General features: G+C 40.5%; 1 protein-coding gene across 1 annotated transcript; it reads left to right on the top strand.

The window, feature by feature from the left end:
• Positions 1-45,997: 45,997 nt before the first annotated feature.
• Positions 45,998-129,372, top strand: KLF7 (KLF transcription factor 7). The gene is made up of 5 exons (XM_063100513.1): positions 45,998-46,086; positions 46,294-46,533; positions 85,245-85,875; positions 119,026-119,149; positions 126,112-129,372. The coding sequence occupies exons 2-5, from the start codon at positions 46,432-46,434 to the stop codon at positions 126,161-126,163; spliced, it is 909 nt and encodes a 302-aa protein (XP_062956583.1). The 5' UTR covers positions 45,998-46,086; positions 46,294-46,431; the 3' UTR covers positions 126,164-129,372.
• Positions 129,373-144,179: the final 14,807 nt, after the last annotated feature.

The following is a 144,179-nucleotide window of genomic DNA, read 5'->3' as shown; positions in this document are numbered from 1 at the left end:
CCTTCTTGGAAGCTGCCATTGTGCTTATTGGGCAAGTTACAATGGAGCCAAGTTCAAATTCATCCAATGAAAAAATTTCAATTAAAAATGTACCTTTGAGTATCCTTATCTTTTCTAGTTTCATCCCATGGCACAACAATTACATAGGCAAAACGCTTTGGACATTTCCCATGTACACGATTTAGTTTATTTCTTCTGTGACAAAATACCTTCTTGGTAGAAAAAGACTTGAAAAAGTAGTGAATTAAGTTGAGGAAATAAAATTAATGATAAAATTATAAAGATCAGAACAAAACAAACAATAAAAACTCACCTGTAGGCTTACATAGGGGTCATAAGGACCTGTCTACAAGGAAATAAATGTTCTCATGCTGTAATTTTATGATATATCTTTTTATTTATCTCCTAGAATTGGCTAGTTCTCTAATAGTAGTTTAAACATATAGTTGGTTCTACTCTCCAAGGTGAGATTTAGAGTTTATTATTATCAAACTTTTACTAAATTTCATTGATCCTAAGATGAACAATTTTCTCACATATTTGTCAACTCTGAAATCAGGAGGCATATCAAAATCACCGTCATCCAGGCAGCAGTTGTGATGTAGTTGTCAGTACTACACATAGGCATGGAAACTTCCAAAATGGGTGCCAGCTACTGCAAAGGAAAGTTGGAGGCAACAGAAGCACTGCATCACCAACACTCTTGATGGCACAGAGCATGATACTGGGTGGAAACATATAGACACTGATGACAATGGATCAGAAATAAAACAGAAACCACAACTTGCAGAACTGTAGTACAAGATTTGCAAAGCAGATAAACTATACAAACCATGATAATGCACAGCAAACTAAGTATAAAGGGTTTTGACACCAGCTGGTTCAGATCTACATGTTCCAAAACAAGATCACTGACTTCCAGCATCTCTTCACAAATCCTGACACTATCTCTGCCCAGCCCTCACTTACTAACTTATACCCCAACTTATACCTCAAACCGCCTTGTGATCACACCCACACCTCATGGAATGTGACAAGTACCCTTCCCTAACTCCCCTTTTGAGAATGCTGAAACTCTGTCAAGGTGGTGTTGTCTCTTGCTCAGCAAGTTTAATAATCCTAGTTTTGTGTGATCAGCAGTTTTCCCTGGTGGTTTTGATATAGGGCTTTGATAACTCTAAAAGAAATTTAGTAGAACTTGCCTCTAATGCTAAAAAGTTTTAGGAATACATAAAACTATTTAATTTACATTTTCCTTTGAATGTATACACAAAGATTTCAACTCCTGTACTGGCTAGCAGCCAAAAAAATTAAAATAAAAATACATGCACAAGAGTGGTATATGCCAAAAATATAAATCTAATAAGCTTAAAAGAAACTTCACAAGAGTATAAAATGAAAAAAAAAACTGTAAGAAAGCATTGTATTACAGTTTATTGGCATCAATTTTTCTTCTTAGTGGCATATAAAAAACTGATGTATCATAAAATTGGTAGCATTTTGCATTTACTAAAATATGGTAATAATGGCTAACTTTTATTGGACTTTATCATGAGCCATGCACTGTGCTAAGGGCTTTACCAGCATCTTATTTACTTTTCCTAGCATTGCTGTTATTATTATTACCCTCATTGTGTGGACGTACAAACTGGTGTGGAGGGGGTCCATGGTTGCCTTAAACTAGACAGCTAATAAATGGTGGAAGAGTTAGGGTTCAGATCCAGGTGGTCTGACTCTGCTAGGCGAGGACAGGAGGTGAGAAATGGTGCCTGCATCACTATTCTTTTAAAAGCAGCAGAGAGTATTAATTAGAATGATGGTACTTGCACAAGGCAGGAACCGAATTTTGGGATTGGGGCTTTTAAGGGCAACATTCACCAATTCTTTGGCTCTCACGGCAGCAAAGTTGTTTCACTTGGGTATTTAAGAAAAGTTGCATTCTGAATTTAAAATATTTGACAGCTTATTTCTTCCAAAAGAGAGTGTCTCTAGGTGTTCAAAGCCATACATCAGGGTTAAAAAACAAGCAGCCACATAAAAACAAACTCAGCACTGGGTCATCCATTTAAGTCACTGCTTGACAGCTGTTCTGGGAATGGCAGTTGCCATGGGTTACCACAGGGCGCTCAGTGTCTCAGCCTTACCCATCACATCCAGGCCGGGCTCCTGTCTAGAAAGATGACCCTTCCTTCCTTTCCCCAACCCGCCCCCACTTTTGTGGTTCATATTAAAGATTTTTTTTTTTCCTTTGCAAGAGAAAAGAAGTAATAATATGCTGAAAATTCCCTAGATGTTGCCTAAGTTATCCTCTACCTTTGATGCTTTTATTGCTCTCTGTTTTTCCTGGTTGATCACAGCCGTCAGCACTGCTTCTTCTATAAATCTCAACACAGGGTTCCAACCTGCTGCCTTCCACAGGTGGGCCACAACCGGGTATTATCCATCAATAAATGTACCATATAGACATCAAGCAATTAATATGTTTTTAATTGGACTTTTCAGACAGTAGCCCATCACGGTGTATTTTCAGGGCTTTCATTGTATTTGTTCTTGTTTTCCTTTCTCTCTTAAAACCTCCCCTCTTATCTCATCACTGCATTCACATATTCCTTTTGACCAAGAAATCTGACTGAGATGCATTGATTTTCCTTCTACCACCTGCTTCCCTCTCTTCACACACTGAGGGGTTCAGCAGTCTATTAAAACCCCAGTTCACTTCCACCTTTATGTTTTAGGAACAGGGATGATTAAGGCAGAGCATCCTACTTAGGTTGTGCTATTAATTGGAAACATACATGCAAAATACAAGCATTACATATAATCTACTAAGCTAGTTGTATTTAACATTTCTGATTCCTAAAACCTTTAAAATCATGAAATATACAAGGGTACTTCAAAAAGTTCGTGGAAAAATGTAATGAAAAGATAATGTGAATCTTTCCATGAATTTTTTTTTTTTGAAGACCTCTAGTATTTGTCATCTATTACACTTAAAGATTATTTGTGGAAAGCACTTTGAAATTCTTGTAAGAAATGTAGCATATTATCATTCCTTTGTTTCAGCTATTGGATAATATTTTAAAATCACAGCTTCCACTGATGTTCTGAGTCTATTCAAGTCTTGTCAAATATGGTGTTGGTTTCTCTGACTTTTATAAAAAGGAATTTGTTACCCATTACACTTCTTTTTTCTTTGCCTTTTCTTCCCATCACCTGCTCCCCAACCATTACTTTCTAGTCCGCACATGCCCCTTTTTTATGGTTTGCTTATAGATTATTAAGAAAAAAGATGTAAACTCACAGGGAGGATTAAGGTAGACACAGCTGGTGTCAACAAAAACAGAGAGAGATGAAAGAGTATTGAGCATGTCTGAATGGACAGCCCCTGGGGCTTTCTGGTGACTCATCCTTGACCTTTACCCTCCCAAACCATGCCCAAGGCAAGTAAACAGCTTTTCAAAGCAGACTACCTTCTGGGACTCTTCATACATTTTCATTTTAATCTCTTTGTAAAGTGGTCAAAAACAAATGTGCTTATGAAGAGAAATGCTACTGACAAAACTTGGATTTGAAATGACATAGGGTCATATAGGAGGTCCTAAATTGCTTATCAGTTTATCCCAAATGAAAAGGAAAGGAAACAATCTTCAATGAGTATTTTAAACATCTCTCTGCAACATACAAATGGTTACTTGGTCCTTTGAAAATATTGCCTTGAGCCATTATGGATGACTTAATTTCTTCTTTGTATTTTACAGGTTATCTATAATGAGCATGTATGACTTTTATAATAAAAAAAAAGCCTATTTCAACAAAAATGGAATTGCGGTATACATTTTTAAAATATGAAAATACCACCCAGTGAATTATTTTTATAAATGACTGGGATAAAGGAAGCAGTTTCTTAGAGTTAAACTATTTATTAATGTAGATAAATTGTCATATGCCTAAGAAATATTTTCTGATATAAAAGACAGGTTAAAGACAGACTTGAGATTTTCTTCATTACAAGGTTAGTATTACATCCAAAACTGAACAATGCCTCTCCCTTTGTGTATTGCTCAGCCAAATAGAGAAAGGAAATTTTTCTGCCTATACCTGTGGTTTGCAAGTTGTGAGCAATTTTTGTAATTAGTCACATTTATCTGTGTGAAAAAAAAAATGAGACCCCCAAATAATTTGACCAATAAAATCTCAGTCACTACTTAATAACAAAAGGGGCTTTTGAAACAGTACACAACAGAATGACGTGTGGACAGAGACCTGTTATCATCCCTCTGTCTCATTTTCAGTGAATTTTTTTAAATCTGACAATATCGCTTTTTAAATTCAAGATCCCAGTGTGTTAAATACTGGAAATATAGATAAGATAGTTAACAAGTTCTCAAGGCCAACACAGAGAGGGGAAGAATAGTTCTGTTCTTTGCTTGTGTTAAAATGACTTCAATCATTTTATCCAGGAACTACACACTGGAAGGGAAAAAAAAATCTACCTATAGGAAACAATACAGCTTATGTTAATTAAAGCAAACTGTTGAGAAATCTAATTCAGAAATGTGTTTTAAGTGCTAGTTATACTAAATCCTAAACATCCAGCTTTTTACAGACTTGCAAATCAAATTGCTTTACGGTTAGAAAAGCATTTAATACAGTGTGACCAGTTTAAAGTTAACATTTTGTATTCAGGATGATTAATGAGACCATATTGTATTTCAATTACTACAAGATACTTCTCTGTAATAAACGATGGCAATAATATTCACATTAAGTCAATAAAAAGCATCTTCAAAGTGTGATGTATAAGTGCCATTATTATAGTATAAGTTGATCACATCATACAATGAATTATCAACAGTGTAACAGGAAATCTCTATACCAAAGCATATGTTTTCATCTCTGTGCACAGGGATTTTGGCAGATGACCCTCATTAGTATTACTAGGAGTCAAGTGAAAATCCTCACACGCATTGCCTAGAGGATGGCTCCTTCTTTCCCCAGTCTAAGTGCACTCCATTCTCTCCAAACTGCATTTTAGCAGGTTTAATATGAGAAGCCAACTTTATTCTCAGGGCATCCAAGTACAAAGAGAAATAGATGTGGTGAGTGACTTAACTATATTCTGGAAAGCCAACACTAGGGGAAAACAAGAGCCAAAGAATAGGTATTTATCTCCCAAAAGGAACCATCCACTTAAGAGAGGGAGTTTGGGCATGATGGAACTTGGAGAAGCTTCTGGATGATAAATCCCCAGGGGATCACTGCTTTTTAGATTGTTCTGAATGGTGCCTGGTGACAGAAGTGAGGATATTGAGATAGTCCACTGGGCTCAGGAAAGTAGGGACAGGGTCTGGGAAGGTAGGGAAGGTGGGTGGGTTCTGCTTCTCCTCTATCTGCTCTCTTGTCCCTTCCCCGTGCTTTCAGCTACCTTGGGCATCATGACAGAATGACTGATTGAGAGGCACCACTTAGGGTAGCACTGGGAGCGGGAGCCAAGGCCACCAACCCAATGATACCACAGAGCTTCTGATTTGGAACTGCACCCTGACTAGATGGGAGACTGCAGGAGGGAGCGAGTGTCAGATGACAGATCGAGGCACCAATGTGGCGGGACAGTGATGTTTCTCAGTAAGGCTGTCCCCTGCACAGCTGGGAAGGGATGTAGTTATCTGATTGCACTTTCATAATAGTTACACATAAATATGATCTGCAGACCAAAGGGAGGACGACGTGATCTCTTTTCCTTCTTGTACCATTTTTGAAGAAAAATTTTTTAAATAACATTTTCTCTTGCAGACCTCATGATATCATAGGTCGAGATAATTGCTCATGACAGGAGGCTACTTCAAAAAGTTTGTGAAAAATTGAATTAAAAGATAATGTGAATCTTTCCATGAACGTTTTGAAGACTGCTTGTATTGTGGAATCAAAATAACTTTTTCAATAACCTTAGATTTGATTCCTAAATTGATCATTAGAAGAAAATGGTGTGGAAGTTACTGGTGTGAATAATCAATATCAGAATAAGAGGTCCTGTTTACTCCATTACAATCCAAAGTCACCAAGAAAGAATTCCAGAATACTGAGAGACAATTAAGAGTCAGCAGCAATGCCAATAAAGAGGCAATATGAGATAAATACAGACTCCAGAATATATTTAAATTAGATCTACATCAAATAAAATTTTTCTTAGAAATCTGAGTTTACTGCCAACAAATGGTTTTACCATGTGAATCTCAGTGTGATCACAAAAAGTGGGATCCCTGCCTCCAAATCCTATACCTGCTTGAGGCTGTGGTTTGCAGATTGCAATGGAATCATCAGATGACTCTAAGACAGTTGTTAACCTCCTGGGGCATCAGTGTCCTCATTTTACAGTAGAGATAATTCCCATCATCCAACGATCAATCCAACAGGTATGCAGAGGGGTAAGTCTTCTCTTAGTCCACAGTCTCTCATTTGAAATTCTGAAAACTCCAAAATACTAAAAAAACAAAAGTTGCTTTGTTTTCGATTTGATGTCAAAACTCATTTGGTGGCTAAGTGTGAACTAAACTGACATGAGGCTATTTACTGGCTCTAATTTCGTTTAGTGTAATTTGCTGCAGAAATACTAATGCATTAAAATCAATTTAATTAATGTATCTAAAACCCCAAAATTCTGAATTCCAAAATACATCTAGGGCCAAGGAGTTATGAGAGGGAACCATAGATCTATGATGATGATGATGCAGATGAAGATAACGATAATAAAGTTGATGATAATCCCAACGCTTTTGCCTCTCATTAGCTTGCTTTTTTATTCTGGTTTAGGATACTTGGTTCTTGATTGTTGGCATCTGTATGTTTCAGGGACCTCCCCGCATAGTCCCTTTGCTGCCACTGTGAAGCAGTTCCTGAGAAGAACCTGCCACTTCTCTCAGTTTCCGACACTGACCTACCTGTACTCCCCTGATCTTGGTTTTGTTCATCCTCTGGTGATCTATGCTCAACCATTAGTGGCTTCTGGGAATGAGGAACTTGACAAATGGATCAGGACAAACATTCTGTTGTTCAATTTCGCTAGGAAAAACAGATGGCTTGCTTAGGAAGGATGGAAGAAGGGCATAAAGGGTGGGAACGATTTATCTCCTTGTAACATAGAATCCATTCACATGCTGGCACCTTATTTCTTCTTCATGATGATGTATTGTATACAAAAAGGTTCCAGTCAAACAACATGATTTATGGTATGAATTCCATGATCAGAAACAGGAGTACTGTGGGAGGCCATGGATGTCATCTGGGATGGGGTTCCCTCCTCTTGATCCCTCAACAGGTGGGGTGGGTTATGGCTCCTTGGTCTCTGCCCCATGAGAAGAGGATTCTATCTCTATCCGTGGACATAGGGCATAGCCCAAGAAACCTCTCTCTGTTTGCAGGACCTTCCTCGGGCATCTGGGGGAAAAACCCTCCCATGCATTGAACAAGAGCCTCTGCCTGAGATACTCACCATTGGCTTCAGCTGCTACCAAGGCAGCATCATGGACACTGAAGTCTTCTCACTCCTTTCTGGTTCCAAGCTCACATTATTTGAAAACACCTTCTTCCAAAATTTATCAGTCTAGGTATCATGTAAGATATGTACATTTTGGACTGCACCCAAAAGAAATTAGTTAACTGAAGAATCAGAAGGCTTTGTTCTAAGGCAGTTCACTTGTCAGGTGGTCCCTTGGCTTGGAACCAAAGGACATCCTCATTTAATTATAAAAGCAGGACACAAATACATGAAAGAAGGAGTTCAAGCTTGGCAGTATGTGATTTGTAACATAAATGTCACAGGAACTAGGTGTTGACTATAGGGTTTGGTGGAGAAGGAAGACTAGTTTGGGTTGAAGTATCAAGAAGACATTTTTAAAGGATGCTGGATTTGAGTAGCTCTTAAAATTTGTGTTTGTTTGGAAGACGAAGATGGGATGAAGATGAAAAAGAATGCTATGACCTGTGAACAGTAAGGAAATGGGGCAAATGTGTGTTTGGGTAGTGCAGGGAGAACTCCTATGAAGGAGTGGTACAGAGGAGGTAGGTTGGGAAGAGAACTTAGGGTCTGATAATAAAAGGTCTTGAATGAGAGGCCAAGGTTTTTGGTATTTGTCTTATGCACTAGGACCTAGTTTAGGTTTTGGAACAGAAGATGTCCTCATTGTTGCTTTATTTTAGAAAGAGAAACTTGAAAGAGGTGTATAGAGCAAAGAGGGAAGAAATTGATTATGCAAAACAGTTGAAAAATCATGTCAGCACTAGGCATGCATTCTCTTAATTATTATAACACCCCTAGAGGTAATTACTTAACATTATCTCTGTTTTTCAGATAAGGCTTAAAAATGTTAAGTAACGTGTCTAAGGTCACCACAGCAAGGAAGTGTCTGGTCTGGAATTTGAACCCGGATTTGACTGAACCCAGAGTTGCATTCTTATCTACTTTCCAGTAAACCAATGATTGCAATAACTTAGTTTTTAGATTATAAAGACCTCTGTCAGAGTGATAGCAGTGGGAGTGGAGGTGAGAGGTATGGCAAAGGAAGTATCCACAGACCTAGCGGCAGAGTGTGAGCAGCAAAGTCAGAGACGTGGTTTCATTGCTTCAGGGCCAGCTGTTTCAGAGAATTGAGGACGACTGGTTGAGAAAGAAAGTTAGAAGGAAGCCTTGGTTTGGAGAGAAGATTGTGAATTATTAACGAAGCTACAATCAACACGGGCCTTCAGTTCTATCTCCTATCTTTCTCCTCTTTCTTATCCCTGCTATCTCTTCCCTTTATTACCAGTGTCTATGGAAGGTAGCAAGATGCTTGTTTTAGTCTATTCTGAGTCCTGTAAGATAAGATTTATATAATATATGAGAAGATGAGACAGGTGTGGGGGGAAATGGGAGAATTCGAATTTAATGAGAATCCTTGACTGAACTTATCCTCAGTCCTCAGGATTTATGGCAATAAGATTTCACTGTAAAAATACTATTATTCTTACTTTGCCCCATTCTCCCAGTAGTGACATTGTGACCATGGTGCAGTTACAGGACCAAACCACAGTAGGCATTTAAAATTCATGATCTTGCTGTTGCATGGCAGAACAATATAAATGGAAAGGCACAGCCTAGATACCATCTTGTGGTTTTTATAAGAGGAAAATTAGTGGCACATTGATTCATGAACGGCTATGGCAGGCCTGGGCCCCATGGTGGCACTAATATAGCCATCATTGGAATGCCAAGAGGTGACCTGCTGTGCTAACAGCTGTCATTTTGTGCCAAACTCACATAACTGAAAGGTTATGGGCCAATAAAAGAAAGATGCCTCTCTTCTCCCTTGGTTATGAGAGGCAAGAGCAAGCACTTTGGAAAGCAAGCTACCTTGTTTCCTGCTAAAATATGCCTGTCAAAGTGGCCAATTAATATGGTGGAAGGCATTTTGTAAACATATCCATGTTGGCATTTCTTTGTCTAGTCAGTGAGCCTTGCTGGAATATTGTATTGAGAGCTCTGAGTACTGGAACAGCAGGGGAAACTGACTTAGGGTGGAATTGCTTTGACATTTCAGTCAGGGTGGTAGTTTGTGTGGGGACAAAGCAACTCTGAGAAGCAGAATGGAGAAAGATCTGGTGCTGCCACTTAGCAGTTGTTTAATTTGGTGCAAGTCACATGGCTGGTCTGAGCCTTTCCTGTCCTGTCTAGAATGGAGTTAATATCATTAATTTCAAAAGGTTGTTTGAAAGATTAGAAATAGAGTGTACAAGGTGCCTCAAAATAATAGTAAAAACAAATTTATTGTGTTCTTATTATCTGCAAGACACCATGTTAAGCAACTTACATGCATTATATCATTTGATTCTCATAATTGCCCAATGAGGTAAATAGTAGTTTTATTCCCTGTTTTACAGATAAGAAAACTGAGTCTTGGAGAAGTAATTTACTGAAGTAATTTCCCCAGCTAGTAAGTGAGGCAATAATGACCTGAACTCGAATCTGTTGGCTCTGTATTACTAAAAACTAAGTTATGAGGGCTAGTCATGTTTGTGATTTTGATTCTTCCTTGCACGGTATAATTCTAATGTGATGAGTTTTGAGTATATCTCATCTGTAACCTGTTTCCATGTAGGTTTAGTCGAATTTTTTTGGCATACTATGAAATGGCAGATCTGTGAGCCTGCATATTTATTATTTACATAAGCACAGTTATTCAAAAGAGAAAGTTTAGCATGTAGAGAAATGGGAATGGGTATTGATTCCTCTTTCTTTTTACTTTTCACTGCCATGAACTTATTGTGTGTCTTACTCCAACTATTAGAAGCTCCACATTTGGATTAGCCATCAGGAAATGGCAAATAATGGCCTGATCTAGGAAGTGTTTTAAGGAATCAATTAAAGTACAAATTAGTCCTGTTATTCTCCCTTGTGGGGCTGTTTTGGTGCCAACATAATGATCCTGAGGTGTTGAAGATCATTATGCAACCAACAGTACCAAAAACACAAGGCATCTTTAGTATTAGCATTCCCCCACCAGTGAGGAAACTTATTCTCCCTTCTCTGTGAATAGAACTACAATGCCCCATGGCTTTGCACAGTAATTGTCCACTCTTGTTCCTAATGATTGTTTATAGGAAACATGGGTAACACTAAGAATTTACCATCCCATGAACATGCGCTCTAATGTTTAAGTGCCTATAGTTTCTGAATTATCATTTCTTAGACTCTAGAGGCTTCTTCAAGGTAGTGATAAGGTAGCTCAAGTCAAGACAGGTTCTGTATCTATAAATACCTTACAGCATCCAAAATGCTAGAACATTTTCTTAAAGTAATTCAGGTGCTTCTTCTGACTCCCTTTGTGGTACTCAACATTGCCTCTATGCTTCATGACAAATCCATGGGGTAGATACTATTTTATCCCCACATTATAGATGAAGAAAACATCAGAGATCACCCTGCATGAGCTGAAACCAGAATTCAAACATAGCCTTGGAATTCCAAAGCGCAAGCTACAGAATTCTCTAGCCTCTCCCAAAGGCTTTAATTTCAGCCTTGACCAAGCACTAACGCTTCTCACAGGCAAAGGGGTACTTCCTAGGAGGCAGGGTGTGATGCTTATTGAGCAAGCCATTGAGGTTGAGTTGGGGCTCTGGAGCCTGACTGACTGGGTTTAAATCCTGATTCAGCTATACAGCTGTGTAATCTTGGGCAAATGACTTAATCTCATTGTGCCTTGTTCTTATGAAGAAATGCTTTATAGGGTTGGTGTAAACATTAAATGAGTTAAGACTTAAATCACACATAGAGAAATAGGACACAGTCAGGAAAAATAGGGACATAGTAGGCACTCAAGAGATATTTACCCTATCAGTGATTAAATTATGAATGCATATGGGATTATAAAAGATTATAACCTAGTTCTTGAGGCCAAGTAAGATTTAGATTTTGTTACCTCAGTCCTCCTTTAATCAGCATCATTTGGGAGCAAAAATACAAAGAGTAAGAGCACTGCAGAATTTAGGAGCGAGGAGGAATCTGTAATATCATCTACTCTACCTCACTGTCAGGGAGGAGAGTGAAGTTCCTAAAGGTTAGGTGACATCACAAGGCAACTCAGTGAGTTGGCAAAACCAATATTAGAATTCAGCTCATTTTACTTTCCAAGAACTTCATAAGCTTGGGTAAGACTATCTCAGGGTTGTCTTGTACTCAGTGAATTTTTAGGAAATGACCTTTTTTAGTTTTCCATGGAAGAAGGGAAGAGTGGAAAAAGGAAGAAACATCTCCTTTTTGAAGCTATAAGCTAATACAGAATGGAATCTCCGTAATGCTTGTGATATAAACCTGCATTTCAGCTCTGGTTCCTGGCTTTGGACATGGGTGAGGATCCCAACTCCATAATTTGTAAACTATGTGACCTTGGGCAAGTCACTCTATCTCTCTGAGCCTCAGCGTATCTCATCCATGAGATTAGTTGTCATATAGACTGAAAAGGTGGTCATGAGGAGGATTAAATGAGATGATGCAACTCAAGCACTAGCATGGGGCCTGACATGAAGCAAGCTCTGAAAAAGCAGCAGCTGTTATTGTGGATCATGTTGATTCTTTTCATGGACTGTCTCACTTAACTATCCCTTTTTACTTATGAGGTTACCCTACTTCATATAGCTGCCAGCTTTGTTAAATACTCTCCCAAATTGTTCATTGGTCCTGATTTCCTATTTTTACATCAGTTTTAGAACTTCTGATCTATTTTTCAAAACCTTCATCATATAGCTTCACTTTGCCTCTACTACCCCTTCCATCAGGACTCCTCTCAAAGTGTCTCTGCTCTGTCCATGGTCCTGACTCCTCAGGTTCACATTCTTGGCTCCCCCCCTCTTTTAGCTTATCCCAATCCTCCTTGTGTTCCAAGGAATAGCTGAAATTCCAGCTCTTTCAAAAAACCTTCTCTGTTTATTCTAGGCCTCATTGAGTCACTGAATTCTGACAGTGCTTTAAAACCTGTTAAAATGGTGCCTAATTTTCACTGCAATGGGGACCCATCAACTGTGACTAAAAGTGAATTGCTATAAAACTATCAATGCAATGATACATTTGGGGGGTGTATCTAATCAAGAGCTACACTAAATATATAATTCTAATACCAGCATATCTTACTGGTACAATGAGACATCAATAAGTTATATAGAGCAATAAATATACACATGAATTTCTATAAAATAGGCAAAGATGAATACATGACATTAATTTTCTAGAGGAAGACCTAAAAAGTATCTAAAAGGGCACTATCCTCTTACCAAAATATTCATGCAAGTGTGCAAAAATGCACAAGGTTGTTTGTGGTAGCATTGTTTAAGATATCAAAATATTGAAAACACTCTAAAAATGTATCAACAAGACTTGAAGTTGTGATACATCCATACAAAGAATGCTGTGCAGCTATTGAAAAGAACAAAATGGATCTATATGTATTGACAAAAAAGATGTTCTCGATACATTATGTGTACAAAGTAAACTGCAGAGAGTAGTTTATATGACTTAAATTTTGTAAAACAAACATATTTCAAAATATATTTTATGTATATTTATGAGTAGAAAAAAATCTAGATACACATTAAATTATTGAAAGTGCTTATCACTGAGGAGTTAGATATTGGAGATGGATTTCAGTAGTTAGAAGATTAGTGATTATGTGATTTGAGTATGTGTACAACAAATAAAAGTCTAACTCTTCTATGTCATAAGTTTAGAACAAAGCAAAACAATTATAATATGTATTTAAAACTTTAAACAAAACCTTGAGCTTGTTTTCTCAGAATCTTAAGGATTTTTTAAAAAGTAACGTGTATAACTGGAATAATTTTTTTTTTTCTCAGTGTAAATTTTCTTCCATCAATAAGTGTTATTCATATGGCTTCCTTTCACCTTAGAGATGCATTCAGATTTAACATTATTTCTCTCAAAAACCAAGAGTTAGTGTCCTCATATTTCAGGGACCCAGTAAGGACATTATGGGGAATGATATTTAAAAAATACGTCACATCTTAAATGTTTTCTGCACTGACTAGTCAGGATGGATGCTGGCTGGTGTGCTGGACTGGGGCATCTCGGCAGACCACCAGCCCTGGGCTTGGCTTGTGAATTAACAGAAGGTAGTCCTTGAATCTGTTCTCCACTTTTGCCTCCTTTTGCTTGATCTCTCCATTTTCCCACCCAGTCCTGAATCAAGGGCCATTTTGAAGAAGACTATTCACATGGCAGGTGAAAGAGACAGTTGTTATCCACATGCTTTGGTCAAGTGATAGAAGGTTTAAAAGGAGTTAGGATAATGGAGTAGAAGGAGTGTGGTCTTTGGAGCAGTCAGATCTGGGTTTGAGTCCTGGTTTGATCATTACCTGGTTGGATGACCTGGGGCAAGACAGGAAATCTCTTTGAGCTGCTATTTCTTCACGTGTAAAATGATGATGATAATCTCTACGTCTTATGGCTGTTGTTAAGGTAAAATGAGGCAACTTGTCAAGTGTCTGGGACATCATAGGCATTTGTAAATGTTAATAATCCCCTATCTCTTTCCCATTTCCCAATCCTCCTTCCCACATACCCTTCACTTGCCTTAAGAATGCAAGATTCAAGTTCCACTGGTGAATCCACTCTTTCCTCTCCCATGTCTGAGTTATTGCCCAGTGCCAGGTCATATGCCCATGTGTCACTGGATTAAAAGAGTGATACGGGAAGTACAGATGTTTATTAGGCAGCTTCGAATGCACAGTCATCCAATAGCCCAGAGCACAGAATACACCATCCTAACAATTTAGCCCATCTGGGTTCACATGGGTCAGTTTCACCTTTGTGAACTCGATCAGAAATTCCCTGAGGGCAGAAGCCAATTATTCTTGCACAATTACGAGTACATTCATCAAACGCTTATTAACTGATTGGCCAACTGGCCCAGGGGTGGCAGGGCCTCTTTAGGTGTGGACAAAGCAGCTTTCAAATGGGTCAACAGGGCTTGATGAGAAATAAAGCCCAAGTCTGGATGTTAAAGCATAATTACACTTCAAAAGCAAACACATGTACACCTCCATCATCACAGATTGGATAAAATCTTCCATCTGTAGCTATTCTTCATTTTCTCATTGGCTTTGCAGTGGCTCATTAGCGTAATGGAGAATCCTTGAGGCAAGCTTCAATAGCCTTAGAACACAGGCAGACATCACTGAGCTCTGGAAAGTACTTGGACAGGCCCTGAAAGCATGAGGGAAAGCTTTGGAGAAGGCAATTGAGAAACCTCCCGGCGAGACATTGTCCGCGGATCACTGGCCTGATATCACATAAAGGCCCCATCTGAGCCATTACAGCCTATTGTGTCAATGTGTTTTCTGGGAGGCTGTCATCCATAGATCACAGTTGGCAGCGAAGGTAATACCTCCACGGGAACTGTTACTATTTCCCATCGGTGAATTCTATTAGAGGTCCGTGGGTTACTGCCACTGGAGTTCATATTAACTCGGTCAAAGGGATGGTGATTGATTCTGTGAAATTTTGTGAATACACACAGAATGCATTTCATACTGTCATCTGGGTTTTGTATTGCACTTCCATGATGCCTGCTACATGGAAAATCCAATATCATCTACTCAAATTGCTACAGAGAAAAAAACCAAATTTCCCATGCCATTTTAAGGCTGAAATACCTGCCCATTTTCTTTCTTCTCCAGTCACAAAAGATTTAGACCTAACTATAAACCACTGGCTTCTCTTCTGACTTAACAACTTGATCTGATGGGAAGAATGTTTGTTGAATGCCCACTGTGTACCAAGAAATAGCAGGGGAACTATGGAATGATACCATGAACTTAATACATTAGGTTTGTACCCCTAGGGAATTTATAACATGGTTGGACAGAAGACACCCACAGAATGATTGAAGAATATAATTATAAAACAAATAACAGGAAGTGCCAAACTTACATGCAGGTGTGCCTCTTAGTGCAGTAGTTATGCTCTTGTAAAGATCAGTGAGTGCCGAATCTCGTGAAGCACTGAAAAAATTAGCTATTTATAGGGATCCTTTATGTGGTAAATAGTAATTCCTTTTACAGTCTAATTTATTGATATTAAAAGTCCTAAATTTTGTGAATCATTCTTTCTCTTGAAGTAGGTTAGATACTTTGGGCTACTGGGTCAGGAAAAACTCCAAATTTAGGAGTAACTGTAGAAAGTTTCTTAGATGAATTGAATTTTGGATGAGATGCTGAAAGTGAAAGACAGGAATTGATAGTAATTTTAGTGATAGCTTCAGGTCTCCACTGCCTTCCTGAGTGGGTGTTGCTCAACATAAGCAGAGCTGGTGCTGAGACATTTGTGTGACTTACAGGTGGAGATTTGTCACTGGTGTGTGAGTCTTTTCCTTAAGATGTCTTTTTCAACTGTATTCTGTCATATTCTGCATTCAGCACATCGACTGCCTGAGACCTTGTGCATGCATATAGATGCTTTATGGTCCTCTGACCCCATGTCTGGACACTAACAGATGCCGTGTCTGGATTCCTAGAGGAAAAGCCGGTGCTCTCAGCGAATCCCAGTTTACTGTGGAAGGGCCCAAGTGTCTCATTCATTATGGCAATTCCTTTGTTTCTATGATTCCTCTCTGAAGGTCTTTAAAACAGCAAATAATGCTGGGAGGTTCATTAGATCAAGGTCTACATTCTGAAGATGGATAGACAAAGTTCCTCCTAATTCCTTCCTAGAAAGTATTATAATGTGCCTTGAATTTGAACCTCCCTTTAATTTCCACAGTTCCCTGATTGTCAGGCAGATGACAGCTAGGTAGGTAGGTAGGTAGGGGGTATAGCAAGAGCCTTTTAGCTAATTATTCTAATTTTACTTCTCTTTTGTCCAGTCCATTCTAAAATCAACTGGTAATTAAATTGTCCTCAAGTACCATCATGTTACTCCTCTGACCAAGAATTGCCTCTTTCTTGCATTAATAGATCCAAATTCCTCATGCTAAGATCAAGGTCCCTCACAATCCCCCTCACCACACCTGAACCCCTCTCTCAATCTCTCTCTTTTATGGCCAGCATTTCTCCTTCCCTTTTACTCCTTGCTACTTCCTAAGCAAAATCCATTTCCTCTGCTTCTGTGGTTTTCTTTGAGATCTCCCAGTGCTCAAAAGCCCCACTCACATCTCTCATCCAAGCCACACCCTTCAAATCCATCTCTTCTAGGACACCTTCCTTAATGTATCATTCCTTCCTTCTCTGCATGTTTAACAGGACCCTCACAGTTCATTTTTTTTGTCAGTACAGAACTTGCTCATCTAATCACACTTGAGGTATTTTATGTTTGGGTTTTGTTCTTCAATTATACTGAAAATTCTTAAGGACTGGAGCTATTTTTAAAAAAAATTTCTTTTACCTTCTCCTGCACCCAGGCCTCCCCTGGCAGCACCCAGAGTATAGTGTTGTTATTGAGCCTAAGAGTAGCTATAGACAGGCATTAATTAATCACCAGATTACTTTCTAAAATATTTTAAATTGCCATTTTAGATTTGGCACTCTTCTCCTTAGGAACAAAATTTTAAATGGTGCTTAAGCTCCTTGTCAAGCCTTGATTCAAATGTCTATTTGCTTATCCTACAGTATTAGTATCATTAAGTTAATATTAGTGTTATATTATTCCTAATAATGCTAGGAGGGTACTTCAAAAAGTTGGTTGAAAAATAGAATTAAAAGATAATATGAATCTTTTCATGAACTTTTTGAAGTATCTTTGTATATGTAGTTTATTCATTCAGATTTTATGTTTTGTGGGCTTTCTCTGAGCTGGTACAGGTTGTACAGTGGTGAAATAATAAGGACCCTCTTTAGGGAGATCCGTGCTGTGGAGGTGAATTACAGCAAGCAGAAACAGGAAGTAACTGGGTGATCACAGAAGGATTCCCTGAGGAGGTGACATTTGTACTGAAAATTAAACATATGGGAAGAAATCATTCCTCAGAGTGAGTAGATGAGCACCCAGACAGAAGAAACGAAATGTGGAAAAGCCCTAAGGAAGAAAATAACTTGTCAGCTCAAGAGCCCGGAGGGCCAGTGTGGCTCAAACAGAGAAGTAAGAAGAGATGGTGGCAAGAAACGAGGCTAAAGAAGAGACAGGGACCAGCTCACATAGAGCTGTGACTTCGGCAAGGAGACCAGGTTTAATTTACAGATTACGGAAGCCAGTGGAGATGTTAAAGTAGGGTTTTAGTTTCTTGGATCATAAATTGAATGGGGTTAAAAGAACTGCTAGGCCTGTAGACACTCTGTTTCCATGGGACAGTGGTTTCCACAGAGTGCTGAGGAGGGATCTTGGAGGATTGAGAAATGCTTATGTAGGAGTCCCAGACATGACAAGAATGGAACCCAATATCCAACCCCCTCCCCATTTCCAGGGAGCCAGGGCTGGCCAAATAGTTAGACATTGGTTCTGCAAGGCTGAGAAGGACTAGGGGATACATGCCTCAGGCAAGACCAAAAGCTGAGAACCCTGAGCAGAGGAGCAATTTAAACTAGAAAGTTGCAGGGAAAGCTGAAGTTCAAGCCCCAGAAGACCAAATCGCAACAAGTTCTGAGGTCAGAGAACAGAATGTTAAAGTTGAGAGTTGACAGTGAGGCAAGAAGAAGTCAGCAACAGAGAGCCCCTTGGAGCTTCTGGCTTCCTTTGGTGGTGGTGGGGTTGGCAGGAATGTGGTGTGGGAGGACCATCCCAAGAGCAGGGGCACGTAACCCAGTGATGGAGGCTCCTTCTCATTCTCTTGGCCTCTAGGGACTAGAGTGCTCCCTTGATATATACAACCCTGAAGTCCAAGACAGGTAATAACTATGATAGGGATTATTATATCTACCTTATAAGGGAGGTTAGCTCTGTGAGTGAAGGCTAGCACCTAGCAGGCTGCCTGGCACCCAGTTTCCAATCAGTAGGTAGCTGCTGAGTGGATAAAGTTAAGAAATTTAAATAAAATAATGTATGAAAGGGCTTAGCAAAAATTGAATCACATATATTGAAAGGCTGGTTTAAGGATATTAATTAATTAGCGAACAGATCTAACTTGAAACCCTACATCCATATCTCAACAAGTGACAACATTTCAGCTATCGTGTGATATATGCATTCCTGAACAAAAAAAGCCCTGTGTTCTGCAAAAGCCTACACCAAAAATAACAGTGCTTTTGGGAAAAATAAGATTGAGGCAGACCAATTACATTGAGGCAAACACTGTAAAGAGAGCATCATTAAAAACAATAATTTTAATTAAATTCTAGTAGTTTAGAAATTAAAGTCATATTAATTTCTTACTAAATATATACTATAGTAAATACAAGACTTAAAAAAAATGAAGATAGCTTAATAAAAGGGGTGTTAAAAGAATTATCAGACCATGTCTGCAGATTATGGAGACAAGGCCAAAATGCACAAATATTGGGGAAAACTGTGTAAATAATCACTTTCAAGACAGAACAGGATGAACAGAACAGCGCTGTAGTCCTCTGTGGTTTGCTGTACTTTGCATCCAGCAGCCACTACTACACGACACAAAACAGTAATGGCCTGGCTGCAAACTCTGTATAAGCCAATGTGTTAAATGTTCTATTAACATAGTTCCCTTATGTACCAGTCAGAGTTGAGCTATTTCACATTCTGGAAACATGCTTAGGAGCACAGCAGACTGCATTTACAAATATTGAATAAAGAAGGTCTATAGAATTATCCTTCTTGAATATCATGGTTTTTGCACTAAAGTAGGCCCATGATGGCTCACAGGATTCTTTTATGTGGTTTGTGCAGTATTTTTAAAAGTTTTGAATTGGTGTGTCCAATATTTAAACATTCAGAGATTTTACATAAAAATCTGGATCCTTGTTCCCACATGGCAATAATTTGGTGGCCTGGTAGTGGTTGCCTCCATTCTGATGGTGGCTCTATTCATTTATGTTCCCTGCATGATCCTGTAGGCATCGGGGTTGGCAAGACTGGTTATACTTTTCATTCTCCAGGGCTCTGCTCCTATGAAAGTGTATTCATAAGTTGGGTGTTTGTAACTTAGGGAATGCCTGCATTTTATTTATATCTACATTCCTTTTGCAGACTTCTCATTACCCCAGAATGCATACTCTTTAATTTAAAAGTGACCCAGATCCGTATTAAACAGGTCACAGGTAAGTGAGATAAATGAATCCCCAAAATAGAAAAAGAAATAATGAGTTTTATGGGCAAATCAAACATTACCCTCCTAATTATCACAGTTAGATGCTTAAGATCTGTTGATCACCTTTGGGTAGTGAGTATTTTAGTGCATTCTTTTAAATTTAATTTGATTTGATCGCTGTGGTTCTTGTGGAAAGACAAGCATGTATAATGTCAATGTAATTTTATTAGCTGCCTCCCACATAATTGCTTTAAAATAAGCTAATTCTTCATTGCTATATCTGGAGGTTATGTTATTATTAATAACACAAACAGAACATAAAACCTTTATTTTTTGTGTGTCACAACTATCTAATTATTATTTTTACTGCTGATCTTGTTATTGAGAAAAAAACCAATGCACATTTACATATTTGGTTTTTATTTTTCAAACAAGATGATGGATACCTCTCTATATTAACCTAGAAAGTAAAACTGGTACTAGGTTCCTCCTCCATGTAATTTATGTCTAAAAAGTTTAGCTTTGGGATTTGGCATGGTATGTAACCACCCCATCCCACCCCACCACACCCGATGGAGTAAATAATTAAGAGCCTTGTTCCTGTGTTTGACCATGAAAGGCTTTGTATGATGGTTAAACCCTATCTCAAACAGAGAGTTTATATTCCTTAACTTGCATTTGATGGATGTGTGTTCACTGAATCAAATTCACCCTGTCTTGTTCCAACAATGACTGACAGCCTTGATTTAAGACCAATAAGTTAAAGGCAGATTGTTCTAAGAATGGCTGCCATTCCCTATCAGGATAAGAATGTCTATAGAAGACATAAAACCCACAAGCTTAGTGATAGCTTTTTCAAGCAACGACTGGAAATGCAGAGATCGTAAAAATATAAATGTATGAAATATTAATGTGATAGGTTCTTTTCTCTTTATGATTTTACTTGGTTAAAAGGTTATTGACAACAATCATGAGCCATCATCTAGCATGAGGTAAATCGGTGAATTATAACTGAATTTTAAAAAGTCATTGTTAAGTTAATATCCTATCAGACCTGGAAGCTCAACCAGCTGTTCCTTTTGGTGTTATTGCTGATTAGTTGTGTTTTCAGAGTCAGAAAGATTCAATGCATTTTGTCCCTGCCCCCTCCACTATTCAAGTACTACAGATACTTTTTTTTTTTTTTTAAATGGATTTTAGTTGATTCGGTAATCAGTCGGAGACTTTATGATTTTCCACGTTACCGTCTTTCTGGTATCACAGTGTATTTCCATGAAAAGTAAAGTGTAGTAGCTCAAGCGTGTCTCCCGGAAAGGAGCATCTTACCCTCTCAGCGTCATATACCACTACGTCTACCACTGACGCATCTCAAACCATTCCTTGCAAATGTTTCTTTTGAGAGCTTTTATCTCTGAGTCCTTAAATCAAAACAAAACTAATTGACACAAATTTCCTTCCCTCAAATACACACTTATTTTACACTTTTCTTAGCTCCACATTATAATGGTTTCTAACAAGAATTTCCATTCTCACATTTGGTAATTTTGTTCATGATTATTAAATAAGTTATTGAATAGATACATAAATTTCCTCTATTTTTATCTGCAAAAACATTTTAAAATCATTTTCAAGGAATTTCCACTTAGGAAGGAAATCTATGAGTGTGCACGGCAAGACCTTATGACCCCACGGACACAGCAGATGTGTGTCAGAGACAGTGGAGCAGCAATAAGCCCACAGCCCTCCAAAACACTATCCTTTTTGGAACAAGCACTGGACTGGGAATTAGGAGAGCTGTCCTGACCTTTACTATGCAAATATTTAGTTCCTGACCTCTGCCCACAATGGTTGGAGACTACTTAATGATACTGCAATAATAATAAACCCGTGGTAGATGTAATAAGCCAGGACAAGTGACACGAGAACCAGAAGTGTGCTCAGCCTAGATTCACCACAGATGCCGTTGTTGAGCTTAAAGTCAGGACAAGGTTATTGTCCAGGATCTGTCCCTAACATACTGGTTACCTCAGGCAAGACATTCCATCTCTCTGGGCTGTGATTTCCTCACCTGGAAAGTACAGGGTTTGAATTCTTAGATGATTTCTGAGATATAGTCCAGCTTTAAGATCCCAGGTTTCTGTGATCTGGGCTTTTATGAATCATTCAGCTACATATGAAGAAAAAATCGGTTTTAGGGGTAAGCCAATATCTTGCAAGTCTAGCCAGTTAGCTTGAAGATGCAGGTACTGTTGATCATAATATCGACAGTTCAAGAGAGTGTGAAGATATGCGAACTGTCTCTATGGGGTCTGGGGCAGGGGGAGGGTAGCCTCAAAACTGACCGTGTTTTTACTTCCATAGGGACAGCACAAGCAGTTAACTCCCACAGAACAGTATCTTCCACTCTGCTCTGATTGTAGTCTCTTTTCAATATTGGAAGCAACAAATTTTTCAGATTTACTCATCTGTTCACTTAGATGTGAATATTTGACTTGCCTTCGTTTAAAAGAAAGTTAATTTAGAGTTTTTGTACTCTCTCTCTCTATATATATACACACACACACATATACATATATTTATGACAAAGATACTCTAAGCAGTACAGAAGAGTAAAAATAAAAAGTAAAAATAAAACAAGCAAACAAAAACCACACTAAACCCCATAACCCAGAAATCATAATCATTGATTGCTCAGGTAAAGCTACTTTAAGAGAAATTAGGCAGGGCCGAGTCCGTGGCGCACTCAGGAGAGTGCAGCACTTGGGAGCACAGCAGCGCTCCCGCCGCGGGTTCGGATCCTACATAGGAATGGCCGGTGCGCTCACTGGCTGAGTGCCGGTCATTAAAAAAGACAAAAAAAAAAAAAGAGAAATTAGGCACATAGAAATGTTTTCATAATACTGGGTAATACCACACTATTTTAACAATAAGATTGATTTTAATTCAACTAAATTTAATATAAAGAAAAATTAATTGAAGGGAATCAAAAGGAGTTGCTGAGCTTAAAATAAATGCTTGCTCCCAAATATCTGTTGTGGAGAGGAGGCCTTTGCTCTAGTTTATCCCACATATGTATGCTCACTTACAAGGAAGAACAGAGTTCAAAAAACTGAATGCTGAACTTATTTTCATTACTCTATTACTTTCTTCCACTGTGATGTTTAAATGCAACATATGACCATACCTTAAGTACAATTCCAGTTAAACTTGAGTATTTGAACTGATGGTATCGTGGGTATAAGGACTGCCTAGCCAATAGAAAAAAAATCCACATGTTTGTGTTTAATGTGTGATCCTCAGGGGGCTTCTAGAGAGAGGATATTGTGGCCCTGAGCATGAGCAGTGTATGGCACGTGCTCCTTTGCACACACTAAATACTTACTTTTAAAACTGGAGAGAGGAAGGATGGTCAAATAGATGTGTTCAAGGGAGTCCAAGGTTCTGTCCCCCACTCCCAGACTCTAGTCAATAATTTAGTGGTTTCCAATGTAGAATATGCACATGGAAAACATAAGGTAATTAATGAGAAGAAAATGAATTTTAAACTCATTCTTACACAATCTCTATTTTTGGTGCACACTTTATAATGTACATACTATATTAGTGTAGTAGTACAAGTGAATCATTCACAAAGTAATGAACAAAAAAATGTACTCTGAGGGTATGTGCTTAAAATTCTCTTAGAGGTAGAGTGCCCAGCCAAGACAGAGCCCCTGTATTAAGTGGGCAATGCAGAGCCAGGAGGGGACTTTCTCTGAGCCTGTGTCTCTCCATCTATAAACTGAAGCTCCTCTCCCCTCTCTTCCTGCCCCTCCCTGCCAAAGAGAACACGGTTGCCCTAAAGAGAAAAAATTCCATAAGCATTATGCATTAACTGGGGTAATGTAATTCAGATTTAAAAATCATTTTACAGCACTTATTTTAGTTTCTTTGTTAATGGTCTCCATTTCTTGTGTTTAATTTATGCTTGTGGCATTCTCCCAAATACACATTCTGAATTAAATTAAGAAGCCCCCCCAAAAATGTCTAGGAGAGGCTTTTCACTGTACCTGCAGATTCACATGAAATCCTCATGTCTTCATGCATGACTGAAGGGGTACAACCTAAATGGACTTGGAATTTCTCCCATGGAACCCCTTTACAAGAGTCCCTCGACTTGCTGAGAATTTGCCTCTTGTTGGCCATTAGGACACTTATAAGAATATTTATTGGTTATTAACATGCAAAGTGTGTTTGCATGTGTTGTGTGTGTACGCACTGAAAGAAACTCAGCTCTCTTATTGTTGGGGCAAGTTTGGATTATAATGTAATATACATGGATTGGAAAATAACCAAATCCAAGAGGGGATTTAGGTGAGACTCAGGAGAAAAGGGCTGATTGGCCAACAGGGGCAAAAGCGGAGAGACCCACCATGCTACCTGATGTACCTTGGGTTTATGGGATACAGAGGCCCAATCACCTAATGAATCCAGGCAGCAGAGATATTTCTGCCTAACACTGTAGCTGTACAAGTTTGCTAGGGCTCCCATAACAAGGTACTGCAGACTGCCTGGCTTAAACAACAGAAATGCATTTTCTCACAGTTCTAGAGGCTAGAAGTCTGAGTTCAAGGTACAGGCAGGGTCAGTTTCTTCTGAGGCCTCTCTCCTTGGCTTGCAGATGGCCACCTTCTCCCTGTGTCTTCACATGGTCTTCCCTCTGTATGTGTCTGTATCCTAATCTCTTCTTTTTATAAAGACACCTGTAATACCAGATTATGGCTGACCCTAATGAGTTCATCTTACCTTAATTACCTCTTTAAAGACCCTGTCTCCAAATATAATCACATTCTGGGGTGCTGGAGGTTAGGACTTCAACATGTGGATTTGGGGGGATGGGGGGAAGGACAATTCAATTCATAGACAGTGGTGTTCCCCAAGGTGGAAGCTGCATGGACATTGCAACAGCTTTTCAGCTAAGCTACAGTTAAATTCACGCTGGACAGTAGCTTTCTTTGGCCTGGGCTATCTTTACACACTAATGTGAAATGCTTTATTGTGTAGCTGTTACATAAAGTTTGTTGCTTTCCATGGCAGAGGTGGCTGTATTCCAGAAATGAATGAAGTTTTTCCTGTGCCTTTTTCTGTAATGAAGGAAGAAGAGGGAAGAAAATCAGGGATAATAGTACTGTCAATTACTATAAGAAGATCTTCAGGAGTTCAAGCTTTAATCCCATTCGTAGGTTTCATTTGCATGGAAAGAATTTGATTTATTTATTAACATAAATTTGGTTTATTTTCCTCCTGATTCAATTCCAACTGAAGGGACTTGAACTTGAACTCTTCAGAATATAGAGAAGAGGGTCAAAACACAATTGGTTTGCTAAGCTGTCACAAGATTCTCTTGCTAACATTTGTAGTATTTTCCTTGGCTGACCAAGCACTTTTCTCCCTGAAAAGTAAACAGAAAACAGCTATCTATGAAATGGGTCAGAGCAAATATATTTGGTCAGGTGCGGGATAAATAGATCATAGGTTGACTAAAATAGTCCTAAGCAAAGCAAAACAAATCTTTAAGCCACACAGATCCAACCTGAAGGTTTTCAAAGTCACAAAACAAAACAAAAAAATCTGATGTATTCATGACTAGTTCATATTTCTATTAAAAGGTATATTTCTTAATGCTTTATTCTCATAACCATGAATGACCAATCAACCAAAACCCCTGAGCCTGACAGAGTTCTTACAGTCTATGAAATACCATGATTTCAGGGTCACGGAGATGCTCTGAAGATTTTGGAATCCTCAAAATCATAAAGAACATAATGGAATGATTATTGCCTCAAGAGATAGAAAGAGAATTTGATAAGTTGATAACCACATCTGATATTCAAGATAATAATCGGTATTCTTTTAATGACCAGGAAAAAAATTAGAGAAAATATGTGGACAGAATATGCACAGAAAGAAAAAATTCAACTTGAAAAGCAAAAATACAAAATCCATCACCTCCACTAAAAATGAAACAAAATAATTTTCCATTTTGTGTTTGCAAAGACAATGAGAAATTTAACGAATCCAGTAGATATCAATTTCCAAAGATCCTTGGCTTTTTCCCAGTCTATTTCAGTTGTAGCAGTCCCTTAGCAAAACCCACTATCATTACAACTGTCAAATGGGATCATAGAACTCTACGGTTCAGCAGGAACTTACAGAATTTCCTTCCATGGAACTGCCTTGGTTTTGATGATATTCTCTATCATGGCTTTCCTTCCACCTCTCTAGTTCACTTTTTTCTAGTCTTCTGTGCATCCTCTTCTTTCTCTGCCCATCCATAGATATTGGAGGTTCAGTCCTTCATGTTTTTCTCACTCTTTCTGTATGATCTTATTTATGCCCATACCTTCAGCTGCCACCTTACACTGATGACTCCCAATGCATATCTTTCTTCTGAACCTCAACCCATAAATCCAGCTCTTCACTGGCCATCTCTACCTTGACACCATGAGGGTACTTCAAGAAGTTCATGGAAAAATGAAATTAAAGGATAATACAAATACTTCCATAAACTCTTTGAAGTACCCTCATATTTAAGTACTTTAAGTTCAAAACTGAACATCCCAAAGTGAAGTTTCCATTGTCCCCAAATGTGGTAGCCAGGCCCCAAGATGACCTCCATGATCCCAGCCTCTTGCTATTTATGCCCTCTGTTACCCACATTACATAGGGCTGATCAGTGTAACCAAAAGAACATTGTGGAAATGATGAAGCATGTCTTCCAAGGCTTGGTCAAAAAAAATATTGTGGCTTCTTCCTGGCATCATTTTCTCAGGGAAAGCCTGCTGCCATGTCATGAGGACACTCAGCAATCCTACGGAGAGGATCACACGGTATGGAAGATACCTCCTGCCAACAACCAGCACCGACTTGCCAGGCATTGAGTGAACCAGCCCTGGTCAAGCCTTCAGATGACGCCTCACTGGCTGCCATCTTAACTATAATCTCATGAGAGACCCTGAGCCAACCTAGCTAAGTTACTCTCAAACCCTACCCAACAGAAACTGCAAAATAATAAATGTTTACTGTTGTTTGGGCCACTAAATTTGGGGTGGTTTGTCATGCAGAAAATATATAACCAATCCTCCAACAAAAGCTAAAACTCCACCTGCATTTTCTCTCTCAGTGGCTTACACCACAATCCAAGTCCAGCAATTCATGAAAAAAATAATGAGAACCTTGTTTAAGGTAGTGGCAAGAAATGAATGGACTAAATAGACATTTTAAAAGTATTTGATAGAACTTCATGATGGGGAGTGGGGAGTAGGGATTAGAAGAGTTTAGGATGAGAGGGTGTTCACTTGGTTTTATGTTTTATGAAGCTCAAATCCAAAAGGAAAGAAAGAAAAATCCAGCCAAATAACCTTTAATGAGCTAAGTCTTCCTTCATAAGTCAGTTTGCACAATTTATTCACAGGAATCAGATTTCAAATATCATTTAAAACTGAAGAGAGAAAAATAGCAAGAGGAAATTACTTTTATGGTAAAATGACAATAATTTTTCATGCTTTCATATTTCTGTTTGTACTCTTGAAATTTCCCTTACATGCATTATCTTTTTTGCTGTTCACATACTCTATTAGCTTAGCCAGTTTTTATGCAAATATAAGCAGAGAGAAAAAATGAGATAGTGTATCAGTTAGTAGATTTTTAATTGAAATCATGATAGACGACCCAACTCAAACTGCCTTAAGCTACAAAAAAATTTTATTTCTACAAGTACAGGAATAGGTACAGCTTTGGGTGAGTGTGATTTAGTCCTCAACAAGGCCACCAGGATCCATTTCTTGGCTTTGCTTCATTGCTTCCTCTGGGCTGGCTCTATATGATGTGGCCCAGTGGCTCTAGGCTCCTTGTGTGACACAACACCCAACACTCAGAACAACTGAGCCAGAGCAAGTCTCTTCAGGTAGCTTCCAGGAAAGTCCTGAGATTCATTCTGATTGGCTGCCAACTCATGAATCAACCACATCTTGCAGGGAAATATAAAGTACTGATGGGTCAGGCTTAGTTCACATGTTGCACACCTGGAACTGAGAAGGAATCACCTCCACCTGTAGCTCACGGGCTATGGCTATAGGAGACACAGTTCTCAGAGGAAAATCAGAGAAGGGTTATCAGAACAGGCAACTCCAGATGCTAGCTAACCAAAAATCAATAACCGTCCAACAAAAATATCACATGTAAAAGTTGGGAACATATGCCTGATGTCATTACCAGAAAAAGTTGTTAGGTTTAAATGTAAAAATTGAGGCAAAGGAAGTACTGAGGCTAGAATTAGAACTGAGATCGCCTGAGTATTAGACTGATTAGTGCCACTTCTACCTGTGCAGGTGGGAGGTTAACAGTCTCCCAGGCTGCAGATAGTGGATGTTTTCCCTCCCCTTTCTACCCCCACCTACCTTCTCATTTCATGGCTGGGCTGAATCATCCTGTATTCGAAATGCTGCCAATGGAGGTCATGGCCATGCTCATATACTGTTGTCTCTGAGCCTTCTATGATTGCAAAGATCCCTGAGACTTGCAGAATAGAACCAGAGTGGGAGGTGGGGAGGGGTTCACTCCTATGAATCAAGTAGCAACCCAGAGAGAAGGAATAGCTCTAACCTTGGCAGTGGCTGAGCAATGGACATATTGTGCATCCTTCACTAATGCTGAGACCATCCTCCAGCTTGGAGTCCTGTGGAAAGGAAAATTAGTTCGACAACACAGCAGGGAGCACAGTGTCAGGCGGGGACATTGCAGCAGAGTTGCGGCAAAGACTCTGAAGCACTGTGGGGAAGTGTGTTTCCAGGGAGGGGCTAACGTGATTCTCCTTAAGATGAGGTCTGGGAAAATGTGAGCGAGAGGTGGCTGAAGCAGTCAAGGCATGATCACTTAGTCATAGCATCATAAGAATTCTATTCACTGTCCTTAAAAGGTTGTCTAGTAAATGCCCTGGTTCAGGTGGGTCAGCTTTGAAACCGTCCAAAACATCAGTCTTCTGTACTATGTTTAAAGGTATTTGGAAAGGAAGATCCCCTATTTGGAAATATGTTCTAAGTCTGAATCACCCTTTCAATTGAAAATTCTTTCTTATATACTGTGACAGTCCATTTTCTGTCTTTAAAGAGAGCGAATTAATTTCAATATAGGGTGTGGGTTAAAGAACCAAATTTTTATGACTGTTTGATCTCCCATCAACTTGCTTCTTAGTGTACTGCTTTTTACATCTATAAATCAGAAATGATAAATAACCTGCTTTATAGGTTAACCTGCTTATAGTGAAGATTAGGAGAAACAACATAAAAATATATATTGAGCCATAAAGACAAAAAGTACGATTTAAACAGCATATTATTATGATGATGATTACTAATAAAGACAGTTGTAGTAATGTCTACACACAGAAAGAAGAGAATAATTTCTAGTTAGGGCAAAGATGAATTTAAAAAAATGAGTGATAACACTTAGCTAGCACTTGATTTTGCATTTGTTATAAGAGAACAATTTCTGCCTTTTGGGGAGTCTGTCCGTGTATGCGCACGTGTGTGTGTGTTCTGGGCAAAGAACAAGCAATATTTTCCATTCGAGGCCAAAACTGAAATCCAGGGTAACTTTGAGTTTTGTTCATTAACTTTCATACCTTTCTATCCACAGCTCCCAGATACGTTAAAACCAATCTTTTACTGTCGAATTTGGGGACATTTTCTGGTGTGGATGGTCATAAATCTTGAAAAGAATATTGCATATTTCTTTTAAGAATTAATGGTGATTCCCTAGGTGGGAGCACAGGATCACATGTCACAGCCTTGAGCACTATGTTTTTCCCAGCAGTGATGCTCAATAGAAGTCCGGCAGCTTCTGTGGTTGCCGGCAATTTCACGGTTACTGTTAGAAGAAAGGACACATCATCAAATTCTTCCTTCTAATGCAATCTTGTCTTCCTGGAATTTGTAATATTTTTCTAATATGGATAGGGAATATTTTTTTGAGAATGCACAGTCATGTTAAAGTAAATACCCTGGAGAAATACTCTCAATTAAAATTCAGAAGGTTTAAAAAATCCAGGCTAGAAAGGATTTCCCTGACCTACAAAACCTAATAAGATTTTTCCTTTCCATTTTCTCCCTCCTTGTCCCCCCTCAGTGTGTGGAGACGTCCTGCTTTCTTACTCGGTGGCCCTATTTAGCTCTGCCTTCTAGACATTTAAGTCAGAAAATGGCTTTAAAGAATGTTTTGAGAAAACCTGACATACTGATCTACTCTCAGTGAATTCTTTTTTCTTTTTCTTTTCTTTTCTTTCTTTCTTTCTTTCTTTCTTTTTTTTTTTTGGAGTGGAAAAGAGCAAGAAACCATAGAAGCAAAGCAATAATAAAATCTTTTAGTAAAGTAAGAAAAATCTGACCAGGAGATAAAGATGTAGAATTTGCAGTGAGTCTGGGAGTTAACACAAGAGAAGCTTAGAAAGCAGGAATTTTGAGGCCTGAAGAGAGGGCAGGATGAAGGCTGCTTGTGTAGACCTGGAATGAAAGAGATTTATTTAGAGAGTGGCCCTCTCCTCCATGGGGCCTGGAGCCGGCACTTCCTCTGTCTTGGTCTTGTCTACAAAGTGGGTGAAGAACGCCTAGGTTGTAGAATTTCTTAGTGAGTATTATACATTGTATATGTAACATATCTATACAATGGGTACAGTGCCTCAAACATAGGTATTCAATTATTTAGATTTATCATTGTAAAAAATTAAATTCCTGAGTACAAGGGAAAGAAAATGCCCTTTTTCTGTGAATGTGTTTCTATCAGGATTGTGTTTAAAAGTATAGCTATTCAACTAAAATGAATTAAAACATCCAGGTTAGAACCAAGAAGCAGACACGTAGCTACTGGAAGGAGTGCAAGGGGCTAACAGTGTCCATTAGAGATGGTTCTTACTCGCAGGCAGTGAGAGGCCAGAGAAGCGCCCAGGGTGTATGCTCTGGGGGCACCAGGCTTCCCTCCTGTGAGCGCCCAGCCTGTGCTTGCACAACACTGAGTGAGCGCTTCAATTGTGTGCCCTAGCAGACTCTTCTGCCCAGCTCTAACCCCTGTCCTGTTCAGAGGACATCCACACTCACAATACCTGGAGACACAACAGCCACTGGTGTCGGACTCCTATGACTTCCCAAAGAACTTCAAAAGGGAGCATTCCAGGGCCCAGCATGTGAAAGGGAACAGAGGTGCATTTGAGATGATAACATTTAACTGCAGCGATGATCTCAGGTTCAGTTGCCCAAATACACAGAAGGACTTGCTAAAATTTCCAGTGTTGAGGGTAACAATTCATGACCTCATTCTCTCTCATACCAGTTTTCATATAAATGCTAAGAATAGCAAGCAGGAGCTTTTATTGGCTTGTCAAGAACACTGCTGGCTAGAAGATACCAGTCACCTTCAAGAACTAGCAACAAAAGGCCATTTGATGGCACATGGTGAACAGCCTCCAATGTACATATTTTTCTTAGACATTGTTTTCAAAATGTCTGCAGGGCACAGAACTTTCATTGTTCAGTTCACTCTACCCCATTGCCAGTCCGAACCATTTGTAAACACAGCCTGATAACAACTAACACCTTCACTCTGGATTAATTGTTATTATTTGATAAAATCATACTGAAAGAAAGTGAGCCAAGATGCCAGGTACCGTTCAAGCTTTATTAAAGAAAGAAGTCTGCTGGGCTGTGCTCAGAGTGGCAGGCAGCCCAGGGCTGCCATGAAAAGGGGACAGCACCAGGTGTGGGGGTGGTAGAGCTTATATAGTGAGCCAAGGGCTGGCTGATACCACCAAGGAGGGGCATTATGCTAATGTGGATCAGGGTGAGAACTGCGTCCTTGCGGAAGCAAAAGGGGTTTCTGTTTAAGTCCAGAGGCTTTTCATAAAGGGGAGGGGGAGTGGTGGGGAGGGGGCAGGTGGCACCATTTTGTACTTGGGCTTGTCTAAAGTGGCGCTGGTTATGTTGCAGATGTATTACATACAAAGCCAGTTTTTTGAGAATGGTAATGTATTAGGAATGTGTTTGGCTATAGGTAACAGAAAACCCAACTACAAGGACTTTTAGCCTAGGGATTTACTTTTCTCATGTGACAAGCTACCCAGAGTTGGGCAGTTCCTGACATTGGATCAGCTCCTTGGTTCTTTCCCTCATAATCACTATGTGGCTGAGCAGCTCCAACCCCTGAGATGGCACGAGGCAGAGAGAAGGAGGGTGGCAGAGGGAAGACCCACCATGGCTATACCCTTTTACAAGGAAAGCAGAGGCTCCCCCAGAAACCCATGCTTCCTCCTTGTTATGAGTAGAATTATGTGCCCCCCTAAAAAAGATGTTGGAGTTCAAACCCCTAGTACCTCAGAAGTAATCAAGTTAAAACAGTGTCATTAGGGTGGACCCTATCCAACATGGCTGTCGTCCTTAGAAAAAGGGGAAATTTGGACACAGAAACAAGCATACCAGGAGAATGCCATGTGAACATGAAGATGTCCATCTATGAGCCAAGAGAGAGACCTGGAACAGATTCTCCCTCACAGACCTCAGGAAGACCAATCTTATAGACACCCAGATTTCAGATTGCTGGAGACAATACATTTCTGTTACACCACCCAATTTGTGGTACTTTGTTATGGCAGTCCTAGCAAACTTATATACTTCTTAGCCAGAGCTATGCGCCTGGCCACACCTAACTACACGGAAGGCTGGGCAAGCATATATTCAGCTGAACATATTCCAAACAAAGCATTAGGATTCTGGTAGCGAAGAAACAGGAGGATAACTTTTTGTGGATAACCAGGAGCATTTTCCACAGGGGAGAAAATGCTTGTGTTTAATAAGTGGCCATAGGATGGGTAGCTCTCCCTCCAGCACTGATGAGTGATTTGAAGTAACACATCACGGATAAAGTTATGCGGTGGAAAGAACACAAGGTACAGCACTAGCACTCAATTTGCCATTACTTGCTATCTGGTTTCGCACAAATGGCTTTAACCTCTTAGCCTCAGCTTTTTAATCGGACAAATGGGAATAATAAACTATGCTCTTAGCATTTTCATGCTAGCAACATCATAGTGCTGTTGTGAGGACCGAGTGAAATGGTAGATATGAAAGTAACTTTGAATGTACAATAGTCTACTCAGATGTAAAATGACAATTAAAGAGGACATATTGCCATTTCTATATCTTGAGAATGAAGGACAGTTGGAACAAAGTAGACTTCTCTTGGAAGTTAAAGTGAAAAGGAGAACATCAGTTTTGCTTTATCTAATTCTTACCAACAAGGAGGCGCCATTTGATGACGTGGAAGTCACACCACAGGAAACAAGGCCACTATCTCAGAACAAATGGGTGTCAGGTAGTGGGTGTGGTCAGATGGAATTGGCTCTAGGCTTCAGGAAGCCATTTCCAACTAGTTTAGAGTCAGTTGGGTCATGGGCCTTGGTCTATAACAGTGCTTCTCTCTTGAAAGGTCACAAAAATCACCCGGTCATTTTGTTCAAAGGCACACGCAGGTCAGTAGGGCTGGGCGTGGCCTGCCATTCTGCATCTCTGGCAAGCTCTTGGGTGTTGTGGACGCTACTGATCCGAGGACCACACCTGGAACAGCAACGTCTGTACCACTGAAAGGGATCCCAAGAAGGACAGGAAGTTTTCAAAACTGAAATTCTGACAACATGCTGGGGAATGACTCTACTGAGGGAAAAAATGTAAAGAATCTAAAGATTCTGCCCTGACTGTCCTGGGGGTATCTTCAACAAACTCAGCTTCCAAAAGAATGTATAAAAGCCAGACAGAGAGATATATCTGAGGACAATTATAGACAAATGGTGCAAACTTGTCTAGAAGGCACTAGAACAGAGTGAGCATGTTATTTAAACATTAATTAAAATTAAAGAGCAATGCTAGGAGTACCTGGGAGATAGACTCATGGCCAAGGTCTTGTTTTCCTTAGTACTATGGATATTGTTATAACAATCTATTTGGGGGCTCACCAAAATCCCCTCCTAGGTCAGACTTAGCAAAATTCTAGAATTCAATGAAACTGATAGCAATGTATAGACCCAGAAAGGAAAGTGCAGTCTCCAGGAACCAGCATCTATGACCAAGTTGGAGTCAGGCCAAACAGCACAAGTTCCTTGTTTGATAGATGACCCAGACAGAGACAAAAAGATTGTGGACACAAAATATCTAAGCAGAGTAGCAGATGAAACCTTTCATGGTGTCTTCACGGCAAGATGGTGAGTCAATCAAATATATAAATATTATATATTTAGTCAATGTATAATAGATCAGTCCACTGGTTTTATAGGACACCCTAAAGGGACTTTGATGAAGCTCACCTTGGAGGGCAGTCTTTAAAAGGGTTCATCATTCTGGTGTTGTTTGTACACATCGCCCTCACAGATTTGATGTGGCAAAGCACAGGGTAGCCTATTTGATGTAGGCTAAGCATGCAGGCTTTGCATTCAGCTCACCAGTCCCCATCACTTAGGAGCTGTGTGACCCAGTGTCAGTTACTTAACCTCTCTGTGTCTCAGTCTTGTTATACATATGTATAACAAATATGCATAACAGGTATATGAATAGTAGCTAATGCAGAGTATTGTTGTGAGCGTGAAATAATATATGTAAAGCATTTAGAACAGTTCCTGGCACATAACAAACTTCATATATGTTAGCAATTATGATTGGACCTATCCAATTTGTAGGTGACATGGAGTTGAGAAGGGTAGCAAATGTGTTTTCCTATAAAATCAAGAATCTAAAAAGAGTTTTGACAGAAAAGAACCTTGAGCTGAATATTAAAAGAGGAAGTTTAATAAGTCCACATAGAATGTCCTGTCTTGGGGCAAAAGAGCAAGAATGAGGGAGGTCTGCTTTTACAGTAGCACATGTGAAAAATGACCTACAGATTTTAGTGGATTATAAATTTAATATAAGTTAACCATAAAATGCACCTACCAAAAAATAAATTTAGGTTACCTTAATAGAAATATAGTGTTGGAAACAAAGGAAAATACAACCCGACTCTGCCCCTGCAGTGGTTGAACCTCACTTTGGAATAATTCCATTCTGGTCAGTGTCCCTCACAGTGGCCATTGGAAAACAGGCATACCCAAATTAACCAAACTGTTGCAGAGATTACACTCAGATTTTATAAAGGATTATTTGAAAGAACTAGAGATGTTTGATCCAAGGAAGAGAAGACTTAGGGAAGATTTGATCATTGCCTTTATATTCTCTAAGGGCTAGTATTTAAAAGAGAAAAGAGATGTATTGGGGGGGTGCGTTTTTGCAGAAGACAGAATAATGCTCAATATGGAAGTTAGAGGTATTTTAGTCCTAGAACTAAATCAGGTAGACAAAGTCTTATAACTGAGTCAGGTAGACTTCATTTTAGTCTTAGAAAGAAATGATAAAGAGCCACCTGAAAATGGAATGGACCTCTTCAGGTGGGAGTGAGTGGAGGTTCCTGCTCACCAGAATGCTTAAGCCAATGCTGATGGGACAATTTCTTGTGAAAGATGTTGCCATGCTGTCATGCCTTGAGGAAGGGGTAGTTACTGTCATGGAGGTCACATATTGGTGGTCTGTTGGCCAAATTTGGTCCACAATTGTGCAGTATGTTTTTTCTTGTAAATCTGGATTTCTTGTCAAAATTTAAAAATCAGGAGATCTCATACAAAAATCCAATTTTCTGGTTTTACTTGAAAAATCAGATGATCCAGCAGTACATGGGGGATCTGAGTTCCCTCGTGGCCACAGATGGCTGGAATTTAGGAGTGGTGGCCTTTTTACATGGGAAGTTGCCCTTGCCAATTACACACCATCCTCACCTGGCCCATCTCACTCATTGAGGTCACCTGGCTGGCCTATAAGCTTTCGAGTTTGTGATTCATGCATTAGGTTCTAGGGTCTCTGCTTACTCCAAGGATCTAGAAATTTTCTTAATCAGTTTTATCTACAGACGTTATGAGAAGTTGGTTAAATCTGTGGAAGGGCAGGTAAAATTCAGATATATCAGGAATGTGTAATAACTACAAATATAGAAATGTTGAGATAGCAAATGTTTAAAGATATGTCTATGTTAGGAAGCAATAAAGTTTTAAAATATTTATCTGAATATTGGTTGCAATGTATGTGTTTGGTCTTTGACAACCATTCCATTTTTTTTTTTTTTTTGGTCATAGATATCTTTATTAAGAGTACAGATACCACATAGCTACACACTGATATTAGCCATGGATCTCTTCATGTAGCATTAAAGCAACAAACAGTAAACCCAATTGTTATGAGTCAGTCTACAGAAGTACCAGGAAAAATAATTCTGTTCATCCTCATTTGCGATGATTTCCCTGCACTTCTTTGATTAAGGAAATGCAGTAAGTCTAAATTCATTATATGATGGTTCTCTATATTTTGGTATTACTACTTATTTATTGAAACATAATTGATTATACATATTTGTAGGGTACAGAGCAGACCATCAGCATTTGTGTACAATGTGTAATGATCAAATCAGGATAATTTAGCATATTCATGATTACAAAATGCACTTATTCTGTATCTATTAACCAATTTCTCACTAATCCCCCTTCTTCTCCCCCTCCTCCCTTCTAGTAACCACAGTTCTGTTCTCTCCTTATGAAAGTTCAAAGTATTATTATGACCTCTCTCTCTCACTCTCTTTCTCTCAGCTCCCACTTATGAGTGAGGACATGTGGTATTTCTCTTTCTTTGCTTGGTTTCTTTCACTTAATTTTCTGCAAGCTCGTCCATGTTGCTGTGAATGGCAGAATTTCATTCTTTTTTATGGCTGAATAGTATTCCATTATTGTATATATACCACATTTTCTTTATCCAGTCATCTGTCTATGGACAATTAGGTTGGTTTCCTATCTTGGCTATTGTAAATAGAGCTGTGATAAACATGGGAGTGCAGGTATCCCTTCAACATGATGATTTCCATTCCTATCCTGTAGTGGGATTGCTGGATCATATGGCAGTTCTATCTGTAGTTGTTTGAGAAATCTCTATACTGTTTTCCATAATGGCCATGCTTGGAAAATTTACAGTACCAGCAACAGTGTATGAATTCCCCTTTTTCTGCATCCTAGCCAGCATTTGCTATTCTCTGTCTTCTTGATAATAGCAGCGACTAGAGTGAGATGATATCTTGATGTGCTTTTGATTTGCATTTCCCTGATAATTAGTGATGTTGAGTATTTTTTCATGTACCTGTTGGCCATTTGCATGTCTTCCTTTGAGAAATGTCTATTCAGCTTCTTTGCCCATTTTTTAAATTGGATTAAGTCATAGACCACTGCATTGATGGATGGATGGACCAATGGATAGAAGCCATGCTGGAAGGATGGAGAACATAGAGATAAATGTAACTAAATGAATACTATTTCTTCTTTCTATGACATCTAATCATGTAATAAGCATTTATTATCTATTCTGTGTTAAGTATAGTGCCAGGTTCCAGGGATGCAAATAAGCAGTGAAAAAAAGAAAATGGACATACTCTTGAAGGGCTTACTTTTGCTGTTATTATTAATTTTAGTTTAGAAGTTAGGAGTCTGGAATTTGAAATCCAGGATCATTGGGTTCAAATCCACGCTTTTCTACTTCCATACTCTGTAATCCTGAGCAATTTACTTAACCTCTTAGTAAAATAGGAATGACACTAATAATATCTATTTCCTGGTGTTGTTTGGAGGATTAAATGAGAGAATTCATGTAAGAGCATTTAGGACACCACTCAGTGTTTAGCTGAATATTCATTAAATTATTCTAAATTAGCTTCATTCAAATACCTATAGAAGAAGAAGGGAAATGAGAGAGGAAGGTTCATGTGTGCATGCACACACACGCATACATGTGCAAGCCCTCACTCAAAAATGGTCCTACTTTTGCCTTCCCCTCCTCTGTCTCCTCCTCCTGCTGCTTCCTCTGTGACTCTATAGTTACAGTTTATCAACAATTTTTATAAACATTTTCAAACATACAGCAAGGTTGAAAGAATTTTCCAGTGAATAACCTTAAAGAGGTGAGATTTTGTCCTCTCGGGACATTGATTTGCACTAAGCAAATTTACAAGGAACTGATTTATCCATAACATAGCTTGATCAGTGTTTAATGGAAGTGAAGCTAGAATAATAATGGATATATATTATATTTCTTCTTCCCTTATCCTTTGGTACTTGACTTCTGTCTTTTATTTAGTACTGACAGTTTTTTGTATTAGAGTTCCTGTGTTTTTTGTATTTATTCATATTTCCTCTCTGGAAGAAAAAGAGATAATAGACAAGTATGTAAATAAATAAAAATTGATACTATGTGTTTACAAAAGGCAATCTCATATAAGTCAGTCCATGAAGAAGATGAAATCACAGATCAGAAGGTTGTTATGGTAAAGACAAATCAGAAAAGGGAAATTTAAGGTTGCCAAATACTTTAAAGCTACTAAAGTAGATCTCTTTCCATTGTAAGTGATCTTTAAAGGTCATTTAGGACATCCTTTACTCCATGACAGTGTGGAAGAAATTTGTATGTATTTAACAAATTCTTACTGTCTGGCTTTCCTTTTACTGATGTTGTCAGTAGTTCACAGAAAGGTCTGTTATTACATCACTTTGTGAATTGTTACAATATTCAAGATTACAGTCTCTCTTAAAATATAACAAATGTTTAACAGTGACTGTTTCCTGATGACTGTGAAGTACCTTATGATTTCTAAAGTACTCTGTAAGGTGGGTTCTTTGACCATGTGTCTCATATACCTTACATATCGTTTGGTAATTTTAATTACAGATTTATTTATTTATTTATTTATTTATTTATTTGGCTAGGAGCCTTAGAGCTTCTATTTCCTTTCAAGCACATTAGACATCATTTGTGGTAATACTATTTCCTCCTGTTTAGGCCAAGTTGACTGAATCCAGTGCAAACAATACCGTGTCCAAGCAATACTGGAGAAAAAGTAATATTATTTTTAAATACTATTAAAAATATTTTGTATGTTCTTTAATATATTTTAAAAAATAGTTTATATGGATCATAGCACTTATTAGATTCTCTATAGGGTGATCAGATAAATGTTCCTTAGGAATTTTTCATCTCAAAAGGCCAATGATGCACATGAACATGTAGAAAGAATGAAACAATAGGAACTGATTTAACGCACACGTTCCTCAAAGACTGAAAACTGATATTTCAGAAAATCAAAAAGGATGGGTTTATCTGTGGCACAGGCTGAGCTGGGTGGAATTTCAAAGTGGGGAGGAGGAGTGAGCCTCTCCGAGTTATACTACCTTCTGGCCTTCATCAAATGGGATTGCCCTAGTTTCCCAAATAATGAGAAACACGGAAGCAAGGCAGGCAAAGAGAACGTCATCCGTGCTGCCCAGATTGGGAGAAGCTGGAAAGAAATGACCCTGTGTAAAACATGACCACTTTTGCTTAGAACAATCTTTCAGCATTGCAAAGCAGTAGGAAGAGCGAGAGTTGGAGAGAAAGGTGAAGCATCCTGAGGTGGCCACGGAAGCTTCATTGCCCCCATGTAGACTGCACAAATGGAAGGTTAAGGTATTGGCCTAGCTTACTCCTGAGAAGAGCAGTAACCAGTATTAAAAACTGTGACTCAGCTGACTTTTCTAACCATTCACATAAACATCCTTCTGGTAAAGAAAACTCAGTGAAATTCAAATGTGACCAGTCAGCAAAAAAAATTGCTGCTGACATTATTAATATTCCAAGCTACCCAGATCTATCATATACATAAAAACTTATCACTGAGTACTTGTGGAATAGGTATCCCTTACTTAAAGGAATGGTCATTGTCAGCAAAGTTTGCAGTACAGAGACTTTCTATGAAATCAATCTTATTCTTTCATTGATTTCCACTACAAAATCTGAGGTGCATCCTGCTGTTAAATCCCATTAACTGCATACCAAACCCCTTGGAAATGGCACTTCAAAAAGAAAAATGATAATAATATTCTGATAAAACATTGACAGTGATATTTAATATATTAATAGTAACAACGTGTTGTATTCAACAAGTCACAACAAAAAAATGCTCAGGATGAAACATTACACAGTCTTACAAACTGTGTGCTTCATATACTGCAAAGGGTAATAATCTCTAAAATATTAGCACCTTAATTTCTCACTAGCCTCACAACCTTACCTTGATATCTGTATCATTACACAGCAAAAGTAATTCTTATTTCTATTATTTTAAAAAACATTTTTCTCATTTTCTACTTGCCTCTTTCCCAAAATCTTTGTCTAGAAACCCCTGAATTACTTGTGATGCTATTCACGGATGGGGAAATACACCCAACCAGGCTCAGTCATAGAGGCTTATGATTTCCTCACCATTGGAAGAACAGGATATCTCCAGGAAGAGATTTTGCAAAGAAAAGTAGCCAGTTTGATGAAGGTTGGACTAGGCACTTTGAATACCTCTTCTAACTTCTGAGATGCAATACTATCGCAGACACTGACATTGGTAATGTGTCTATGCTTACCATTTTATTTTCCACCTTTGTGTTTTGCATAATATATGTTAAATAATTATGTTTTACATAATATATGTTGAATGAATTTCAATGATGATTTTGTTCTTCATTAGAGGATATTAATACGCGTAAGTGCAGATAGCTCAAGCTAGAAAAGATGTTAATCTCCATAGGAATCTCATAACACAGGTCATAATGGCATTAAAAGTTGAACATTCTAAGGTCTGAGTAGGACATTCTTGACAATGAACTTTTGCTGGATTCTTGAATTCCTTGCCATTATCACGATGGTAAGTGAATGTTTGTTCAGCAATAGACCACTTAGAGGGAAGAAGCAAATTGTTTCCCAAGCCACAAGCCCATCTCCCACAATGCACCAGATCTCCCCTTTACCCCTTTTGTATGACCCACTGCAATGCAAGATTTAACACTCAGGATTGGCTTTGGCATTTTATTTAAAAATAAATGTTTTATTGAACTATAATATACCCACAGAATTCTGAAAAGTTAATGGCAAGATTGGATGTTTTCTGGAGATCAGCAGGCTACCTGCCAAGAGATCTTGGTTAATTCACCAAGACCAAATTTTTTTAAGCCCATCATGTCCAGAAACCTAGACATTTCAGTGTCTTAATATTGAACACATCCAGGGAGTCAGGCACATGCTATCTAAACTCATAAGGAAGACATATATAACTAAGATAGTAATTGACAACAGCAACCAGTACTGTCACAGTGACCAGGCTCCTGTGGTTGTAACCAGCACATTCTTTCCCTGTAGGCAGAATAAGTGGGAAGCCAAATTATGAACAGAAAGTGAGCACAGAATGAAAAAAAAGAAAGATGTGTATTCTCAAGAAATATTTTATCCAGGATAGGAGAGGCCTGATGAAGCCGCCATTTTTTCCTCAATTATGAGACAAGTCTTCACTGTCCACACACACATTTTTTCAAATTCAAACCGTGTCTTTCCATCTCTCTGAGACTCTTGTTTTCTGTGATACAACCAAAGTCTGCTTCTTGCGCTCACACACTTTCCTCCATTGCAATAAGATTGTGAAGGGAAGCAAATGTCTTTAGGACATAAAAGTATTTATTAATGATTGGACTGCTTATAAATTAGTCTCCCATTCAAACATCGCTTCTTAACACCAATCCTTTCCCTGCCCCGTGGTGGCAAACATTTACAATATAATGTAAATACATTCAATTCCAAAGAGGTAAGGTTTCAGGATGTCAAAGAAAGTGAGGTTGGTAAAGCCACGACAAATGAAGATCTGTAGAGTTAAATTAACGAATGAAGGTAATATCGACAGGGAGGATGACTAATATTGTTGCTTCAGAAGAGAATACTTTGAATACCAAAGACTTAATCGAGAGCCTTGGGAAAACTGATGAAGCCCTTTAAAATGTTTACCAAATGACCCTCTTTTTCATTATGTTGTAAAAGCGAAATATGAAATAAAATATATTGTAAGGTGTGTAGGGGAGAAAAATTAAAATCTTTTCCTCACCCATTGTTAGGTTCATGGCTGGCACTCCTGTAACAGAAAGCAGATTAACAAGAGAAAAGCATATGAATTTATTTAACTAAAGTTTTACTTGACACGGGAGCCTTCAGAAATGAAGACGCAAAGACCCAGGGAAAACTTTGTAATTTTATGCTTAGGTTTGATAAAGAATGAACAGTCCTGTAGAAGTATGATTGCACAAAAAGGAGCTATGACCTAATGGTAATAAACTGGGGGGAACTTAGCAAGGCCTGCTTATTCAGATTTTTCTTGGTCCTCCAGCAAGAGGGTCTTCCAGCAAGATACCTGTCACATGGGGGTCTTCAGTAGAGAAGGGAGGAAGTCAGAGAGTAATCTTCAGCTTGCTTTCTAGTCATAAAAACAAATCCCTTCTTTTTTGCTTGAAGGGAGAAAAGGGGGCGAGGGACAGTCAGAGAAACCTGCCTGCTTTTGTGTCCTTCCCTATCTTCTTCAGCTCAAAATACTCAGCATGCCAAGGTGCCAAACTTTGGAGTATTGTGTTCTGAGCCCGGATGGGTGCTTTACATTTTGTAGGCAAAATTAAGCCTACAGTTTTCTTACTATTTATTCATTCTGCAATTAGAGGATAGTTGTACTTACAACATAAATTTTGTTAAATTTAGTATAGAATAAATGTTTTTTAATAACATTGAGTTTTATTTTCAAATAAAGTCCCAAGCAAACCTTTTTGCACTAATTGCTCTGAAATTTGGTCCCTGTTTTAAGTAGATTTACTTTGAGATGCCTTTACCAGAACTAATTACACTGGGATATAAGGACTTCCTGTACTAATGAAGCAGAACTTTTCTGGTGGTAAGAGTCTGATTCTTTGATTGTTTCTATTTACCTATTAAATTTTTACTATTTTATTCTTAAAAATCCTCATTTCTAAGGAAATTTTCTTAGAAATATACCTAAGGATAACTAAGGATATAAAGATAAGTTTGTAGGGGGTAATTTATTATTTACTCTTGGGTGTTTCCTATAGGATTACTCTCAAAGGGTGATATTGATATTATTATATCAGTGTTTTCCAAGGCAACGCTGGTAGATGAAACAGATTTTGGAGTCAACTTGAAGGAAGATCTATATTTGAATCTGTTTCTGCCACTTCATGAACATATGTTAATGGGTAAATTACATTCCCTTTCTGAACTTTAGTATCTTCGCCTGTAAAGATGGAGCAACAATAGCTCCCTCACAAGACTGTGGTGAAGATCAGATGTGAATATGCATAAAATGGCAGGTAAAGAAAAGGCATTCACTATGTGGTAGTTATAACAGTGCTGTTTATATTTGGTTTTCTTGACTGCCAGAATTATCTTGTGATATTAATTTGTTGATTATTTTGCACCCTTGGATACTTTGAGTGTGCTTTGCAATGTGAACCTAGGGTCTCTAGGCTATAAAAAGTAGCTAAATATGACTAATATTGACAATGTGATTTTCAGAATGCCTTGTTGCATAAATCTCTTAGAATAAATTCTAAAATGTTATATAAAACTTTTTTAAAAGTTCATAATGAGATCTGCACCATTTACTTTGTAAAATTTTGGTTGAGTTCTTTTGTGTACTGGATGGCTGATAGTTATATGGGGAAAGCCCCCTAGCCCCACCAAGCAATTTGTATCAACACATCCTGACTTAAAACCAAGACAGTCTTTCACTATGCAGAGCCCGGTGCAGAGCACAGTTTTGGGAGACAGAGGCTTCTGAATTTGAACTCCTGCTTGGCCACTTCCTGGTTGTGTGACTTTGACCAATTTACTTAAAATTTCCAAGCCTGGGTATCTTCTTCCATAAAGTCGGGGATAATGAAAGTACCTACGTTGGCTTATCCCAAGGATTAAATGAGACATTGCATATGAAAGTTTTATATACATTCAGCACCTTGTAAGTGCTTAATAAATGGTAACTACTATTTGTAAAATCTTCGAATTCACACGTTAACAGGTACATTATATTTTGTTCAAAAATGGTAATAGTGTAACAAAAAACTAAAAAAAAATTAAGTTCACGTGAGTCTCAAACACCAAATCATATGCTTTGTTCTTGCCTCACCTCTCGAGTTTCCTATATTTAAGTTCCTTTCCTTCCCCTGTTATTCATGAACGTGACTCCTCTCTAGTGCTTCTTAATGGCCTCCTGCTCCAAGCCTGCCCCAAGTCGGAATAGCATGGGGGGTAGGTAGAGAAGGGGAGAATCTATAACAAATTAGCAAAGGGGTTCTACCTCCCCCCCATTTCCAAGATTTTGGTATGTTCGCTCATGGTCCTATTAGTTTAGACATTATTTAGTTCATTCAGCTAAGTCAGGAGACAATGATAGCTAGCTAGCATTTAGTATTCACCTAATGATGCAGATACTACGCTAGGTTATTTTGACTTCATAACAACTGGACAAGTTAGTTATCACTATTGTTTCTGAGATGGGTAGGCAGAGACTCTGATCCAGTAATTTCCTCTAAGTCATGCAGCTAGCAAGCAGCAGCTGCCTCGCACATCCCATGCATCTACGTTACAGTAAATGCACCGATTACACTCATACAATGAATGCTGTAAATCTGACCAACAATTCCAGACACTGACAAGTAAATAAACCAGACTTTGGTAAATCCTGTTTAATTTCTCCTGGCAAATACTGGATTTCAAGTTGTGCTCGATCTGTAAGATAAAATCTTCCAAATATTGTGATATCACATGGTCAAAGAGAGAAAAAGGTGAGGAGGGCGATTAAGGTGGATGTGTTTCTTCCATTACGGGTAGAACGAAGTTTCTCATCTCTGAGTAAGTACAGAATTCTGCAATCATTCCAAAACTAGAAGTTCAGCTCAGAGTGCCTTTTGGGGAAGCTCGAACCACATTAACCATTTAAGGTCAAGCAAACAATTGGTCAACCCTAACAACGTGCGCTGTGCGGGTATTCAGCTAAGAAAGAGATAACAGGATGGGTCTCTATGTCTCTCTCTATCCCAGTTTCAGAAAACAGTCGGGTTCCTCCTGTCCCCAGCGCAGCTCTGCACAGACGCCCTCGCCGGAAGCCACATGGTGAGCCTCGAGTCAGGGGCCCCTGGCGAGCTGCCGGCTCTGCCTGCGCCCAGCGTCTACCCGGGCTCTCTATTCTCTATAACGCCCGCTCAAGCGACCGGTCCCCTGCCAATCGACTCCGACTGGGCGCCTGCGTCCCTGCCCTGGCTCGGCCCGGGGTCGACCTGGGGGTGGGGGTGGGGGTGGGAGGCGGCGGCGTCGGCGGCACGGGGCGGGGCGGAGCCTGCGCGCAGCGAGGGGCGGGCGCAGCCGCGGTGCCGGCGCCGCGCCCCTTTGTTCTGTTGCATTGTGTGGCGCTTCCTCCTCGGGCGCTGCTTCCCTGCACCCTGGCAGTTCGTGGGCGTCTCGTGAAGGGGCCACTGGTGCCTTTTTGGCTTGTGTTTTAGTACGTGAGGACCTCCTTTGCATCGCGCTCCCTCGCGGTTCCCCGCCCCCGAGCCTAGGGAGTAGGCGGAGTGCAAAGCGTTATTTTTCTCCCTGACGGCTTTTCCGCGGCTCTCCCTCCCCGCTCTCCCTCCCCGTTCCTCTTCCAGGAGGCATCCTGACCCTCGCTCTGGACTTTCACCTCCTGACTGGCCGTTCAGCGCCACCACGGCGACACGCGACCCTCTCCCCTCCGAGGGGCCCAGGCTCCGCACGCCCGGAGCTCCGCCAGGCACCAAAGCGAGGGTCGGAAGCCAGTGCGCAGCCCGAGCCCGGCCGCCTCGGCGTCCCGGGAGCCGGCGCGAGTGTGGCCGCGGCCCTCCCCGTCCCTCGCGCTCGGCTCCCCGGCCGCCGGGCGGCCGCCTCAGCCCCCTTATATAGCCCTCTAAAAATAGCTCGCCTCGCGCCGCCTTGTAAGGCAGCAGGGAGATCCGCAGCGCGCCAATCCGCGGCCGCCGCCGGGGCCAAGCCCCGCCCCGGGCCCTGCTCCGCGCTCTCCATTGGTCCTCAGTGACTTCATGAGCCCCCTGTTTACCTTACATGGTCACACGCGGCCTAATGGACGCCCTCCTCCGAGATCCCACGGCTGCGCGGAGAGCCCGGCGGAGGGAGGGAGTTTGGGGAGGGGGAAGAGCAGGAGGAGGAGAAAGGGGGAGGGGGAGAGACTACAAACGAGCAAGGATGGGGTGGGGGGTGGGGAGAGCAGGGGGAGGGGGGAGAGAAGCGATCGCGAGAAAAAAAAAAGAAAAATGCAACCTCCCAAAATAAAGAGCAAAGATTGCCTTAGGAGCGGACAGCGCTGCAGAAATAGATGGCAGCTTCGTGTCAGTGAGTTTGCATCCCCCTTCCCGATCCACGAGCTGGAGTGGTTAGAGCCCTGGAAGGGGATTGTTACTCCCGTGGAGAAGTCCCCTTTCCTGGCAGTCGTCTGCACTGTACACGCCGGATGCCTCTCTCCATCCGCCCCACTCACCCTCTCCTCTCTCACCTCCTCTCTCCCTCGCTCCTGCATTGATTTTTTTCCTTTTCAGTTGACTGAAACAAAACAAAACAAAAGGGCCACTGGATGTCTGCCTTCTTGGGGGGTGAGCCAGACAGACTGACAAACCGACAGACCCAACTGTGTTCGGGGGAGGGTTTCTCCGCCCGTCCTGCCCGGCAGCAGCAGCATGGACGTGTTGGCTAGTTATAGTATATTCCAGGAGCTACAACTTGTCCACGACACCGGCTACTTCTCAGCTTTGCCATCCCTGGAGGAGACCTGGCAGCAGGTGAATGATTTAAATTACTTGTGTAAATCGTGTGGTGGCGGCGGAGACGCAGGGGCGGCGTCGGTGTGGGCTTTGGGTTGAATTTGTTTGTTTAATTTATTTTTTCCCTTTTTGGCTGTATGTTGTTAAAAATGTTTTCTGAAACACTCATATGCGCTTACCTCTCCACCCACCCCTAACCCCTTAGTGTGCACAGCTGAGCAGCCGGTGGAGCTGCCTGCGTTTCAGTCACCAACACACATCCTTGCGCACACGTTGTCGGGCTCACTGTCCCCCGGCAGAGACCTGCCGAACTTCTGCGGTTCGGAGGAGCTGGGTGGGAAGGTGATTTGGGGCTTTACGAGCGATCACTGACAGGACACCACGTCCCTACCAGCAGGAGCTCTACCTATTTGGTACCTAAAATCAGGTTCATCTATTTCAACTGGTGCTGACGACCGTCAGATGGGGGGTGGGAGGGGGCAGGAGAAAAGCGGACTGTTTTCCCAGTAATTAGCGAGTGTCAATAAAGAATAGGAGCTTGATTTTTGAGATTAGAAGGTGAGCAGAAGGGAAAGGAGCCCTGTGACAAAAGATACTCAAGGATATCTACAAGGAGGATGGGGAAATGAATCCATCCTAGGCTGACAGTGCATTGTAGGTTTCCCCAGTGTAATGTCTCCAGAAAGAAAACACCCTGTACGTGTGTCCTTGTTTCTCTTTTTTGTTTGGAGTCCCTCTCCAGTTAGACAGCACAACCTCGGACAAAGGGTGGTGTGTGCTTCCATGTCTCTGACTTTGTCTTAGAGGACTAGTTAAGAAACTCCTAGGATGCTGAAGGGAACCGATGCCAAGTTGGCTGGGCGTCCCAGCGAGGATGAAGCAGGGCTGATGGCAAGTTCACTGGGCTTTGTGAAGTAGAATAAAGAAAGTGCTGGGTCTGCTGCGGAAACTGTTTTTTGTTGTTGTTGTTTTGTTTTGTTTTTTGTTTTTTTTGTTTTTTTTTTTTCCAGCAGCGATTAGGAGCTGCTAGGGGGACATTCTGCAGGAAAGATGGTGGGTGGGGGTGGGGGACACGGGTATTTAAAAATTCTACAATATGCACCATGGAAAGTCTAAGAAGGCAGTCCAGATTTGCACAGTGGAGGTGAGAACTTGTACAGTCCGTCCTGGAGAAACCCGCGTGCCCTTGGGGAGCGCTGCGAGAGGCTCAGTGTGTGGCTGCTCATGTAACTTCTCCGCTCAGTGACAGCAGCTTGTTAAGGCTAATGAACGGCTAAATTTCCTCTGCCAGGATCCGAAGCAGGATTTGCCAGCTTGAGGCTGGGTTGTAACAGTTGCTGCTTTAGCAAGAGAGGTTCGGCTTTTGGTATCAGGAGCCGAGGGGCAAAGCTGATCCTCAGACTGTACCATTGTTACTAGTTGTTGTTCTCCCGTGATTAGAGGCTGCGAGTTCTCCTCCAGGTACTGGTCTCTGGTGTCTGTAGGTCCACACATGCATTCCTATCCAAGGATGCTGGCAGATACTCTTGACTTTGTCTCTCTGTAAACACACAGTTCACACATTTTTAGCAGAAAGCATTTCTTCAATGCATCGTTTCCCTTATCCTTAACAAGACTAAATCTCATGAAGGGTCTCAGTGGATCTTTTCCCTCCTTTTATTTTGCATGCTAATTAAACCAAAATGTTGGCAGAATTTCATTTTCTGAAATTGCCTTCATTTCACACTGTCAGCCCACTGGTTTCGAATTGGTTGCCTATTAACAACTGTCTAGACAGGTTAGGGAAGGGAATCTGTTGATTTAGTCAGCCTGCCTAAGGCAGTCCTTGTTTGTGACTAACTGTTAAGCAGTGTTGGAGGGAAGAAAGTTGGCTTTATTTGTTACAACGTTCCCTCCTGATGAATCACACAACTTTGTTTTGGTTCAAGTTTTCACAGTAGTAAAGCCTGCTTCGGGGGAAGGCCTCTCCGGAGGAAACCTGCTTTTCTGATCTGACTAGACCATCCAGGAGAAACTCTGGATCTGCAAAGAAACATCACTGGTTTGACAATTAGAGGATGTATCAGATCTATTGTTTCCTAAGAAGCCATCTCAGCTCTTCCTTCTCTCCTCCTCCCCTCCCCCATCACCCTCTCCAGCTCCTTCCTTCTTCAAGGAACCTCCAGCTTGGTTTCTATCTGTAGGCAAAGGAATTTTTACCCCTTGGAACTCCCTCCTTATTTCTTGCCTTAACCCTCTCCAACTGCCAACCACTCTCATCTTAAAATCCTTCGCCAAGTTATTTCAGAGGCATGCTCAAAATCCATAGTGGAACATAACTTGTGGGGAAGTACATGTAAACAAGATGTCACTCCAAGGAGCTTTCTGCTCTCAACTCTGTTGTCATAACTGCTCTGTGTAAAGGTGACTAGGATCCTAAATTCATACTGATGACAAAACTTCTAACCTCTATCTCTTCCTTCCTCCCCCTTCCTGAGCCCCTGTGCTATTTCTGAGTGTACGGGATTGGTGGTGGTTATATGGTTCCAAACCAACCGTCAGATGGTGAAATTTTGAGACTCCTTTGCTCAAAACAGCTCAAGAAGGTTGCTACAAAAAGCCCCAGGCAGGAGGAAGTTTCCTGATGCTCTGGGGTAATTAGATTTTATAGGTCAAATGAGGAGTAATTACTAGATATTCTTCTTAAGGTGAACAATGTACCTGGCCTCAGGAAGATGAGTGAAATATGGAGATTCTGAAAATCTGATTAGGTTTCTATAGAAACAGTGGCTTGGATGATAAGCCCAAGAAACACTGGGCATTTGAAAATTGAGGATGGACTATTTGGGGATTTTATTTTAAACTTATGGTATGGGATAATTGTCCTGCTTCATAGTCAGTGAGCCTGTGACAAAGTCCCTGACTGTGACAGAGCCACTTCCTGTCATGGAGATCATCATTTTGACATTGGATTTTCAGGCAATGATACCTTAGCCATGTTACAGCTCCAACTCTGAAAATCATTGCTGGTGTAATTTTAAAATCCAAATGGATATCTGAGATTAACAGCTCTCCATTCTTGGGCTCTGACTGCATAGTTAAGCAGTTGGCCCAACTAACATCATCTCTGCCTGTCATATAACTGTAAATTACATTGTGCTTATGTGGTCTATTATTTTATGGAATTCTGCTGACACACAACTCTTAAGGCTCCCAGCCTTAAGCTCTTTGGAAACTTGCAGGAAATTTTCCAAGAGCTGTCTGAGCAAAAGTAGAAAAAAATCAAGGGTAGGACTGAAGCTTATAGGGTACTACTTGATCATGGATAAAGGGAGACCTATTCATGACTTTTGTGGCCAATAGAAATCATGGTAGTTTTGGACCCACTGCTGACTTGGAAAATAAAAAGGAATTGATACAATACTCTTAGTTATTTTATTCCAGGATATACAAAGACTTTTAGAATTTTTATATATTCTTTATATGTAGTCTGCTATTTCATGAGTGCAGGTCAAGTAATGATATTCTAGCTCTTATATGGACTTAGCTTTGCTTCTTGTCATTAAGGAGCGTGGCATGTTTACTTGAAAACTTACGGAATTATGTTCCTTGTTAATGCTGATTCATAATTGGCAGATAGGGTCAATTTCAGGCTTCCTTTTTGCTCAGAGAAAATTTTCCACTGCTACTGGAAACAAATAAATAAATCATAGAACATTCTTCCCTCCTCCCCCATTATTTTAAACTAATGGCATACTTGGCTACTGTATAGACTAAAGTGTCCCCATAACACTGAAATTTCATCTTGGTTTCAGGCACCCTGCAATACTTTTTACAAGGGCCTTTGGTAAGAAGCATCTCTAAGGGACAACCTGCAGAAACGGTTGCCTTCCAAGAACAGTCGCCTGGTACCAGGGATGGGATGTGGTCTGTGAGCCACATTGCTTCTCCTTCTGTATGATGATTTGCACTGCCTTCTACAGGTCGGAGCAGCCAGGTGCTGTCTCAGCCAGAAAGACAAAGCAAACTGTAGGGTCTGTTCACCCGTAGGTTTGCCTCTGTCCCCAAGTTGCAGAAAATCTTGTCATGAATTAGAATTTCTTGGCAACAGCACCATCCAGGGAAATTTGTAGACACAAAGGAGCCTTGCTAACCACACTGAAAGGATAAAATAGCTGGCTTTTTTTTTTTTTTTTTTTTGTATGTGATTTGTGTGTTCTTCTGTTACTGTAAATATGTTTGTTTATTTGAAACAGTAACTTGGTAGATGAGAAAACATTAGAACTTCCTTATTATTCAGATTTTTCTTTATAAGGTTGTAATCACTAAATAAATATAGCTTTACAAATGAAAGCACATGTGAATTCAATCAATCACACACTTAGCCTTTCTTTAATAGATTCAGTTCCATGTTCTTTTAATAGACACATCTTTGTGTAGATTCAGGGGCTCTCAAACATTATCATTCATTCTACCTGTTTGCAGTTTGGTATTTTTAAAGTGAGTGAACATTACAGTACAGATATTTTTACTACATCTGTCTTTAGTGGGGGGGGGGAAGGAAATCACCATTCTTTGTTCTTCAAGAACCTCCCACCCCCACTCCCTACCCAGAGGAGGGAGAAAGCGCTGTTGGGGTCCCTTCCTTTTAAAAGGCAGAGCAGAAGATGCAGGGTGACAGGCTTGCCCTGAAATGATTTATGTCTGGGTACATCAGAGACCTTAAGCGTTCAGATGTGGGCTCTTGTCTCTCCAGCTCATTCTAAATATAAATGCCAATGGGGGCTAATTTGCCTCTCCACTTAAATGGGAACAGTTTAGAGAGGGTCCTAATGGGGCTTTTACTAGCCATTCTCTTATGAATCTTTAGATTCTTCCTTCAGAGGATTTCTGTATTTTAACTTTTTGAGTACAAGAATGCACTACAATCTTCTTTAATTGCTCTTTGTGCCTATTGGAGAAGAATACAATTTACTCTGGCCAGTCACAACTGGCTCATGTTGGTAGGATAGCTGCTGTGATACCAGACGGGTTGGTGGATACCCTTTGTCTTTGCAGTTTGTAGTAGTGTACAAGGGGTTTTTAATCACCTTTGCTGGAACCCACGACTGACAAATGCAGAAAATACTTCTATGATTTTGGTTCACTCCATATATCAGTTAGCATATATGTTGGAATTGAGATTTGCTGAAAGTTTAGGACAGCTCCCCAACTTAACCTGAGTGGTACAAGAAGGGTGAGAAACAGAGATTTCTTCTTTCTTCAAATCCCTTTGTTCTCCCAAATCAGTGGAACACTTGCTTAGCATAAGCAGGTGGAAATGTTTTAACCCAAAATGCCAAATTTTACCAAGTACAGTGATTGGAAAAATCTACAGCTACTAATGGTGTTAAAGTTGGTGGAACAAATTACAGTATCTGATCATTAATGTTACATATAACATTGAAAAGTTGAAAAACACTCCTCCTCTGTTACACTGTATGCTCATTTTAGAACATCCACATGAGAAACCATCCTTATTCAATCCAGTTTAAGAGTTCCCGAAATAAGCAAAGTATTGCCATTATTAGGACATGCTTTTGCCTAAGCTTGGTCATGATCTTGCTCCTCACCCACCTTGCCCTTATTTCCTGCTGCTAATTTGCAGAATTATATCTGCTGCCTTGAGTCTTTTTTGTTTTCCTCACTTGGTATTTGATGTGACCCTAAGAACTTGGTCCTGTTAAATGTATTGTGTCTTTTCCTCTCTCCCTCACTCTATCTATACACCACAAGCTTAATATATAAATGTTACAGCTGAGCGTCAGAAGCAGCCTTGAGATATGATTCTAGTATCAGCCTGCTTGAGGTGTGAGTGACTTCAGGGGGATACCATTCCTGATTGAGCTGTTAGATGGACCCAGCCACATCTTGTGGTATTTTCTTTGTTTCTATAAAAATATAGAAAATATTCCACAGTAAATACTTCATTCCTTAAGCTCTTGTTGTGTACAAAATATTGTATTTGGTGATGCAAAGTTGAATTGGATAGAGGTTCTGCCCTCTAGGAGCTTGACTCTAGTAGGGGAGAGAAAGCATATTCAAAAATAAGTAACAGAATAGAACATGATTGCCAAAAAAAGAAATATTAAGTTCTTTGAGTTTTTGAACACTGACCTGAACCTATCTGGATTTATCCACATTGTTACACCTCATTCATAAAACAAGCTTGAGATGTACTAAGGTCCATTGTAGACATGCTTTTAGCTAATGGCACATTGGCGGCTGGATACTTTTTGGGCAGATGAGTGTACAGTGTGAATACACATATCCATAATGGCCAGGAAACAGCACCCATGTCTGTGTCATTCGGAAATGATTAGAGGTAATTAAAATAATTAATGTAGAGCCATATGCGATATCTATTTCTGAATATGGGTTTATTGACATTTCCTGAGGGTCATATTGAAAGTCAGGCCTCCAGCCTTGTACCAAAACTAGGAACACAGAATGTTCAAATTTCTAATCATGAAAGGGTCTTGCTTTCTTCATCTCTAAAATACAGTACTAAGGTTGGACTGAGTTATTGTTAAAGCCAGACAAGGCATTGAACTCTCCAAGGTCGCACAACTTGTCAACACTGGTGGTTGCAGGGCCCAGGCCTCTTTCAGATGCCCAGATCAGTCTGCTTGCTTTTCATCACACTCTCTGAATGTACTTTGACTCACGTCTCATTCTTCTACTTCTTTTTCTCCCTTTTTACTTTGAAGGGTACTAGTACCTAGAGTTGTGGAATTGGCTAGGCCCTAGACCAAGCTATTGAATATTTTAGAGAAGGCTTACTTGTGTAATTTAATCCCTTTTCCAATTTTAAGAATGTGTGGTAAATTGGAAAATCTACCCTGTACTGAAAACAGAACAAAAGCCCTCAGTTGTAACTCTCGTCTTACAGATAAGTGCTGTCACTTAGATAGTAACGAATGGAGCGAGTAGGATGGGGCGTTGGGGGCGTCCATGGTTGGGAGTGGATGGGAGACAGAACTGGGTTTTAGGTAGAAAGCATCAAGTGTGAAGTGGCTTTGTTTCTGACGCCACACCAGCAAAGGGACAGCATGAAACTTTAATGGCATCCCATGCACCAGTTCATGACAATCTTTTTTGAGGTGTTTTTAAATGCTTGAGAGGGTTGGATGGACAGGCAAGTTGTAATGTTTTATAAATTCAGACAAAAAGTATTGCATTATTGTAATAAGGAGTTGGGAAGAAACTCATCCTCTGTGAGGTTGGAGAAAAAGTCACTTGGGGGATGGAGGATAAAGCAGGGCCAGTTTTCCCAGTTGTCCCTAGAGAGGAAAGAAGACAGGGCCCCCTTCACTGCTTCGCCCCAGTTCCTTTTGGCCCTTCCCTCCCCCTCCCCCTGCAGTCTCTGGGAGTTATGATGGTGAAAATTCTCTTCTGGAACTCATCTCACAGATCTCTTTCACGTCTAAGAGCTTAGAAGTTGAAATCTCTTTCCCACATGGAGACTTCTTTCTTTCCTCGAAGCTATAATCTACATCTCCAACTCTAGATGTTTTTGTGAGTTTCAGGCCCATTTTTGAATTGGAAGTGTGTGGCTGACAGCAAAGGCTTTTGGGGTTGTTCCACCATCATCAGCTTAACATGTCCTGGACCCCCAACTTGTCAGCTTCTCCCCTGGACCACTTCCTTCTACAGCCTCCTTTTTTCCTTTAGTCATATAACTGTTCCCATGGTCTAGGTTTAACGCTCCAGTCACCTTTGGCTCCTTTCTTCCCCTTGCATCTAATAAAAAATTACATTATAAAATCTAAAATTAGTTTTAAAATCCCATTGATTTGGCTTCCGAGGTCCTTCAACGTTGGTCTTCAACTTTCTGCTCCTTCTGCCATTGCCCTGGTGCAGCCCGTCACCTCCCCGGCCTTGTCTTTCTACCTGCATCACCTGGCACAGCCAGCTGCCAAACTGCCCACGGCTGCTGTTACACACAGGGTGAGTCCAAACTTCCACGAGTCAAGGCATTCCAAGACTCAGCCTATGTAATATTAGCAAGTTCTCCCTCTTCCTCGTGTAGCAAATGCCATCCAAATGGGGTGACTGTGCTTTTCCTGCTCCTCTTTATGTTGTTTCCTCCAGCTTTTCTCTCTGCCACCCTCTCTACCTTTTGATTCTCTTTGTCCAAATTCTGCCCATCCTTTAACTTTCAGATAGTTGCCCCGTCTTCCAGGAAACTCCATCCCTTGCCCTCAGCCAACAGTAATTGCAATTATTTCTACATTCTTATGTAGAACGTTCTACTTTCTTATGTTGCTTTTTAGTTTTGTCCTGTAGTATAGTATAGCTTGCCTTCCTTCCTTCCTTCTTTCCTTTTGTTTTATTTTTCCAGTTAGTTGTATGACTTAAAGCAGAGTTGATACCTTGGGTATAGTTTTGATAATCAACTTTTAACGTATAACCTGCTTCTTCAAGAGCCTTGCTCACAGCAGGCATTCAATAGTTATTTGGGGAGTATGTTATGATTATGACTTAAGCATTGACCATGTCTTTAGCAATGGTTCTCAATCATGGCTGTACCCCAGACCAATTAAATCAGCATCCCTTTGGGAGGGACCCAGGCATCAGTGTTTGTAAAGCTTCCAGGTGATTTCAATATTCAGCTTTGAGCCATTGATCTATAGAGGGTTAACGGTATATCAGAGTTACAGGAGTCTACTCCTTATATTGAAATATTTCATTTCTTGCATAACTTGGACTCTAAGTGTACCAGAGATTTATAACAAAGCAGGACCATGCTGGTGGGTATTCTTCTTCCAGCTCATTGGTTAATAGCAGCTGTCCAAGTATCATCCCATCCTTCTTGTTTTGCCTTCAGTCACCCTAAAGTGTTTAAGGCAGTCATTTGGCTCACATTTCCTATGACCCACCAGAAGTTTGCTTAACCTGGTCAAATTCCATTTCTGGAAACTTTGTGGCATTGGGCATTAGACTCCATCCAGGCCATGTTTCAAATAACTCATTCTCAGTAGGCCCTTGGCCATGATTTTCTTCTTACCTTGGCCTGCTCCATGGTGATTTTGAAAGGATGAATGCGTGCATGTGTGTCTGTAATATGATGCCACATAGGCATTAGGTAGCAGCTCTCCATATTTCTTAATGACCACACTGTTTGGAAGTAGACTCTGTTTATAAAGAGTTTCAAAGGAACCATCTTTCTAGTAAGAGGAGCAAAAATAAACTGGAAGAATTGCTACTGAGGCCATCCAGGCAAGGAGGCTGCTTCCACATCCACAGAATGCTTAGTACCTGTGGTAAAGACCGTGGGCATGTGGTGATCTTCACAAAGAAGCCTTAGAAATGCCTTTTTTTTTTCAAACTGTGATGTTTGCAAAGTTGTATGTACTATAGCTATATCCTTTCATCTGTAAACTGTCTTTGATGGGGGTATCGTTGGCAAGAGGGAACATCATGAGAGGAGCTTAGAGCTCAGGGTTGAAGAATGCCTTTTGGAAAGCTCAGCCCAGCTGTGAAAATGGCAATTAGCCATGAAGCAGTTGCCCTGAAAGGGAGTGACCGCCTGCTCTTGACCTCACTCTCACATTCACCTTCCAGAGCCAAGGTAGCAAGAATTCAGTGGAATTCAATGGAGCAGTCGTAGCGGTGGTGCTTATTTTTGAAGAGGTGGCGAATTTGCTCAGCATGCAAAGGAGTGGAAATAGATTCTCCCTACCCCCAACCCCTGTCTTTTGAGCTTCTAGTGTTTTTTATATAGTCACGATGGACCCAGTTAGTGGAGCCCAGTTCCTTCCCATGGTGTTGAAGGCAGGACTGTGAGGAGGCCCTATGCACCACTGATTCTCCTGTGAGCTATTGGAGATGCTATGCTGTTCAGTGTCAGACCTGAGTCACGGACTTTACTTCAGCATTCCAAGATTGTTCAGCCCTAATCTGTGCATTTTTCTCTTTGTCTCAAGGTTCTTGTTTTCCTTAGTATGGACCAAGAGGTGATTTCCTCTACAGTAGGGATTTTCATGTTTGCTTATGAGAGTCTAACAAACTCATGTATGTTGGGCTTTTGTCCCGAAGGGCTCAGGGTGTTTTGCTCATGGCCTCTTGCATTGACACATTCTTTCTGTAACTGGGGAACAGGCAGATATTACAGAATTTCCCATTCAGAGGTGAGAACATTGGGGCAGAGGAAGATGAAGCAAGTGGCTACAAAGCAAACAAGTTGCAAAACCAGTGGTGGAATGCTCTTTCCTCTTTCCATGTGGTTCTGTGTTCTAGTATCATAATAAGCATCATAATAATATCTAATATGTATCAGGTACTTCCTAAAGATTATGTCATTTGAGCATCATATATGCATCCTTTCATTTAATCCTTTCAACAGCCCTGCGAAATACATATTCTGCTTATCCCCATTTTACAGCTGGATGTGATGAGGTTTGAGGCATTAAATGGCTTGCCTAAAGTCACACAACTTGAAAGTGGTTGAGCCAGGATCCAGACCTAGGCAGGCCACCCAACACTCAATTTTTACGTTTATAATGACTCCTGTTTAGGTACGAGACATTAAGGCAGTGTCCTGGCAATCAGAAGACTTGTGTGGATTTGTACAACTCACTAGTCTGTCTGCTTTCTGAGCCTTGGTTTTCTCATCTCTAAAAGGACTAGACTGTGCTAGATTCTCCTTAAGATCCCAGGGTTTCATAGCAGACAAATTACATGGAAGCTGTGAACTCAGGCAGAGCTGGAACCTGGAGAAATTCACTGAACATCTCTGAGTCTCATTTGTCATCTGTGGAATGGAGTTATTAATTCCTACATAAGAACTGGATCTCTGACCCGGTGGCTGACACATGGCATCCACTCAACAGATGCTCTTTCCTTCCTCCATTTCCCCCTCAGTAATAGTGCACAGTGACACAATGCTGTTTCTCTAAATAGTATCAGTGGTCTCTGGAAGATCCCAGTAGGCTGGAGAGTCTAAGAGAGGATGAGTGACAGAAGGCAGGGGAAGGAAGAGTGCTATCCCTTTATCCATCCACAGGAGAAGCTCTTATTAAGTAACTTGTACCTAGAACTGGGGAAAGACTAGCAGAATGGGCACCCATTGTGCCCAGAAAACGGGCCTAGTTTGACATCCTTGAAATTTGCTTGGCTTGCTCATGCATATGTCCACCGTTCTTCTTTCTGTTTCTCCAGTCTTGCTTATGAGTTACTTCTCCTAAGGTTTTTTGGCATGCAATTTTTTTTTTTTTTTTTTTTAACATCCGGAATTAGACATATATAACATAATACAGTGCTGGTTACTACACCTGCCATTTCTGCCTTACCTGATGACTGAGCTTACAGCAGCTTATGAGAGTGAATCAGGTTTTATGAGATCTATAAATATCTCAGATAGGATTTTTATTTCATTTTCTCCTTCAAATAAGACATAATGGAAGCACTCACATACGCAAGGAATATTCTTTCCGTGATAAAGTAGGGCGTTTTGGCCTCTGAAAAGCAATAATTTGATGTGGTTGTTCATGTTGGGAGTTTTATGGGGGAGGGGAGGAATCATGCATATGCTGCTATAAAACTCAAAGATAATGTCTTCATATTTAAGGGTTAGCCTAGCACCTATGGAGAGATATTTCAGAGATGCCAGCCCTGTGTGAAGAGTGTATTCCCTCCCGTAGACTGTGTATTTGTGTTTTCTTAGAGGCATAGAAACCAGGGAGGGGAAGTCCCATTGGCTAGCAGGGGGTGGGCTCCCTGAAGGAACTTGCCCACTTTGTCTAGTCTGCTTCCAGCAGCCCTGAAGGAACATGTTCTCATCCACTTTTCTGGGAAGATTTCACACCACTTCATATATCTCAATGAGATTTTTTTTCTCCCTGGAATTATGCTTTAAACAAACAAACAAAAGATTCTTAAGTTTATTCATTTTCTTATGTACATTACCTAGTACCAGGAATGGAAAGGACTTTTCTTATCTTGCTCTTTGAGGAGTACCTAGAAGGAAACTTGAATGCATGACTTTACAAAATGCACTTTTAAAAACAAACTGTGAAGCATCTGTTGTTAAGTGCCTCATTTTTCCTGCTATAAAATGGAACTCATAGGCTCTGTGTGCAAATTACTCAGGGCCATTGTGGCAAATTTAACTACAGATTTAACAGTTGTTTTTGAAAAATTGAATGTCTGACTCTCTGACCACTTAGTTGTTTTTTTCTTTTTTAGCAAAACCTCCTCCCTGTCTTCCCCCAGTTCTCAGTAGCTTTGTGTTTATCTAAATGATAGTTTAATTTGTTTTTGAAAGAATAAACCATGTAAACTTGGTGTACCAGAACCAAAGGCATGAAGAGGACTTTTGCCTTAATGCTATTTCATTTTTTCTGTTTAACATCATCTCAGTGTGCAATATAATCCAGCACTTTGGCTCTGCTACGTGCACCCGCTCTTGTGTGCTTATCATCAAATCATGTGACTTCTCTGGTCCTCAGTTTCCTCATATGTACTGTGGGGTAGAGTTAGGAACAGTGAGATTACCAGAGATACAAACAGGAAGCTCCTAAGCTGAACTGGCTTGAAGATGTATTTTATTTGGCCAGCATGCGTATTTTAATCTTCTTTTTTAATTTGAATACTTTTAGACAGATCACGCTCTCTTCAATTAACCTTGTCCCCACTGTTTCCACCTCATTTCACTTCTGATCTCTTGCCCAGGGAGCATGAATTTGGGTTTGTGACACCCAGACTAGCAGCTCTCTAAGGCATCTTCCTCTCCAAAATGTTACGATTTGGGGGCAACCTTTATTTCTCCATCACAGTCTCAAGCTGGCTTGCTTTCTGCTCTCACCCAGAATCCATTTTCATTTCTTTTTAGATTTATCTGCCTTGTGAAATATCTTTGTTTGGGATTCTTTTTCATAAAGCAGTTTCCAAATTGCATCTCACTTTTTCCTAGTCATCCAGGTTCTGTTGTAGATCATCGAAATCTGGGATGGAAAAGACCATCTGGTTCGTCCCTCCCCCCGCCTGGGCGAGCAGTTGCTCTAGAGCATATTCATTCCTTATTGGTATTTGCAACATTTTCCAATTTGGAAACTGACTGAGTTTCCTGTGCATGCAGCCTCTTCTTGGTCTAAGTGGGAGTAAAATGGGACAATACCAAACAAAACATTTTTTTTTTCATCAGACATCCCTCGTTAACAAAAAAGATTGCTTATTGTCATGGTTTCTTTTGCCTATCCCAGAGACTCAACTGGTCAGAGGTGGAAAAAACTTTTTCGTGGAAGACAAACATGTAACCAGTTCTGAATTTTCTTAGTCTGACATAGAAGCGTGTTGTATAGAATTCCATTAATTACTTTAACTGCTTATTTTTTGTGGAAGTAGATTTTATATGACTTGATTCACTGAGGAAGTGATGCTTTTTGAGTGGAGAAGTCCAGGGTATTACAAAAAGGTTTTTCTGAGAGTCGAGTAATTTGCTTTCTTCCTCCCTTTGTCACTCAGATACTGCCAGCAAGGCGCTTGGTCTTCATTTTCTAATGCTTTCAGGATGCTATTCTGTATGGGGGGTATTTAAAAAATTATTCTCTTATACTGGCTTCCTTATGTTACTAAGGATATCATTTAGGTTGACAAGATGGTAATTTTCAGGGTCATGCTTTTTCTGTTTAAAAAAAAAAATTCCTTTAAATTACTAGATGTTCGGTGTGCCTCCTTCTTTTCTCATCTCCAGTAATTTTTTTTTCTTTTTAAAAAATTTTGAGAGCTAAGTGAAGGCCCAAGATCAGTATCATGTGTATGTATAATTTCTCAAAACAACTAACTGTTTATCTTACTGTGTGAATTAGTTACTATTAAAATATTTTTGGAAAATATTCTTAGAAAGGAAGAAAGACAAAAAGAAAGGAAGGAAGGAAGAAAAAAAAGAGAAAGGCAGATCTTCTGTGGACAGAGAATGGCCACGCACAGTTTTCTCCATAAAAGAGAAGCAGAATGGAAACCAGTTGTCCTCCTACCCAAGATGTGCCTGCCTGCTTTTTCCTCCAGCTTTAGCATCCATGAGCTCTTTTTAGGCTCCCTATTCATAGAGACCAGGATTTTTACAAATATTAGAACTTGAGGAGCATTAGACATCTCATTCCAATCCCTCCTTCTCCCCCTCAATTTGCAGATAACCTGCCGGAGCTTTACAGATCATTATTTCAGTCCAAGCCAGTATTGAACCCTCAAGAACTGTGAGCCCCTTCCCAATATTTTAAACACATTTGCATGTTAACAGGATGCATGGTACAGTGTGGCTTGGGGCAGTGCTTCTGAAAGGGTGGGCTGCGCTCCACAGGGCTTCAGTGTTAAATAACGCAGTCACCTTGGGAGGCAGTTTTATTCCCTTGTCAGTTTTCTTTCAATCCTTCTAACTCAAGGAGAAAGACTCGGCTTTATGGTAGCATGTCTTTAACATCTCTCTTTCCATTTATTTTTATTTATTTATTTTTTTAATAGAACAGTTCTTAAACTCAGAGCTTTGGACAGGCAAACCTCCAGTTAAAAGCTAATAATATTGTTTTGATTTTGTCATTTTTAATTTCATGATATCTTCTATTGATCAGCATTTACAGGAAGTAAATTTTAAAATACATGCAGTCTTAATATATAATACCTTAGTGAGGCAATTAAAACTGAAAATAATAGGGAAGTGATTGTACAGATGGAATGCTGATTTGGTTAAAAAAGAAAAAATACATGAAGGTATAATGAAATTGAAGTTTGAGAAAATACTGGTGTTGTGGAAAATTCAAGGGATTTGGCATCAGAAAACCTGGAATTTAGTCCTGACTTTGTAAGTATAGACCAGGGGAAATTACTAAACTGAATTTTCCCATCTGAAATGTGGGGATTATAATAATAGGATTGGTATAATCAAATCATATATGGATGCGAAAGTGCTTTGTAAACTGTCACATGCTATACAATGTTATTTTTTTCTACTCTGTGGTAGGGGAGGCTTTTGTTTCAAGTCTTAAACTATTACTTCTTGTTGACTTTCTTCCTCTTTATGATTTCTATTTAGTTTTCTGAGCAGGAACCTAGTAGCTTCTTATTTGTTCAAATGGGGCTGTTACTTGTGCCTAAGTTATGGCACTTTGGAAAATTTCCTACTGGTTGTCTAAAGGGGACATAAAACTTTCTAATTTCTATTGTTTGTTCTATTGTTTGTGTTCATGTATGTTAGCTTTTAACTAAATTTTGAAAAAGTAAACTTAGTCTGTGGTGTATACTATGTCAAAACTTCTGGATAAAGATAATACATTTGTCTTATTTATTTTTAAAATACATTTTTAATAATTAAAATATTTCACTACACTCAAAACAACTGTGTGTGTGCGTGTGCGTGCGTGTGCGTGCGTGTGTGTGTGTTGGTACCCAAGGATGAAGGAAGTCTGGGTTTCGGGTAGAAGTGAGAACCCTGGGGACAGTTTGCTTCTGAAAGTGGAAGTCTTTGTGGCTAAAATGATTCATTAACAATGGACCGTCACATGTTGTTAGATGATGAGATGGGGACTTACTGGATAAGAAGTCCTGGACTTACCAGAACCTCTAAGCCTGACTTCCAGGGAAACCTGTAAGCTTATGCCGCACTGGGGTTGGAGTGACAGAGCAGTATGTTGCTCTCTGGGACGTGGACTCTTTTCTTAGCCTGAGCTGACCTTGGTAGAAGATAACTGCAGCTAGGAAGGGAGGTTGAACTCTCAGACACGAAGACCACATTGACTGTTGGCCAAGTCCCAGGAACTCTTCGACTGAAGCTGCTCAAGATAGGTGCCATATTGACAAGTATTTGGGGGCCCAGGTGTCAGGATCAAAGGTACACTCTCATTCTGTCTCACCTGGAGTGGTGGTTGAAATGAGGACACATCTGGATCTCTGTCAACAAGAGGCTCTCCGGATGTTTTCCTGCCACCAGTAGCTGTGACAGGAGTGTTACATCCATTGTGGACAGCACCACCACACCCACTCCATGAGCACAGGACTCAGCTGGGATGAATTGTGAGCAATTTCTTGGACTACCAACAGTGTTTTCAGTAGAGCAGATGAGGGCAAGCCTGGAGTATGGGCCCAGGAGACCCCTTCTTCTGTGTTAGTCTGGCACCCCTGCTGAACCTCAGCAGTGATAAGTGGTGGGAAAATGTACAGCTAGCTTGAAGACAAAGGCACAGCCTCTTGGAGAGAGCAACAGCTCTGAGTGGGGGTGTTGCTTTTAACATGTTTTTAATTCCCCCTCCAGAAAATTATCGAAGATCCATCTCAGAAAGAAAAACGTACCAATTTCTTATTCTTGACAAAGAAATCAACATGACTGGGTGGCACTGGATATATCAGTCCCTGAGAGCTATTAGAAACTGCATGCTTTGGGTAGAACAAAGAGTTGGGTGTGGGAGGCATTCCTTTGTTCTTGTGGTCTTGAACAAAAGGAAGGACATTAGAGAGCACAAGTAATGACCGAGTATATCACATGTTAAGGGCATCCAGGATTTGGGGAATGGGGTAGGGGATAGAGGGATGATAAGAGATCCCTTCCCCCAAAGCAGACATTACAAAGGAAAAGTCAGAGAGCAGGAGCCATAACGTTGGTCACTGGCAGCCAGGCTGCTAATGTCAATGAGTGAGGCAGACAAAGTATAAGGCAATAGAGAGCAGTGGGGACTGTGGCGACATAGAAAGTTTAGACCCTGTCTAAAGGGGCAGTTGCCATTCAGCTCTAGCCAAATGTTGTTCTAAAGAGATGCAGAACCTATTGCCAGATCTGGCTTATGAAGATAAGCTAGAAATCTGAATTTTGATTTCAAGTCCCCTGTTTTGTTTTGTTTTGTTGTTTTGTTTTTTTTTTAAATATGGGCAAAATAAAAAAATATTGTATGTGTTGAAAAACCATTGTGAACTGGATCCGGCCACTGGGCTACCAGGGTTTTAGTCCTTCTATCTTTTTGGGTTGAGTAGCTCTGTCTTTATACACCCATTCAAAATGAAAGTTTGCATCTAGGGTGGCCTTGGGCAGCAGTACTGTCCAGTGGCTTGGCAGGGCCTCTCTTGCCCTCTCTCCCTAGATAGACCTAGGTAGAGTCAGGTGGGCTCCCTGAAGCTCACAGCTTCCATTTGCCCTTGCTGTAGACTTCCATGGGTAAAACAGAAGTGAAGAGGGACAGGAAAATCAACCTGTCGACCTACCCTTCAGGGATTTATTGAGACATACCTTTAGCTCCACCTCCCACATGAGAAATTTGATTCTGGGGTCAAGAATGTGACGAAACACTTGAGTGTACAGCTGGGTTTTTGCCACCAATGTGATTTGCAGGGAAGTGTGGTCATAAAATGCTTGAGATCATGAATTGGACAGACTCCCCATCTGGAGAGCCATACCTTTCTCTGCAAAATTAAATACTTATGTACTTTTAAAGTTTAGTTTTGATTTCTTAAAAGATAAAAACTCAACTTTAAAAAAAAAAAACAACCACAAAATGCTTTAGATCAAGTGGTGACATTCCAAGTTCACAACAATTAGCTTTATTGGAAAACATTGTTGTGCTCTTTAAAAAAAATCAAAACACCCTAAAACATTTCAAGCACTGACTGATGTTACCACCTTGGCCAGCAGAGACCAGGGAAGCAGCCAGGCCAGTGGCTACTGTTAGTATTCAGCACATTACATTACCAAAGAGCTTTGTCATCCTGACTTAGTTACTCCTCCTCCTCTCATGTTAGGGTTCCTCTATGGTGGCTTTCCCCATCAAGCACTGACTTACTTCATTTTTAAGAAACTTTTTATTTTGAAATAATTATAGACTCACAGTAAGTTGCAAAAATAGTACAAAAAGGCCCAGGTACCTTTCAGCCAGCTTCCTCCAAAGGGGACATCTTATGTAGCTGTTCTAAGATTATTTCATTTTGAGGCACTCGCTGTGAGGGCGGGGGTGGACATGGCAGGAGGAGCATCTAGAAAAGATGAGGGAAGCCCTCATGGGTCAGTAGAGCCATGGGCAGCAGGAGGAGTGAGGGCAGAGGACATCCAGGCCTCGCTGTCCCGGCCTCTCTGCACCTGGGGCCTTTCAGCTGTCAGTGTGGAAGACAAATGATTTTCTGTGTCAATGAGAAAAAAAAGAGGAATAAAAATGTCTATTATATATGCTGATATATATAACATTTTAAATAAAATATATAAGCACTTGTTGACAGTTTGGGGGAAAAGGAGAGGAGGGTACTGGGGGAGAAAGAAAGGAAAATTTTTACTTTGTATATCTTTTCTGTTTGTTGAAATGTTTTTGACCTTCATGTGTGATTATTACTTTTGATTTTTTAAGAGCAATCCAGGTGATGGAATGATGGACCACTTATGTTTTCCTATGTTTATGTTTTTGTGTTTTTGTTTTTTAACTTATATGTTAACAAAAAATAGCAAGCTTCTTTAGTGATGTTCACAGTCACATCTGACATAGTAAAGGGATTTTCCTACTCATCTTCCCCAAAATATTCTTCTCAAAACTTTTCCTGGAAGTTTACAGTCAATTCTCAAAAGCAATCTAAAATGGAACAGACGTTTGAGAACATTTACATCCTTTAGATGCCTCTATTTCGTTTATTACTAGTCTGCTGTCAGGTTTTATAACTTGCCTTCTGTGTATCTAGCTGGAGTTTTCGTCTTGCTAAAGCAACAAAGTTGTCACACTGCATATTCTAGGTATACTATTAGTGTTAAATAGATGTAGTATTGTTTAAAGTTTCTTTTTTAATCTCAGTTTCTTTCCTAGTGGATTTATATTATTTCTTTCACTGGGAAAAAAATGAGGAAGTAAAGGAAAACTTAATGGGTCTTTCCGTGTTACATATTAAATCATATCAGGTAAGAGATTTTGACTTAGCCTTAATGATATGTTACTGCACAGTACTTCCTAACAAACTCTGTATATGTAAAAGCAGTGGGTAGTTTATTGTCATCAGTGGTGGCAATTTGTTTTTTAATATAGATATGACAAGTGTTCCATTCCTTAAGTTCTGCCAAAGTACTGGTTGGCAAATTGCCATTGTCCCCTGTTGACAGATGTGAATAATATCAATAAATACATTGGTCTGCATTTGTCGATTCTGGCTTGATTTATGGCTAAAGGAAAAAAAAAACTTTCTGGGAAGAGTGATGCTTCTTTAACAGCAAGTGTATTGAATTGATGTAAGTCTGATTTGCGACAGGGGATGCTTAACCTTCTATCTAGAATCAAATGCCAGAATTGGAGGCTGAAGACAACCATGATTTTACAAAGACAAGACATTTACTTGATCTGCATGATTGGAGGAAGGGTTTTGGACTAAAATGAATCTGAAAACTTTCTTCGTTTACCCTTAATGTCAGCAAATTTGCAGCCTTGCAGTGACAGTTGTCAGCACTACCGAGGAATAGTGGCAGGATAACAGAGAGACCAATGCATATCTTCAAGTGAAGGGAAAGATTAAGCAAACCCTGTTCATTGGACATTGGGCGTTCATGACATTTGTTGATGATACTGAGTTGGTAATAGATGCAGTTGGATTGGGTCATAGGAACTATGAGAGGGAAACAGTGATCCAGCCAGGTGGGAGTCTAGGCAGATCAGAAGGAACTCATAAATAGGGCTGGTGGTTTTATTTCCATATAGGTATAACAATAGTTCTGTATTTTGTTCTGGTGAAAAAATTTGAAAATGCTTATTCCGGTACTTGTAGGTGACCCAAGAAAACAGAGCAAAAATTAGTGACAAGGGGATCCTTTAAAATTGTGTCTGCTGATGAAGGAGTGTCACATTTATATGATACATTTTAAACTTTGCCTTAGGCTAGCCCCTGGCATGGCTCTACTTGCTTGCAGTCATGCAGTCTATGCCTAACAGCAGCTCTTCGCCATCCAGACGTTGCTTGGTCTAGCCATACTTTTTTCCATGGTGATAATTCCTAGGTCAGGGACAGGATTTTTATGGGAGCATATCAACACGGGGTTCATGTGCTGAGCTTACACAGCAGTTGCCTCCCTAGAGTTAAGACTTTAATGAAGCCTCCTTCCCCTTGGAGCCAGCCTGCCCCTCCCCCGTCTTTTCTCTGTACGAAGGCAGAGAGCTAAGCCCTCTCTTATGATATTGCAGAGTTAATAATGCTGCTCTATTGATTTTGTGAGCCTCTCAGTCACGGGGGACTGCCTGGGGGATGGGCCCAAAGCTCGCAGTGAGCTTTCTCCAACTCTTTCCAGCCCTGGAGCTTTTGTTTTGAATCTGGAAGCTTCAGACCCGGGCTGGATTTCCAAAGGTCAAATGTGCCTGCACATTTTGTCCTTAATGAGTGAGCCTTGCCCTGGAGTCCTCACTGCACTCACCAGCGTTGAACCTGAGCGGTAGCAGCAGCAGCAGCAGCAGCAGCAGCAGCAGCAGCAGCTCCATAACTTGGTCCAGTTGCTTGACACGCCACCCTTGAGAAGTGCCTCAAGGAGCCGCAAGGGTTATTGGCCAGGAGAATGTGGTCATAAATGCAAGTCTACAGGAATGGGTGAGGTTTCCTCTTTGCTTAGAAAGCCAGAAAAACATCAACAGAGAGAGGCTACCAAGAAGAAAAACATACCCAGGCCCTGAACCTTCAGTCCCTTCACCAATAAAACATTTGAAGGGTTTTCTAATCAGGGGATTTCAAACTTTTTTTTTTTTTTTAAAGGGGAGAGATTTGTTTTTCATAATCTCATTGCTTTCTTTTGTTCTTCTCTTCCATGTTTTCTTATCCTCCTTCTCCTTTTACTTTAAACCTTATGTGCACAAATCAATTGATCTCTGAGGAATGGACGTTTCTTTTATTTGATGATGAGAATCTCTTAACTCATTGTTGAACTTTTTATATCAGCTACCAGGCAACTCAGGACTGAGCTGAATTCTGTGCTTGATTCAGTAGCTGGTTTTTTTTTTTTTTTGGTAATATTTATCTCTCTTTTTTTTGCTGTTTTCATTTCATGATTTATGTGTGTGCTTTCAATTGTGTGTATAAATCTGAAAAAGAAAATGCCTCAGATGATTTTTTTTTTTTTTTAACATTTAGGTTCAGGAATATAACTTGGCAATGTTAATATGACTACTAGGCCTCACTAGTTTCTTTTGAGCTCTTTCATCTTTCCCTAATTATCACCGGGGATCTGGAGAAATGGCCATTGCCTTTTAGTAAGTACACTCACTGAAAGCTGAGTCTAGAGCAAACCATCATCAACATAATTGTCAGCCAAGAATATTTGGCATTTCTGGAGATGCCTTTCTTGCTGTTCCATAGCATGTCGCCATTGCATCAGAACCCCTAGACTGCTTATCCTTTTCCAGACACACCGTGGGGCTTTCATGCCTCTGCACCCTTCCTTATGTTATGTGCTCTTTCTAGAATGTCATTGCTTCCTTTCTGCAGTTGGCAAATACTCATTTGTCTAGGTCTAGCTGAAATGTGACTTCTTTACACAGTCTTCTTTGACCTCTCCAGGAAGAGTGAATTGGTTCCTTCTGTGTGTTGCCATAGCAGTTTATTCACCCTCGTTATTAGTCGCATATGCCATGTTATCTCTAACTGTATATATTTCTATCTCTCTGTCCCGACTATACCATGAGCACGTTGTAGGCAGTGAGTCCAATGATCCCCTGAAGGCTCTAGCACATTGTCTGATATAAAGTAGAAGCACAGTAAATAATTGTTGAATTACTTTTTAAAAAGTACAGAATAACAATCCCTGCCCATGAAAGGCCAACAGAGTTCAAACAGGTGTAACCTGTTTATCCTAGCACAGACTTCTTTCTCTGCGATCATTATTCTATTAGACAAATCTACCAATCTTGGCCTGACACAGCCACCTCAGAGAAGAGCATGCAATGAGAAATAATAGTTGCCGCAATCAAGATTTAAAAAAAAAAAATCATTTCAAAAGTGTTTATTCATCAGTTACTAATAATGCCAAACACCATGCTTAGCCCAAAAGAAGTTTAAAGTCTGGTGCAGATCTCAAGGCTCTTGTGGATTTGTCAGGACTCTTGCCTCCTTATGTTTGACATCTCGTGGTACCATCTCTGCAGATCTCTTATTTTTGTGATGAGATTTTTCTTGGCAGCAGGGATTCAAGCTGAGCACTGCTGAGCAAGAGTAGCTGAGCAGAGGACTAGTGAAAGTGTTGTTGCTCATCATTATTTCCTCCAGGTGGGTCTCTCCTCAAATAAGGGCTTTCTTAGGAAAAACTCTGTGAGAATAGGCTTAAGGTAGGAAGGTAGCTGGTAGCTACCCTGAGAGACAGTTATCACATACCATAATTTGGGTCCACAGGGAGGAAGCAACTGCCCAAATATGCCTGTTTTTTCTTTTTCCTCTCCTTTTATTTGGAACAGAAGTCTCAAATTGGCAGCTGTGGGCCCTTTGTATACTCACACATTCTAACTTTTTAATATAAGTTACCAATATTTTAAAAATTCAGGAGATTTCACATAAACCCTCTGGATTTTTGGTTTCTTTTAAAAAGATTTGCCAACACTGGGATGCCATTTCCCACGTGATATAAGTGAGCTGGAGCTGTGTAGCAACTTCCCCTTTTAGATGCTCTCTGCTTTCCAGTTTAACACAGTCCCCATCTCGCCCTACTGTCATATTCCTTGACTGTTTTATTAATGTATATTATCCTACTGGCCCCTGGTATGAATTTGAGTTCGTAAATCCCTAATTTATCAGGAAGGGCTTTAACTTCTAGAGAAAAGAATCCTTAGAAATAATATCTACCTACTCTAGCGCCCCAGTTGTCCTATTGTGTGGCCTTGCATCATGGGACTTCGTCTAGGAGACTGAGCAGAACTGAAGTCTAGAGTCTGAAATTAAGATACATGAAGACATGGCACTCCTATAAGCAGAGGGATCAGAGTGGTAAACTCTGTCTTCCTCATACCTTGCTTACCTTAGACAAATAAGATTTGGTCATGAGAAATTTATTATATTCACAGGCAGAGAATTTTTGTAGCAATGGAAGGGATTTTCTGTATCTTGTCCATTTTATTAATACCTTTGGTTTTTTGGTAAAGAAACCAAGGAGCAAAGAGGAGGTGACTTAAGGATGGGCACATGGCTAGTTATATAGGAGGAGCTTGTGAAAGTCTTCCTGACTTTGATATGTATTCTCTCTGTTACCCTGCATTGCCTCTGATTTTACATAATACTTTAAAAGTCCCAAAGTTGAACAATTTTGATATCCAAAACTAATTAGGCACCCCTTCCCAATAAGACAATAAATTACCTAATTTTTAACAAAGATGATCTTCCACCACCATACATTTCTGAGTCACAATAATCTTCTTCATCCACTGGCTATCCTTCTTTTTAGTTGTTACTACCAGGTGATTATAGATAAAACCACTTTAAATTTAATGTTTAGGTTCCATGTAGGGAACAGATCCAAGTGTGAATTTTGCCCTTGAGTTCATCTGCTTCCCCGAGTTTGATGGGTCCTCTTGGTTAGAGGTGTGTTACTGGTAAGAGACAGCTATTGGTATCCAGGATTTTTATACAGCAAGGAGGTGCTTGCTGTTCATCTGTTTTCCATTGCTTCTATTTGTCCTTCTCTTGCTGCTTCTATTTCTTGCATGTCTTTTTTTCTAGCTGCGTTTTCTATTTGAATCTTGAGCAAAAGGGATGGGGATTGATAATACCGTTGTTGAAAATGAGCCAAGAATCACTATTTTGAAGGGAAAAAATGTTGAATCTTGTTTAGTCAGATTTGTATTTTTATATTTATTAAAATTAGGAAATGTTTTTTAAAATGTTGGATAGCAGGTTAAAATCCCCCTTTTGAAAAAGTATATAAATTTTAGTTTCTGTGTATTTGGTATTAATCAAATAAAATAAGGTCTCAGTAAACTTTAAGTTTTTTCAGTTCAGATCTTAAAAATACTAGTTCCATCTCTTTTCATCTCAATTATTACCGTGATGTTGACAGGTTGGAATGGCTAAAATCCCATTTACTTTTAACAATTCTGCCAATGTGTGGAATGACCAGAGAAAACTCAGAAACTTGTCAAAACCAAGACCATTTGCCCCAGTCTTACCAGGAAAAATTACATAGAGAAATATAATTGAAAAGCTTATGAAATGAAGCTTGAAATCTAGTGTTGTTTCCAACTTGGAAAGATCCTGAATCTTTATTAGGAATCCTTATTCCTCCAAGATTACTAGGGGATGATGGTTTGTTGAATTTGTAGAATGTTTTGAGATCTTTGGTGGGAGATTTAGGGTTGGACCAGAGAAAGCCTAATTGTTAGTAGCCAAGAAACTTTTGCTTCTGTTTCTGATCTTATTGGTGGTATGGCTACAGAGCAATGGAAAACCCAATTTTCTTTACTAGGTTGGGTTCCCCATAAATTGGATGGGTATTTTAGTCCTTGCTGCCTATGTGGTCTCACAGGGAAACTCCAAGCTTACAAGGTTACATGGTAAATATGGATAAGCATTTTCAGATGCTTTTCACAAAATAATTCTCTGTAAAAGAGAATAAAAGTTTAAATCATTTCATATGGAATGGAGTGGAAAAGTCCCAGTTTCACCTGGGTGTTATAGTTATTACTTTGTTTTTGTTTCTGTCAGCCTGTTTTCTAGAGAAAATGGAAGGTTTCTATAGATCTCTGATTCAGTAAATCATGGGTTGAAAGCTCAGAGTGTGCTTTTAAGAACAGTGCAAATGAGGCATCTCCTACCTTAGCAAAAGTGATCCTTTCATTCACATAGTCGTTAGCAAATCCTGATAGTATGGATGTCATTTTCTTTTTCTTTTTCCAAAAAAGCACATGCAAGGAGGAACTCCATCTATTGAAAATCAAGCCAAGTATGACCAAGTTTTATGGCAATCACAGACATAGACACAAACATCAAAATATCTCCTTAATTAAGGCAGTGGCTCAGCGGAGGCCCACATTCCAGGATTCTCAGTAGAGAAAACATGTGTTCTTTATAGAGGAGTTTTATTAGTAGCAATGTTCCGGTATGTGGTTCAGGTTAATTAATGATGTAGTCACACTGGTGTCTTGCCATGAGTTTTATTTCAGTAAGCAGGGCACTAGGAAATTGCATTGGCATATCTTGTCATGCCAAAAAAGATATCCTTAATTTGGACCATTAAAATACATTTCCATGAGGTCTGTCACAAGGTAATTTAAGAATTCTTAGTGTGGGTACTGCTTTAGATTCGTAATTAATTCACCATTAACTATATGTAGCAAATGCAGTGGTTTCAATGAATATATGCTGTTCTTATATATTTTGTTGGCTGAGATGATTGAGACCTCAAAGACCCAGACCACCCACAAGCTCTTGCGGAGTTGATCTCCATTGTATGAGATTTGTACCAAGAACCACCTTTTCCCCATGAGAGTATTTTATTAATTTTAGATCACGGTGGTGTTTCAAAACTTAATTTGTGTTGTGCATATGTAGCAACCTTACTCGGAGGTTGAAACAACAAAGTGACTGGATTGGAAATTAGATTTTCCCCCGTATGCTGCTAATGTAGTTCTTGTTCCATTGGGATTTCCCCTTTGCATGGGCTGATGATTTCTTTGAAACTATATGGAAATTGGTTCAGACAGGAACAAAGGGGAGAAGGGGATGGCAGTGATGATTCAAATTAGTGTCTCTTCTTCAATGAGAGTCTGTTGTGCCTGAAAGCGCATGCTTTCTGATATCAGTCGAGTCGAGCCACCTAAGGTTAAGTGAGTGACCAGAGCTACTGGAGTCCATACTTCAGGGTCTTAGCACTTGATTCTCCCCTGTCCAGTTGGGTTGAATTGTTGATTTGAAATCTGCAACCCTGTAATGTGGTTCAGAAATGGGCCAAGCACAATTTTACTTTTCTTTACCTGGTGGGGAACCATCTCTTCCTTTCTCCCTCATCTTTTCCCAGCCAGCGTGTGAAAGATTCCTATTGCCTAACGTAATGAATAAGAAAGGGAATAGCTTTGTGACTGTGGGAATGATGGTAGGTTTAGAGAATGGCATCTGAAATACATTAAAAAGAATCTACGTTTCATTGTCAGTGGTAAACGAGCGCACACGCATGTGGGCACACAGACACAGTCTCTCTTAGGAACCCTGTACATCTTATATTCAGTATTTCCACCCTCAGCTCTTACCTAGTTCAAATGCCATACTCTCTTAATTGGATTTTGGCTCACTTCCAGGTTCAGTGTTTGAGGGTTCTGTATCTATGAAATAATGATACTGAAATAAATAGCACCTCTCAGTAGAGATACCTTTTCATGTAAAATTCTTAAAGGGAATGGAGAGGAAGGAAATGCTTCTGTGTTTAGGAATTTATAGGAGAGACACCAGAATGGGCCCAAACAGGAATTTCAAAGGACCTCACCTGTGTAAGTGCAGTGTGGGTATGACAGAAAGCACAAGTCCTTGAAGACTGTTAGATTTGGATGGACCTTTTCATTTAAGGACCTTTCCCTTAAGGACTGATGCATGTGGGGATGCTAATGTTGGGGACCAAATTGCTGTGGCCCTCAAGTGCTTTGGAGACCAGTGGCTAGAGCTGCCTTTTTCAGGGAGATCCTTTTAAGTGATAGAAATGGGAATAAATTGTACAAAGTGGGGTGAGCCTCTTCTTTAATCTATTCCCTGAGGACACCAGTTAATAATAAGCACCTATCTTGGAGGTGAAGAGAGGGATGGCTTTTGTTCATCTTACCGACACTCAGAGCACATGATGCAATACGGACCGCTGAGAGGAAATGCTTTCTTTGCGTCTACTGGAAATGGGCAGGTGTGAGCACCAGAGGCTGACCTCTTTGTCTGGAAAAGAGGCTCCATGTTACCCCTAAGTGTGAATCAACGAGTTTCTTCTCAGTGCTAAAACGAACTGAGGAGGCTTTCACCTAATAAGGTGGGCATTTTAGAATAGATTTCCTGGCTGGAGAGACTAGCTGAAGTGTTCTCTGGAATTCCAGGATCGATTAATGGCTTCACTGATTTATTTATTTATTCAACTAGTATGTTTTGGATATCTTTTTCAGGCATGGCGCTGGACATGAGATTCATTGGTATATAACACTAAGTCCCTGTCCTTCTGTAACTTCCATTCTAATAGGGAAAGATAAATAATAAATATGCAAACAAATATTTTAGATCTTTCCAGAACTTGGTAAGTACTAAGAAGCAAATAAAATGAGGTAACGTGATGAAGAATAAATGGGATGTTTGGGCTAGTTTATCTAGGCAGATCTGAGTAGGTGACGATGAAGCTGAAACATATTAGATTAATAGGAAGCAGGTTTGCAGTGATCCGGGGAGTCTGTATTCTGGGATGCAGATGGCAGGTACTCAGGCTCTGAGAGAGGTGTAAGTTGGTGTATTTGTGTGAGGAGTGTGGTGATGGGAGGGGAAGAGTGGAGGAAAGTGAGATCAGATCATGCAGGGTCTTGTTTGCCACGGTAAGAGTGGTGGCAGGCCATTGAAAGATTTATCAGCAAGAAGTTGGGGCTTGAAGGGATCTTTGAGAGTGTGGTTCACTCATTTTACAGATAAGGAAGTGACTCCCTGTGCAGGTTCAATAGCTTACTGGAAAGGGAGGGGCGGTGTGGGAAAAGGAGGCATTAGATCTGATTCCCAGGCCAGGGATCTTTTCACTAATAAGTGAGAAGTGAAATAGCATGTTGCCTATTTGTCTTTATTGCCTCTCTTCCTGGTGGCTTCTTGAGGCCAGAGGAGAAAAGAGGAAGTGGCACAGGGAGAGGGACATTCTCTGGGGCAAGGAAATGGCTTTCACTTCACACACAGGTGCATGAGCATAAATTTGCCTCTCAGTTTAGAATGCTGGATCTCTCCTAGAGAGTGCTTTAAAAATGTTTTTCAAATGAAAAACACTGAAGAGACAACCAAATAAAACCCATAGAATCTTAAAATACTGATGTATCCTATAAAACATATTTATGATATATACATACACATTGTTTCTGATGTTCTTTTGGTGAGGAAGGATGAATTTTTGGCTTTTACTGTGTATACTCTTAGACCCCTGTCTACCCAGGATTGTGATGATTGCTGACTTTTCAATTGAATTGTTTGTTTGAGAGTTGCTCCATCCATCCATCCATCCATCCATCCATCTATTTGACAAATGCTTGAGGCAGGCTACAAGTCAGGCAAGGTCCCAGTATCTTTGAGGAGCCTACATTCTAGTGAAGTTTACATTCTAGATGCCGGTGAGGCAGGATATTAATGTTTCTTAGCATCCTGCAAACTTGGATTATTGAGTGTCTTAGGGCTTCTATTATAAGGCTTGAGAACCCTGTGTAGAGGAGGGTCCAAAGACCACCTTCTTCCAAGTTTTCCAGACTTTGTCCATTGGGGCTACCCAATTGACAGTGGGACCCTGTATCAGTTCTCTGAACCTGTTCCGAATGAGCCTTTCTCACTTTTCAGTCTTTACCCGTCTATAACTTTTCATGGCATCATAAAATTCCAGACTAGGAGGCCCCTTAGAAGTCCAGCCATTCTCCTGTAGATGAGAAAACCGAGCCCGGTGAGGTTGAAGTCACTCAGCTAGTTAGTCAGGGCTGATCTTCCCGACTCAGAGTCTCCTGGTTACTTAAACTTTTATATCCAAAAGGTTTACTTTACCTTGATAATTTTTTGGTATTTTTTTATTTCCATTTCCATGCCCTTAGTACATTTCTTTATTGTCTTTTTGGAAGTGGAATGAATAAAACAGCAGTGTGTAATTGCTGCAACCTGCATGGCATGTGTGCCAGGCCCTCTTTTGACATGTATCAATTGATTGGACTCTCATAACACTCCTGTGTGGTAGGTACTATTACCCCATTTTACAGATGAGGAAACTGAGGCACAGAGGGGTAAAGTACTTCCCCCAGAGTGATTGATCTAGTATAGTAAGTAGTGTAACCTGGTTTCAGACCCAGGCCATCTGGCCCCTGGAACAGTGCTGTTAGTCCCCCTCTCTTCTGGCTGTCAGTGTACACAGGGCCAGTCTATTTCCTTAACTGGAGTCAGTGGCACTAAGACAGATCCATGAAGCCACCTGAAATATTTTGGGAAGTCGATTCCAGGTACCTGAAATTAAGTGAAAGTACAGCCATCGTGCCAGAAGAAGCTGCTTGGGGCTTGGCTGTGTTGTTTTTGGCTGCCATTTTACGTGATCTGAGGAACAGAACAAACATTCCTCTTAGTGCCCCCACATTATCTTTAACATTCCACAGTGGAAGTTTCTGAAAGCTCCCAGTTTTGAAAGTATCCTCTGTGATCACCAGCCACTAAATTGCATCTGCCACTGGGAGTCCCCATGGGCTTTGAACCTGTTGTTCTTGGAAAATTCAAGGCTCTGAGTGGGGAGAGGGAGTGGGAGAGAGAGAGAGAGAGAACATTGTACACGTGGGCAAGTGCTTTGGATAAAAGCAGTAATCGTATATGTATGTATTTTTTAATGGGGGGTAGAGGAAGGGTATATGTAATTAACCCGACTGAGAAAAATATAACTCTGTTCCAGGAGGGAGTCAATGAAATGAGTTTGCTTTTAAAAAACAACAAAACCCCAGTAGCCTGAGTCAGCCTGTGCAAGTGATTGGGGAGAGGAAGGGGAGGTGATGTCATTGGTTCGGCATGTTCCCATCTCGGCCACTGAGTGTGAAGGGGCCCAGGGAGTTGGAGGAGGGTGGGTGAGTGTGTACAAAGTTAGCGAGAGCGGGTGGGGGTTCTTAAGAGCGGGCTGTAAAACAGGATTAATAACCCCTTGTCAGTCCTTTCCCTCTCACTGTGTTTTTCAGTAATTTTAGTTTGAATGAGGACTCTCTAGCCAATTAATGTTTATTTGTTTCCTTTGGCAAGACCCGTTGAGGGGACGAATGTGATTGGTGAGTTTAAAATTTTTGTTTTGTTTTTGTATTCTGGAAGAGGAGGCGAGTAATATGAGTTTGGGTTTTCAATGACTCTCCCCCTGCCCCCCTTTAGGAGGCAGGAGGCAAGACATGGCCAGCTGGTGCCTTGAACTGACACAGGTGCAGAGGCTGTGGGGGGTGGGGAGCCAGGAATAATTACAGGTTTCTGAAGCATCAGGCCCTGCCTGACACAAGTGCTCGTCAAGAAAACTGCTCTTTATGGAAAATTAATGGTGAAGCTAAAAAACCGTCAAGGCCATTGTTGTTCTTGAGAAACCATCAGGCTTCAGTAGGGAGGCTTCCTCCCAAGTCCTTGGGCTCTCTTGAGGAGCAGGGACTGGCTGGCATTGTCAGGGGCCATGATGGGTTTTTCCTTCAGGAGTGTCTCTTCTGCATTTTTTCTTTCTTAAATCTCACTTTCAGTCCAGATCTAGCCCTTTGCTCTTACTAGTAGAATGTGTCAGATTATTTTTCATTGACTCTTAAGGCATGAATTTCATGTTGTAGGTGGAAGTGTAATGACTGAAGCAGGGACATCTAATGAAACTTACATTCAAGCTACAAAGTAACAAAGGGAATTTCCACCGCTGTGTGTCAACCCAGACAGTGGCTTGGTTGGGAGATTAGAGGGCAACAGACCTGAGCACCTTATATAATCTAGCTACGTATGCACAGTAGTGTCTCTTGACCACTCAGAAGTTGGAGTTTAGTAATGGTCCAGTAAGTAATAGTGAGCAACTCTTCTTAAGGGCTAGCTGCAATTGTGGGTAGAGGCCAGACCAGTAGACTTCAGATTGGCATGTTCTGAAAAGTCACATCTGGAAAAACAACACTAAGCCAAGTTAGGAAGGCCCGTCTGTGCATGGGCCACCTTATCCCTCGTGGACACCGTTAAATTTGAGCATCACAGACATTATGCATGAAGAAAATGCATTTCCAAGTCGTTGGAGACGTGAGGAACCTCAATGCCGTCCTTTGAGGAGTGTGAGACCTGGGCCACAACTCCCAGCTCTTCCCAGCTTGCGTGACTTTAAAGTTTGCTTTAACATTTAGTTTAGAATTTAGTTATTTGGGAATTTCTTTTATGCACTGAGACTAAGGAATCCTTGGAAGATGAAAGAGGTAATTGAGGCTGCTTTGCATCATGTGCCTGGGAAAAGTAATTTCAAAGACGTTGCCCTCTCCCCAGGCCTTTTAATCTTGTCTCCTTCCTTCCCTGCTTCCCCAAGGAGAAATGTACAAATAAATATTTTCTTTGTATGTTGAAAATAGTTTGGAGAAGAGAAACACTGAAGAAGTTTTGATAAAAATTTCCCAACTTTCATGTTTAGAGTGAAATTAATTTTCACAGCATTTTCTCTCAGAATTTACAAATTACTAGAGGGAAATATTTAATTTGGTTTCAGCTTCAGCAACCAGTTTTATGTGTGAAAGAGTCGAAGGGAATGTTATTTTACATTGGTTGTAGTACCATGGTTATTTTGTGGAGTTCAGCAATTCTGACGGTAATGTGTAATACTATTGTACCTCTGAGGTGTGCTATTGATGTGGGTTTTTTTTGTTTTGTTTTGTTTTTTAACCTAATAGTTAAAAAATGCAGTAAGAGATTTTTACTTATACTGTGTACTAGCTTGCTCACATTTTCTAGACAATATTCATTCTCTCCTACTTCTACTCTAACATTTTATGTTAATGAAAGTTGAGAAAAAAGTGAGCATTTCTTTGGGCATTTGCTTACCATCTTTTTAGGAATTACTTTCTAGGTCTTACACGGTTATAGTGACAAGGTTCTTGTCACTGGCTCATGAATACTTTCTGTCATGAGGTAGGTTCAGTGTTGCCATTCTCTTTCTCAAACCAGTTTTAAAATGCTGAAACCCAGAAAGGCAGGCAACAGAGTTAAGTGCTCAGCATCAGAGGTTCTCTCATGGGCTTCCTGAGTTTTTAATCATGGTGCTTCTTTCCCCTCCTCCAACCCTGAGAAAAATGGTACCAGATCCCTCTGGCCCTGCTTCCCACTTTCCTTCCTGTCTTTCAACTCTGACTTCATTTTAAAAGACTAGAAATGTGTCAGAATTATTACATCATATCATTCTTTGAAAGTGGATAGTCACAAATTTGCCACGAATATTAATCTTTGCAATCCTGCAGTTTTAAAGTTGGTTTCAGGAGTCAGAGAAATCAGTCTTTTTTTCAAAAAAAGTGTGAAGTGTGAACATAAGTTAAAAAAAAAATGAGTATTTTAGAAGATGGCTTGAAAAAAGAAGCCCAACTATCCGTCCTATCAGTAGCTTATTTTGTGTCATTCTGAATTTCTATTCTGGGATATGTGTGAAGATTTCAAAGCACGAAAAGTAATTGAGCTTTGGGACCCTCCCAGGAGAAAGGTGTGGGATTCGTTTTCCTCTTTCTATACTTCAGAATCTTTGGGGACTGTGGCACCACAGTTAAAGCAGTGACAAAACCACTCATAATAAATGTCAGAAGGGGGTCCCATGGGTAGCCAAGTGCAGTTCAGCAGTGCATGCAATTACCTGGGTGAACATTCTTTTTGGGAACCAGAGTTCACCCCTTCCTCTCTGGAAGCATCATCATCGTCACCATCATCACCAACATCACCAACATCATTATTATCATCATCATCATCATCATCATCATCATCATCATCATCATCATCATTGTCAGATCAAGGTTTGATCTCAGAGGAAGCATGACTTTGCAAGTTTCCGCAAAGTGGAAATCTGCACTTCCCCATGTTTTTGCATCTATGTTCTTTCCCTAATTTGTTTTATCTCTTTGTGCTTTTAACTGTTGGTCCTTTTAGGTAATAGCAGTGGAATGATTGGGATTAAGGGAAGCTTGCTAAAGGGACCACATTTGACTGATAATTGATTAGAAACACAGGTGGTAGTAGATGGCTTTTATTTCATTGACTCTATTATTCCAAAAAAAAATCTTTAGCAAAATGCAGCTTCTTTTGTTTATTTATTTTACTTACCATCCTGAGTATACATGGATCCAAAGACTACGAGTAATTACTCATAAGGACACAGTTATTGAGTCGTGGCAAAAATATTGCACGAATGGCTATGCCTTGTTCAAATTAAAAGATAGAGAAATAAAAACTAGAACTTTTTATGTTCTAAACACTTTGAAAAGAGATGACTTTGTGGAGCCTGGACTAGAGTCTACCCCAACTACACCTGGATGTAGTTATAGTGGTGGAAATGAGTGGAGACTGTGAGGTGATTCTAGTTCACTTTTCCAGAAAGTCCTAGCTCTTACAACTCTCCATCATTTCATACTCACCTAGACATCTCTGCCATGTGAGATAACAGAGGTCGAAGTTTAGCTCCAAATGGTTATCTTTACTGTTTGATAACCCGTATGGTAAAAGGAATATGACCATTGCTTTTAAGATCATAATTTAATAAACCAGACATCCCACCAATCTGTGGACTCTTTTGGAGAGTCATTTCAAAGATACTGTTTAATTGTCCAGGGTTGAGGAAGGGTGTCTTTCAACACTTGGCAGTCAGCATATTCTCTTTATTTTTTCTTGCCTAGGCTACCTGAAGGAGATAGACTTTATGTTGGACTTTGAATGGAAGAATGATTAGTGGGAGGGAAGGTGAACTACTGTTTCAAGCATATGAGCATAAGGGAAAGTAAAGAGAAAAAGTAGGTGAAGGGATCCCTTTAGGGAAGGGTTTTAGGAGAAATGGTACAAGTGACAGGAGATGTTTGCAATCCTGACTGGCAAGTTTCATGTAATTTATGATGAGATAAGGGCAAGTTGAACAAAAGCTCTTTGGTAACCTTGGCATCATGCCCATGGTATGACCAAATGTCTTATACTTTTTTCTTGAGCCTGTGAAAGTAACTACTTCTTGCCAGCAACTGGGAGCATTTGGTACACTTAATATGTACTGCAAGACTTGAGTTATCCTGTTCTCTTTCAAATTCTGTCTCTGGAATGTATCATACCTATCATAGAAGTAGTAGGTATGACCCTCATAGGTTTGAAATCTTTTCTTTTTTTTTTAACTAGGTCTTGGATTATTACTTTTAATATGCATGTTTCAACAAGTAACAAAGCTATGAAAGCATGAACAGAATATTGAAAAACGTTTCAGGGTGATCATTTCACAACTGTTTCATGTGATATTTATTAGGAAACTAGGAAAAGAAGAAGCCATGCATTTCAAAGGTGGGGTATCAGAGTCTTCACAAAGCTCATTTGTGACTCATAAATATATAAGGAAAACACTTTGCACTGGGGAACATTTCCTTCCCATTGCTGACTGTAATGGATTTTTTAGGGGGTGGGGGTTGATGCAATGGCTTAAGGCTTAAGTTGTTAGGTCAGGTTGAGGGGAGCCTCATATCTTTAAGCTGAGAGATCAGCCAGATGTAATTTGTCATTAAACTGACATCTGCTGACTCAGATTTGGAGTTTGCTGGCTAGAGTGTCATTGGAACAGAGGAAATCTTTGGTTCTGGTAGACAGACACATATTTGTACTCTATATTCAAGTTTACAATCTAGAGACATTCCTGGTTTGCTCACAGTTCTGTTTTTTTCTCTCTCTCTCTTTATTTCTTTCTTTTTTGAAATTATTTTAGATTTACAGAAAGGTTGCAGAAACAGTACATGTTGTTCCCATATACATTTTGCATATCTTCTCCTATATTCCCTAGCCATAGTACAATTATCAGAACCAGGAAATTATTTTTTGGCAAGAATATCACAGAATAATGTCATACACCTGTCAGCATATCATATCAGGCATGCATGTTATCAATCGGACTTGTTACTGGTGATTCTACCTTTGGTTACTTGATTAAGGTGGTATCTGCCAGCTTTCTCCAATGTAAGTTTATTATTTTTGTCCTTGTAATTAACAAATATCTTATTGCGGGGATGCTTTGAGACTAAGCAGATGTCCTGTTTCTCATCATACTTTCATCTACTAATTTCAGTATTTACTTCTTACTTGCAGTCATTACCTCTTGGTTGTTTGCCTGATGGTGATTTTCTATTTCCATCATTTCTTCTGTGTTTGTTAATTGTAATTTTACTGTAAGGAGGAGCTGGCTCTTGCCCTCTATTTGTTTATTTATTCAATCATTTATTTGTATCAGTATGAATTCACAGATATTTATTATTTTGTTCTGTGGATTATAATCCATTATTATAATTATTCATTTTTGTTGCTCAAATTGTCCAGATTTGGCAATTGAGAACTTCTTTTATTTGGCTCCTGAGTCCTTCAACATACCCTCATAATTTTATGAGCACTTCTTTACCTTCTAAAACCACAAGATATTCTAGGCTCATCTCTTATTTTCTTTGCCCCAACCCTTTAAATAACTATTTCTTCAAGGAGCCCTGATTTCCTTTATTGGATAATGATATTTAGAAACCAAGATCTCTGCTAAGTGTGCTCACTGCTAAAGAGGTGTCTTTGCTTATAGGCTATTTCAGTGGATGGAGTTAGGAAAGATATATATGTATACTCACACATGGAAATACACATTTATTTCTATATATACCTCTGTGTGTGTATTAAAGTGCATGAAGAAATACAGACACCTCAAATTTCAATTAAATATCATGGGCATTTCTTAAGAAAGTTCTCATAATCATTTACAAATAACATTGGAGATAAACTTTCTTTTTGGCTTGGGAAAATCTAATATTAAGATGTTCCTCATCTTTAATATTTTAGTCTCCACACTCTTGGCAAGAAACTCTTTAAATCCCCCACCCCAGTTTCCAATTGACAAATTCTTCTCCTCTGTCTAATGTTCATCTCCTGGAGATATTGTAAGAAATGGATTTCTCTAGACAAAGCCATTCCATAATGATTTCACAGGGCTACCTAGCACATCCTGATAGGTACTCACGCTTCTCTAATTCTCAGACAGAATAAGAATGCCCTGTGTCAGGAAGCAGTCCAGGTTTCCCCACATTTTAGTGATCAAGGTCTCTCCATCTTTGATCATAAGTATGAAAAAACAGACACAACTTATGTGCTCCTGGGATTCAAACCAGGGCATACTGGGTGGGTAATTTTTTAATCCTCCCAGTAGAGTGTGTAAATGTGTTTAGAATATCTCTGCTTCTTAGGACTCTGAATATGAAGGGATGAGAACCTCCCTGACAATCACAATTTCTTAGTGACTTTCAAATATCTGAGCTGGAAAGTATGAAAGAGGACAGGGCATATAAAAGCTCTATCCATAGACCTTGGTGACTATGTGTGAAATCATCATTGTGTAGGAGACAGGGACCTACAGGACATCTTATAACCCATGAGTCAACTGATTTTTACCTGGATCCTGTCTGTGTCTCAAAGATCTGGTTCTTCTCCTTGGGCAAAGCTCAAGAAGCATTACAGTTGTGTTTCCAAAGACGTGTTAGTGGTCGTTTCTAAGTTTGCCAGCCTCAGCAAGATGGACCATACCCGAAGCCGTCACATAAACCTCAATACGTTCAAAAGGAGTGAAGTCTGATAAAGTATATTATTTGACCACAAAGAAATCAAACTAGGAAACAATAATAGAAGGATATCTGGAAAATCCCAAAATGTCTGAAAATTAAGCAACACAATTTTTACTTTTGCTCCCAGTGATGATGGATTCCCTCACTGAAAGTAACTACAAAATAATGAGCATAATATAAAAGCAACTCCCTGAAGGCACTGTAGAGTCAACATAAGCAGACAGATTTTGGTGGCAAATGCACTCTCCCAGGAGGGGAGTAGGGAAACTACTTTATAGGGCATATAAAATATGCCCCCAATTTTTTGGAAGTTTGGCTAGGTGCCAAATGTAGGGTGTCAGAAGAAGCTTTTGAAGAGTGGAGGAGGTGGAATGATCAGAGTAATAGTATAAAGTGGATTTTATCTTTGACGGACATTATATAACTGTTGGGTTCCAGGCACTATGCTTGGTAGGCAATGATTTAAAAGGGGAAGGGGAGGTTTAAAGGGTTTCAGGAGTAGGACCTTATAATTCAGAAGTGAATTGACTGGAGTTAAGACTGAAGGTTTCAGTATTGGAGAGAAGTAAATGATAATTTTTAGCAATGAGATGGAAAAAGGAAGGGGAAATTTTTGAGGTGCGGAATTCAGAAAAGGGGCAGTAAGGGTAATGCAAATTTCTAGATTTGAGAAGGTGGTAGTATGAGTTTCTAATATAAAGTGGTGGGAGGCTACTGAGCAGAGCTATTTTTTAATCAATAAGTAAAACAGAATTAAAACTTTTCCAGTAAGCTTTCCTTGATTAATACCTCCATATTGTAGAGTGTGGAATTCATTGTCCACTCATCCCCTAAACACTTATCAACACACTTAATATTATTTTATTTATTTGGTATCACATTGCTTTGTAAATTCATGTCATTTTTAACTTGTGATTGTTTATTCTGCACCCACATCACATGGATCTATTACTATGTCTTCTAGCACATACAAAGCCTCACACTTTGCTGTGAGCACAGTAGTTGAATGAACACTTGTGATGTGAGTGTTGAATGAAGATTGGAACCATTCATTAATTCATACCATTAAACAACAACACTGAGGCCAAAGCTGATTCATAGTTAAAAATCTGGTTTTCTTATTCAGTAATGCAGAGTTTTACCAGAAAGCTGATTAAATACTGATCTTTGAAATGTCACCAAAATAAAATTCTTGACAGATACAACACTAGGTATGTCATTAAAATATATTTTTAACAAAATAAAAGCCTAGATTCAGAACATTGGTTGAAAACATAAGAAGCTTTACGGGGGCAGTAAATTTGGAGCTACTCTCATTTTAAGTTTGCCATCAGTGTTTCTTTGTTGGAGCCCAGAAGACAGAGCACATTAAGCTGGTGGTGCAAATTAGCAATGTAGTTTTTTACAAAGACTTATGAGCACCATGGATGAAGATTTGTTGAAACTAAACTTTTTAGTTCTCTGTTTCTTTACTCGGTGAAAATTTTATGTTGAAATATATTGGGTCCTTATCTTTAACATGTCTAAATAGCTCTGTTTGAACTTATTTTTATCATGTAGTCAGAGATGCTAAACTGTTGCAATGGGATTCGTGCCCCTTGCCACAAAGTGTGTAGCAACTGCATTTTTAATAACTTGCTGTAAACAACAGGGGTTTTGTCTTAGGCCTCAAAGGTTTTATAGTAGGCATTCTTTAGAACAATGTCCGTTCCTGCTGTTTAGGGAATCCATGCCCAAGGCAGGGCTTGCCGTTGGCTAATTGCTGCTGAGGTTACCTCTTAGTTTGAGTGAACATGGTTTGTTCTTCAGAGCAAGGTAGAAAATTGACTTATTTCTATGGTCTGCTCAAGTCTGTTTTGAAAAACAAAGTTGGACTATGAGAAGTCTTGTCTTAGTATGAAAACCTTGTCTGTTTCTATTTGCGTCTTGCTTACATGGGAACTCCTAGGGATGCTTGGAGCATCTTACTTGCTGAATTGGACTGAGGGCCAGGAGGTCATTGCTTCATCTTTTAAGGTTCTCTGGGATCTCAAAGGTGTGAGATAGTCCTTCTGGGGCTCTAGTTCTCTTTCAACTATATAGTAGTTGAAATCATATGATGTGACCCCTAGGGCCCCTTCAGAAGTGTTCCGAGTATAAATACTAAGGTGAGATCTTTCAACAAGCGCATTTCAGACACCGGCCATGAAACCATTGTCTGTACCTTCCCCCTCTGCCTGTCAGCCTGTGGCCTCATGGTGTTCTTTGCCTCTGATGGTTGTTTCTCTCCTTCCTCCCTCCCCTCTGCAGACATGCCTTGAATTGGAACGCTACCTACAGACAGAGCCCAGGAGGATCTCGGAGACCTTTGGTGAGGACTTGGACTGTTTCCTCCATGCTTCTCCTCCCCCGTGCATTGAGGAAAGCTTCCGGCGCTTAGACCCCCTGCTGCTCCCTGTGGAAGCCGCCATCTGTGAGAAGAGCTCAGCAGTGGACATTCTGCTCTCTCGGGACAAGTTGCTATCTGAGACCTGTCTCAGCCTCCAGCCAACCAGCTCTTCTCTAGACAGCTACACAGCCGTCAACCAGGCCCAGCTCAACGCAGTGACCTCATTAACGCCCCCATCGTCCCCTGAGCTCAGCCGCCATCTGGTCAAAACCTCTCAAACTCTGTCAGCCGTGGATGGCACGGTGACGTTGAAACTGGTAGCCAAGAAGGCTGCCCTCAGCTCAGTAAAGGTGGGCGGGGTGGCGACAGCGGCGGCAGCTGTGGCAGTAGCTGGGGCAGTTAAGAGTGGACAGAGCGACAGCGAACAAGGAGGGGTGGGGGCTGAAGCATGCCCCGAAAACAAGAAGAGGGTGCACCGCTGTCAATTTAACGGGTGCCGGAAAGTTTACACAAAAAGCTCCCACTTAAAGGCCCACCAGAGGACTCACACAGGTAGTGGTACAAGTCGGCCGCACGTGGTTTCTTTTCTTTCCCTCCTTTAGCCTCGCGGTGGGAAGGGCTTCTCTTTGTTCTGAGAAGCAGCATCCGTGCTAATGAGGTGGTGACAGCAAGGCAGGAGGGCCCAGGTGGGGAATCAGAATGACTCACTTGTTACCTTAAGATCTCAAGATGTCCTGGGCATGGGACATGGGTTTGTCACTTGCTGGCTGTGAGCTGCTTTCAGAAGTGATGCCAACAGCAGCGTAGAATCAAACAGTTCTGAGGGGGACTGAAAGGGGCTGTGGTAGTGTGACTCCCAGGTGTACGTGATACACGCACTTGTCACTTTCCTGACACTTCTTTGTTTTATGAACATAGCTCTGCAGTTTTGATCAACGCTGGAATCTGAGGAGGTGCATTTGAAAGCATTCATGGTTAAACACGGCAGCTAGGGCGTTCCCGTTCACTCTTTCCCAGCATCCCTGATTTTTCATCAAAGTCACCAACAGCAGGAGGGTTTCAGAGTTCATTAGATGTGATCATTCTATAATTAATTGGCATCTCCTCTTTTGCATTGTTCTCTGGCGCGTGCTTTATGGAGAGATGGCAGAATTGCTTTTTAATGAGCTTGTTACTGAGAAGTTGCTAAAGTGATTACATTGCTATGTGTGTGGTAAGGGCAGGTTGGGGAGGGACAGGGACTGTATATTTTACTCAGGACTTCTGTGGTGACTCCAAGGAATTGTACTGATCTTTTGAGCAATGGGCTAATTTGAAAGAGTGGGATTTATAGAGAAAAGAATGAGATTGGCATTTTTCTTGAAACCGGTCTTTGTTCTCTGCTTTGAGGTTGGAGCTTAGGGGTGGTATTCTTCCTGGTCTACTAGGGGTGCTAGTAGCAATTACTGTGTTTGGTGGTTTTTAAGTGAGTCTCTAGCTGTGACTACCTGTATGGTTTTTCCACACTGCTTACACGCTGCAAGCGGCATAGGGGAAATCCCCAAATGTACAAGTGGCAGAATAAGAGCATTCTCAGAGAGAAATGGGTGATAGCATATGGGCTAGGAGAAGTGCCTGGTGCTTTGTGGAGGTTTGTGGCCTGTGCCACCAAGGAGGTGTGCAGTGGCGAGCTCACTGGCCAGAAAATCAGAATAACCTGGGTACTGGTTCTAACTCTTCCACTAACTAGCTCATGACCTTGAGCATGTCCCTTTACCTCATTGGGCCTCATTTCCACATTTGTCAAACAATCTGGCTCTTAAGGCCCCTCTCTGCTCTGATGTTCTGGAGGTCCATGAAATGTCTTTGTGCAGTACAGAAGAGCTTTCCCAAGTAGGAATGCGTAAGACGTGACTAGAAGAAACCACTGCTGTGAAATGTAACTCCTGGGAGAGTGAGCATGGACATTGCCTGCTCGCACACAGGACTGAGGCAGGTGCTCCTCTCATCCAGCACTTAGTTTCCCATGTGGCTCTTGCTTGGTCCTGACATAGCCTCCAAACATAATTTTTAAATCCTGTGGCTCAGGTGTAGAGTCCCACTCATGGTTTCCCATGAGAATTCAGGTTCGAGTTCGCCACTCCACATATACCAAGGCTAATGCTTCCTGCTGTTGTCAAGTTTTTCCTCTCCAATATTGTCCTGAAGGTAGTTTTTATTTATATTTCTTTTTTTCTAAATTCAATGAATAAAGTAATGACTAGACATGGCAGTGCTGCCAGGCTTTACTGCGTGTCTCATCTCCTGTCCCCTGCCAGGAATCCAGAAAAAGCAGGATGAGGCAAGAATGTTGAGCTTTGTTGGGGTTGTGGAATTCATGACTATGGACACCTTTCTGAATTATTGGCACTAAGACAGACTATATATGCCTAGTATGGAGGCTGGACAGCTCTGGGGAAGAAGAGATTATTTGGGGGGAGTCCAGAGCATTTTCTTTTTATTTTTCTTTCTATCCCCTTTTCCTAAAAGAGATGTCAGAAGGGTAACTTATGATTGGTGCATTATTTGGTTCTTTGTTTTTTGAGCCTTGTCTAGCCAGAGTGATTACCAAGGTGGAGCTCATTATGTTACCCAGCACCTGCAACTGCTTGCCTTGTGGTGGACTCCCCATGCGGAATTTACTCAAGGAGGCACCATGCACTGTTGTAAAGACAGTATTGCAGTATTCTTCGTTCAGAGCAGGGCTTTGTGGTCAGGTGGACTTGGGTTTATGTCCTGGATCTATCACTTTCTAAATTTATGACCTGGATAAGTTATTTATCTTCACTGAGCCTCAGTTTCTTCATCTGTAAAATAGGGATGATTACATCTACCTCCTAGATTGTTCTACAGATTAAATAAGAAAATATATGTGTGATACTTGGCAGATAGCAAGGACTCATTAAATATAATAGTGGGGTAGATTGTAGTTATTACAATTGTGTTGATATTGACTAATGATGATTGAGTAAAAAAGCAGCTTTACATGAACTAGAAATAAGCCAGTTGGTGGTAATGCAGAACATGGTTTCCTCAGATAGCACAGCAAGCAGTTGCCTTGCACCCTCCAGAAGCACTTTGCCTATAAAACCTTATGCAGAGACAAGCATGGGGAAAGAAAAAGTAGATGCTATAAGCAAGAGAAACAGACAAGAGGGGAGGTAGCGGGGTAGGGATAGAGGATGGGGAGAGGGAATATGAGTTAATTTGGATTAAATGGATGAGAATCAGAAGTATTTATTTGGAATTGGTGTGAATGGGGCACATGGGGAACTGAAAACAAAGGTGATAATTTATGTGGTGTGGATGAACTAAGAATAATGAAAAAAGCATGAAGGATGGAATTAAATTAAGTGCAAACATATAAAGGAAATGGACTGGTAAAAGCTCGAGGGCAAAGGTATATGGCAGTGGGAATTCGAGTTGGAAAGAGCCTGAGCCTGCTGATACAAGGAGTGGAGTGGGAGAGCTGCTGACCACATGTGGAAATGAAGTTTCAAAAAATGGGCTCTGGTTGGATTCAGGCAAGCTATTTTAACACAGGACCCACTTTAGTTCAGTGGAAATATTACTTATCTTTCACTTGGGGAAGTGTTTTGGGACAGAAAAAAAAAAAGAGATAAGAAAACCAGAGAAAGAGGGGAAATATTGGCATTTTGCTCTCTAGAGTTTGCTGATATGTATATATATAAGTATATGTATGTATAAATACCTATATATATCTTCTATATGGCAATGTGTTGCTAAGAAGACACAGTTGCAAAATGAAATAAAAAAAATGTTTGGGTTTCCATCTTCTATGCACAAAGAAAGACAATACATTATTGGTAACCTGGATTTGCTTGCATGGATGAATTTTTAAAGTATTATTCATTTAATTTTTATATGGATAGAATTTACTGAGCTGGAAAAATATGCATTTTTTTTTCTTCTTTTCCTTCTGTGGCTGTATTTTGAGGATGCTGAATCCTTCAAACTCTTTGCTCTGGAGGATGTTAGGCACTGAGAAAAAAAAATTTTTTTTAAGGTAGCAGCTGTTTGACTTGGTAGCTAGGGCACCAGTATTGGTTGCCCAAGGAGGTGAAGTTAGGGATGAGGAAACCAGGCAGGAGGTAGAAGAAAATGAGGTAGGGAATTGAACAAAGGGAATATTGTGAAGTAGCAAGATCTTAGTGAAAGGAAGCATATAAAAATGGACATTTGGTTTATTCATTGGGAAGAGCACTTGGTGTTGGCATGAGCGTAAAAATGTCCTTTAGCAGCCAAGCCATTACAGACCTTTCTCTCCCACTCTGTTTTCTGGTCTTTGTATAACATATTTTCCTTTCTCAATAATTCAACCATTATGATCATAGCTTCGTTCCTCTTCTTGGAGTCAGCTAAATAATCCTTTTGTTTTGATGCAAAGGGAACTTTCACTTCCAATGTTAAAAAATATGTATCTTTATTATGCTCATTTTCAGCAAAAAATCAATTTGGTAACATATTAGTAGTTTCTGTGCAAAAACAGAAAGAATTATTTTCACATTTCTCCTTGATTGCTTCTGAGAAGAAAGAAAAGCCTGTAATTGAAATGGCACTTTGTGCTAAGTGAGCAGACTTTTCTAATTCGGAAATTCATATAAAAGCATCTCCACATTTATATTATTAAGAGTGTCATGTTAGTAAAGTCAGGACAAAGACCAGCAATTACATCTTTGGTTCTTGGTCACAGTAGAGGGAGATAGGAAGAAGCCATGTTCTCTCATGTGCCACTTGGAGGGCTCTCTGTGGACTGGAGTTGCTGTAGCCTAATAGATGGGTGGTGATAAGGATATTCTAGATTTTTCACTAAAGGATGCAATGGGATGCATTTCAGGTGGAAAGGTAATACAAGTGTGCTATTTGCTTAACATTTTACAACTGCTTTAGGGCAGGTCTTATTGACTCAAGAGGTGACACAATCTCTAGGTTTAAGCAGGATTTAGGGAAATAGGTTGTTTTCAAATGAAAAGATGACTAAAATTATTACAGACAAAAAAGATGAGTGAGGGTTTAAGAGGCAAACAAGAGTGCTTATGTCATACACATAAAGAAAAGTCTTTAAAGTTTGAAATGTAATTTATTTTACTTATTCTACAAATACCTATAAAGCACTTGCTATGTACCAGGCATTGTTCTAAGTCTTTTACAAATATTAACCCTTTTAATCCTCATATTAACCCAATGACATAGGCACTACCTTATTTTCCTCATCTATAAAAGGATATAAGATCCAGAGAAGTCAAGGAATTTGCCCAGCATCACATAGTTCATAAATAGATGGGTGAAGATTTGAACCAGAAAGGACTGCTACAGTCTGAGCTCTTCTCTGCTAACTAATTAGGGGAAAAAATGGATTTCTGAAAAAAAAACATTATTAAGAGGAAACAAAAAACTTATAGTTTAAATAGAAATGGACAATAAAAACTACTTTCAATGTCTTCTAAAAAGGTACGAGTTAGGAGGGTCCTTAAACATATTGTCTCATCAGGTGACTGAGAACCAGTACAATGAAATTACAAAGGAATGGTCTTCCATTTCCAGGCCTATTATTGTTACTGCTATAGCTGCTATTATTTTGCTCATTACTATTACCATTTTTTTAAACCTTAGGATTAAAGAGAGACTTTCTTGTAACAATTCAAGTTCACTCATTAAAATTACAAGTGTTAATATTTCTATCCCTATAGAAATAAGAAAGGCAAGCATTATCACACCTAGGGGAAACTGAAGACCAAAAATGTAAAAATTGTTTAGCCCAGGCTATTTAACCCCTCCACTGGCAGAATTCAAATTTGACCCATGTCTCCTGTCCCTTAGGCTTGCATCCTGTTTAATGGATCGTCTTGCTTCTTATTTACTTTATTTGTTCTTCAGTCCTTCCACAAGCAGGTGATATGTGCCCATGGATGTCAGGAACCATGCCATGGAGTGTCCAGCAGCCATTCTAAGAAGAGGGAGATTGGGTATTAACTGAGAGTAGGGCGTATGTCAGTAGTCACAGGCAGCATGGAAGATACCAAGATAAAAAATCGCTTTTCTCTTTCTGGACAGGGTGTTTATCGATGCTGTTCATTGTTTTAAATGATGCCAATGTGATAATACACTAATTTATATAAATAGAAGCCCTAATTCAAGGTCAGGCATATTAGCAGGGTAAGATTACATACCTCAGTGTGGAACTGTAGGGGGCCCTTCGACTACTTTCAACCTCCTCAGTGCCATAGATAAGAATTCTTTAAACTTATACAACAGCAACAGAAATGAGACAATTTTAAGACATTAAAGGGACTTTAATATGCTGAGACACATGGCTCCTAATGAAGTTTATCCATGTGTTGAGGCAGAAACTCATTAAACACCGATTATGGGATGGAAACTAGAATGAGGGTTAAATGTTCAGTTCACAAGGTGGAGAGAGTTTAATAGGAGGGTTTGCTAGTTTGGATTTAGCATATTCAAGAGTTTAAGAGGAGTTTGAAAAGAAGGGGTGTGAAATGAAGTGGTGGAAAACAATTGATAGGAGAATTCTATGATTCAGGAAAATCTTATGTCACTACATGATAATTTAGCAATATGACAGCTCAAGATTTATGAAGATAAATTTATGTAAACATATATTGGGTAGAATGGCTTAAACTCAGCATTTATGCAGCAAGCACATTTATTTTATCATTTTAGTATGGTAATAAATGTAAGCTTTGTGGGACGCCTATTCCAGATGTCTTTTTAATGGATAATTGATAGTCACAAAGCAAATAAATATGTTAAAATCAGAATAAAGCAGAAAGAAAAAACATGAAATTAATGAGTATTTCATCATAAGCAATTAATATTTTTGAACACCGCTATACTAGACACTCTTTCTTCATCTCTGAGGACCTCCCTTTTTGATGTAAAAGCCTTGACATATGGTTTCATAAGGTCATTATACTTGAAACCTGATCTCAGAAGAGAATATAGCATGGTCGAGGGCTGTGTAGGAAGGAGGAGAGAACAGAGGGCTCTCATTTCAGAAAAGGCAATGGAAGTAATAGAATTTTATGAATTCTAAGATTTAAAGGGTAGGCCAGCTCCATTTGAAAAGAGAAGAAAAAATGAGGGTCATGAGAAATCTGTGCAAATGAAAGAATGACATTAGGAAGGCCAAGTGTGAACTTTTAGAAAAACTGTTTCTTCTGATAAATAGATAATGTACGAAAGCTGTGTGTTATGATGAGTGTTAGTGACTGTGATGATCATGGTTATCCTGTACATCTTATATGGGGGGGTTTCAGAGAAGTTAAATGGAGCTTTGTATAAAGTGAAGTCTCAGAAGATGTTATAAGAATTAATTGGTGAAGGGCAATAATTTTCTTATGTCTTCTGCAGTTGAAACAATAATGGAGTAATTCTCTTTGAATTAGAAATAAAATGGAGTTTACAAAAGTCACGTGGAATGACAAAACTTTTTTTTAAACTTGGGAATTACCCTGTTTTTAAAAAAGTTATCATATGAGAAGAGATGAAAAATACTTGTAAAATGATGTGTCTTTCTTTAAAAATTATTTGGTTAGAATTTAGTAGAAATTATAGTTGAAACCTTGATAATGGGTCATCAGGAAATACTTTTCATATAAGGAAATTAGTTCTGATAACCAAATGGAACAGTTTGGGAATCTAGCCTACCATGGGTGGTGTCATGGGACCCAAACCTCAGGTAGGCTACTCAGGTACCAAGTGGAGGAAACCTGACCTTCCCAACCAGACAATCTCTATTTATCCTCACCCTAATGGAGGCAAACTGAATCACCCTGGGCAAGCCTGTTTCCTAAAATCTCAGTCCTTTTGTCTGCATTCCCCTCCTAAGTGTCTAATATCTGATCCCTTCCTATACTGTCACTTCCTACCTTCCCAGCCTCTGTTTCCCTCCTTCACCTCTGAAAGGATCTGCTAGCAATACACTGTTGATTGGTAGATTACACATCCATCAACCAGTGTATAGTACATTAATCTTTTATTATTTTTTAATTCTTCAATTATGGGAGACTATTGATAGAATTTCAGGAGTCTGCAAGCATGTAGAGAGACATGATGGGGGAATGTTGGAACTGGGGCAGCATTCCCCTCTCTACCCCATCCCCACACTGTCCCCCGTCCCCTGCTACTGGATTTTCTATGTTTTGTGAGAACAGCTTCTTTTCAACCATTTGTTAAAGTAGCATATTGACATGACAGTTATTAAGCTAAATGTTGGGAGAAGCAAGTCCATTCAAAGTAGTTAAAAGTTGGTGACTTTTTAACGTAATGGTAATTGGCCAACCAATGATGGAGTATAGTTCTTGCAATGTCCCCATGTTCAGTCACCAGTGGTAGGACCTGATTAGCTATATAATGGAGGTCAAACCAGTTAAAGTATCTAAGAATGTCTGCAGTGAGAATAATCTTACTATGATCGCTCATATTTCTGTTCACCTTACCTTTTCCTTCACCGTTTATGCTTATGGAGGAGGGTGAGTTGGAGACTGACCCAGGATTGGACCCTATAAGCTTTAGGGATGGAAGATCAGGGTGCCCCATTGCCAGCTCCTTATGGAGCCTAGGTCCAGCTTTGTCCCAAACCAAGCCTCTTTGGCTGATCCGCTTCTTTTTTACACTGTGCATCTTTTCCTTTCTTCCCTTCAAAAGTTACCTGCATTCATGTAAGACCCCTTTTATTTTGTTTGTGAAGTAAAATGCATTTATAATTTAAAATTATTTTTATATTATAAATCATTCCTCTGGTATTATGTGGTATATACTTAGGCTTCTTTTGTTGTTTCTGCCTTTAGAATTTATCTTCTTTCCATGACCATAGTTAACATTTAATTTATGGAATTCAGTAACATGGCACATACTGTTTTCAGGCAAACAATGTAAAAAAATTTTAAATCCCCACGTTTGTTGGGATAGAATAGTTTTACCTGTTTCACTAGGTGAGCTGCTGATGAAAAATGTTATTAATCGTTTTTGTTGCAGGCAGGAAGCCAAAAGCCATCCTCAGGTGAGAAAGTCCATTTTCTTTATGGTAAGGTATTGCCCAGGTGATGTGTTATGGAGTGTAGCATCTCTCTGGATCCCTTGCTTTTCCCATACCAGGGATACTTTGTAATAAGGGCTATAGATTGTTCCAATATTGAAGCCGGAGTTAAATGAGAAGAGTTCTAGTTCTAGGAGTTTAATGGATGCCCTAAAAAATGTGGAATTATATTATCTATGTCCTAATGAATAGGACCCAAGAAGAAGTTTGACTCTAGTACATATTCCTAGTATATAAGAGCAGCAAGATGAAGTAGGAAATATTTTAGAATGACTGTGCAGTAGTCATGTTTAGAAGTTTTGTCTTCATTTTCCGTGTTCGTGTAGTTTAATGTCACCTCAATGGAATTCATTGCTTGCTTATCAACCTATAACATGGTGTTTTGAATTCCCTTACTATGGGATACACAACATCCTTCAGCTGTACTCAACTTCTGTTGCAGAAGGGAAATAATGATTCCTCATATTGAATTCTCCATTGGTCATGAGCCTGTTGAAACTAGTATTGGTATTTTTGAAAGAGCAACAAAAGATACATCTCCCTTCTCTGATATAGGTAATAAGACGTTTTATGTTCCTAGTGTTCAGGAGAGAGTGTCAGAAAATCAATATGAATAAATTCAAGTACACAGAGGAGTCAGCCTATTTGAAAATGTAGTGTATGGCAAAAATCACAGTATGTGTTATTAAATATTTTTTGTTTTCACTCACATGTAAATTTAGCATGTAGAAAAGGTATCATAGACTACTTATAAATTTAGGCAGAGGATGGTTTGCTGGCTTTTTTGTTTTTTCATTCTTTGTTGTTGTTTAGTGTCTCAAGGCTTACAGCTAAACTGAATTTGAAACTAAATACTGTCATTACAGAAGATTTTTTTCTGAGTTCTTCGAATTTCTCTGGGGACAAAATAATGGTCGCTTGAAGCAGTGGAGAAACAGTAATTAGGACAAATAGTAATACTGTGCGTGATTGAGGAAAATGTGAGAAAGGGAGGGAGAAAATGCAACAGACAGACTTGTACAGCTTGTTACTAGGAAACCACATCAGCATTAAATACAGTGTGCTAATTGGCTATCCTGTTTCTGCCTGGGTACCAGCCTGGGCCTGCTACACAGCTGTTTCTGCTCTTTCTGGTTGCTAGGTAACTGCATCATTTTTTTTTCCCCCCTCTTTGTATTCTGGAGGGTAATTGGCTACTTCTGCTCCTGGTGTTGCTGCTGGGTACCAGCCTGGGCCTGCTGCTCTGCTGTTTTCCGGAGGGATTTAATGGGGGAAGGGGAGGAAAAAGGAGAGGAAGATATGCTGGCAATTAATGGAGCATAAGTGCAAATTCTGCACAATGTCTGGCACCTGCGTCCCCTCATCTTGCTTTCTCAACTAAATCCTTTAGCTGTGAAACACATTAGAATCTTGAGTCTTTCTTTTCTTTGCATACCTTATAAATATAGTTTAAAAGAAATAAGACATTTGAAGACTTACCACTCAAATGATGGATTTGGCCTTCTTAGGAAAAAACTGGCAAAAATAGCAAAAAATAGCACATATCTATATTTGATGTGGGCACTAACAGAATTTGTGCAAACATTGAAATAACTAAATTACAGGACAGCTTCTTTAACATCCTAAGGATAGTGCCACTTTCTCTATTAAATAGACCAATTCTTTTGTAGCCATTCTTTTTGATATCAAAGTATTAAGTAAATAAAATGGACTAAAAGCATTATAGGATTATGAAGATGTACACAGATGCTCTGATGTACACAGCACATGTCCCAGTGCTTTTTGGTGGTACATTGCATTTACATGGGGGGGGGGGGAAGTCGTGCAAAATAAATCTGAAATCAATTTTATGATTTTTTTTTTAAAAAGTAAAAAAGTAAAAAGTGTAATTACTTTCCATATAGTTGTCATCTCCTGCTTAAGTCGAAGTTGCCAATTCATCATTATGGAGATTCTCACTGGAAGTGCAAGCAGGAAGATTCCTCAGAAGTGAAGTGATGCTCCAAGGAGATTTCACTTTAAATGGTTGAGAAAGTGTATGTAAATTGGGGCTTCTGGAAGAGGCAACTTCATCCCCCTGGGAAGGTGCTGTTTTACTGAGAAAACTCAGAGCATGTTGTGTGACTGTGCACAGAAATAGTTAGCAAAGGCAACCCTTATTTGACACTAATGGCTACCACTGGTTTCCCATACTAATAAGATCTACCATCCCCTATCAAAAGTGAGGTGGTAGGAATCTTAGTCTGAGCTACAGTTCCTTCCAATGCAAGTTAAGATCAGGCTCTGTGGAATGATTTCTGCTTAATCTATCCTTAAAATAGGTAGAAGACCTCAAACTAGACTATGATGGTGGAGAGAATATTGTAATGTTCCATAGATCCTAAGGAAACCAGCTAGCCATTAGTAGTGTTCAAACTACAAAAGAAAATCTTATTATATATCAGAGGATTACTACGGAGGAGGTATAGTTTTATTTCTGCTATCTCTATGAAAAGGACCAGTTGTTAATCACTGAAAAGTATTTGTCCATTAAAGGATTTACCCATTTGATTATGAGAAGCCGTCAGAAGTCAGAATATTCCTTCACCACCTGACAAGTTATATACTCTGACTTCGGGAGGGGTGTGATTTTTTTTTTTTTTTTTTTTTTTTAAAGATGACCGGTAAGGGGATCCAAACCCTTGACTTGGTGTTGTCAGCACCACGCTCTCCAAAGTGAGCTAATCAGCCATCCCTATATAGGGATCCTAACCCATGGCCTCGCTGTTATCAGCACCACACTCTCCCAAGTGAGCCACAGGGCTGGCCCTGAGGGGTGTGATTTTGTTTGTTTGAGTGTTTAGTCCTTGTTGACAGCAGATAGAATAACAAATTTTCCATTGTGTTATGGATCGTCTCTATTTGACTTAAACAGGATGTAGGCTGAAAAGTCCAGGAAGCCCTGGGTATTTGTCCTGCCCAGCTCCACTGTACCCGTCGACTGGATATGGCTCCATGTCCTCATTATGGCTCTTGCAAGACTGGGAATCCCAAGGCAGGGGTCTTTGAAGGCTGGATCAGTCATGATTAGTCCCAGTGATAAATGAACAGCATTGACACTTCTAAGATTCCTGTCTTCATAGTCCTCTTCTGGGACAGCATATGTTTTATCTTTGGATGTCTGCATGTTTAAAGCAATAGTGGGAGCCCAGGCGTACAAGCCAGTGTGCTTTGGGGGATGAGGAAAGGAGACATTCCATGTAGCTGCTTCAACCTTTGGATTCTCCTCAGTCCCAGAAACCTGCTTTGCTAATTCTCATGGCCACACAAAGCTAGTACCTCTCATATCAGGTAAATCAGTTGACAAACCTGGAAAAGAGGAATGTGATGGCTGCCAGTTCCCCAGCAGGGCTGCTGCTAACCCACAGCATGTCTTTGTGCAGATCAGGAAATAGTGCCCCTTCCACAGGGCAGATGCAGCCCTGTGCTTGAGGAGCAGAGCTGGATTCGTCCCCCTGAGCCCTTTAGCTGGACACTCTGTGCTCACAACCTTACATGACCATCTGCTTGCCTGGAGAGTGATCCACTCAGGCGGGCCTTCCCTGACCCTGTCTAAGGCTAATGAGGGTACAGTAGAAACATGAAAGCCACATGATGGTTCATGGGGGGTATTAGGGCCTATTTTCAATGGCAGAAGAGGCCATTACATGTGAGAGAAACCCTTTTAGTCCACCTATTCTCCCTAAATGTGAGATCATTAGTTGCGTAATGATCCTCCTCCACGAGGGGAGATTTTGCTCTTCAGGGGTCATTCATTTGGCAATGTCTGGAGACACTTTTCATTGTCACATGGGGTGGGGGTGGGAAGATGTTACTGGCATCCTGTAAGTAGAAGGAAGGAATGCTGTTAGATACTAGCCTGCACTGCACAGAATGGCCCCAACAACAAAGAGTCATCTGGCCCCTAGTGTCACAGTGCCGGGGTTGCAAAATCCTGGCCTAATGCAACCGTAGCTGTCCTCTTCTTCTCTGCAGGTCGCTCCAAACCACTTGCACAATGTTTCCTTATCCTTTTAAAACTACCGACCAGGTCTTGCGTTCCCTTTTATGATCTTTAACAGCGTGACTAAGTAGAAATGCTGTATAATTTATTCTTTCTGTCTGGACTTAAAGAGGTTCTGTTTTTCCCCTGATGATCTGAAGGACATCGCCCCCTTGCTAGAGGCTTAGCTTTCTAGGTTTAGCATTGGCGATTGCGGCTCTTCATGAGCACTGTCCCCTTCCCTTTTCCAAAGGCTCCTGACCTGTAATAATTTGAGATTTTGCTGAGGCAGGGGTTTGAATCACATGAGCTGCCAGGCTGGTATGTGGGAGGGAGGCGCTTGGCCAGGAAATGGGCCTAGCTGACCGGGCACTAAGGATGCTCATCGCGTGTGGCGTTGGCATTCTTTACCTGTCTTCAAATGTCCAGCAGCCTCATATTTATAGCAATTGTTTTCTTGTTATCAGAAAGAAGATGAGCCATTAGTGCAGAAATGAGTGATGTGTTTTCAGTCAGAAAACAGAATTTTTATTGGGAAAACTATACATTGTATTGGTTAGCTCAGTGCATTTCCTATTAATCACCATTCTGGTTCACACCAGCACCACAAGGAAAGTACTAGAAGCATTTCGAGTTCTTAGGAAGAAAGATGCTATTTCAGGTAAAAGGATTTAAATAGCATTATCGAATGGACGCGTACTTTATGCCTGCATTTTGTCAGGAGATGTGAATTATGCATTGGCCCTTTGAGCTACATTCACAAGCATAGAAAATAACATTGTAAGACATGTCATCCCCAGATACAATGGACAGTATGCTATTATAATTGTATGGCACTGTCCTCGCTCTTTGGAGATAATACTGCTGACATTATTCCTCTCATACATGTGAATGTGGCTGTAGGGAGGACCTGACATCTGTGGCTTTCGCACAGATTAGCTTATCCCCTGTCACTTGGAGAGGTTGCCATTAGTGAGTTGGCCTTGTGGGGTCATGGTAAGTGCCACGTTTTGGATCACAGTTGTTATCGGACCTTAGTTTTAGACCCAGTAGGGAATTAGTAATATTTATCTTGATGACCTGAAGATGCAGTGATTATTTGGTCAGCTCCCTGGAGCAGATGTGCTAAAGAAAGGATAGGCCAGGGCATTTCTACTGAGATTGATTTGGGGAGTGAGAAGGCAATTGGGTACCAAGCCTGGGGATGGCTGCCTCCACATTATTGTGTTACCCAAGTAAGCAATAACATCACTTGTATTGATCTTTACAGCTTGCCAAGTGCTTTTATATACATCATTTCATTTCACCCTCACTTACCTATGGGGTAAGTATTCTCATTATACCCATTTTACAGATGAGGGAACCGGGGCTGAGAGAATGATTTTTCAAAGGTTTCACTGCTGAAGTAAAGTAGATTCTGTCCCATTCTTTTTCTTTTAGAGATCAGTTATTTTTCTTTTTTGGGTGTGGGGGGGCACTAACTTAAAACAGGATATAAATAAATTCAGTTGTGTTTATGGTTCAGGAAAATAAATGGCTTAATATTTGCCATTCTACTATAATATATGCTAAGTAACATGTGAGTTATTATTTTACTTGTCCAATATGACTATAAATTCAGAGTAGCTAAGAAAACTGAATGATTGTCTTGTATATCTTGTATATTCCTATATTGTGTCTTTTTTGGTTGAACTTAAGCTGGTTTTGAAGATGCAGACAAGTGCAGTTGCAGTTACCATATTGAGTCTCAAAATGATATCTTCGTACTAGTGCATTTGCATATTTTAGAGAATTTGTGATGAGAAACAGTAAATAGAAACTTCTCCCTGTCCCCTTAAAAGAATGCACCTTGCAGTCTTCTTTTATTACTAAACTGGAAAATCCAAATGGAGGTGCCTTAGAGAAGAAGTTGAAGGAAGCTATGGATGGATGGATCTTGGCATACAAATTGTATGTTCCTGTCTTAGTTACACCAGAGCTTTGCTAAGTTAGTTTGAACAAGTAATTTCTTTTTCTTTGTATGATAAATGTGGAGATAAAGACAATTCTGTTTTATCCTTTTTTGCCCACTTCTTTGAGAATATTTATGGATGGGTTAAATGTCTTAAGGAGAAAAACCATTGGTAAATGTAGGAATTATAAGTCCAGTAATGGGCAGAGATCCCCAACTCAGGTTATGATTCTGCTGATACGTGCAGCGATCTCTCCTCTGTATTCAGAAAAGCACACGTGAAGAACAGCTGTTTTCTAACATTCTGCCAAAAGGATCTACAGGAACTTCAGAGTGATGGGCACTTACATTGTCTTCCAGAGATCTGAAGAAAGAAAAGGTATTCACCAAAAGAGAAATTCCTGGAAGGTGGAAGGAATAGCACACGTTACCTCTGAGAGCTCAACTCTTTTGAGGATTGTTTGCTTATAGATTTTTCTTTGTGTGACCATGTGTTCCTGTGCAACTTCATGTTTTCAAACTTACCTCCCCCTTTTATTCTACCTGCCAAAGAAAATAACCTTAATAAATCCTTATAATTGCCATGGCCCCCTGTCCACATTTGATATGAGCCTTTGCTTGCCTACAATTGGCTGCTAAGCATTTAGAATGCTAAATTACCTGTGTGTCTTCTCCACCCTCTTCTCCCTCCCCCAGTCAGATCTTGAAGTTTTCCTGTGGTTTTTCTTGGTGTCCATGATCTACAAAAAGTAAAAACAAAAAAAAAAGTGTGCATGTTTAATGAGCAAAGCCAGGAATTGGGGAGAATCCTTTTCAGCCAAGGAAAACTTTTCATACATCCCACTACTGTCGTTGCTTGCCCTGGCAGGACCATAGACACAAAGCTTCTGGGATCAATTACCGCAAGCTCCCTGTTAAACATTTTTTTGAATCTGTTATGAGAAGAATAGAGCAATAATTAAAATTAACTGAACAGCTTTTGCTCTATTGAGGCGTTAAATCTTTGTGTAAACACAATCACATTGTGCAAACATGGGTCTTTTCAGTTGGGTGATTTAGACAGTGAAGCCACTGAAGTTTTGAGGTCTCTGGGTCAAGGGCCCGTTCTGACATGGTTTGAAAGGTCACCTGCTCCCTTGCATCTGTGCTCTGCTGCAGGGAGGGCTGTGAGCCGGGATGGTTCCTTGCCCGCCGCCGCACAAAGAAGAGCCGGCTGGCACTCAGCAGATAGTGGGCTGTGCGACGGGGAAGGGAGCTGCACACAAGCCAGTCTGCTGCACACGGGGGCTGGTGGCATGTGCTTGGGACCCTGGGGCCCAGGCAATGAAGCCACTTGAATGTGGAGAAAACAGCAGTTATAAAATATAAATGTGTTTATTATTACACTGGGCCTATGCTATATAATTTTACACACACTCATATTTGTGATTTATGGCTGCAGCTCCATATGGAGGACAAGCTTGCTAATTTATCCAAATTGATAGGGAGGCCTCTGAAGATGATCCAATTGGAAGGAGCAGTCGCTGAGAAAAATAGTCTCCTAAAACCAAAAAAAAAAAAGGGGGGGGGGGGTTGAGCAGCGACTGCTATGTCAGAAGCATCCTTTGTTCGTTTATTTTGATAAGCAGAGCTTTGCTTTAATTATTCACGATAGTGCTTGCCCTGGAAGGAGCAGGCCTCTGATGTCACAGCAGTTGCTGGTGACTGGGTCTCTGTACAGTTAGCACTGAAATGGCCTGTCTAGCTTTTCTTGAGATTTGAGATTGGCTTTCCCCTGTGAGAGGCAAGAGAGATGAAGTTTCATTTACACCCGCAGTGCCTTTCTAGGGGCCATGTGTGGACTGAGCTGGAGTGGAGGAAAAATGCTGAGTGATAGCACTCCCCATTTCTGGCATGTTCTCTACCTATCAGACAGCCCAATGGTGCTTTGCCCGCGTCATTTCACTGAATCCTAGCAAGGTAGGAGGCGATTCTTTCATCTTATGGATGAGAAAATGGAAGCCTAGAGGAGCCCAGGGAGACCCAGCTAATAAGCAGCCACACTGACTTTTAAATCTGAGTCTGACTCCAAAGCTTGTTCTCCTGCAATATTGTGCTAGAATTTCCTAGGGAAGAAGCCAAGAAAGAGGCACTGGAGCAAAGACCTCCCCCCGCCCCCAGCCCATCCGTGTGCTGTGCTTTCAGCCCATTTCCTGGTCTGAGTGTTGATTACCATCATCATTTCCGACAGCTTTCCAAAGTGTTTCTTGTCTTGGCAGAATCTTGAGGTACTTGTTCTGGGAGTTCTTCAGATGGAAGCACTTTGGAACAGCACGTGCTAGTTCCAAAGTCCCCAGAGCACCTATGATTCATGCCCCTTGCAAGGGAACTGCATGCAGATAGCCTACTGCAACCCCAGGATACTTGGTGGACCATTTTTTCCACAGGCATAAACACTGGAGGGTGGACGCTGAATGGCCCATCTGCTGTGCTCATAGCAAAGCCTTGGAGGCATCCCCAATGCACACTCTTTCACCAATTTCCATATCTTGTGGCCACTGCTTTCTAACTGTGTTTCATGTTTGTGCCCCTACCTCCATCTCTGCTGCTGTGAGTGGTGCCACCCATGTTCCAGCCACTGTTTTCTCTCTCCTGGGTGGTTGTAGAACCTCCTAGAGGGTCTCCCCACATTAGCTCATTCCCTCTTCAGCCCATTCTCCGTTTCGTAACCAGAGGGATGTTTTTAAAGCTCAATTCTGATCATGTTATACCTCTGCTTAAAAGCTCACAGCAGCTGCCATTGTTCTTAAAGTTTAAATTCTTAAAAGTGGTCTGTAAGAGCTGTGTGCAATAGAAACATAATGTGAGCCACATGGACAATTTTCAATTTTCTAGCAGCCACATTTTAAAAAGTAGTTAATTGTACTAATTACTTAATTCTAATATTTTATTTAGCTTAGGATATCAAATTATTTCACTATTCCATTATTTCAACATGTAATCAACATAAAAACGTATTAATGAGCTATTTTCCATTTTTTATTTATATTTTTTTCCATTTCACAGTCTTTAACATCCAGTGTATATTTTCTTGCTTAGGAAATTCTAGCACAATATTGCAGGAGAACAAGCTTTGGAGTTAGACTCAGACTTAAAAGTCAGTGTGGCCACTTATTAGCTGTGTCTCCCTGGGCTCCTCTAGGCTTCCATTTTCTCATCCATAAGATGGGAGAATCGCTACTACCTTGCTAGAATTCAGTGAAATGACACAGGGAAGGCACCACTGGGCTGCCTGGTATGTAGACAACATGCTAGAAATGGGGCTGTATCTCTCAGCATTTTTCTTCTACTCGAGCTCTGTCCATACCTGCCCCCCCCAGAAAGTGGGTGTAAACTAAACTTGGGCTCATGTCACCTTAAGGTGTGGCTTAAGAATGAAGCCCTTGCTTTGCTATTGGCCTTGGGGGTTTCCATTTATGGTTTATCTACAGCTGTGTCAGGAAACACTGTTTTTTGGGACGGTGAAATGAATAAAATGGGAAAAGGCTGGTAAAGTTGATATGCATATTCTTCTCTGAGAAAAACTGACACTGAGGTCCCATAGTAAGTAGTACCATTCTGTGAGCTTAATATGAGGCCATGGGCCCCGGTGGTGGGTGAACCAGTTGTACTTCACACTTCTGGCTTCTAGTCTCAGTAGATTATATTCCTTTGCTTATTCATTTTTAAAAAGTTAGGACATATGTTATATGGGTGCATCTAAATAGTTCTGACATTCTTTCCAGTTGAAACATTTCTTTTATCAGAAAATATTTCCAAAAGGAATGCGAGCATTTATTCTGTTTTAATTGTTGGCATAGTGGTTAAGCATGTAGACTTTGAAGGTGAGACCGCCTGTGTTTAAATTTTGACTGTACCACTTAATAAGCTAGGTGGACTTGGTGAGTGGCTGAGTTTCTCTGGCACTCAGTTTCCTCGTCTAGAAAATGGTGGAGGATAATCGCATGTGCTCCATAGGGCTATTGAGAGGATTACAGGTTAGAATATACATAATGCGTATGTAATTCTTGGCCACAAATCTTGGCTCAGGATGGTCACTCAAGGTGTTTGCTCTGCAGGGATATGTTTATTGTCTACACTTGATCTTAGCCAAGAGGCCGAGAAGCGATACGTTTATTGTCTAGTTCATTTGTGTATAACATGTTGCCCCTTTCTCCCACACTTAGTTTTCTGTCTATGTGAGGAAGGAAAAACGTCCTATTACAGTTTGATTTTTCCATCCATATATCCACATATCCAATACCAACCTCTGGAGGCAGTCTGCACCTTAAACCCTAACTTTGATCCCACCATCCTAGCTAGAAAGAGGTGATTGCAGGCCCTTTATTCACTGGAAAGGTATATCTGGGTACTGGGTATTGATATGAGCCATGTTGCATGAAGAAGAATTTTGGTGTAGAATATTTTAATAGTCACCTTGCCTATATAGTACTTTACAGTATACAAAGCCCTAGTATAGAAATCATCTCTCTTCACACTTCACAATAGCCCTGTGAGGTCAATGGCCAAAGGAAAGATTAGTTCCATTTTGCTGAGGAAGAAAGTAAGACTTAAAGAATGTGTAACTTTCCTAAGGGCACAGTGTCAATACTAAGAGCTGGGACTAGGACCCGGGTCTCCTGGTGGCAAGTCGCGCGCACGCGCGCGCGTGTGTGTGTGTGTGTGTGTGTGTGTGTGTGTGTGTTTTCCACTGAACTGTACGTACGTGAAACACCATTTTTAGAAGCTCTGGCAACCTTTCTGAAGAAAAGAAGTGAGGCAGAGATGTGAAGTCACTTTTATGCTGTGGGTCCTGGCCGTCTGGACACATATCATTTTCATTTGTTCATTTCTGTTACCCTTTTGAATTGATTAGATTATCACCGAAGCTATTTGTGAAAGAGACAGAAGCTAACAGAAGCTTAAAGATGTAAGATTTTTTTCCTCTTTCATGCAAAGTCCAGGCTCTTAGACAGCTCTGCTCTGAGAAGTTGTCAAAAGCCCAAGCTCCTTCTTTCCTGTTGGGCCCTGGTCCCTAGGGTTTCACTTCCTGAGGAACTGCCCATGGGGGTGCAGTTCAAGATGGCCGCCACCGGGCCTGCTTTTCAGCAAACTGGTTTTCGTGCAGCTATTTTGAAAGTGGGAAAGGGAGGGGATGTCCCAGCCTTTAAAATCACAGCTTGAAATTGCACTTGTCACTTCCACTCACATCTCATCAGCCAGAACTTTGTCATTCATATGTTGACAAGCAATTGCAAAGAAGCATGGAAATAGTCTTTATTCTGGGTGGGAATGAGCTCAACTAAAATTTACTCTTACTATAGAACTCTTACTGTACAAAAGGGGAGACCAAATATAGGGGGACAACTGGCAGTTGCCACTGTGCTTTACATCTTAAGAATAGTTTTTTAGCCTGTAATGCAGGCATTTTTTCATAAAGCACTTGCATTCTGGAGTTCTAAATGCATGACAGAGTGATGGGAGGGTCATAGTCATTCTAGTTGTGGCACAGTGCAAAGTCAAAACAACTGCATGAAAACTAGGTCCCCGTGGAATGGCAGAAGTTCTGAATGGAAATTTAATTTACATTTTGCATTTCATGGGAATATTATGCTGTTGGCATAATATGAAGTGACTGGGAAATTAATAGCTTGAGAGAGCAAACATATAGGGTCAAATTAATCACACCATAATATTTCTTGCACCTTTTTTTCCCTCCAAAGTGTAAAGACATTTTCCTTTCAGGATGCCTTCATTCTTCAGTGGAAGAATAAAGAAAAGGTATTTTGTAGCTGTGGGTTTAGCACAGACAAAATTAAGGCTGTTTGAGGTTAGAGGTAATAAGGCTGACAGATTGTGGGGGGGTGTTTCTACACACGTGGGTGTCAATATGTTTGTGCTGAATTGTTGGCAGATTTTGGGGGAAGGGGAGTTTGTGTGTGTTAATGTAGATTCCATGGGTGGCTTCAATCATTGTGTTTTCTTTCTAATGATTTCCATTAGGGAGCAGCTGAAAGAGGAAGTAGGAAGATCATGGTGGCAATGCTTAAAGGAAGGTTTGATTATGGACTAGCAGAATATTTATTTATTCATTCATTGAGGTTAGTTAATAATCTTTTGTGTGTCTTTCATTATGAGTCCTAGAAATACTAAGGTGAAAAAAGCCTGGCTCTGTCTTTGAAGGAACTGTTTGGTTTTGTGGGGCTATAGCATGTAAGTAAATTACTCAAGCAACATGGTAAGTCTCTTCCAGAGGAGAGGAACACCCAACCCTACCAGAGTTGATCTAGAGTCACTTCCCAGAGGATATGCCTTTTGAAGTATGTATTAGTCTCTTTCTGTTGCTTATAACAAAATACACAGAACTGGGTAATTTATAAAGAACATGAAATTTATTACTTGCAGTTTTGGAAGCTGGGAAGTCCACAGTTCAGGGAACACTTATGGTGAGGGTCTTCCTGATGGTGACTTCAGTGACACAGGGTATCACATTATGAAATGGTGGCACCAAGAGAGCCTAACTTCTCATGTCCTCTTCTTTTAAAGCCCTCAGAACCACGCCCCTGACCACCATTATTAATCCATTCACTACTGCATGGTCCTACAGTCTAATACCTCTTCAAGGCCCCACCTTGCAATTACCATAATAGGATTCTCCAACCTCAACAGTTACAGTGGGGATTTAATCTTCAATGAGGTTGGGGGACTGGGGGGCATCCAGTCTACAGAAAAGTACTAGGCCCACACATTGTACCAGGCTCTGAGAATACAAATATGCTCAGATGTGGGCTCTGGCCTTAAAGCATTCAGTCTCTGGAGGGTATAGTTTGTCATCAAGGCCCCTCGGGGTCTGCCTGTTACCACTTCTCCAACCCATTCTTGAAATCTCTTTTCATATAGTCACCCTTCACCTCTGCCATGATGAACCACTGGCTCTTGTCTCTGGGCCTTTGCGCATGCTGTTCCTGCTCCCTGAAATGCCCACTTCCCGTGTCCCTGGCATCCTTCAAGTGTCAGGGAAGCTAATCTATCCTCTGGAACACCCACCCTAACATTTCTACCATGGTTTAGTATGCATGTATGGTGTGGTCCCTCCTCTAGGGCAGAGACCCTTTTTTTAAAAAATCTTTAATCTCTAGCAGTGTCATTAGTTGGTACAGTTCATGCTGGTTGAATCCAACTTGTCACATGCAAGAGACCGTATTTTTACTGTCAGTGAATTAGACCAGAAGTCTAAGTATTTGACTTTGCTTGCTCAACCGTGGAAGGAGGTGAGGCTTTTCAGAGATAATGCATGTTAGGGTTTATGAGTCTGGAAGGCAAGGTGGCAACACAGCTTTATGTATTGTTGGAAATTGATGGATCGTTGAACTCTTAATTCGCAAACATCATACTGTGTGCATACGATGTGCCTGAGCCTGTGCTAGACTGTGGGTAGTTACAGAGAGGCAATGAGAAAGCATCTAGCTTAGTGCCTGGACACACATTAGATTCTTAATCAGTATTTATTGAATTGGTGGTATACAATATCCCAGTTTTAAAAGCACTTTTTATCTAATGGGAGTTGGGACCAGTAGGGCAAGGGCTCAAGGCATAAAAAGATAAATATCTACAGGAAATAGTAAATACGTGACGAAAGAGTGAACACTTAGCCAAGGCTATACTTTCCTGCCATGTGGGATACTGACACATTCTGAGTAGAGGACATCCCACAAGTGGCAAAGGCTGGAAAGGGCTGTTTAGGGCTGTTGGAGGGTAGAGGGTTTATGTAAAGAGTGATGGGGGATAAGGATAGAAAGATAGGTGGCATGGTTTTGTTGACATCTTGTCCTAAGTACCTGGGCAGTGGCATGTGGAGAGCAGCTGTCCCACATTATCATTTATCAAAATAAGAAACTAAAATTTTCTTTTTACTTAGTCTTTTCTTAGACTATACACTTGGGTAAGGTACGTATTTGGGTTGCTTTAACTAATGGGGAAATTCAGTCTCTGAAAAAAAATGTTTAATCATCTTGGAAGAGAATTATGTAGACATATTGATGTTTGAAACCTTCACTGATTTGATATTTGCCTCTAAAAATCTCTAGGGAACTGGATCCATATTTATTCAACTTGAATGATAGCTTAGTCCAGGGGAGGGTCTTTCTCTCCATTATCTGTATATATATTATCCCATTTAGGCTTCTTGAGGATTGATAAAGTTACCTTTTTTGTTTTTTAATTTTAGGGCAAATTGCCTTATGAAATATTGATATGCTTAGGCTGCTTCTCCACCATCTGCATTTGTATAATCAGGGAATAACAATTGATGTTACCATTAGCTTAATCAAAACAAATTCAGGATGCCTAAGCCAATCATTGTATTGCTTCCAAAAGCAGATCTTAGGTGGTTTTTGGATTATCCTCTTCTATGGGATTTTTTATGCCACTGGTTCGTCTCTTTTCATATATATCACATATGTAACAGAAAGTTAACTTTTCATTCTAATAGTAAACGATTTGGGCTTATAGTTTTCAGTATTTAGTTAGCAAAAAAGAAAAAGAAAATTCATTGTATCCAGGATGATAAATTAGGCATCATAAACTAATGTAATATGTACCAATCGGTGACTACTATGAGTGGTCCCTGATCTGGTGAGGCTTATTTTAGCCTTCCCTTCCCTCCCCACCTGTACTGGCCCTCCATGCCCTTTCATTTTCCCTGATTCCCAGGTATCCAGTCCTCTCTCACTGCTCTCAGGCTCCCCAAAAACCTCCCCAGTACAGTGTCATGTAGGCCACCCTCCCTCAAAGCTGTGTGCTCCACTATTATTCTCTTCCTTACTGCCACCCTCCATGCAAGAAGTTTCTTGCAGTACTCAGCTGGAGTTGTCCACCTGAGTTGCCAACCTCCGAAATCGATTAGATCTTTAGGGGAGGATTTTTGTCCTAAAGAACATACTTCTGCTTTACTGGGATCATCACTTTCACAGCAGGTTGTTGATGCCTTTGTTGTTAACTAGGCTTGGAACATGTTTGGAGCTAAAGTAAAAAAATTTTTTCTTTTCATTCTTAAAATTTTAGGCAGTGATTGAAAAATTAATAGTTTGGTCATTGCTATAGTAAGAGTTTGTTTCTACATATGTCCACTGCAATATGGCCATCTTTATAACACAAAACCACAGATCGACCAAAGGTGAGTTTAAAATTCGTATGTTTTAACAATCAAATTCCTACCTAAATGCATCAAAGTGAATGTGGGAACTTGACTTACAGAGTACTACCTTTGCTAGTAAATGGAAGAAACGTCTTACAGATTTGTTTCAAATAAATTTACATGGTGTAGCTGTCATCTTGAAGGGGAAAAGATGAATGTTTTAGTAACTTTTTTCTTCAAATTTAATATATATGTAGCTTTTAAATTTATTGTAACTCGTAATCACCAAAATATATTTAAATTTCCAAGCTGACATTATACGTTTTCTAGGATTTGTCTCTTAAAACGCTGATAAAAATAAATTAAAAAAAAAATTAACCGTTGAGCAACAACAACAAAAGAAAACAAAATAAAACAAGAAAAAAAAATTAACTTTGGTGCTAAAAATTTTTAAAAATGTAGTTTCTCCAATGGTCATGCTTACCTGTTTCAAATTTTGAGAACATGTAGCTTCAGGTATGAGTGTCGTGGAGAGCTAAATTCTTAAGTAAGTTTATAGTTTTTTGAGAATTACAGTAATATCTGTCTTAATAGCTGTGGGTTTTTGTTTTGTTTTGTGTGTATATGTGTGTGTTAGTTGGTTATACCTCTATCAGCTCACTTGAAAATATTAGAATAATGCATACATTTTTAATTAAATGAAAAAGGAACTTGACTTTGAGAATTTTATAGCATTCCTTGGCTTATCGGAAACATGGTACATTCTAAAAGCACATAGAATCTCAGGTTATATACATTGCAAAGCTCCTTAATTTTCAACAGCTCAACTTATTTCAGCATCTGAGTTGGTTGCTAATTTTCATGACAAATCCAGTCTTCTTTCAACATTTTAAACAAATTCACCAAGAATCTAATACTTTGCCTCCCCTGTCTATTTCCCTGGCTGTGCTTCACAAGGCAGTGTAGGCCTGAGAAGTGACTCATGCGGTGCTGGGGCTCCAGTTGAAGTCTTATGGAGAAGCCCTTGTGCCTGCCCTACACATATAGGTGACAGAGGTCACTGTTTCCACAATCTCCTATATGCCTGCAAATTCCCTTTTGCTATCACCACCAACATAACACCTTTCATTAATTTGGGACTTTCAGGTACCAGGTTTCATCAAATCTTCGTAACTACAAGGAAAGTGGGACAGATTTGTTTGTTTGTTTGTTTCTTCCCCACACAGTTAAGAACCATAAATCCTAAAGAAGTTCACTGACTCTACAAGGCCACATTGCTATTACGTGGCAGAGGCAGAACGAGAATAATCTATTTTTTTAGTGACTAGTCCATTTTTTTTCCTGCTAGAGCAGTGGCTCTGGAAGCGTGGTCTCTGGGCCAACAGCATCAGCAGCAGCTGGGAATTTGTTAGAAATGCAGATTCTTAGGCCTTCCCCTAGTGAATCACACCTACTGAGCCAGAAAATTGGGGGTGTTGAGGGCAGTAACCTGTGTTTTAACAAGTCCTTCAGGGGATTCTAATATGAGCTGAAGTTTGAGAACCACTGTACTAGAGGACTGCTTATGACAAGAGAGATAGCTAGAGAGGATGAGAACTAAAGGATAGAAATTACTTTTGGTTTCTTATGGCACTTTTATGGTGCTGTCCTCTGAATAAAGTGGAGAACAAGTCAAATGTGGTTCCTGCCCTTGAGCTTTTAGGTTTAATGACTGTTTCTTAAAAGCTCCAAGCTTCTTTTATTCCCAGGGCTCTTGCAATTCTACTCTTTAAACCTGCAAAGTTTTCTTTCCTCTGCACCTAGTTAATTCCTTCTCCTTCATATCTAGGCTTAAATGTCACCTCCTAGTTGATGCAGCAACAGAAAGGAGACTCCTCAAAACAGGGAAGGGCTGTGTTTGCATTAGGTGAGACAGACGGGCCTTACAGACAGCAAGGTTGATAGTAATGAGAATAAAAAGAAAGGGGTGGATACGAGAGATTCCAAAAAGGTGGAGTAGCTAGACTTGGTTACAGAGTCTTTCCTCCCCTAGTTTTCTCACAGTTCAGAATTACTCCTAGATTTTGAGTCTGGGAGAGTGCTATTACCATGGACAGAAATGTGGAAGTGGAAGCACTGGGATGCAAGACCATGGGCTGGGCATGGAGAAAAACATAGGAAGGACAGGCCCTTTAGCTTGAGTTGATGGTCAGGTCTCTACATAGGAAATATATTTTAAACCAGTGTTGTCCAAAGTAGAAATACATGCAAGCCACATATTTAATTTTAAATTTTCTAGTAACCTCATTTAACAAAAAGTAAAAATAAACAGGTAAAATTAATTTTAATATATATTTTACCTAAACCAATATATCCAGAATATGATCATTTCAACATAAAACCAATATGAAAAAATTATTAATGAGGTATATTTTGCATTCTTTTTTTATACTGAGTCTTCAAAATCCAGTGTATATTGTATACTTGCAGCACATCTCAATCCAAATGCTAAATTTTTCAGTGGTGAAAGTTAGATGTAGTCCTACCAAAACAAGAGTATAAAACATTTTTACACTGCTTCAGTTTTTAAATTTTCATTTTAATTAAAAGTTCTGTTCTCTAGTTACCTTAGTAACATTTCAATTGCTCATAGCTACATGTGGCCAGTGGCTACTATATTGGAGAGCCCAGTTGTCAACGGTTGTGGGATGAAGTCAAAATCCTTTCTCGCTTTCTCTCCACATTCTGAAGTAGGTGCTGTACCTCATGAAGGATATGGTTTAAATTTTGGGTTATAGATTTTTGAACAGCCGTTTTAAGGTGGTGATTCAGGCTATGGAAAGTTAACCTAGCCTAGGCCAGTTGTTGTTTTATTAGTTGTTCTAAGAATTTTAAAAAATAGGGTAAATGTTTGTATGCTCTGTAAAGTGACTGGTGCTTTGTGTAAATTCAATAACTCAGGTCATGGAACCTAATGGGCCTTTGGGTGAGCAAGTAATGGATGAATGAAAAATCAACATACAACATAAATGACCACACAGTTTATGTATAACTATTATAAATGTTTTTGAAATTCTGGAAAATAAAGCCCTTGTCTTGTTTTCCATCCATCAGCTAAGCCAAAAACCTTGAAAATTTAAAAAAAATTTTAAATTTAGCTGGAATCTAAGAGGAACTCTAAGACAGTTTTTCAAAGCAGAGTCAGTAATTTGGTATTGGTATATTTTAGTTGCAGCAGCTACACTCTGAGAAGGCATTGCCAAGCTATGGAGTGATGTTTACCAGTTACTGTTTCCAGTGTTCAGAAAGCTTAGTGACATTTTCTCTCTACAATGTCTTTATTCCCCAGGTGGCTTACGTTCTCTAGTGCTGCTGAGTGTGATGTGAAAGCAGTGATGGGTCTTTGCTGATTTCCTCTAATGTACTCAGCGGCGGTATAAATCCATTACAAAGTGTTCTTCTTATTTTGTAATTGCTTTTCCATTTCCTTGTCTGCAGAATTTCCAAGTTCTTAATCCAAGTCCTAAAGAGACTAGGACTTTGACATGCCCAGATGTCTGGTAACCACATTAAAAAATAAAATAAAGAAACTAGTAACCACACTAAAAAATAAAAAGACAGAGGTAAAATTAGTTTTAACAGAAATCTGGGAATGTCAAAGTCCTAGTCTCTTTAGAACTTAGATTAGGAACTTGAAATTTTGCAGATCAGGAATTGCATGCAGAAAATTTGCATTAGCGATGTTTATTTCTAAGGGACTTTTAAACCTTGAGTGTAAGATTTTGCTACATGTTCATGTTTCATGTTACAATCTATATCTTAAAGGCAAATTTATGCCATAGTACATTTGACATATCACTATGCTTTCTCAAATATATCTTCAGAGCGAACTTTTACAAACGAGTTCTGTAAAATGACACTTGTTGCTTCCCAGAGGGAATGTTGCTTAGTAGGCTGAGGTCCTTCTTAGGTGTGAGATGAAGGTTATAGGAAGGTTTTCAGGGTCCTTCTTTTTTTTCTTAGGCTCCAGGAGATAGGGAAAAAATGGAAGTGATCTTTGATGCTACAATCTATATCTTAAAGGCAAATTTATATGGTAAAGTAATACTGTATCGTAGGGTACCACATTTTAGTCCCTGTCAAAGAAGGGTGTCAGGTTTAAATAACCAAGCAAGCATTTCTACTCAAGTCAATTCAATACATAGAAAGCAAGGGGTTGGAAATCAAATAGGCTTTCCTGCCTCTCTGCATGCGCTCTCAGGTCTTTGTTGCAAAATCAGAATGCTTTTTTAATTTATTCAATGTATTCAATAGGATTGAGCCAGGTACTGCTTTAGCGCTCTTGGTATCACAGTGAACCAAGGGATGTCTGTGTGGGGCTTACGCTGTGGTCAGGGAGGCAGACTGGAATACACACAAACAATATGCAATCAAATTTCACAGTGATTATGTGCTAGGGAGGCGGGGACAGAATCTGCTATTTAACAGAGGAGAGTGAGGGTAGGTCTCTCCAAGGAGGAGACATTTAGGCAGAGAGCTGAATGAAGTGAAGGAGCAGGAGTGTTCCAGGCAGAGGGAATAGCAAGCACCAAGGCCCTGAGGGGGAAGCATCTGAGGTAAAGCAGTGATGTGGTGAATGGGGCGGGGAGAATGGAAGATGAGACTGGGATGTGGCCAGGAGCCATCTCACGTAGACTCTGTACTGGAGGGCTTGACAGCCCTTTCACTTTTCTTCTGAGAGTGATGGGAGGCCAGTGGAGCATTTACACTTTAATTTCATCTTAACTTTTTCGGGGGTCATGAATGTCTTTGGCATCCTGGTGAAGCCCGTGGAACCCTTGGCAGAATAATGTTTTAAAATGTGTAAAATAAAACTCAGGAGATGTCAAAGAAACAAATTATGTGGAAATATGTAGATTACGGTCCCCTGTAAGAAACACTCGTGCTCTGATTTACTTTTTCAGAGGATTGCTCTGACTGCTGTAGGGAGAAGACTGTAGAGGCCAAGAACGGAAGCATCAAGACTTGTGAGATAGGGCTGGTAGCAAAGCTATTGTCATTTATCCGGTGTGGCAGTGGCGTTGGAGGCAGGGTTGTGCAACACAGGCTTTTGGGGGGCAAGCAGAAAAATGCATAACTTCTACTTTAATTTATAATCTTTTGTAGCATAAAAAGAAAAACGTATAACTTCTTTTTAATTGCTCCATCAAATGTATTAGTACATTTATATAATTCATGAATAAATTTACAAATATTTAGTGTGCATGCCCAAAAAGTATTTATGATAGTGTTTTTGGTTGATCAAATCTGATGATCATGATGTAGGGAGAGTTACCCTGTAAGAAATTTTTTAAATGTCACACTGGTTTAGACCACATTCCATTTCAGATTCATTTTGTGGGAGAACATGAATTCTTGCCATGATTCCACCTCGCTAAATGTCAGTCATGTTTCTCAAGCACCCTTGCCTTGCCTTAAGAGCTCTCATCTGGCTATAAATCTATTTACACCCAATTAGACCTACTGTCACCTCTGAGGTGGGATGTACTCCCCCAGGGAAACAAGTTTCCTGGTTGTTGCCAGACAAGAAAAGTAGTTCTTGGTATTCACCCTAAAAATTATTCAGGGGATTTGAAGGGTGCGCTCTTCTTCTGGCACTGGGAGCTGTGCGGCCACAGCCGTGCTGCGGGGTCTACCTCTTTCTGACCTGCATATCTCATTCACGTGCCCTTCTGGACTGGAGTCTTGATGTTGGAGGTCCCTCTCCCATCTGCCTGTCTCAAAGAGACCTCGCCTGAGCATTTTTGCTGACTCTTGAGGTGCAGCGAGCTGAGTGGTGGCCTTCTTCCCAGGGCAATACACCACAGTGTCGTGCAGGGATGTGGCATTTTCTGTTTTGTCCCCAGGAAGAGCATCTGGAGCGGAGGAAGGAGATAAGAGAGGGTGAAAGAGAGGCGTGAGGGAGAACAGCTCAGGTTGCATGAAACCAGCTCCAGTGGCAACTGAACTGCCGTTTTCTTCTCTCTCTTTCATAAAGAAAGCAAGCCTTTCTTCTTTTCTTTTATAAAGAAAGAAATCCAAGCTTTTCAGAAGATGAGCAGAAATCTTCAGGTTGGCTACTAGGATGAAAACTAATGCTGTGGCTAAGGTGGGTCCACCCTCCAGATCAAGCCGTCGGTGCTGGTGTCTGGGGAGATGCAGACTTGGCCATGCTGCAAATACTAACAGAAGAACTTCACTGACCGGCCTCACAGTCTATGGACGTGGGTATAGAACCTGGAAATGAGGCCAGCCTAACCCCACTATTCTTCTGCCCTAAATATGAAGTCATATTCCCAATTCTTTATATTTGTTCTTCTCTGACTTCTGAGCTCTGCCTGTTTCAGGCACTGCTTCTTCATCTGGCATTCTTGATTATTTAAAATCTCTTACTAGTGAATATTTGCAGGAATGGCAACTTTTATGTAAACTAATCAGATACTGGGAAAAACACCTTGATGAATCACTATGGTACTACTACTATACCTTGGCTAAAATATGAAAGCACAAAGGGGCCTGTGCTCAGTATTATTCTGTATAGGACCTTGCCGCAAGCAGGAAACGGGGTTAGGGGATGAGATTCAGAGCCAAGTAAAGCTGTCTGCAGTTTCTGTCTAGTGGACACAGCTATCGAAAGGACACTAAAATAGCTCCTAGATAGGATAGTTGGTTTGTGCCAGGAATTTACTAAGCATCTACATCATTTTCTGGGAAATAACTAAATCCTTGTTGATATTATTTGTCAAGATAAAACAAAGCAAAAGCTAGTTAAAACAATTCAGCAAGGGGAAAAGCAAGCAGTTTGAAATTTAAAAAAAAAAATGCCCAAAGACATCTATTTCCATCTCCTTTATTTTCTCTGTCCTTTCTGTGCCCTTCAGAATGTGGTTGCATGTGATGGATGGGTCAGTTCGATTGTGAGATTGATTGGGGGGACTAGATGGCTCTGCTGGTTGCTGTAGAATTTCATATTTCCTGGGTGCCTTGTTGCATTTGGGATATGTTTGGTCCCAAGGTGCCAGGAACCTCCAGTTTTACTTACATTTGAAGGCCTTTGGTGGTGGAGGGCATTTGGAATTTCTGAAGTCTTGGGCATCTCATTCCCTTTTTTGTTTGTTTGTTTGTGCCAGATTTCCACTTGAAATAACAGAACCTTGTGGGTGATTAATAGCATTAAGGAAATGATGCCAACACATCTCTCCAAGAGGGCACTGGGGTCTCTTACTTCCCCTTCAGTATCCCACTCATTCAGAGTAGACCTAAAGAACACTTGGGTTTTCAGATCCATCCTCCATCAATTTACTGAGAAAATATTTAAAACTTAAAAAGACGTTCTGTTTTCCAATATTTAGGCTGCCCAGAGTGACTGCAGACTTGACCGTCTGGAGCCAGGAGCTCTGAAAGTTTTTATTGACATCTAGTGAGACCTGTCTCCCTAGCAGCCTCTGCAAACACAGGGGAGGAAAGGGAGTTGGGATGAATTGAATATTTACGTGTACCAGGCTTAAAAACATGTCTTATGCATGACAACTTATTTAAACCTCATAATACACATGGGTTTATTATTAATAAGCTCACCCCCATTTAACAGATAAAGGCACGGAGGCCTACAGTCTGTAATGAACTCAGCAAGATCCCAAGTGTGATGACTCCAAAGTGGATGGGACACCTCCTCTCGGCTCTTTTTTCTTTAGCAGGTGCATCTTGTCTAAACTTTTGGCTTTAAGAGGTCAGAAGGTGGACTTTTAACACTGCTCTGTGATTCTTTTTTTTTTTCCTCCTGCTTTCCAAACCTGAATGGGCTTCCTCCTGTGCTTCCAGCCCTCCTTCATGTCCTCTTGGTTCCCTTTAGAAGAAATGCCTGTGTTTCTCATTCCTCTTCTTTATGAGTCTTACACAGCAGGGGCTCACTAGGGCACCGATTTAATGAAATAAAAATTTCAAGCATGTTTGGTTTAATTCTAGGTGATACCAGTAAAGAATTGTGGATGCTTTGTAGTCAGGTTTAAAGGGAAGGGAAAAGGTGGAAAGAAGAAAGTAGGTCAAGTATAGCACCTGGGTAATGTCTCCTTAAGGACTGCCTAGTGAAGGTTTTGCTCTTAAAAATAGAGAAATAATGGGACAGCCATAGCATTTTGATACCTATGTATCCTGCAATTTTGAGTTTGGCAGTTTGTAATATCTACCAGTTATGCGAATCTTATATGTGCCAGCCACTGTTCTAATTAATATATAATATATATGTATATTGATTTATTGTGTCTATAGTATGCATACCATGGAGTGTACATACTATGTATATACATAGTTTACTTACATAAATAGTATGTAACCCTTTGAGGTACAGACTCATATAATCTCAAAGAAAACAGAGGCACAGAGAGGTTTATTAACTTGCCCAGGGTTAGACAATTAGGGGCAGAACTGGAAGCTGAGCCCATGAAGGATGGCTTCAGAGCTCCTGACCATTGTGCTACCCTGCCTCTCAGTGGCAGGGGCTCAGCAACTCTGTTTCATGATTTCATGGGGTTCTAAAGATTATTTTTCTTTTTAATTAAAACCAGCCCACCATACAGTTGGAAGGGTAAATATTTGTTATGTTTGGTGACAGACGTGATGGGTTTTAAAAAAGGGTCTAAGTCAGTCATGTACTTTCTCTTACAAATTCTTCCTCCATCTGTATTTACTGTATGAAAAGGTCACTTGAGCACAAGTGCTCAGATTTCATGCTTATAAGTAGCTTCCCTGTGGCTAAAACTTTGCTCTACAAATTGACTTTAAAAATATTTTGTAATAATGTATATTGCTCTCTAATACAAACGCCCTGGAGTCATTGAGTTATGGGCTTCCTAACTAGGACTTTTGTGGCAGTATTTTCCATAAACACCAGGAATTGGCAAGTGATTTTTTGTTCCACTCTCGAATTGTAGTCCTTTCTCATGACTGTCCGTGCACTCATACTTACCGGAAGGAGCAGAGGCTCTGGACGACATGAGCTGTTTGCCTTGTCAGTCAGTACCTGGCTCCAGTTTGTGGGGGGAGGAGAGAGGGGGAAGACTAAAAAACCTAAAATGGTAAATTACTGTAGGTTCTGGAGAAAAATAGAATTAGAAACATTTGTGGTTCGGATGAAAATAGCACATTTCCTTTCTGCTTGGACTATGGGGGTCAAAGTACTCCGGGGAATAGAAAATAAATACAAATTGATCCCTCACCGGTCAAAGGAAATGCTCTGACTCTGGGAGCTGAAATGACAGCTCCAGATTTGAGGATCTTGTGAAACCACTTTTGAAGGTTAAACAAAACAACACTAGGAGAGTTTTTTAAAAAGTGGCGTGCTGTGTTAGGAAATCTGGTCTTTCAAGAATGACTTAAGTAGCCCTTTTCCAAGACTGACCAGTGGGCAGCAGAACCTGATGGGGTGCTGTTGCTGACCATGGTCCTTTCTTCTTTTCTTGCAGGTGAGAAGCCTTATAAGTGTTCATGGGAAGGATGCGAGTGGCGTTTTGCACGAAGTGATGAGCTCACGAGGCACTACAGGAAACACACAGGTGCAAAGCCCTTTAAATGCAACCACTGCGACAGGTAAAGAGACTCAGAAGCTGCTGGGCTAGGGAGGGGAGATGGTGAAGTGGGTTGGAGGGTGGGCTGTGTTCTTGGATTTATCATAAGCCTGTCTCACAGGTAGTTGGGTGTGGGAATGCCTTTTACTTCTCCGTTGACAGAATGAATGAGATAGGGTTGCCCTCTTGCCTGTAATGAACAGGTGGCATGAATTCTTGGTTCAGTCACACAAGCATTTACTGAACAATAGCTTTGGGCCAGGAAGCGTGTTAGTCGCTGGCTATCACGTGACATAGTTTCTACCTTGGGGAGATGATGCTACAGATAATTTTAGGAAATTAATTGAAAAGTAATAATATGAAAAGTAATAGGAGAGAGAATGGTCACCTGTAGCTGCTTCTGATCTTTTTATTAACATCAGTACCACTTTCCCTCATCCTTAGTAATAGAAAAGAGTAGAAAGCTAGCTTAACAGAAGATAGGCTAGTTGTAAGGCTTTTCTCTGAAGCGTTATTGGAAGTGAATTTTATGGAAGAGAGTTCCCATTCTTTGAGGGCCTGGACCCTTCTTTCTCTTTTGAAAATAGGTACAAGGGTCCAAAACATGTGAAGCTTTGAGAATTTATCCTGTAATTCAATTTCAAGCCTTCAGCATTTGGTAGTGGAAGAAAGATCACGTAGCAACAGATACTACCCAAGTAATAGTATCTGACAGCCTTGGCATTATCAACCAATAAACCCCAAAATGGAGACTCTGCAGGCCAAGGTGAAGGCAGGATTAGGTTTAGACATAATCAAATAATGGGCTTGCGTCTGAGCGTGTTATCCTTCTAATCCTATTTCTGTGTTTAAAAGGAAGCTTAAGAAAATTAACCATCTTTTTAATGCAATACTAAAGGTCTCGGTTATGATGAGAAAAATGCTTCTAATACGATAAAAGCCTCTGAAAGCCTCAGGGTTCCCTGGCTTGGCCAGCAGCTCGCAGGACAGCAGGAGGGGTGTGTAGGATGTCAGCAGAGGCCTGGCTCTCCTCGGGAGGAAACGCGATTGCATCCTGCCTCCCCAGCCCCCACGTTCCTCCGCTCACCAGCCCTTCCTCTGTAGTAGCGTGTGTTTCTCTGGAGAGCAGGGCAGGAGTGTCCAACTCCCATGGGTGGCCAAGTTGGCTTGGTGCTCCTTTCAGATGCTTATAAAGAAGCAATCGTGTTTTTTCCTCTTTTTCCCCCCTTCTTCCTGAAGAGGCTATTTTGCTCTTATCTTTACTCTGTAAGAACTAAATAAAGGCCCCATGCCTCCTGGAGCCCAGAGATAACCTCCCACCCCAGGGCTGAGGAAGTGCTCTTCATGCAGCTATTGTGTCCCATTGCCTTGGAACTGTGTCCTGCTACCGCGAGCACAACTTGTTGAATTGACATCCCATTACCATTCCTCCTGATTTCACGTGAATCAGCGGCTGTCCTTCTGTGGGGTATGCTCCAGTCAAGTTTCTCTTTAATGTCTTCCTTCAACTCCCACCTCAAGTTTCAAGTTTCCCTGGTTCGCTCCTCCAACCCTGGCTAATAAAGGAGCCAATAATAAACCATACAGATGGCGACGCTCTGCCCACAGGCCTTTGGGGGGAGAGCATTCCATTAGCCCAGCTGGGATGAAGGAGAATTCTTTGTGAGTTGTCTAAGTATGATGTGGTGGATCCACACAAAAGTCACCTTCTCTGAAGGGTTTTGAGTCTGTTACTTAGAGATTGTGAGCATATGGGCTGCCATAATCCTTAGGAGTGGACAAAGAGTTCTTATGGGGAGATTTCTAGAGTGAGTATTCCTCTCTTCAAGTCAACTGACTTGCTGAGGAATTTACAACTTTCCAGCAGTCAATGTATTGGGGTTCAACTTGGCTGTTTGTATGATTCACGTGGAGAAATATTCCAAACCGATTGGTTATTGCAGTGAAGGAGATATCAAAGATGGGTGATTTGGTTAGTCTTTTGCTTTAATTTTCTTCATAAAAATGTACTGTGGTTTCTTGAGCTAGAAATTTGCTGAGTAGATGATATAAATTCTGTGACGTGGTGTTTGGGGGAGATTGAGAGCAGATCAAAGTCCCATGGCAGAGGCCAACAGTGCATTTGCAACAACGTCAGAAATGAGAGGTTGGACTCTCATCAGTGTCTCATGACACTTGCGTTTCAATTGCAGCGATTGTGCTAAAAATAGACAGGTCTGGGAGGTGGCCTGGGGAATTGGAGTGGTCCCAAAGCTGATGAAAGTCTGTAGTGACTGTGCAATTGGCATTCCTTAGAAGACTTTTACCTTCAGAAACAGAGAGCCTCTGTGGCCCTTAGCAGGATGCTATATCCTATTGGTACCACAGTATATATGAGTATGCTACGTCTTGCCTCTTGAAATTTGAACCATTAGACTACCCTACTTAGAAGCTAAGTAGGGCTTGGACTCCTTTCCTTTAAGCATGTACCAAGTCTAACTTATGCTTTTATTTTGCCTGTAGTGTAGTTTAAAAAATACATGAGGTTTTTTGGGGTTTGGGGGGGTTTTTTTGGCCAACATTTAAAATTGTTAAATGTCACACAGAAAAGCCTATTTTTCTGGCTTTGTCTGGAAAAATCAGATCTGGCAACAGTGGGCTCACATTCCCATGTAGCTGTGACTGGCTGGAGCTGAGTAGCAGTCACTGCCCATTTGTGACGGCCGTGTGATGACTGCTTTTCCGCTGGTCCCACTACTCCCTATGGTCTCCCCAACGTGAAGACAAGCCTTTGGTTGCCAAGTATTGTCTCACTAGTTCTGTTGTTTCCTCTCTGAAAAAGAGCAATATTGCTTTATGTTCATCCTTATCAGAAGAGAAAGAGACAGTCCGAGTGCTGTGTGTTTCTCACACTTGGCCCAGTGCACTTATTTGCTTTATCTACTGGCCCCTGCAGACACTGGTTTTGGGATCTTTGGCTTCAGGTTTGTGTTAGGGAGAAAGCAATGAGGTGGTTGTGCCATTTTCTTCCCATCAGACCGATCAGTGCAGTCCACTGAGTGACCAGCTGCTAGAGGGAAGAGTTGTTTCTCAGCCCATAGAACATGAGGCTGCTGATAGTGGTTAAACAGGGCTCTGTTACCATTAGCAGTAATAGACAGGCCATCGCTCTACTGACTCAGCACCATTGTAGTCCAACGAGACTGCTACCAGTATAGTACATCCCCGATCTTGGGCAGTTTAGAGGGAACATTTTGATCCTTTGTCGGCCCACTTATAGGTGGTAGGAAATACCAACCAGTATCACAGCTCTTTGGTCCCCTAGAGGATTGCTGCTGGCATAATACCCACGTGACTTTTAGCCTGCCTTTTTTGTAAGCAAGAGAAATGGCTGTGGGGTTTGACTGGCTCTCCATGATACACAAATTTCAATCATTAAGGGCCTTCTTATTTAAGATCATCTGGCTGCTGTATAGTTATAAATACCCTCTGGGGGTATATAACCCTTAAAATTATTTGATTCTGCATTTCTAGATGCCAAGATTATCTATTACCTTTTATTGTTCCTATGTGGAACTCAGTAAGTACAAATTAATAAATAAATATAAATTAATCATGCCTAAGTATCTTGCTGGTGTATTGAATTTAAATAAAAACCTCACTGGTAAGGAGCCTGGTCTAATTTTGAGCATCCTATATTTCCTAGAATTTGAACAAATAGTGATGCTTATTTGATTCAGTCAGAGTGCAGTTACATTTTACACTATGTTAATGATTTGGTTTGTTTTTTTCACTTTTTTTAAATGAAGGAACTTGAAGGAGAAAGGCCAGGTTAGATAGCCAGCAATTGGTAGAGGCAGGATAAAAGTTGAACACATGCATACAGAATGGTTCTTTCCAATAAAATTCTATATCAAGAATACTATTTTCCTGAAATTTCCCAGGATATAGAGAGGCGAGGAAAGGGGTTTGGTCCATTCCAGGACCTCTCTTGACTTCTTACCATCTCCAATCCCTGTGTTCCGTTTTGGGACAGGCAGGATCCTCGGTGCCTACTTTGTTGCTTGCTGAGAGGTCCTTACTGCTCAGGCCTGACTAGCTGAACCTCTGGATTAATTTTCTAGTTGCTGCCATGACCGACTGCCACAAGTCGAGTATCATGTTTATTTACTTTACAAATGCATTATCTTACAGTTTTGTGGGTTAGAAATCCAACACAGGTCTCACTGGGCTAAAATCAAGGTGTCAGCGGGGCTGCCTTCTCTTCTGGAAGTTCTATTGGAGAATCTACTTCCTCACCTTTCCCAGTTGCTAGAGGCCACCCACATTTCTTGGCTCCTGCCCCTTCCTCCACCTTCAAAGCTGCTGAGCCCTTCTTGTGCTGCCGTCTCTCTGGTTCTCTCTTTCAATTTCCTCTTCCATTTTTAAGTCCCCTTGTGATAGTTTTTGCCCACCCAGATAATCCAAGATAATCTCGCTACTTTAAGGTCAGCTAATTAGTAAATTAATTCCATCCACAACCTTAATTTCCCTTTGCCATGTAACCAAACCTAGTCACAGTTACTGGGGATTCAGTGTACACATTTTGGGGGGCCATAATTCTGCCTGCCACAAACTCCTTAAATTGATAGCTCTTTTTTCTTCTCAGCCTAAAATGTAGATGTGGCTAAGAGCATGGCTCTGGAGTCAGACTACTGCATTCAGACCCTGGTGTGGCCCCTTTCTGATGAATATCTCATCTGGTAGTGGAGATAAGTAGATACCTTCTTTATAGGGGTTCTTGTAAGGATAACTTTGAAAAAGAAATACCTACAAAGAGAACAAGCCAACTTGGAACTCCTTTCTCTAGGTTGTTGGGATGAAGGAAGGAGAGAGAGAAAAAAAGGAAGAGGAAAGAAGGCAGCAAGGAGGGTGGGAAAGAGAAGGGACAGTGGCTAGTATGAGCTGTGCCCCCCAGGACAGGACAGAGTGATGCAAGTTACATGCTAAATTCCCTGCGTGCTATATTGCTTTTTCTGTGTGCCAGTGATATCCGAGTACTTGCTTGTAAAGAAAACTTAGTAATGCTTTATAGCAAATCAAATCCCCTTTTAGAGGTAACTCTAAGAGATTATCCAAATATCTTGCTCATACCAAATCAGGGCCTGAAGTAAGTGGGTATAATTGGAATTGTTATTCAGAGTGTTATTGGACTGGATTGTATTCTGCTCTACTTTTCCCATTCTTGTGTGTTTTTCATTGTACCCCTGCCCTGTTTCACTTCATTTCTGTGGCATTTTATCCTGTACATGTACCTATTTAAGGAATGGACACAAACAGAGGGTGTGGAGAATGTTGAGGTCAGGGGGAAGGGTGGATTTTTTTGTTTGTTTGTTTTAAGAATGAACAAACAGGGAAATCCTGCAATGAATAGGAAACTATGCTAACCTGAACTGGGCAGTTTGCTAACATCCAAATAAGAGTTTTGGACTATGGGGATATCTTGGGCTTCAGGGGACCCTGGGAACTTTCTCATAGGTGAGAAAGTGGCCAGTTTCAGGAGAAGGCTCCAGAGGGACAGCACACACCCAGAGCTGAGAATGAGCTGCTGTTGTACGTGCCGACTCTACTGGGATTCCAGCCCGGAACCTTAGACTGTAGGCTATAGGGATATGGACATACCCACACCACTAGTTTTCAGATAGGACATTTATCATCTCAGGTCACTAAGAAGAACAGAATTAGCTTTGTCTTTAGGCTTGGCTGGATCCAGCTTCTTAGGTGTTGTCTTTGGGACTCTTTCTTTCTCTTCTCACACCACCCCTTTTTCTCTGTTGACTTCATCAAGGTGGCTCTTTCCCACAATGGCAGCATGGAACCCAGCAGCTCCAGGTTTATATCTTCGCAGTTTAGCAGCCTAGTGGAAAGAGAACTTCTCCTTTCACGCAGCTTCAGCAGATGTCCCAGGGCTGCTGCTCAGTGGACTTTGTGGGTCACGTGGTTATCACTTAGCAGATCAATATGGCCATACTTCAACCTTAGGAGAGATGTTAGCCCCACACAAAGGAGTATGCAGATGAGTTGGTACCCAAGAGAACATCAAGCTGCTGGTGTCAGAGGAAAGAGAAAGGAGTGAAGACAACCACTCCATCCACTCTGGCGCTGAGGAGGGCACTCAGTGACAGACTGCAGGGACCAAGAAACAGGTCAAAAGAGTGGGCTCGAAAATCTGCCTGGGTTCTAATCCCAAATCTGCCACTTGCCAATTATGCTACCTCAGCCTCAGTTTCCTTACCTACCCTCCCCCCCACCACCCCTCACATACACAAAGGGTAAGACTAGTTACCATGGAGGGTTGCTGAGGATGTTATGGGGGTAACATTGGGGAAACCCCTAGCCCAGGGCCTGCATATCATAACCTACTCAACACATGTGAATGTCCTTCTCCATTCCTTTCCTTGACTTGGAGTCTGTGTAGGCCTGTAGATGTCACAGGCAGGATTTCTGGGCTTTCATTATAAAGCTCAGGGTGAAAATCTGAGTGCTGAAATGTCAGAATTCTACCATTCGATAATACAGGTGAATTACTCTTTACTGTACATACAGTATGTACAGTATGTGGGCATGGTTTCCAAAGTACTTTCGCATTCATTTTTTCTTTAATCGTTACAATTATCATCACGATAGTTAACATGCATTGCGATCTTACTGTGTTCCAGGCAATATTCTAAGCACTTCCCATAGATAATCTAGTTTAATCCTCACAACTAACCTATGAAGTAAGTGCTATAATGATCCTTGTTTTACTGAGGAGGAATTAAGGCACAGAGAGGTTGATGTGCCAGAGTCACACAGGTGTTGGTAGAGCTGGGATTTGAACTCCTGAGCTTCCCTTCCCAGCCCCTTTCTCAGTACATGTGTACTGTCTCTCTTTGAGGTAAGGTTAATCATTTCCTAAGGGGTGATGGAAGTTAAGTTCTTTCCTCGGCCCTCTCTAATATCCTCATTGTTGTTTATATTTCCTAGGTGTTTTTCCAGGTCTGACCATCTTGCTCTCCATATGAAGAGACATATCTAAAAAACCGAAAGGCCAGAGTTGCTGTTACGTCAGCCAATGTCTGAAGGAAATGCCGAGAGGCAGGGGGCTGGACTTCAGGCGAGGACACATTGCCTCGCAGAAGAAAGTTCTCACTTCTAAACCTCTGTGTACACACACACACACACATACACACACGCACACGCACATACTCACACAGACCCACACACATACACACTGTCATGCACTCAACTATATTTAAAATATATACGTCTATTCTTTATGCCTTGCCCTAGCCAGATGGTAGAAGACGAAGAAGAAGGAAACCGGGTGAACTCAGCAAGGCAGACTGGCTGCTTGCTTCAGCACTATTGGAATTATTTCCCGCTGTTGCCAATGGAAATCAAAGAAAATGGATGTGACGTCTCTGCAGGTGGACGGCAGTACGAGGGGCTTATTTAACTTGCTTCTCAGTGCAACTTGATAGGAGAATACCACGTCTTAAAGTTGCATATGTGTAGCACTAATGTTTCTTTTTAAATAGTTGGGGGAAAATGACCTAGAAAACCAAATTGCAGTTTGGTAGCCAAAATTAACTCTTGGTTTATTTGTCCTTTGTGTGTGAAAAGTCCTACTATTCCGTGCGTCAGACTTCCTCACAGAACTGTTGATTGGTTTTGGTTCTTCTTAGTACTATTGAGATCTTTCGAGTCGATACCAACGGCCTTAGCGGCGGCAGACTCTGGAATAACACCTTACACCTTTCTGGCCTGCATTTCTCTAGACTTCACTCTCAAGGGAGGAGTTTTCTTTTCTTCCTTTTTTGACTCTTGCACACCATATGCACTAGGGATTCTGGAAACTTCTAGCATGACTGCAAAGTGGCCAAGAGAATAAAGTCCTTGATGATAAATCACAGTATATCCCTTGAGCCTCACCTTATTGCCAGTGCTAGATTTTTTCTTTTTAATCTCTCTGTTTTTGCTAATGAAAACTTGAAAAGCTTGTTTGGAAGCTAACATGTTTTATCTTTTCTCCATGGACTAAACCTCTCCAGGACTCTCTCGGCACCTGGATGTCCAGCTCTCGAAGCAGCCAGTCAGATGGGACATCACAGTTCTCTCATCCTCCTTGAGGCATGATGACCTCAGCTTCTAGTGATCAACCACTGTGCTGTGTGTCATTGCTACCCTATAACCAGTTACAGCATAGATGTCGCTAGTCTCAAAGGGCAGCTGCATATTTAATCTAACTCTGGGTTATGACCTGACACAAAGCCAAAAATATCACTCTTTCCAGGAGTGGGGAAAACTGAGGATGCCTCCCAGGTCTAGTGGCTTCACAAAACATCATCCTCTCTTCCTCTCTCATACCCACTGAGCTCACATTGCCCCACTTGTTAAAATACACAATTCAAAATGCCGTTGTGGGAATGAGGGGTTGATATGGAAGGAAAGGGTTGAAAGGTTTCTCATGGTCTGTCTAAAAGGAGAGACACATTTCTAAGTTTGTCTTTGGCTAGGCCCACCATGATGTGTGACCTAGAACATCCAGGATCAACAGAGGCCTCACATTTACTCTGCAAGCTGACTGCAAGGGGCTCACACTCCTTATGTTTCATCCCATACTCATACACCCGGTATTGGTCTCTATCTACCCGCATTTGTAGCTAGCTGGCACTGGCTTCAACTCCAAAGACTGCCTTTAGGACCGTTAAATGGCCTGTGCCAGCAAGTGGGGTGGTGATTAGGACAGATTGTATATTTTGTATATTTGGGGACCATCCCTTCAAGACACGTCTAACAAAAATGGCATTTGGTCCACACGCGGTTGCTGCTCCTTTATACCAGCTGGCTCCCCTCTGCCCTCTGACTTTTTGACTCATTGACTGTTAAAATGCCACCCCATACATATTTGGGATGCAAAACTGAAGTCTTTAAAAGGAAATAATAATATGAGGAACACAAACACATATATGACAGCAACCTTCAAGATCCTTGGCATTTGGGTTTCCGCTTTCTGCAAACTTTGTTTTCACTGAAATGTTGAAACTACTCGTCTGAGGGCAAAGAAACATTATCACAAATGCTGTAGCTGCCAATTGGACACTTGGGGCATTTCGAGGTCTGGCCCTTAGAATTTTCTTTCTCTTTTTTCAATTTAGACCAAAACCAAAAAAAACAAAAACAAAAAAACAAAAAACAAAAAGGAAAACAAAAAAACAACAACAAAAAAGAAGAAACACCCTAAACACACACACACGTACGCACACACATACACAAAATCTGTCCATTTGCCGGAGGCAATTATGTATATGTTAGTTGGAGGGTTTTTAAAAAATCAGTTTTATTCCAAAGATTTAAAACTAGACATGACTTACATGACTTAGAAACAATTTCTGGAGCACTGCTAGCTGACAATCTTGTAGTTCTCTACTGCATTTGAGTGCATTTTGTGGCCAGTCCATTGGGGCGCACCATGGGATTATATTTGAATGTGTGGTGCATCCTTTCTGGATGAAGGGTGTGTGAGGGACCTTGAACCTCAGCTGTATTAAACTGTAGCGCCTCCAGTCAGTGCACTAGATGAAACTTTAGACACCCCAAATTTTGTTGGTTCGTTTATTTTCCTTTCTCTAGCAGCCTCCAGCATGAACGCACGCACACGCCAGCGATGGCATTAAGCCATGGCTGCCACGATTTACAAATGTTCTCTCCCCAGCTGGAGCTGCTCTTGCCTCTCGAAATGCTATTATTAAGGGTTTATAATACTTAATTTAATTTTCGAACTGACCAATGCAAGGCTCTATTAAAAAGAAAATTTTTTTTAAAAAAAAGAATACAAAAGAGTAATCATTGCTTGTTTGCTCCCTATTTTCATCTGTGGTCTCATTTGAATGTGGCAGAACAAAGGCCCTATGGTCCTCACCAGTGTCTGAACTGTTCAGTAATTTCTCTCTCTCGTATCAGTGAGGTCCTTTGTAATCTGCTCCTGACCTTTCTCAGAGTGGGGTGCACGGAAACGCGATGGTGGCACTTGCTTGTTTCAAGTCCTTTGTTGACTATGAGAATCGGCCTGAGAATTTGGTGGGTGCCAAGCGTATGGCTTTGAAACTGTTCTCCTCTAGCCCAGATTGACACCTGTGAATGATAATCAGTCCTAACCATGCAGGTGGGGGTAGCCCCAATTATTTTGGAAAGGGATTTGTGATAAAATGTCCCTCATCTCTGAAATGGCAGAGATGGTGGCTGAGAGCCTCTAGAGTTAATTGATCTTCCAAGGCATAACCTGAAGATATTCTGCTCCAAGAGGACTCGTTATTTAAACAGTGCTTTAGTGGACATTTGAAACACATTAAGCCTTTTTCTCATTTGAATTGTTATCTCCTAACATTCCAGGGGACCCCAAATTTGAAAGGAAAAACCTGGCATGATGTTTCTTGTGGCTGTCCCCTCAAGCACGCTGTATCCAAGGTTCGGAGTTTGTGTAGAAAAAATGTTTCTAAGCCACATACAATTGTCTATTTCAAGTTATGCTTCTTTCTCCTACCACATGGCTGGAAGTCAGAGACGTGGAAACCTGAAATTATAATGCTGCTCCTAGCTACTGGCCTCCTGCCCCACTAATGGTTAATTGGCCCTGCTTAATGCCTGGTGGTGATGAGTATTATGTCCAGAAAAGAGATGTTCGGATTCCATGACAAAGCTACATTTTGTAAAAATATTGGAGACTCCAAAATGAAATTCACGCTGACCATTTCCTTCTCCTTGTGCTTTCCCCTTGCAAAGCCCTTCAATGTCCCCTTCTCTTGATGCCATCTCCGCCCCATCTCCACCTCTTGTGCCCTTTGACATCTTTGATTGCTAATTATAACAGGGTAAAAAGACAGCCAACCTCATGCACGATTAGCAGAACTGATTCCTAGTTTTAAAAAATCTTCGCAGCTAGAGAAGATTTTTTAAGGACTTTAGTTTGGGATAAGCTTCCAGAGTCTCATGTTTTTTTGTCTCAAAGGGGAAAGAAATGGGATGCTTTTGGGGGGTGGGGTTCATCCAGTGTGTTCACAACACTCTGCCTACAGCCCTCACTCCTGCTTTCTATGGCAGAACCAAAAGAAATAAACTCAAATTGAAAGAACAATAAAACCCGGTGATTAGTTTTGATGGTTCAAAATGATTTCCTCTATGGAAGTCACTTCATAAAATGTAAAATACAGCAGGAAGTGCTTTTGTCTTCTCTGTTGCACGAGCTGTTTTTAGGAGAAGGAAGATGGTAGGGAAAGTCAGATGCAGCACATTTCGTTGTGTCCTTTTCTTTCTTTTTAAAAAAATCCTATGAGGGCCAGCATTTCTGGCTGCAAATTTTGCACCCAGGACATTGCCAAAGTGAAAATTCAGTTAGTAGAACCGGGTTGAAATTTCCTCAAGGAAGCTTTCCCTTGCATTTTCCAGAAGTGGCCGTCTGTCAGGCGCAGGAGTGGGGGCAGGAGGAGAAGACTCAGATTCTGGGTGTCTGGATTAAATTTCGGTAAACATGGTGATATCTCCATTTGAAAACTAGAGGGCCTGGCCTGAGTATACATCATTGCCTCTTTGATGGCCTACTTTCCTCAGTGAGGATCTTTGGGAATACTTGAGATGGAACAACAGAAATGTGTCAAAGCCAGAACTGCCTGAAAATAATGAGACATCCCATGACTAACTGCCTGAGGCTTCAGGGTTTTCTCTTGCTTTTAACACTCTCTTAAATCTCCTCTCTGTTGGTTCCTAGTAGATCCCGGAAAAGGGAAAAATAAAGCTGCAGTTAACTTTCTTAATGTGCACCCTTCTGATACAGTACTGTATTCTTCAGGTGTTTTGCATTACATATAAGTCCTTGGGAAACAGGTATCAAAAGTGGAGAGAGAAATCCTAGGCCGTCACTTTGCAAATATCCCAAACAAGAGACTCTTTTCAAACAGGGCTCCTTCTCAGTGGTCATGAGGGGAGGCTGATACTTTCTTTGTTGGGGACTGTTTATACAATTTTTTTTCAACTGTGAGCTTTGGAACCGTAAATTGCTTTGACTCCAGCTTCTGTCTACTGCCATAAAATGGACCCCACATCAGAATAATGAGGGTGGTATGTACACACACACCTAGACGTGTGTGCATATGTACCTATTGTACCTTCACAGAAGGAAAACAGGCTACTGACGTTTAAGAGGAGTAGCCACCAGTGCCTAATATCTTTTGGGGGGGATGGATGCTTATAATTGCCAGTATATTGAAACCACACTGGGAGTTCCACATAGAGGGGAGGGGCAGTGGGTAGGAAGAGGGGACATTTTAATCCTAGGCCTTTGGACTGGAGGCAGAAGGATTTCTGCAGTTCTAGGTCCTGAAGGCTTTGGGGCTCATTGGCTGGTTCTCAACCTTTTCATTGTTTCTTCCTAGCATGCATTTCCAATCTAAACCCAGACTCAGTTTAATTTCCTTATCTTTCACATCTGCTTCATTCCAGGGAGGAAAAATACACCTGTTATGGCCAAGATCTCCTTGCTAACACAGAGGCAAAACTAAACGTTAATGTTTTTGAAGCCTCCCCTTCCTTTTCCCCCTTCTACTCCCATTGCACAACTTCCAGCCGCCACCACTCTTCTTTCAAATCTTGATTATCCTCTTAACAGTTGCTTGAAGAAGTTTATTTTTGCACTATACATTTTCTTTTTGCCAGATGTGTCTAACAAGTGTGTTTGGAGAGACCTACTCCCAGCCCCCTCCCTTCCCCCCCACCTCCCCGGTCACATTCTCTCAGGCCTTCTCTGGTATTTATAATATATCACGGAAGTACCCAGTCTTATAGCCCTCGGTTATGCCTTTTTTTGACATTTTATTTTTTTTAAGCTTTTTATATATATATATATAAATATATTACTTTGTCAAGTTTTTTTGCTGTACAAAAGTCTTAAGATTTAAAACTATTATTTGTATTATATGATGGTGGTATGTTAATGTTACAAAATTATTAATGAAGAAAAAATTTATTTTTGTTACTGGTCTGTTTCATAATTCTTTTTTAAATTGGTATATTGTAAGATATCTATGCAAAAAATGTTATGTGACGCATTTTTATTTAAGAATGTAATATGTGTAATAAACAGTAGAATGTGTTTGGCCTTGGAATGCCTTACTGTATTTCTCCTTAGCTGATTTCATTGGGGAAAAAAAATGCTCAAAGAGACACAAATGGGTCCTTATATACCTCAGGAAAGTTTTCTGTTTCAGAGAAAGGAAAGGCAAGAGGTTGTATTAGGTCATTTTTCTTTGGGAAGTTGTTGATTGTGTGTGTGTGTGTGTGTGTGTGTGTTTTATGGTTTGTTGATTGTGTGTGTGTGTGTGTGTGTGTGTGTGTTTTATGGTTTCAATGAGGTAGCTCAGTGCCTGAATAAGAAGGGACACAAAGCAATTTATTTCTTTGAGGAGAGAAAGGGAGCAAATAGTTAGAGGTTATGAAAAGCAATATTTTAGAATGAGGAAGATTCTAGGATGTTATGTGTTTAGGGGTTTGGGAGAGGCTTATTGAAAGCCATTTATTTGGTGAGAGAAGGGGGCAGTTTGTTCTGGGATGGTGTTAAATAGCATATTTGGAAAGGATCATTTGAAGCAGTTTGTGGAGGAGGAAAGAAAAGGAAAGGTTCGAGGAAATAACTTAAGTGAGGGATGGGTGAGTAAATTTGCAGGGCATGCTTGGTTACAAAGTGGAGAGAAAATGGCTAACCAGAGGCAGAGACGTTCAGGTGGCCATACGGAGTACAAAAAAGTAGATGTAAATTCAGGTAGCCTCAGACACTGAGGAAAGAGGGAGATGAAAGGCCTGGGGAACATTCTCAGAACTGAAAAGAACACTACAAAAATCTTCTCTTCCACACTTGACTTCCCGGAAAGGACATCATGGGACTTAACAGAAGCATATACAATGGTGATAACCTCTCTTCCTAATCAAGAACGTTTTCCATGAATTTTCACATTAGAAACTGTGGCCACAGTAACTGTACTTGCTTGGTGGGCACAGACACTTCTTAGTCTCTGAACAGGAAAACAAGAGTCAGAAGTGTGGCCGAGCATTTGGAAGGGAAGCTGGGTGATCGTGTCTCGCTCTAACAAAACTTGTGGTAAATAGAATAGGTGCTATAAAGAAAATAGCTGATATTTGAAAATTGTAAATATCAGCTGCCTCATCTCCCAAGCAGGTGAGTGAGTCAGAAACACGGCAGCCCAAGGCGGACTGATGAGAAAGCACATGATCCAGTGGAGAAAACAACAGCTGGAGTCTGCAGACCTGCTCCCTAGGCCCTGATCTTTCAGTAGCTCCAGGGCTAGATGAGTAATTTAGTTCTCATAACCAAAATCATTTTCCTGGAAATTTCTGAGTAAGGAGGAATAAGATAACTTGCAATATTACCTAAAACAAGGCTAATTATTCTGCTTCCCTGACTTGTAAAAGAATATGAAATTGGACATTTTAAGTGGGGGACAACCTGCACTGTGCCGAAATGTTAAGAGGAGAGAGTGGTAAGTCTATTTGGCATAAGGAAATGAGATGGTTCACGTGAGTGAATATTCTAGAGACTAAAGGTTCCATATTTAGAGACATAACCTTTGCTTAAAATAGATCTAAATATATATTATCCACTTTATCGCCTTTTTGAGCACCCATTTTTTGCAATATCCAAAGGGCATATACATTCCAGGATCCCCAGTAAATGTCTGCCATGGATAGTATCAAACCCTATATACACTATGTTTTTTCCTATACATACACACCTATACATATACATACATATAGGTGTAGTATATGTATACTATGTTTTTTCTATGCATACATATGATAAAGTTTAATTCATAAATTAAGCACAGTAAAAGATTAACAATAACTAATAATAAAATAAAACAATTAACAACAATAGGCTATAGTAAAAGTTATGTGAATGTGGTCTCTCTTTCTCAAAATACTGTAATATATTCCAACCACGGTTGACTGTAGGTAACTGAAATTGCAGAAAGTAGAGCCATGGATAAGGAGGGGACTACTGTAATGTAAACTCAGGGATGATTCCAGACTTTGGAATTGCCTGCCCTGGCACTAAATAGCTGTACACTTTAATAATGAGTGATTCTACTTTCTCTGCTGTGTTCTCCCTGTTTGGAAGTTGCAAATTCTTTGTGTGTTGCCTTCTAGTAATATGTATCTCCTTGTCAACTAGCAGATCAAATAAGCAAGCTTGGTAACTTCTTAAGTGCAAAAATAACTATAATTCAAATTCAACAGGCAGTAATCTGAAAGGGTAATCTGGATGTCCCAGGAGAGTGAAGTACATAAACTGTGTGACAGCTATAATGTGAGGTCGTGTATCCAGTTAGGAATGCTGGGCTGATGGAGAGAAGTCTCATAAAAAGCAGAGTTCAGTGGAATTGATAAATAATTTAGTATTTGTAGCTCATCTTCCGCTTATAGGTTTAGAAGAGGAGATGGTTAAAACTTTTCACTGAAACAAGATTTTGTGGTTACTGGTAGGTGATGGTTTTCTGGTTTATCCATGATGTGCCAGCCAATTCACAATTTCTTCTCCAGCATTAAATACTTTATCTGAGCTTTTAAAAACTATCAATATTGGCTGACTTGCACTTAAACTATTACTTTTAAAAAAAATTCTGCCTGATCATAAGATAGCTATAATACAAGTACACTGTATTTAAAAATAATGAAATGATGACAAAGAAAGTTAGAAGAGAGTGGGGAAACAAGATCCTTGTTTGTATAGAATTTTTCATTTCATGTACACTGCATTCGAGCTGCCCAACAAGACTGCATAGACTGAAAAGGTATTATTCACCACCATGACTCGTTGCCCTCACAAATAGAGAAACTGGGCGCACAGAAAGACAAATGCTGTGCTTTATGTACAGCTATCTTATGGTCAGGCATGAACCCACTCATATGTAAAATCTAAAAAAGTTGAATTCACAGAAGCAGAGAGTAGAATGAATGGCAGTTACCAGGGGAGGGGTGGGGCAGCGGTTGGTCAAAGGGTACAAAAGTTAGGAGGAATAAGTTCAAGACATCTGTTGTACACATGGTGACTATAGTTAACAACAACATATTGTTTATTTGAAAATTGCTAGGAGAGTAGATTTTAAGTGTTCTCACCACAGAAAATACGTATGTGAGGTAATGCACATTGCAATTAGCTTGATTGAGCCATGCCAGAATGTGTACATATTTCAAAACATCATGCTATACATGATAAATATACACACTTTTTATTTGTTGGTTAAAAAATCATTTAAAAAAACCAAAGAAAGGGGTTCAATGAGGGCACGTGAATGGTCAAGGCCTAAGGCATGCAGTAAGTGTCAGAGCTGGCTTGTAGGTCCCCTGACCCCCAATCCAGCAGACTTTCCTCTGTCCTTCACTGCTTCGGGGTAACCAGGAGCTAACTAAATGCATATGTATGCCTCCTGCCATGATAGCACATTGGTAACACTGACCTATTCGCCCCATTTTCTCCTCACTAGGCACAGAAGGTAACCTGTAATATAGATAGAATAATCACATGCTAGAATTGGAAGGGATCTTGGAGATCTTCTTCAATGTCACTGTACTGAGGCTCAGAAAGGTTCCAACTTGCCCACGGTCACACAGCATGTTCTTTGCAGAATAAGAGTCAATCCAGTGCTATTGCTAAGCAGTAATGCTCTACTGGTCTTGGCAGTGTTTCTTAAACTTACGTCACTTGGGTGCGACTTTCAAGATTCTTGCAATACCCTTGGGCTGTTAATTACCTCCTTTGTATTTTCTTTAAATCAACGCACTTTTTAAAACCCTAAATACCTGCTTTAGCTTTGTCCTAGGCGAAAATATTCCCAAAACTACTGGTTTGATAAAATATTTTCCTTTTTAAATACAAATGAAAATAAATAGATAACTCAAAATAAAAATACACATCTTTGTGTTACATTAAAATGCTCAATTACTACTGGTGGTACTTGAGAGGCACTATTCTGTGCCATTCTCTAAAATCTATGCTGTACTATTTCTCTTTAGCTAATTATTTAGTCCATATGATGCTCCTTGGAGCACATTTCAAATTGAATCTAAAACTAAGTGCATGTGAAAATTTAATAAAGACTGATTTGATGACTGGGAAGTTACTTAAGGATGCAGAGGTCTCTTAGGAGGAAGAAGATAATGCGGCCTGTGAGTGAAGTGACTGCATTCTCTAATGACTCTTTTTCCCCTCCTTGGAACACCCATTCCCTTAGGGAAAGGCATTCTTAGTGAGTGGGCTCAGGGTCATGTCGTGCTATTACTGTGGGGCTGGAATGGAGCCCTGAGCATTAGGCCTTGACAGCTCCAAGGAAATCCTATTCTCCCCTCGAGTCCCCCAGTCAACAGTCAGTGCCTAGAAACTAATGCATGCTGTGGAGGCCCGCCTTCATGGCATAGTTCTGGGATCTCCATGCACACACACACATAATTCAGCCTCCAACATTTTTTCCAGCCAATTTCTAGACACCTGATATTCTACTGTTAAATATTTATTTTTTGCCTAAAGGCTTCCCTATTTTTAAACTACAACTAACCAGGAAGAGGTAACTCTTTATGCCTTATTCATCACAGGTACTTTAAGGTGGAATGCATTTATGCCATGCTTTCACATGAAAAGGTTTTAAGTACAAGGAGGATGAGAGACATGGAGATTATGGATAAAAAAAGAAAAATAGAAGCAAGTGGCCAATTTAGGACACAGGAGACAGGAGGGGTAAGCAGTCAGGCAAACACTTTGTTGCCCATCACTGCAAAGCACAGGGTAGTCAAGTGACTTCATCAAGGGGCCACAGCAATATGTTGTTGCTGGCACAGTCTCCTACACAATCCATAGGCGAGTCTACGGGAACCTGGGTCTGCAGAGCTTATCACAGGAAACAGCTACCCGCAAACGGGTGGCCTCGGTTAGATAATAAGGGCAATTACAGGTCCCTGGTTTCTGGGCTTGATTCTGTTCTTTGGAGCAACACCTTCCAGCATCCTGGTCTTATTGTGAGCAGAAAGTCAACAGTTCCTTTATAAGGATGGGTACGTGCTTGAGTCACTGGGAGTATATTTAAAGGATCATCATTTTGGGATCTAAAAAACATCAGAGCCAAAGTGATGATATCTTTTCTGCAGCTCAACAACATATTATGTTCTTGGGGTTAAGTGTGCAGACTGTTCTAACTACATGAGCTAGGATTATAGGATTGCTAGTCAAAAACCCCAAGCTATACGAAAGAAAACACCCAGATCTTATTTCAATGCTCTGGTGAACTCATGGAAACAAAGACCAAAAGATTTGCCACTCGAAATCTTAAACGAATTGACTCAGTGTCAAATCTGTATGGCCAAAATTTATTTTTTTTTTTTTTTTTTTTTTTTTTTTTTTAGTAGGTGAAAATCTTTATTGATTTTCCACCAGACATTGTAGATACAGCCATTAACAAGACAGAATGCTGAACTTTATGGGAAATAACAAATTGTACCTAGTTAAATAATTTTAATTATTGAATATGCCTTGAAGTGTTTAACAGGTCTATTTAACTTAGTCATGAGGGGGCAAGGGAAGCTTCTCTGGATCAGTGGTGTTTATTTTTTTTTTTTTTTTTTTTTTTTTTTTTTTTTATTTTTTATTTATTTATTTATTTATTTATTTTTTCTTTCTTTTTTTTTTTTTAAATTTTATTTTGTCGATATACATTGTAGCTGATTAATGCTCCCCATCACCAAAACCTCCCTCCCTTCTCCCTCCCCCCTCCCCCCCAACAATGTCCTTTCTGTTTGCTTGTTGTATCAACTTCAAATAATTGTGGTTGTTATATCTTCTTCCCCCCCCCCCCGGTTTGTGTGTGTGTGTGTATTTGTGTGTGTGTGAATTTATATATTAATTTTTAGCTCCCTCCAATAAGTGAGAACATGTGGTATTTCTCTTTCTGTGCCTGACTTGTTTCACTTAATATAATTCTCTCAAGGTCCATCCATGTTGTTGCAAATGGCAGTATTTCATTCGTTTTTATAGCTGAGTAGTATTCCATTGTGTAGATGTACCACATTTTCCGTATCCACTCATCTGATGATGGGCATTTGGGCTGGTTCCAACTCTTGGCTATTGTAAAGAGTGCTGCGATGAACATTGGGGAACAGGTATACCTTCGACTTGATGATTTCCATTCCTCTGGGTATATTCCCAGCAGTGGGATGGCTGGGTCGTATGGTAGATCTATTTGCAATTGTTTAAGGAACCTCCATACCATTTTCCATAGAGGCTGCACCATTTTGCAGTCCCACCAACAATGTATGAGAGTTCCTTTTTCTCCGCAGCCTCGCCAGCATTTATCGTTCATAGTCTTTTGGATTTTAGCCATCCTAACTGGGGTTAGATGGTATCTCTGTATGGCCAAAATTTAAATCTTGTCTTTGGTTCTAAGAACTTTTAACACCTTTTGTTCCTACTTTTTTTTTTTTTTTTCTAACTTTTATTCTCATTTTGTCTCATTTCCTCTCTTAGCTTTCTCCCTCCTCTCCACCTTCTGGTTTTTGCAAAGTCACAGTGAAGAACTGGCTCTGAAGCTTGGGCTTCCTTCTCTAGTGTTGCTCCAATGAGCTGGTGCCAGCTTCCCCAGGTGCTCCTCTGTCCTCCCCTCTTCCTCTGTACATTTGTAGTGTCATTTTCTCCCAGGGAGGGTGTCCATTTTTCAGCATAATTTCGAATGGTGCCGCTATGAGAATGATTTCGGTTCTTTCCTGATTTCCTTAGGTACAGTTAGAAACAGAAAACTGCAGGTGACATGGAGGATTCCAACACATTGTCACTTCTTAAGCACTGTGACATGCCAGGCAGCAGGTCAGCCACTTGGGACGCATGTTGTTGACCACATACTTTAGATTTGAATGTTTCTTAACAAGACAATGAGCAATGGCAGAATCATAATAATATTTTATGAACCTTAGAGAGTCAGGATTTTAAATACCAAATATAAACTTTCTCCCTTAGTTCACAGTCCTTTCCATTACAATACAAGTGGCCTTTGATTAACACAACATAATTATTCCCCAGATGGAAATGACTTCTGTCTAAACACGTGCAGAAGCCTACTGTGTGCAGTGTTGCTCAAGGTACGGGCCAATGACCACCTGCATCAGAATCACTGAGGGTTCTTTTTAAAAATGCAACTTCTGAGTTTTACTACAAACCTGAATCAGTCCCTTTGGAGTGTAGGACCTGGACATCTGCATTTTAACAGGCTCTCTCGGGGTCATTCCAGAGCACCTCAGAGTCTGAGAAACACTTATGTAGAAGGCTCATTATGTAAAGCAAAGAAACATTTTTATAAAGCAAATAAGCACTGTCTAGTTTTTCTGTAAAATATGGATTTTCAAACATCTGCACTTGTGATTTGCTTTGAGTATGGAGTATCTGTTCTCTGGGCTGCATTCGGCGGGGCCTGTCACAGTGAGAACTGCCTCTCACCAGTCGCTGCTGGGTGACTTCCAAGAAAGCAGCTGTTCACGTAAAGTCCCAGGAGCCTACTCCTGAATGTGTGCTGAAATGGGCCTTCCCCGAGTTTTTTCTAATCTACAGGGGTAACTGTTTGGGGATAGAGGGTTTTCATTTTGATGGTTTTGACTTGTTTGGACTTGGCAGCTCATGCTCTATGCTGAGATTATCTCTGGCAGAGGACCCAACCTGGGCATAAGAACACCTGTTACCAAGACTGAAGGACTTACCTGATTCGGGGTATAAGACCACGGTCTGGGCCCCACCTTTGGCTTCTGAGAAGCCAGTGTCACCTTCTATATACCATGTCCTATTTGTCTTTTAAACCTTTGCCTCCTTCCTCACTGCCACCTTTATGCCACCAAAGCTCATCTTTTCAGCAGAGGTTACTGGGGACAGAGCTTGGAGGCCCCCATATTAGAGAGAGAGCTCGAGGATCCCATCTGAGCCTGCTGTCTGTCAACAAAGCACTTTGAGCGAAGCCCAGTTTTATGTCCGGATTTTTATCAACTAAACTCAAGGAAGGAATTCATGTCACAGTTGGAGAATATCGGCTTTTCTATATTCTGAGAAAGTTATTCTAAAAATAGGCCTCTGGAAGGCCTAACAGGGGAAAATATGAGCAAAAGAGGAATCTTCAAAATGATTGTGAAAGCTCTTCCTGAAACGGTTCGGCTACAGATTCCTGCTTATCTCCTTCCTCTGCCCTGCAGCACCCCCGAGATGATGTGGTTGGCTCAGGCAACAGGAAGGGAATGGCCATCAATCTGAGCTAATTTGGAAGGGAAGGACGAAGCAGATAGGCAGCAATCAATAGAGCGATGTCTTGTTTTGTGGCAAACGTTTACCGGCTCTGTTGCTGGAATGTAATCCCACCGCATCGCATGGGAACACGGGCCATTAGAGGTGAAGTGAGTTCACGGAGCGTCCTCCGAGTGTAGTCGGTACGCATCACTCCTCCCTGTGCTTGGAGTCCCGAGTCACTTGCTTCCAACTAGACAAAAGCTTCTGGATGATTCTCTACATCATCTTTACCTTTTATTACGCCACGATTCCCAAGACAGAAAAATGACCAATGTCTCTTTCCTTCGCCCACATTTGCAGGACGGGATGTACAAATGCCACTTAATATTGCCTTCCACTCCTGAGAGTGCTGTTGGGGGAGCAAACAAGAAAGGAAACCACAAGGAGAACAGGGACTGAATTGTTCCTTCAATGACTAAGCTGAAGGCTGGTGCTGCCCAGCCACAGAGGAGGAAAGAGGCCGAGCATGTGTTTTCTTGCCATGGAAAGAAGAGGGTATAAAAAATGCTTTGACTGGAAAGCTAGTGCACTAATTGATTGTTAATGACTGCGTAGCCCTAAATGTCTGGAATTTGGTTTAGACTCAGTGTAATTTGACATTTGCCAACCATGATTAAATCCCCTTGATGCTCTCCCTGTGCACGGTGACAAGCAGCTGATAGGCTGGCGCGAATGGCAATGCTACAGCTGGGCCCTGAGTTGTCAGTGGGTGTCTGGAAGGCTGCCACTGTCGCCGGCTCCCCTCACCTCCCTCGCCAGAGTCACTTGCTTTGGTGCTCCCCAGGCCTTGGTCTTCCCTAGTCCCCTTCCCCATTTCTGCAGCTGTCTCCTGTTTCTGTCATTCTGAAAGTTGTGTTCCCTGTATAGTCCCAGTACACCTGCTTCTTTAAAGGCAAAATGTCTCTTCTGCTCTGTTGAAGTCAACATCTCTTTGCAAAGAAAAAAATATGTACTACAACTGCTTCAAGATAAAAAGATTAATGAAAAGACGCAGAGAGATGTCATGAAATCTTATTGTGGAAAAAATAGTCCCCATGCGAATTTGAGAGTTAAAGGGCCTCTCTCCCTTCTCTCTGTCTTTCTCTCTCATTTTACTTCTGTTTTTCTTTGTCTATTTGTCCTTCCTTTTACAAACTTATTTACTTCCTCATTCATTGCATATGGTCCAGTGTAGTTTCCATCATAGCTGTCTCCAAATAATAGTTATTATTATTGATTAATAATAACTTAGTTCCAGTCTCTACAGGAACTGTCACCTGGCTCCCCACAGGAACTGACACAGTCTCTGGCCCAATTCCAGTTTCTCATGAGAGAGAATTGAATTGGCCAGTTCAATGGCTCATCACTGGCTGTGAGGGGATAGAGGCACATGTGTTCGTCCTTCCAGAGCCCAGGAGCAGCCATAGACAAGGAGGAAAAGATGGGCAGCCCCAGTATGCTTCCTCAGGGCAATGTACAAGAGCCTTTCTCTTTTCATTCATTCAACAGATATGTATTAAGAATGTTTTCCACGCTCACTAGTCTCTGTGCTAGGCCTGAGTATGCAAATGGCCACAGAGATGGTCCCTCACAGCATGCACAATTGAGTACATTAAGGAAAACCTTTATCGTCAGCATTGCAGTATTTCTGAGGCACACCTCCCTTTGATGTCTAATGCCTTTTTCTCCTAAAGCACTCTGCATACACGAATGACACGTGGCCTCTTTCTCTTTGCCCTAACAGGGATTGCAGCCTTCACTCTCCCGGGAAACACTTGGAAACCCTAACACTTAACTGCTACAGAGAAACGTGGACACAGCCAGGTAGAGACACCGGCCCCCTTTTCCTTCCCCTTCTGTGTCAGGTCTTCCTAACAGGACTTCGTCTTTTGGTTTGGAATAACTTCCAAAAGTATCGGAAGCTCTATATCTAAAAATAAATGTAAAAAGACTGTGAAACACAACCAGATACTGATTATGAGTTGTGCACCGTATTTACCGTCCGAGCCTCTGTTAGCTCCCGAATTAAGAATTACCTGAGTTAATACATAGAAAACCATGGGAGTCGGGCCCGGCATGTGTTACATGCTTGATAAGTGCTGGCTGTCACTATCATTACTAATAGACATTTTAATCGTTTCAGAGGAGGGTTTCTCAGATCTGAAGCTAGTCACAGTCCTTGGAGAAATGGACATGCTGCTCAGGCTCAAGTACCATTGTTATTTTTATTTTACAGCTAAGGAGACAGAGGCTTAGATAATAACTTGCCAATTGTTTCACGTTAGTAGGTGGTACAGACAAAATATAGATCACAGATCTATATTGTGTCCTTATTTTCAAAAATTCCCTGTGTTTGTTTACTCATGGACTGGGGGCTCTGCTTTGGGCTCATTGGCTCAGGGCAGGACAGGCATGACAGGAAGCTCCATTCGTGGCACACGACCTCTCTCTATTGTGTGCCCATCTGTAGCCCCCTGAGTGCTGAGGCCCCCACTCCCAGCATCACCAAGACACCTGTAAACGGTGGGGTCTCCAGCAAGAAATGTGTTTTCCAGTTTCCATCCTGCCCTTTCTCCAGACACTTCATCCCCGAAAAGCTAATCCATGTGTTCTCAGAGAACAGAACCCCGGTGGGAATGCTTGACATTTTCTGTGTTAAGTGTTATTTTTCCATATTAGAGGTCTGACTTCCTGCAATTCTTGGAGAGCACCGGGAGGAAGAAGGGTGAGGAGCCTGGGCACGGAGGGCGGCCGTGATGAAACCCCCGCTCACTTCCATCCTCTTCCTTCCCACCTGCAGCTGAGGGCGGCCAGCCTGCCCAGACACGGTTATTTTTGTACAGAGAGGACAGTGTCTCTGTCAATGCATGCTAGATGATCTGAGCAGAGGATTCAGCATTTTCCCTTCGGTTCTGTCACTCACTGGCAGTGTGGCTTTTGGGGAGCATCGTCTCATTGGGCCAGTTTCCACAGCCGTTAAAAGGAGACAATAGTTACTTGTTCAATGATTTGGATTTCCTTCAAAATAAAATGTCAGGCAAGTCTAACATACTATTATTATCATAAAAGGCTTCTGTCTTGGGAAGTAGCACTCAGTGAGAGGTGAAGAAAAGACAGGGAAGCCAAGAAAAGGGAAAAGCACTTTAGAGGGTTCCAGAAGAATACCCTAACCTGCCCTTTACCCCCTCCCCCCATCTCTTCTCTGAGGGAAACTTCAGATCGGTTTTCTTTCACAGACCAATCGCAGTGGTGGTCCTTACAGAATTATAATAGTAAAGGTGATTTGATTGATTTGATATGATTATTTGGGTTTTTAATAACAGCTCTCATAGGTATAAAACGAAGGGAAAACTGTTCATCCAGGTATTCACTAGGGATGTAATAGGATGATAGTGAAAGTTATACCCCTTTTGGCTCTTGTTTTAACAGCTCACTAAGGTCTTTAACATATTATTTCATTTAATATTCACCATACATCTGTGAGGTTAGAAGGATAGATATTGTCTAAGCCCAACCCCTACACCCTCTTTGTTTTTCGATTGAGGACACTAAAGCCAAGGGAGGTTCAGTCACAAAGGTCCTAAGCAGTGGAGCAAAGGTGAAGGTATCATTGCTCTTTACTAATCCTCTTTCTCATCTACCATGTGCTGACCAGCACTATATTAAGCAAATTTTACCCGACTGTGACGAGATGTCCAAAGAT

Source organism: Cynocephalus volans, chromosome 1 (genome assembly GCF_027409185.1).
Source record: "Cynocephalus volans isolate mCynVol1 chromosome 1, mCynVol1.pri, whole genome shotgun sequence".
In the NCBI taxonomy this organism is placed as follows: Eukaryota; Metazoa; Chordata; class Mammalia; order Dermoptera; family Cynocephalidae; genus Cynocephalus; species Cynocephalus volans.
The sequence above is the reverse complement of the archived record's forward strand: the minus strand, read 5'-3'. Positions and strand labels throughout refer to the sequence as shown.

Excerpts from the sequence above, each read along its gene's own strand:
- KLF7 (XM_063100513.1), top strand. The coding sequence starts at position 46,432 with ATGGACGTGTTGGCTAGTTATAGTATATTCCAGGAGCTACAACTTGTC. Across the intron at positions 46,534-85,244 it reads TGGAGGAGACCTGGCAGCAG|ACATGCCTTGAATTGGAACG; the intron begins GTGAATGATTTA and ends TCCCCTCTGCAG. Across the intron at positions 119,150-126,111 it reads AAATGCAACCACTGCGACAG|GTGTTTTTCCAGGTCTGACC; the intron begins GTAAAGAGACTC and ends TATATTTCCTAG.